This window comes from Mauremys reevesii, linkage group 4 (assembly GCF_016161935.1).
Source record: "Mauremys reevesii isolate NIE-2019 linkage group 4, ASM1616193v1, whole genome shotgun sequence".
NCBI lineage: Eukaryota > Metazoa > Chordata > Testudines > Geoemydidae > Mauremys > Mauremys reevesii.
This window is the reverse complement of record NC_052626.1, coordinates 150,020,159-150,158,169: the sequence shown is the minus strand read 5'-3', so window position 1 is coordinate 150,158,169 and position 138,011 is coordinate 150,020,159. Positions and strand designations below refer to the sequence as shown.

The following is a 138,011-nucleotide window of genomic DNA, read 5'->3' as shown; positions in this document are numbered from 1 at the left end:
GTCTGTCCCTGTCCACCCCCGTCTGTCTGTCCCTGTCTGTGTGCCCGTCCTCCTGTCTGTCTGTCCCTGTCCTCCCGTCTGTCTGTGCCCGTCTGTGTGTGCCCGTCCTCCCGTCTGTCTGTCCCTGTCCACCCCCATCTGTCTGTCCCTGTCTGTCTGTCCCTGTTCTCCCTTCTGTCTGTGCCCGTGTGTGTGTGCCCATCCTCCCGTCTGTCTGTCCCTGTCCACCCCCATCTGTCTGTCCCTGTCTGTGTGCCCGTCCTCCCGTCTGTCTGTCTGTCCCTGTTCTCCCTTCTGTCTGTGCCCGTCTGTGTGTGCCCGTCCTCCCATCTGCTGTCTCCACCTGTCTGTGTGCCCGTCCTCCTGTCTGTCTGTCCCTGTCCTCCCGTCTGTCTGTGCCCGTCTGTGTGTGCCCGTCCTCCCTTCTGTCTGTCTCCATCTGTCTGTGTCCCCATCCTCCCATCTGTCCCCGTCCACCCCGTCTGTCGGTCTGTCCCTGTCCACCCCCGTCTGTCCGTCCCCCTCCGCCCACTCTCTCTCCCTGTCTCCGCAGCACGAGCTCCGGGGGCACAGCGACTACGTGCACTGCCTGGCGCTGCGGGACCAGTCCCAGGAGTGTCTGTCGGGCAGTGAGGACGGCACCGTGCGCATGTGGGGTGAGGAGCCGCGTCGTGACCCCCCTGCTCCAGCCTGAGCTCTCGGGCGGGTCTGTGGGCTGGGGCAGGGGGTGGCTTGGAGCCCGGGGCCCCCTCCGGGATGGGGGGGGCGGGGGGCCCCAGGCTGAGCGGTGATAATGGCCCATCCCGCCGCTGTCTCTCTGCCGGGGGCCCCGCCCCCCCTCACGCCGCGTTCTCTGTCACAGATCTACGCACCGGGGCGCAGGTCCAGCTCATTGAAGTGCACAAATACGAGGTAACAACAGCTCCCCCCGCCCGTTCTAACCACCAGAGCCCACTCCCCTCCCAGAGCCGGGAGAGAACCCAGGAGTCCTGGCTCCCCCAACCCACCAGCCCCACTCCTCCCAGAGCCAGGAGAGAACCCAGGAGTCCTGGCTCCCAGCCCCGCCTGCTCTAACCCACCAGCCCCCACTCCCCTCCCAGAGCCAGGAGAGAACCCAGGAGTCCTGGCTCCCAGCCTCGCCCCCAACCAACCCACCAGCCCCCACTCCCCTTCCAGAGCCGGGGAGAGAACCCAGGAGTCCTGGCTCCCAGCCCCCCCTGCTCTAACCCACCAGACCCCACTGCTCCCCCCATAATGGTCCCTCCTTCCCCTCCCCCAGGAATGCAGCCGGCCCCAGCATGGGAAGTGGATCCGGTGCCTGGCGACAGACTGTGACTGGATGGTGCGTCAGTTCTCAGCAGGGGGCGCTGGGGGCTCTGGTTTGGGGCCCCTCCCCACTGCACCTGGGCTGGTAAAGTCACCACCTCCCCAGCCGTGCGAGGCCGGGGGGGCTGCGGGGCCCGTGCCGTGCCGTGCCGTGCCGTGCCGGGCCCCGTCGTGCGAGGCCGGGGGGGCTGCGGGACAGGACGGGGGCTGCGGGGACAGGACGGGGCTGCGGGGCCGGGCCGGGCCCCGTCGTGCGAGGCCGGGGCTGTGGGGCCGTGCGGGCCCGCCGCGAGGCCGGGGGTTCCCAGGATGCACTGGGCCTGGTAGCAGTTTCCCCCTGGCTGCGAGGGGTTGGCCTGAGAAGCAGAGGCTCATGGGATACAGGGGGAGCAGGGCTGTGGGGGTCTCTGCGGCGTCTGACCCCGTCTCTCCCCCAGGTGTGCGGGGGGGGCCCGGCGCTCACCCTCTGGCACTTGCGCTCCGTGACCCCCACCACGGTCTTCCCCCTGCCCCACTGCCAGCAGCACGTCATGTTCTACCAGGACCTGGTGAGTGCCCCCCGCCCTGCGCCAGCCCCGGCCTTGTCCCGGCCTCCTCCTCCTCCTCCTCCCCGCCGGCTCGTCCCCCGGCCGGCCCGGCCCCTTCCCAGCATGCGCTGGGTGGGTGGGCGCGGGGCCGCTTCTCTTCCCCGGGCGGGCAGGGGCGCGGGGCCGCTTCTCTCCCCCCGGGTGAGCGTTCCTTCCTTCCTTCCTCCCTTCGTTTTCTTCCCCCGTTTCGTTCGTTCTTCCTATTGCCCTGCGGGTTCGTTCACATTTTTCATTGACTTACTCGTTTGTTCTCCTCCCTGGTTCATTCGTTCTCCTCCTTGGTTCATTCTTTTGACTGATTCGTTCACCCGCTTTCTTCTTTCTTTCTGTTCCCCGATTCATTCATCTGTTCGTTCGTTTTATTCATTCTTTCTAGCATTTATTCATTCTCCTCCCCGGTTCATTCGTCCTTTCTTTCCATTTCTCCATTTGGGCCATTTTCATTCTTTCCTTCTCTTATTGTTCACTCCTCACTGGGGTTCTTTGTTCATTTGTTCTTCTCCCGTTTGTCTTCATTTTTCTCTGCGTTCTTCCTTCCTCCCTCCCCCTGGGGCACCTGCCACTGGTCACCGTCGTTCTTTTCTCCTTCCTTCGTTCTCTTGCCCTGTCCATTCTCTTCTCCGTTCGTTCCCACCCTCGTTCTGGTTTCCCTCCGTTCAGTCTCTTCCTCCCTGGTTTTATTTCCCTTTTTCCCGTTCGTTCTGTTCTGCCGTTGGTTTGTTCATTTGTTCTTTTTTCATTGTTTTCTTTCTGTTACCCTCTCCCTCCCTCCCGTCCTTGTCCTGCCCGCGTCGCTCGCTCCCTTCCCCGGCTTCGTTCTCGCCCAGTGGCTCTGGGACGTTTGCACTTCGCTAGCCGGCCTCTGAGCGCGACCCCCTTATACACTATAAACACTCTTGTGTATTTAACACCACTCTAAATGCTGGAGGCAACGCGGGGTTTGGGGTGGAGGCTGGCAGCTCCCGACCCCCCAGGTAATAACCTGGCGCCCCCGTGGGGTCCGACCCCCAGTTTGAGACCCCCCGGTCCAGCCCTTGGTTCCTTGGTCTTTCGTTCTGTCCCCCAGGTCGTTCTTTCTTCGTTCCTTCTCTCCCGTTTCTTCATTTGATGTCGGAGGTTCTTTCCCTCCGTCCTGTTCCCGAGTTCGGCTCCTCGTTGGTTCCCGTTGGTTCGTTCCCGGCGGCTCCTTTTCTCCGGTTGGTCCCGTTCCCCCTTTCGCTTGTGTGTTCTGTTAGTGCTCTGTCCGGTCAGTCTAGTCCCCTCTCTTCTTCCCATCCCCCCGCTCGTTCATTCCCGCCGGTCTCCCCCGGGGGCTCTCGCTAACCCCCCCGCCCCGTCTCTGCCCCCCAGATCCTCTCGGCAGGGCACAGCCCGGCCATCAACCACCTGCAGATCAGCGGGGAAGTCAGGGCCCAGATCCCCTGCACGCCCCGCTCCGTCCACTCGCTCTGCGTCAACGAGCGCTCCCCGGAGCACAAGGTAGGGGGCGCCCCGCCTGCCCGCCGCGCGGGGGGCTGGGAGGGACACGGCTCGGGGGGGCTGGGACTGGAGTGAGGGGAAGGTACTTAACTGGGGGGGCTTGGAGCGGAGTCAGGCACCTAGCTGAGGGGAGGGGGGGCTTGGGGCTGGGAAGGGGGGCTTGGGGCAGGGACTAATCCAGCCCCAAAGGGGACCCCGGGATCCTGGCCCCACTGACTCCCCCCCTCCCCCCATTGGTCTGACCCCCCAGGTGCTGACGGCCGCCGGGAGCAGCCACAAAGTCGACGTCTTCACCAACTTCAGCTACCGGGCGTTTTCCCTCTGCTTCGCGTGCGCCCCGTTCCCCTCCCCGCTCCTCCCCACTCCCCTCCCCCACCCCCGCTCCCACGCCCCTTCAGCTACCGGGCGTTTTCCCTCTGCTTCGCGTAGCGTGCCCCAGCCCCCCCATTCCCCACCCCTGATCCCCACCCCCACCCTCGATCCTCCCCATTCCCACCCCCACCCCCACACCCCTTCAGCTACCGGGCGTTTTCCCTCTGCTTCGCGTAACAACCCCAGCCCCATTCCCACCCCGATCCCCCGCCGATCCTCCCCATTCCCTCCCCACCCCGCTCCCACACCCTTCAGCTACCGGGCGTTTTCCTCTGCTTCGCAGCGCCCCTCCCCTCCCCACTCCTCCCCACCCCGCTCCCACGCCCCTTCAGCTACCGGGCGTTTTCCTCTGCTTCGCGCGCCCGTTCCCCTCCCCACTCCCTCCCCACCCCGCTCCCACGCCTTCAGCTACCGGACGTTTTCCCTCTGCCCGCAGCGCCCCGTTCCCTCCCCACCCCGTTCCCCTCCCCACTCCTCCCCACCCCGCTCCCACGCCTTCAGCTACCGGACGTTTTCCTCTGCTTCGTGGCGCGCCCCATTCCCCACCCCGATCCCCACCCCACCCTCAATCCCCTCCCCATTCCCACCCCCCTCCCCACCCCGCTCCCACGGCCCTTCAGCTACCGGGCGTTTCCCTCTGCTTCGTAGCAACCCCAGCCCCCGATCCTCCCCACCCCAATCCCACGCCCCTTCTGCTACGCGTAGCACCCCGATCCTCCCCATTCCCACCCTCACCCCCACTCCTCCCCACCCCGATCCCACACCCCTTCAGCTACCGGGCGTTTTCCCTCTGCTACGCGTAGCACCTCCCGATCCCCTCCCCATTCCCCACCCCAGAGCTCCCCCAAGGCACCTGTCCCTGCTCCCTTTTGGTTTTTTCTCTACTGTTTGTTTTATTAATAAAATCCGGGTGACCCCCCCCCGCCCGTTTCTGAGCCCCGGGGGCTGCTGCGGCTCAGGGGTTTGGCTGGGAGATCTGGAGGCGGGGGGGGGGGGGAGGTGCACGGAGCAGTCGCCCCACAGATCTGGGGGTGCACCGAGGCGGTGTTTGAGGTGGGGGGCAGGGAGTGCGTTTAGCCAGCCTGTGTTACCCTGAACCGTGAGGAGCCAGGGGCGGAGAACCCAGCCGGGCCCCTGGCACGGGCCATGCAGCCGCCTCCGCCTCCGGCCTGGCTCCGGCCTCGCTGACTGCGCCCAGCTCTGGGGTGCGGCCTGCTGCCGGTTCGTCACAGCTCGCGATACAGCACCTCCGCCTCCACCCAGGCCGCCGGGCTCGGGGCTCTCTCTGCCCGGTAGCCGGCCCTGGGGCGACTGCGGCTGGGGGCCTGGCTCCAGGCTCATCCCGGGGTCGCTCGCAGCCCGGGCTCCTGGGGAGTCTGCCGCTGCCAGGGGCTCTGGGGTGGGCGGCTCAGCGGGGACCCCGCGAGGGGAATGGGAGCGAATCCGGCGATCGCAGGGGGAGCCGGCCTGGATCAGAGAAGGAGCCGTGGGGTCCTGGTCCCGAGCTACGCGCAGCAGGAGACGCTGGAGCTGAGTCTGAACGTGGGAGGTTCTGTAACGGGTGTGACAGCGGGGAACTGCCCCAGGGAGCCAGGCAGCAAATCCTCCGTCAGAGGCAACCCCCCCTTGCTCCACCAGCCCCCCTCCCCTCCCAGCCCCCCCCGCTCTAACCACCAGCCCCCACTCCCCTCCCAGAGCCGGGAGAGAACCCAGGAGTCCTGGCTCCCAGCCCCCCCTGCTCTGACCCACCAGACCCCACTCCCCTCCCAGAGCCGGGAGAGAACCCAGGCGTCCTGGCTCCCAGCCCCTTTAACTCTCACCAGCTGGGGTCTGGCCCCCTTAGCTCAGATGTTCTCAATCTCACAAGTAACCTAAAGCTGGGGGCTGTTTGCTCCTTTGTGCCCCATGTGGCTGGGAAACGTCTCCCAGTTCCAGGCCTGGGTCCCCCCGTCCCGGCCTCATGGGACCTTTCCCGCGGCAGCGGGTCCCGTGTCCACAGGGCCGGGCCCCGGGCGCCAGGATTCACACGACTGGGCTCACTGCCCCGGGCCAGGGCTGGACCTGGGATCTGTTTCTGCTCTTCCGGCCGCCTGCTGGGGGACCTAGGGCGAGGGGCTCCATGGCCGCGTGCCTCGGTTTCCCCGTCTGGCCAGTGGGGGAAGGGCGGGGGCCGAGCCGGGCTGGGTCCTGCCGGGGCTGCAGCGCTGCGTCCCACGAGCCGGGCTTGTCTGTGTAATGTTTACGTTGTGGTGGGGGCCTGTTGCCCAGCCTGGCGGGCGGGGGGGGCGCTCAGTTTGCGTGACTCCATTCCCGGGGGGGGATCAGATCGGAGGTTTCCCGGCGCTTGCTGCCTGGTTCCCAGGGTTTGCCGGTTGGGAACATGTTCCCGAGTTTGGGAAGCGGGGAGGGGAAAGGGCCCTTCCCCCCCCCCCAGGCTGGCCGAGGCAGCGAGAGGCTGTGAAAAGTGGGGTGTGGCCCCGTCTGGGTGAGACGTGGCTTCCCCTGAGCTGCACAGGGCTGGGGCCAGTGGCCGACACAGGAATTGGGGGTTAAAAAGGGAGAGAACATTTACCTTTTTTTTGAGGGTTTAAATAGCCCCACCCGATCCCCCCTCCCCCCTCTGTTGGTGTCTTGGGGGGGCAATGTTTAGGGGCGTCTGAGGAGGAGGATTTTGTGTAGGTCAAAGCCCAAACCCTGTGGCCATGGGGCTGAAAGCCGGGGGGGCCCGGCCGGGGGGGGGGGCGTTCTCCAGCGACTGTATCGGTGCCCCAAACATCACAGCCCAGGGCGGTGAGGCCAGCGCCTCTGGGACGGGTGGGACTGAGCCACCCCCCAGGCAGCCTGGCAGAATCCCCAGCCGCCTTTCAGGGCTTTGGCTCCTGCGAGCTCAAGGACTGAGTCAATCTCCTGCCAGGCGCCGGACTAACGAGGGAGCCTAATTCCCTTGGCTTGTGCCACGCGGCGCCTGGGCAGCCCGCGCTGGCAGTGCCAAGGGCAGGGCAGGCTGCAGCAGGGGGAGCAGCTCCTCCCGAGGCTGGTGGGTAACACTGAAGTGAGACCCCCCCCCCGTTACGCCCGGTGCTCCCTGATCCCCCCGCCCCGGTTACTGCCGCGGTTCTCACTTGTGTGCTGGTGACTGTCACACAGCAAACCTCTGAGTGCGACCCCCCCGTGTACATTCAAAACCCCTTTCAATATATTGAACGCCATTAGAAATGCTGGACGCAAAGTGGGGTTTCGGGTGGAGGCTGACAGCTCGTGACCCCCCATGTAATAACCTTGTGACCCCCTCAGTTTGAGACCCCCTGGGTTATTGAGAAGCTGAAAAAAGCCATCACCCCCCCCCCCTTTCCTGCATTCCAGTTCTCTGGCTCCCAGCCAGCACCAGGTCCAGTGCAGGGAGAAGTTACCTAAAAACTCTGCTCACGCTACAAAATGTCCTTCCCACCCCAAAGGGCCGCCACGTTGCCAGGTCAATGTCAGTTTGGATTTTATGCCAAATCCCGCGCTGCCGGCCAGTCCTCAGCGTCTAACACGAAGGGTTTAGTGGCAAAGAACAAGAGGAGAGTTGCTCAGTGGTAACGAACGCAGACCTCAGAGTCCAGAGATCCGGTCGTGAGCAGCACTGGGGAGGTCGCTGGCTAGAAAGTCCCTCTGGAGTCACCCCCGGCTGGGCTGGGCCAGGCCGTCCCTTGCTCAGAGCTTTGGCAGATCAGTGACTCCGGAGCGGAGAGAAGCAGGATTGAGACACACTGGAGCTGATGCAGCTGCCATGTCCTCGTCCGTCCTCTGTCCCAAACAGCGCGTGGGCCTGGAGAACCTCTTGGGGTCTCCTATCCATGGGCCTGGCCCTACATGCTTCTCCAAGCGCCTTCATTGTCCAGCTGATGGTCTTTGATGGGCCATGGGACAGACTGGCTGGTGCTGCTGCCAATCTGTCGGGGGTGTCACCAGATCTACCCCCCCCACACCCCTGTAACTCACCATACAAAGGTGATAAACAGCATCACCATCCTTGGCAAAGCATGACGTTTCCACTGACCCTGTACGTGGCCTCTGCTCAGAGTCATCGCAGTGATAGGTATTGGCATTAACAACACCATAAAGCGTCTCCCATGTGCCATGCAGCGGCCCAGCTTGTTTAACGATCTCTTAGCGCCGTGCAGGAGAACAGCGACGACGAGCCAGCGGAACTCACTGCTACAGGACGTCGCGGCAGCCGAGGGGGTCAGAAAACCAGGGGAGGTTTATAGGGATTATGAGAACATCCCGAGGTCTGTTAGGAGCACAATGGCCTGAGGGCTCCAGATCTTCATGCTTCAGGGCTGTAAAGCCACCTTTGCCCAGTGGCGGTCAGGAAGAAATGGCCAGTAAGGGTGGGCTATTCTCTTACTGGCCTCGAGGGTGTTGCTGAAGCAGCTGGCGACCTCGTCACCCTCGTCTCTGGGACTGTGGCAATTTCTGTCTTTCCCCGGCCCACAGACAAGGGAAGCCCCCAGGAGGGGCAGAGCTGAGTAAGCCGAGCGGTGGCCATCGGACGAGGCGCCCTGGGATGCCACGGAGCCAGCAGCTCACAGGATCTTGAGGGGCTGCGTGTTGCCCCCCTTGTCGTGCCAGCAGGGGTCGAAGATGGGGTAGACGGGCTTGTTGTCGAAGGAGGTGTGGAAAGTGTAGATGTGGGTCAGTGTGTCGGGGTGATCGGCGTTGTAGAAGGAGACCTCCCCGTCCGTGTAGTCCAGGTAGACGCCGATGGTCTCAGGGTGGGGACAGAGATCCAGGGGCCATGGGTTGGTGTCAAATATCCAGTACTTCTTCCCGGCCCTCTGCCGGTCGTAGCCGATCAGCCAGTAGCCCTCGGCGCAGACCTTGCTAGGGGGCCACGGCCACCACTTCACGCTGATCAACCTGCCCTGCCTCCTGGCTCGGTCCGAGACCACCCCCAGGTTCCAGCGCTGCTTCCGGCCCACGGACACCTCCCAGTAGTGCTGCCCCGCGCTGAAGCTCTGCCGGGCCACCACGCAGTTCGCCGTGTCGAATCGCCTCGGGCCGGAGTCAACAGACCTTTCCTGACTGACGCATGTCACCTCCTTCCCGTCCTTCGAGATCTCCAGGTTAGGGTGAGCCGTGTCCGGGTCCAGGGATAAAACTGCCTTCCCTAGAAAGTGAAAAGGGACAGAGGCTCAGGACGCCTGGGTTCTCTCCCCGGCTCCGGGAGGGGAGTGGGGGCTGGTGGGTTAGAGCAGGGGGGGCTGGGAGCCAGGACTCCTGGGTTCTCTCCCCAGCTCTGGGAGGGGAGTGGGGTCTGGTGGGTGAGAGCAGGGGGGGCTGGGAGCCAGGACTCCTGGGTTCTAGGCACAAATCCCAAGGCCAGAAGGGACAATTGTGATCATCTCGTCTGACCTCCTGGATTATGTAGACCAGAGACCTGCCCTAGAAGAAAATTCTCAGAGCAGAGCTTCCAGAAAACCCTCCCGTCTCGATTTAAAAAGTTGTCCTTGATGGAGAATCCCCCACGGCCCTGGGTAAATTGTTCCAAGGTTAATTCTCATGGTTAAAAATTTATGTCTTATTTCCTGCCTACGTCTGTCCGGCTTCAGCTGCCGGCCACTGGATCGCGTGGGACCTTCTCGGCTAGACCGACCGCCTGTGTCAACGGCTGGTTGTTCCCCAGGTTGGTATTTACAGGCTGGGATCAAGGCACCCGGAGCCGCCGCTCAGTGAAGCTAAATGGACCGAGCTCCTGGAGTCTCTCGCTGTCAGGCCGGTTTCTAACCCTTGAATCGTTCTCGCGGCTCTTCTCTGACCCCGCTCGTTTCTCACCAGCCCCCTTGACTGGGGGCACCAGACCTGGGCATGGGCCCACCCAGCGGCAAATCCAGGGGAAATCCCACCTCTGCTGTTCGCCTGCTGGCGATTCCCCTGGCCAGCACCCCGGGCTGGCCCCGGCTCCCGTTTGGCTCTGGGAGGGTGCGGAAGGGACGTGGGGGGTTCGGAGGGTCACAGCGCTGGAGGGTCGGGAGAGGCGCTGTCTGTGTTTAGCCCAATCCCAGCTGCTTTGAGCTGTGTTCTGATCACGTCACGCCCAGCCCCTGCCCTGAACCCCCAACCCGGAGCCGCCTCCTGCACCCCAAACCCCTCATCTCTGGCCCCAACCCGGAGCCTGCACCCCACCACCCACAGCCTTGACCTCCTCCCGTATCCCAACCTCCTGCCCCAGCCCTGAGCCTCTCCCACACCCTGAACCCCTCATTCCCGGCCCCACCCCGCAGCCCTCACCCCATCCCTCTGCCCCAGCCCTGAGCCCCTCCCACACCCTGAACCCCTCGGCCCCACCCCGCAGCCCTCACCCCATCTCTCTGCCCCAGCCCTGAGCCCCTCCTGCACCCCCAGCCCTGAGCCCCTCCCACACCCTGAACCCCTCATTCCCGGCCCCACCCTGCAGCCCTCACCCCATCCCTCTGCCCCAGCCCTGAGCCCCTCCCACACCCTCCACCCCTCGCCCCCACCCCCCAGCCCCCACCCCAACCCTCTGCCCCAGCCCTGAGCCCCTCCCACACCCTGACCCCCTCATTCCCGGCCCCACCCCGCAGCCCTCACCCCATCCCTCTGCCCCAGCCCTGACCCCCTCCTGCACCCCCAGCCCTGAGCCCCTCCCACACCCTGAACCCCTCATTCCCGGCCCCACCCCGCAGCCCTCACCCCCTCCCTCTGCCCCAGCCCTGAGCCCCTCCCACACCCTGAACCCCTCGGCCCCACCCCACAGCCCTCACCCCAACCCTCTGCCCCAGCCCTGAGCCCTCCCACACCCTGTACCCCTCATTCCCGGCCCCACCCCTCAGCCCTCACCCCATCCCTCTTCTCCAGCCCTGAGCCCCTCCCATACCCTGAACCCCTCGGTCCCACCCCGCAGCCCTCACCCCATCCCTCTGCCCCAGCCTCTCTCCTGCACCCCAAGCCCCTCATCTCTGGCCCCAACCCGGAGCCTGCACCCCACAACTCACAGCCTGGACCTCCTCCCGCATCCCAACCTCCTGCCCCAGCCCAGAGCCCCTCCCACACCCCAAACCCCTCATCCTTGGCCCCACCCCAGAGTCTGCACCCCCAGCCCAGAGCCCTGACCCCCTCCAGCATCCCCAGCCCTGAGCCCCTCCCACACCCTAAACCCCTCATCCCCAGCTCTGTTGGGACATGGGCATCAACAATTTTCTTCAACTGAGTCACCGGAAAAAAAGTTTGAAAACCCCTGGGGGAGGATACTGCTTGGGCAGACCTCCAAGGAAAACAGAGGGTGCTGCAGGGAGCGGGACAGGGCTGTGATAGGGGGCACTGTGCAGTGGGGCTGGGGGCTCAGCAGGGGGCGCTCTCCCCTGGGGGCCAGGGCTGGCCCCGAGGCCCCAGTGCAGCACTAGGGGGCGCTGTGCTGTGGGGAACGGGGCAGGGCTCAGCAGGGGGCGCTCTCCCCTGGGGGCCAGGGCCGGCCCCGATGCCCCAGTGCGGCGCTAGGGGGCGCTGTGCTGTGGGGAACGGGGCAGGGCTCAGCAGGGGGCGCTCTCCCCTGGGGGTCAGGGCTGGCCCCATTGCCCCAGTACGGCACTAGGGGGCGCTGTGCTGCAGGGAGTGGGGCAGGGCTCAGCAGGGGGCGCTCTCCCCTGGGGGTCAGGGCTGGCCCCATTGCCCCAGTGCGGCGCTAGGGGGCGCTGTGCTGCAGGGAGTGGGGCAGGGCTCAGCAGGGGGCGCTCTCCCCTGGGGGTCAGCTCTGGCTCCAGTGCCCCAGTGCGGCGCTAGGGGGCGCTGTGCTGCAGGGAGTGGGGCAGGGCTCAGCAGGGGGCGCTCTCCCCTGGGGGTCAGCTCTGGCTCCAGTGCCCCAGTGCGGCACTAGGGGGCGCTGTGCTGCAGGGAGCAGGGGCTCAGCAGGGGGCGCTCTCCCCTGGGGGCCAGGGCTGACCCAATGCCCCAGTGCGGCACTAGGGGGCGCTGTGCTGCAGGGAGTGGGGCAGGGCTCAGTAGGGGGTGCTCTCCCCTGGGGGTCAGGGCCGGCCCCGATGCCCCAGTGCGGTGCTAGGGGGCGCTGTGCTGCAGGGAGCAGGGGCTCAGCAGGGGGCGCTCTCCCCTGGGGGTCAGGACTGGCCCCGATGCCCCGTGCGGCACTAGGGGGCGCTGTGCTGCAGGGAGTGGGGCAGGGCTCAGCAGGGGGCGCTCTCCCCTGGGGGCCAGGGCCGGCCCCATTGCCCCAGTGCGGTGCTAGGGGGCCCTGTGCTGCAGGGAGTGGGGCAGGGCTCAGCAGGGGGCGCTCTCCCCTGGGGGTCAGGGCCGGCCCCATTGCCCCAGTGCGGCACTAGGGGGCGCTGTGCTGACGGGAGCGGCATTTCTGCACAAGGCTACGATTTTGTGGTGGGTGTTTTTAGTCACTGTCACAGGTCGTGGGCAATAAACACTCAGTCACGGACGCCCGGGCCGGCTGCCTGGGGCTGGTCACGGAGCTCAGGTAAAATCACGGAATCCGCAACTAATCTGTAGCCTTAGCTCTGCGCCTCCAGACACGAATATTTTCTTTTTTGCAACTCTTACCCCCCCCCCCCAATCCCCAGCCTCCCCACGGAGCCGCTGTGGGGCCTGGGCATCGCGGCGCCTTTACATGGTGGTTCAGAGGCGGTGGGGACGGGCCGCCGGCCTGGCTCACCGGGCGTGAGCTGCAAAGCTCCGGCTTACCAGGGAAACGGCTTCGGGGGAGATTTTTCCACATTCTGGTTTCAGGAGTCTCAGCGCGCGGCTGCCAGGACGGGGCGGAGGTGGGGGAAGGTCGGGGGCTTTCCTGATGGATAAATTGCAGACATTAAAAAGTGAGAAAAGGGAACAAAAGATGGTTAAGTGAGAAAGAGACTAGCCCTGCCCACTAGTGCCCACTCCCCTCCCAGAGCCGGGAGAGAACCCAGGAGTCCTGGCTCCCAGCCCCCCCTGCTCTAACCCACCAGCCCCCACTCCCCTCCCAGAGCCGAGAGAGAACCCAGGAGTCCTGGCTCCCAGCCCCCACTGCTCTAACCCGCCAGCCCCCACTCCCCTCCCAGAGCCGGGAGAGAACCCAGGAGTCCTGGCTCCCAGCCCCCCCTGCTCTAACCACCAGCCCCCACTGCCCTCCCAGAGACAGGAGAGAACCCAGGAGTCCTGGCTCCCAGCCCCTGCTCTAACCCACCAGTCCCCACTCCCCACCCAGAGCCAGGGACAGAACCCAGGAGTGCTGGCTCCCTTCCCCTGCTCTAACCACCAGCCCCCGCTCCCCTCCCAGAGCCGAGAGAGAACCCAGGAGTCCTGGCTCCCGTCCCCCTGCTCTAACCACCAGCCCCCACTCCCCTCCCAGAGCTGGGAGAGAACCCAGGAGTCCTGGCTCCCAGCGCCCCTGCTCTGACCCACCAGCCCCCACTCCCCTCCCCGAGCTAGGGAGAGAACCCAGGAGTCCTGGCTCCCAGCCCCCTGCTCTAACCCACCAGCCCCCACTCCTCCCAGAGCCAGGAGAGAACCCAGGCGTCCTGGCTCCCAGCCCCCCCTGCTCTAACCCACAGGACCCCACTCCCCTCCCAGAGCCGGGGCCAGAACCCAGAAGTCCTGGCTCCCAGCCCCTCCTGCTCTCACCTACCAGCCCCACTCCCCTCCCAGAGCCAGGGAGAGAACCCAGGAGTCCTGGCTCCCAGCCTCCCCTGCTCTAACCCACCAGCCCCCACTCCCCTCCCAGAGCCGGGGAGAGAACCCAGGAGTCCAGGCTCCCAGCCCCCTCTGCGCTAACCACCAGACCCCACTCCTCCCAGAGCCGGGAGAGAACCCAGGAGTCCTGGCTCCCAGCCCCCTGCTCTAACCACCAGTCCCCACTCCTCCCAGAGCCAGGAGAGAACCCAGGAGTCCTGGCTCCCAGCCCCCTGCTCTAACCCGCCAGCCCCACTCCTCCCAGAGCCGAGAGAGAACCCAGGAGTCCTGGCTCCCAGCCCCTCTGCTCTAACCCACCAGCCCCACTCCTCCCAGAGCCGGAGAGAACCCAGGAGTCCTGGCTCCCAGCCCCCCTTGCTCTAACCCACTAGATCCCACTCCCCTCCCAGAGCCAGGAGAGAACCCAGGAGTCCTGGCTCCCAGCCCCCCCTGCTCTAACCCACCGGCCCCCACTCCCCTCCCAAAGCCAGGGAGAGAACCCAGGAGTCCTGGTTCCCAGCCCCTCCCCCTCACCCACCAGCCCCCACTCCCCTCCCAAAGCCGGGGAGAGAACCCAGGAGTGGAGACCTCAGCCCACCTCCGAGAGCTGGGGACAGCCTGGAGCCTGGACCCCGGGTTTGAGGGTCCCCTGTTGGCTGGCGGGTCCCAGTCTCAGGGCCGGGAGTCGGGGAAGCTGGGCCCAGGCAGAGATTCACTTTCGTTTTCAGGCTGAGCAGGAGCCTCAAAAACTGCTCTGGGCAGGAACTGGCAGCTTGTGCCGAGCCGGCTCAGGAACTCCGGCCGAAGCCGCTCACCTCACCCTGCCCTCGGCTGGAGTCGGCTTCTCCTGCCAGCTCGGGGCAGGGGCTAACGGGGTGACACCGCGATGAAAAGGGCTAGAAAACACGAGCTGTGAGGGGAGCTGGAAAGACCTGGGGGTGTTTAGTCTGGAGAAGAGAGGACTGAGCGGGGGCGTGAGAACAGTTTCCGAGTATGTAAAAGGTTGTTACAACGAGGAAGGAGAAGAATTGTTCTCGTTAGCCGCTGAGGCCAGGACAAGCAGCAATGGGCTTAAACTGCAGCAAGGGAGGTTTAGGTTGGACATTAGGAAAAACTTCCTAACTGTCCGGGTGATTAAACGCTGGAATAAATTGCCCGGGGTGGTGGTGGCATCTCCCTCATTGGGGATTTTTAAGGGCAGGTTGGACAAACCCCTGTCAGGGATGGTCTGGATGGTGCTTGGTCCTGCCCTGAGTGCAGGGGTCTGGACTAGAGACCTCTCGAGGTCCCTTCCAGGCCTGTGATTCTGTGATCATCAATGTCTCCCTCGTCTCTGATCAGCAGAAGGGACGCTGTGCCATGCCGCCAACGGAGGAAAGGTCCTCGTGCACGCCGGGGAACAAGCCCTACAACTCTGAAATGTACCATGACCGTCCCCGCAGTGGACATCAGGGAGTTGTCAACATGAGAACGGTGCTTTTCTCAAGGTGCTATTGGCCTGGGATGACAAGACATTGTCGAGTGGGTCTGTAACGTAATTAAACCAAACCCTGACCTGTGTCATTTAAAATTACCGAACCACCAAAACAGAAAATCAACCTGCTGGCGGCATCTGACTCAGATAATGAAAATGAACGTGCGTCAGTCGGCTCTGCTTTGGATTGTTATCGAGCAGAGCCCGTCATCAGCATGGACGCATGGCCTCTGGAAGGGTGGCTGAAGCATGAAGGGACATACGAATCTTTAGCGCATCTGGCAAATAAATACCTTGCAATGCCGGCTACAACAGTGCCATGCGAACACCTGTTCTCACTTTCAGGTGACATTGTAAATAAGAAGCAGGCAGCATGATCGCCCTGCAAATGTAACCAGCTTGTTTGTCTGAGCGATTGGCTGAACAGGAAGTAGGACCGAGTGGCCTTGCAAGCTCTAAAGTTTTACATTGTTTTGTTTTTGAGTTTTGAGTTGTTGTTTTTTTTGTACATACACCTCCACCCCGATATAACACTGTCCTTGGGAGCCAAAAAATCTTACCGCGTTATAGGTGAAACCGCGTTATATCGAACTTGCTTTGATCTGCTGGAGTGCGCAGCCCCGCCCCCCCGGAGCGCTGCTTTACTGCGTTATATCCGAATTCGTGTTATATCGGGTGGTGTTATATCGGGGTAGGGGTGTAATTCTACATGTGTAAGTTCAATTTTCATGACAAAGAGATTGCTCTACAGTACTTGTGAATTAGGTGAATTGAAAAACCCAGTTCTTTTGTTCTTTACAGTGCAAATACTTATAAAAAATAAATAGAAAGTGAGCACTGGACACTTTGTATTCTGTGTTGTAACTGAAATCAATATATTTGAAGATGTAGAAAACATCCAAAATATTTAAATAAATGGGATTCTATTATTGTTTAACAGCACAATTAATTATGATTAACTTTTTAATTGTGTTATTAATTGTGATTAATTCTTTTAATTGCTTACAGGTAACATTAATGGAAACAAAAGGATTGTTAATAATCGACGCCTTGTGTGAAGAGGCGAGATATGAAAGAAGCTTCCTCAGGAATTTGGAGGTGATTTTTTAGACACTGATTTGCATAGTTTACATGCAGTGTTCGTGTCACACTGTTTGCAATAAATATAACAAGGAGGAGAATATCTTCCGGATAGCTACCAAGACAAATGGAAGCAGCCGTACTTGTACTCATGGTGCAGAGTACGGGACACTGAGTGAAGCTGTGCGATTTGAGCATGGCTAACTACGTCACTGACCGTGGGCCCAAAACACGAGCATTTAGCATGAGCGAGGAGTTGGCAACACGGGCAGAGCAAATCAAGTGATATGTAGCGTAAAGACTCTGTTATGATTATGTGAAACCAACTGTATATACATGAGCACGAACTCTTTGCACCCGTTCAGTAACTAGAAGAAGAAAGGGTTACTAAACCGCTACCGGAACCGGAAGATAAAGTGAAACCCACTTACACAACTGGCTACTGTACTCGCTATAAACCTCAGATACCAAGAAACTGGAAAATCCACAATGGGACTGTGGAAAACAACAGTTGTGGAACACACGAGACAAATGGACGGGCACAGCTGTGGGCCGCTCTCCTAAAGGTACCAAATGTTCTATTTGTTAATGACGTGTCATTGTGACGTGTGGTCGGATCAGAAGTGTTACTGGTTTGCAGAAATGTATTTACAGCATAAAGACATCAGTCCTGTAGAAACCACACAAGGGGCTTTAACTACCTAGAGACGATAACTTGCCATTTTTTAACTGAAAATCAGGCGGTAACTTTACGACACATCCCTAGCGAGCCCATCGTATATGGGGAGCTAAGAGGACGAGTGGAATAATGTCGTATCACAAACAGTTGTCTGAAGACACCTACAGTGGGGCATTCACGGGTCTGGTTCTCCAGTGGTGGCTCTGTAGGAATAATTATCCCACCTCGCCCACCAGGACCCTTCTCTGTGCACATGGGGTGGAAAGTCTCTCTCTGTGCAGTATCCCACTACTAACACCAGGGAGCACCTGGGTGCACAGGAATGTGTGTCTGCGCCATATCTCACTTCTGCCACCAGGGGGCACCTGTGTATATAGGCACCCTTGGCCCTATCCCACTACTGCCACCAGAGGGTGCCACATGCCCAGGGGAACAGGGTGGGGAGAGTGTGTAGGGGTGTCAGGGTCCCTGTTTCCCCGTTTGCTGAGTGACAGTTTGCCGGGGTGTGTGTGTGGCTGGGTATTAACAGGGAGGGGAGAGGCTGGGGGGTGATGACATGGGTAGGGGGGCATGCTGGGGAGGGAGGAGCGTGGAGTGAAATCACCCAGAGTTGTATAATAAAAGCCAGTGGAAATGCAGGCGTCAGCACTGCCGGGCAGGGGAACAGACGGGGGGTGGGTGGGGGGAGCCGGAAGGGGGCAAATAGCACAGATGGGCCAGGTGTTGGGTGTGATTTCAGTGTGGGCTGAACTGTCCATCCCTCCACCCCTCCATCCATCCCACTCCCCCCATTCCTCCCCACACACAAACCCGGTGCATGCAGAGCGCGGTGGACTCACCCTGTCCCATTTGCAGCTTTGGAGTAAATGAGTCTGGTACGACAGCCTGGCAAGACCAAGCGGCTTTCCAAGCAGCGCTGTCGGCAGGCGTTTTCCAGCCCGTGCCAGGCCAGTGGAGAACGAGCCCACGTTACACCACACACTGAAGCTGTGGAGCGGGCACACGCTCGAGCTAGCCAAAGACAGTGACGAGACGACGCAGCTTGAACTGCGACGACATTTCTGTGAGCCAGCGTCACTGGAGCCCGGCGTGCGGCGTGAGGGAGCCGGCTGGGCCTTCGGAAGGGAAGCCGATGTGCTGTAATGAGCCACGGACGAACGGCGTTCGAGGGCGAAAGGAGAAATGAGGTTCGGTTTCTACTCCCAAAGGGCCGGATTCTGATCCTAGCCGCCCCAGGGTCAAACCGGAGTCACCCTCTGACTGCAGTGGGGTCAGGGCCAGATTCTGATCCCAGCTCCCCCTGGGGTTAACCCAGAGCGACCCCATGTGACACCCACTGCAAAACCCAGCAGGCCAATAAACAGAACCCAGCATTTAGTATTGTTTAAAACGTTGGTTTTTTAATCAAGTCTCAAGGTTTTTACGCAGACTCTGTTCCCCCAGGATAAACCCAAAGCTGAGTGAAGTTAGCATAGACCAGGGGGTTCTCGGACATTTGTACCCGGGACCCTCTCTCGCAGGAACCCTCTGAGTGCGACCCCCCCTTATACATTTTAATATATTTAACACCATTATAAATGCTGGAGGCAAAGTAGGGTTTGGGGTGGAGGTTGCAGCTCGCGATCCCCCATGTCATAACCTCACAGCCCTTTGAGGGGTCCCGACCGCCAGTTTGAGAAGTCCTCGCGTAGAAGATGTAACATCAGAGATGAGCCCAAGTGTCTGTGCTGGGCGAAGAAGAGACTCGCCGCTCCCTGTCCCGGCTGTTTTTCTTCCTTCAGGTTTTTGAACTCTTCAAAGTCTTTCTGATGCTCCCTTCTAAACTTGTCGAGCTCCCGCGCCCGTTGGATGAAGGGTCCCGGGCCCTGGGGCTTGGCCAGGTCGTAGCTCAGCCGGAGGTACCGTTCTGGGCTGCATCTCATCAGCCTCACCTCCAGTCTGAGCGCCTCCAGCACCAGGTTCTTCAGGGAATTCTCTTCCTCAGTCCGGTGCCAGTCGAAGAAATTAATCGAAGGCAGGAAGTAGCTGGGCAGGTGTCTCTTCTCCAGGCAGAATTCCAGCACCTTCAGCAGGGTCCCCAGAGCATCCGGCAACGTGGCCCAGTGCTTTGTCTCTGGGTTGAGGTCAGAAGCCCAAAACAGGACCATCTGCAAGAGAAGGAGAAGTTACTCACCGTGTGCAGCAACTGGAGCTCTCCCGGAACCGAGCCCCGACGGTGCTGCACTTCAGGGGCCCACCCCCCTGCGCCTTCGAGCAGAGATTTTTTGGTAGCAGTGCCTGTTCTGCCTGTGCGTGAGCTCCACACATCCTTGTGTCCCATACCGAGATACCTAGAGGGGCGGGTCAAACGGCCCTCACTTCCTTCTCCACCATGACGTCCCACAAGATCAGGGGGTCTCAAACTGGGGGTCAGGACCCCTCAGGGGGCCGTGAGGTTATGATGTGGGGGGTCATGAGCTGTCAGCCTCCACCCCAAACCCCACTTTGCCTCCAGCATTTATAATGGTGTTAAATATATTTAGAAGTGTTTTAAATTTATAAGGGGGAGGTCGCACTCCTAGGCTTGCTAGTGAAAGGGGTCACCAGGACAAAAGTGTGAGAATCACTGCACAAGATGAAACATTTTCTGTCTTATTTTCTGTCCCTTTCCTAATAGTTTCTAACACACAATTAGCCCTTTTCACTGCTGCTGCGCACTGAGTGGAAGTTTTCAGAGGACTATCCAGTGACCAAAATCTCTTTCTGGAGTGGTAATAGCAAATTGAGAACCAATTGCCATGTATTTATAGTTGGGATTATGGTTTCCAACGTGCATTACTTTGCACTGATCAGTGTTGATAAGTCACCCGGTTTTGTGACATCCCCCTGTAACTCTTTGCAGCCAGCTTTGGACTTAATTATCCTGAATAATTTTGCCACTTTCCTGTTCACCCCCTTTTCCAGATCATTAATGAATAGGCTGAGCAGCACAGGTCCCAGTACAGACCCTTGGGGGACCCCGTTGTTTCCCTCTCTCCATTGTGAAAACTGACCATTAATTCCAACCCCATCTTTCAGCCAGTTACTGATCCATGAGGGAACCTTCCCTCTTCTCCCATGACAACTTACTTTGCTTAAGAGCCGTTGGTGAGGGACCTTGTCTAAGGCTTTCTGAAAGTCCAAGTCCACTATATCCACTGGATCCCCCTTGTTCACTTGTTTGTTGACCCCCTCAAAGAATTCTAACAGATTGGCAAGGCACGATTTTCCTTTACAAAAGCCAAGTTGACTCTTCCCCAACAAATCATGCGTATGTGTCTGATAATTCTGTTCTTTACTATAGTTTCTACCAATCTGCCTGGTACGGAAGTCAGGCTTATGGGCCTGTAATTGCCAGGAAAGCATCTGGAGCCCTTTTCTAAAATTGGCGTTAGCTTGGTCGTCCTCCAGTCATTGGTACAGGGGCTGATTTAAGCGATAGGCTACATACCTCAGTTAGTTGTTCTGCAAATTTCACATTTGATTTCCAGCCGAACTGTTGTATGAATCCCATCTGGTCCTGGGGACTTATTACTGTTTAGTTCTAAAACCTCTTCTACTGACACATCAGTGTGGGTCAGTACTTCAGATCCGGTGCCCAGAAAGGACAGTTCCGATGTGGGAATCTCCCTCACGTCTTCTGCAGTAAAGACCGATGCAAAGACTTCATTCAGCTTCTCTGCAACAGCCCTGCCTTCCCTGAGGGCTCCTATAGCACCTCAATCGTCCAGTGGCCCCACTGGTTGTTTGACAGGCTTCCTGCTTCTCAGGTATTGAAAAAAATCATACTGTTCGTTTCTGTATCTTTGTCCGGGGGGCTGGCTAGGTACGTCGGGCCGACAATGCCACCTAATGGTGATTCTCCAGGATAGAACAGCCACCAGTGGGGGTCCCAGGGGTCGCTTTGCCAAGCAGCAATAGCAGAGGGGTAATATCGCTCAGTGGCATGTGTGGGAATGGTAGGGGAACGCCACCGGGTTCTTACCCAGGGCCCTTCAAAACAAAGAGGTGCCAGTACTCCCAACTGCTTTCCCTGGGTCGCTTTCTACCCTCGTCCCTCCAGCGGCATCTCCAGGGGTTGGACGTGGGGTCCTCCTTGTGTTCGCCCGGCTCTGTGTCTGGCTTTCTACCCTCGTCCCTCCAGCGGCACCTCCAGGGTTGGACGTGGGGTCCTCCTTGTGTTCGCCCGGCTCTGTGTCTGGCTTTCTACCCTCGTCCCTCCAGCGGCATCTCCAGGGTTGGATGTGGGGTCCTCCTTGTGTTCGCCCTGCTCTGTGTCTGGCTTTCTACCCTCGTCCCTCCAGCGGCATCTCCAGGGGTTGGACATGGGGTCCTCCTTGTGTTCACCCTGCTCTGTGTCTGGCTTTCTACCCTCGTCTCTCCAGCGGCATCTCCAGGGTTGGACGTGGGGTCCTCCTTGTGTTCGCCCTGCTCTGTGTCTGATTTCTACCCTCGTCCCTCCAGCGGCATCTCCAGGGGTTGGACGTGGGGTCCTCCTTGTGTTCGCCCTGCTCTGTGTCTGGCTTTCTACCCTCGTCTCTCCAGCGGCATCTCCAGGGTTGGACGTGGGGTCCTCCTTGTGTTCGCCCGGCTCTGTGTCTGGCTTTCTACCCTTGTCCCTCCAGCGGCATCTCCAGGGGTTGGACGTGGGGTCCTCCTTGTGTTCGCCCTGCTCTGTGTCTGGCTTTCTACCCTCGTCCCTCCAGCGGCATCTCCAGGGGTTGGACGTGGGGTCCTCCTTGTGTTCGCCCTGCTCTGTGTCTGGCTTTCTACCCTCGTCTCTCCAGCGGCATCTCCAGGGTTGGACGTGGGGTCCTCCTTGTGTTCACCCTGCTCTGTGTCTGGCTTTCTACCCTCGTCCCTCCAGCGGCATCTCCAGGGGTTGGACGTGGGGTCCTCCTTGTGTTCGCCCTGCTCTGTGTCTGGCTTTCTACCCTCGTCTCTCCAGCGGCATCTCCAGGGTTGGACGTGGGGTCCTCCTTGTGTTCGCCCTGCTCTGTGTCTGGCTTTCTACCTCGTCTCTCCAGCATCTCCAGGGTTGGACGTTGGGTCCCCCTTGGGTTCACCCTGCTCTGTGTCTGGCTTTCTACCCTCGTCCCTCCAGCGGCATCTCCAGGGGTTGGACGTGGGGTCCTCCTTGTGTTCGCCCTGCTCTGTGTCTGGCTTTCTACCCTCGTCCCTCTCTGCTCCCGCAGCCGGCTGCTTCCCGCGCTGCAGCGAAGAGGTTCCACCCCGGCGGCTTGGAGCCCCGGAGGCTTCCTGCCAGGAGGCTCTTGGCCACAACCGCCCTCCTCCTCCGTCAGCCCAGACTGAGCCGAGCGGCTCCCTTTTCAATGCTCCCGCCCCAGGGAGCGTGCCCAGTAGGGGTGAGGGGGCGTGGCCTCTTGGGCCCAGAGCAGTTTGTTAACCCTCGCCTCTCCAGCGCAGGGTTGGTTCACCCCGTCACAATCTCTGGCAAGTTGCGTCTCAAATTCTTTCTTGGGCCTGACTTCTTGTACTTTTACATCTAACCTGCCAGGGTTTGTGCTCCTCCCTCTTATCTTCACTGAGATTTGACTTCCACATTTGAAAGGAGGCCTTTTCGCCTCCTGTGGTCTCCATCACTGCTCGGTAGCCATGGTGCCGTTCTTCTGGTCCTCTTACTGTCTCTTCTGATTTGGGGTATACGGTTAGTCTGATGGTGTTTTTAAATAGCCCCCATGTTCCTTGCAGGAATTCACCCTTGTACAGCTCCTTTGAATTTCCATCTAACTAGCTGCCTCATTTTTGCATAGTTCCCCTCATTAGAGTTAAATGTTACAGGGGGGGCGGTGTCTTTTTTTTAATTATCCCCCTAAATGTAATTGCACTGTGGTCACTATTACTGAGTGGTTCAGCTAGATTCTCCTTTTGGACCAAAGACTGAAAATCCTTGCACAGGGCAATGAAAGGCTGAACTCTGACGTAACTCCTGGAAATACCTGATTTCTTTAAATCCATCAGATAATCAAGAACATCAGAGAGGGAAGAATGATGAGGTGAAAACTGTCACTGGGGACCCCAGTGGTAAAATCTCTTACATTTCTGAAGGTGTTTCTAGTAGAGATCTTTGTATCTGTTTTATCTCTGCTGAGCAGGAAACCTCTATCCCCAAGAAGCATTGAGGAGCCAGGCTCTGAACCAGAGAATGGCCACCCTGGGGTGGAGACACCAACTGGAGTCCTGGGGCAGCAGACAGGAAACGACCAGAAGCTGCAGCGGGACAGGAAGTGAGACGAATCGGGTCAGAGAACCAGACCTGGCGCGAGCGAGTTGGTGCAGCTGGAGTGACTCTGTCTGTCTCGTTTGATGTTGTTCGGAATCAGTGGTGTCAGAGGATATGCATGAAGACGAGATCTTGTCCAAGGAATGAGGAAGGCGTCTCCCAAGGCTGATAACCCAGACCGCCTCTCGAATGGAATTTCTTGCACTTTCTGTTGGTGGTGGTCAGAAAGAGGCCAACTTCTGGAAACCCTCAGGTCTGGAAAATCTGGCTGGGGATTTGAGGGGATTGAGGTCAACAGGGCACTGTTTTCACTCAGAGGCCAGTATGGTACCTGGGCCTGGACCCAAGGCTGGTCAGAGGGGGAGCTCCATCGTGAGCAGCCTAAGTTTAATCTTCAATTTTTACAACATCTCCTTTTAACTGCCAGGCAGATTTTGCACTTTGCTGGGATTTGGGGGTACCTCAGGCAGCGGCTACACTGGGACTGTCTGTCAGTGACTGGGAAAGCTGGAATCCTGGGGATCCCGGCATACCAAGTCAGCGACAATCCTGAAGCAAAAACCTCTCAGAATGGAGGGGAAGGGGCAGGTGGAGGAGGGAGGGGGCAAGGGGAACATTAAATGGATCCCCCCCCAAAGTATAAAGTAATAAATGAGGTGAGCTAAACAGCACTGCACTCTAATTGTAACTAAAATTGGAGGTTTGACTAAGCTAAGAAAGGTGAAGCGGGCACGCTGGACGCTCCATCTTAGGCCATCAGGCGGTGGAGAAGGAATTGAGGGTGGTTCACCCGGGCACCTCTATATATCCTCGGTGTGGGGCGCGAGGATGTCTGGAGTGTGCTCTAGGGCAGAATGGGCACTGCTACCAAAATTCTCCCAACAAAGGCCTCTGGGACACATGGGCACCTGAGATGGAGAACCCAGAGTGAAACAGTTGGAAGAAGAAACGCAGCTCTAATCACTAGACCCCACTCCCTCCCAGAGCTGGGGAGAGAACCCAGGAGTCCTGGCTCCCAGCCCCACCCTGCTCTAACCACTAGACCCCACCCCCCTCCCAGAGCTGGAGTAAAACCCAGCCCTCTCCGCCCTCCCTCCCCTGCTGCTCTAACCCACTAGATCTTTCTCCCCTGTTCCTGTGGCTGCTCCTATCACCCATTCCCCAGCCCCTCCCCCTCTGCCCCCTCTGTCTGAGTTACCTTCAGGTGGTAGGAGGTCAGGACTTTGCCGTACCGCGGCCCCCACTTCTCCATGTTGATTTGCTTCAGCAGCTGCAGCGCCTCCCGCCTCCAGCCAGCACCATCGAGGTCAATGTCCCTGAGGAGTCGGGTCTCAGCCAGGGAGAAGGTGAGCCTGGGATGGGGTGGGGGAAATGGGGCAGGGCTGAATGGGAGTGCGGGGTCAGACAGACCCCCCCCCCGTCCCAGTCCTGCACCGGGGGGTGGGTGTGTCCCTGCGCCCCTTGCTGGTGGGGACGGGCCCTGCTCTGTGTGTGTGTGTGTGTGTGTCCCTGCGCCCCCTCTAATGGGGATTCATGCTGCTCTCTCTGTGTGTGTGTCTGTGTGTGTCTTTGCCCCTCCATGCTGGTGGGGATTCGCGCTGCTCTGTGTGTGTGTGTGTCCCTGTGCCCCCTGCTAGTGCTGGCGGGAATGAGCCCCCCCGTGTGTGTTTGTGTTGCCTTCTGCTAGAACAAATGAGATTTGCATTTTTACCTCCAATACAGATTCTTGGCCACCAGATCGGCCTTAGTTCTGTAAATCTCCATGATGTTCCAGGTGGGTTTGATCCGCTCAGTGCCCTGCTCCCGGTCCCACAAGTCGGAGAGCCACTTCAGATCCTGCCGTGGCCAATCCATGGACATGTCCGTTTTATCCCGGATGGTGGGAACCAGGTCTATGGACACAGCTTGACCGTCCACCTCTGCACTGAGCTGCACGGCCGAGCATTTTGCAAAGTCGCTCAGTCTAACGTTGCCTTGGGGAGGGCAAGACAGAGGAGTGGGAGTCAAAAGCCAAAAGCTGACAGAGGTCAGAGCTTTGCAGATCTGAGATGATGGAAGGGCAAAGATCAAGGGAATGAGGGCCAAGATCCCAGGACTCCTGGGTTCTATTTCTGAGTCTCTGTGACGTTGTGTGACAGCGAACTTCATCTCCATGGGCACTGAACTGAAGGGCGAAACCTGGCATCCTGACTCCCTAACCCCTAACTCTGGGAACTCCATTGTGCGAGAGCTTAAGGAGGAAAAATTTAGGGTAAAATTTCTCAGAAAACAACTCTGACGGTGCCCCTCAATCTCGACCCACAGCCCCCTGCTAGCCCAGCTCTGGGCACCCCCCATAACTGTGCCCCTGAATCCTGATCCATAGCCCCCTTTTACATTTATTTCCCATTTTACTCTCTGCAATTGAACAGTTTTCCCTTCTGCATTTCCCTCCTAGGAGGTGTTTGTAATTTCTCTGCATACAGAGCGCCTTAGTGTCTCTCTTTTATACTTACTAATTCCGGTAACCGGGTTTCTTGATCTTCTCTCTAAAAACAGAGAAGGGACAAGAAAAGCACCTAGTTAAAAGAAGGCTGATCACAAAGGTAAAACTGGAAGAAAATGATGAGATCCCTGCAGGGCTGGAAGAAGTCAGATTTCTTTAAAAGCAGCAAAGAATCCTGTGGCACCTTATAGACTAACAGACGTTTTGCTCAACCTGCAACCTGAAGCATATTCTCACCAGCAACTGCACACCGCACCATAGTAACTCTAGCTCAGGAACCAATCCATGCAACAAACCTCGATGCCAACTCTGCCCACATATCTACACCAGCAACACCATCACAGGACCTAACCAGATCAGCCACACCATCACCGGTTCATTCACCTGCACGTCCACCAATGTAATATATGCCATCATATGCCAGCAATGCCCCTCTGCTATGTACATCGGCCAAACTGGACAGTCTCTAAGGAAAAGGATAAATGGACACAAATCAGATATCAGGAATGGCAATATACAAAAACCTGTAGGAGAGCACTTCAACCTCCCTGGCCACACAATAGCAGATCTTAAGGTGGCCATCCTGCAGCAAAAAAACTTCAGGACCAGACTTCAGAGAGAAACTGCTGAGCTCCAGTTCATCTGCAAATTTGACACCATCAGCTCAGGACTAAACAAAGACTGTGAATGGCTTGCCAACTACAGAACCAGTTTCTCCTCCCTTGGTTTTCACACCTCAACTGCTAGAACAGGGCCTCATCCTCCCTGATTGAACTAACCTCGTTATCTCTAGCTTGCTTCTTGCTTGCTTATATATACCTGCCCCTGGAAATTTCCACCACTTGCATCTGAAGAAGTGGGTATTCACCCACGAAAGCTCATGCTGCAAAACGTCTGTTAGTCTATAAGGATTCTTTGCTGCTAACACGCAGGGCCGGCTCTAGGTTTTTTGCCGCAAGCAAAAAAAAATTTGGCTGCCCCACCCCCGCCCACCAGTGCCCCCCACTCACACCCCCTGTTGCCCCAGCACTGGGCTCCCCCCCAAATGTGGGATCCGCTACCAGCACACTGCAGCCGAGCCCTGGCCCAGCCCCGGCGGGCGGGAAGGCGAGGATCTCCGGCTGCGGGGCTACCTGCTCAGCACCGACGAACCCAGCCGGCCGCTCACCTCCTCACACACTCCAGGAGCCCCTCGCCACCATCGCAGCCCGGGCTCGGCTCCAGGAGACCCCGTTTCCATCCCTCCCCGGCTCCTCACACACACTGGGTAGGGCCACCCAGAGGATTCAGGGGGCCTGGGGCAAAGCAATTTTGGGGGCCCCTTCCATAAAAAAAAGTTGCAATACTATAGTAACATGTATTTGGAAATGTAAAAAATAACCAGTGAAAATTAATTTGTAATAATTTGAAAATACACCAAATACATGATTTAAAAACATTAAATGCTTTACTGGTCTGTCTACATTTGCAATTACACAATGGGCTGTTGCTGGGTGATGGTGATGGTTGGTGCCAATGGGCTGTCACTGCCTGGAGGTGGTGCTGCTGTTGCCCAGGGCAGGGTGGGGAGCTGGGCTCTGGGGGGTGCCCGGCTCACAGGGGCTGGGCTCAGGACTGTGAGGAGATGGGGTCGGAGGTTGTCTGGCTCAGAGGGGTTCGCCTCAGAGCTGGGGGTGGGGGGTGGGGGGATGGGGTCGGAGGGTGCCCACTTCAGAGCAGCTGGGCTCAGAGCTGGGGGTCAGGGCAGTGGGCGATGGGGTCGGGGGTGACCAGCTCAGAGGGGCTGGGCTCAGAGCTGGGGGTCAGGGCTGTGGGGGATGGGGGCGCGGGTGCCCAGCTCAGAGGGACTGGGCTCAGAGCTGGGGTCAGGGCTGTGGGGAATGGGGTCAGGGTGCCCAGCTCAGAGGGCTGGGCTCAGAGCTGGGGTCAGGGCAGTGGGGATGGGGTCAGGGGTGCCCAGCTCAGAGGGGCTGGGCTCGGAGCTGGGGTCAGGGCTGTGGGGAATGGGTACAGGGGTGACCGGCTCAGAGGGGCTGGGCTCGGAGCTGGGGTCAGGACTGTGGGGAATGGGGTCAGGGGTGACCGGATCAGAGGGCTGGGCTCAGAGCTGGGGGTCAGGGCTGTGAGGGGATGGGGCCGGGGTGACCGGCTCAGAGGGCTGGGCTCAGAGCTGGGGTCAGGGCTGTGGGGGAATGGGTACAGGGGTGTCCGGCTCAGAGGGGCTGGGCTCGGAGCTGGGGCTCAGAGCTGTGAGGGGGATGGGGCCGGGGGGTGCCCAGGTCCGAGGGGCTGGGCTTGGAGCTGGGGGTCAGGGCTGGGTGGGGAGGAGGGGTTTGGGGGTGCCCATCTCAGTGGGGCTGGGCTTGGAGCTGGGGTCAGGGCTGGCCCTGGGGGTAATGGGGTCGGGGTGCCTGACAACCACCTCCTGAGACCCCCAATCCACCCCCTTCCTGGCCCCTGACCACCCCCACAGAACCTGTGCTCCCTCCCTGCCCCATAGCCACCCCCCGGCCCCCGCCGCTCACCCCCGGCTCACCACGCGCCTCGAGAAGCGGCCCTGCCCAGCGCGGCAGTCGCGGGGCTCCAGGGGGGGGCGGAGCTCTTCACCGCTCAGCGCAGCGTGGTCAGGGGAGGAGCCGCTCAGCCCGCCCCCTCCCCACGCGGCTCGGAGCGGGGCGGAGCTCAGCCCCCCCCCCCGAGCCCCGTGGCTGCCGGGCTGTTTAGGACCCGGGGAACAAGCGGAGGGGGAGCGGCCCGTCCTCTGCAGCCAGGCGGGGCCGCGCTACCGGTCAGGGGCCGTCCCTCTCCCCCAAGCGGAGCCGGTAGCGCGGCCCTGCCCGGCTGCAGGGGACGGGCCGCTCCTCGGCTTGCAGCGGCGGGATGAGCTGGGGCCCCAGCCTTTTGCCGCCCCAGGCCCAGCTTGTTCAGCTGGTGCCTAGAGCCGCCCCTGCTAACACGGCTCCCCCTCTGATTTCTTTGTGTCTGTATTAATCAAGTCTTGGCCAGCCCAGAGTTACAGCTACGGGTGGTCGGGTGGTCGGAAGTGCTGCAATCCACACACGTGGGAAATACGATCAGCTGGGCCTCTTCTTCACTCAGCAGTTCCACTGATTAACCCCTTCACTCACGGGGATGATTTTTATGCCAGCAAAGAAGATCCATACGACCCTGGTGTGATGCTCTGCTCAGGCCAGTTTGTTACTCTCTGCCTTAGCACGGGAGAGCTTTGCTGTGCCAGCTCCCTGCCACCCCAGCGTCCGCCTCACCCGCGAACTCCTGGAGACTCTGACAGTCCAAGCCTTGCCGTGCAGATAACAATCAGCGAATCCCATCCCGAGTTCCCCAGAGACCCCTCCCTGCAGGTCCAGTCCCTCTCATTCAACACCCACAGAAATTATTAGGTTCGCTGCTGCCAAAGAGACAGGGCAGGCACCAGGTTCCTATGGGAGACAGTCCACAGACTCTGCAACGTTAACAGCCTCTCCCAGAGCACCATCCTGGCCACCGTGGGTGTCACCTCCCTGTACACCGACACCCCTCACAATGACGGCAGAGCTGCCTGCCTCACATAGCTACAAGACAATGGACAACCCTCAGATACCCGCCCCAAACGCGTCTGTTTCATCCTCACCCGGAACAACTGTACATTCAACAACGAGAACTTTGTTCAAACCACAGGAGCAGCCGTAGCTACTAGGACGGCTCCCCGGTATGTCAAACGTTTCACGAGCCACCTTGAGGACGAATTTCTGGACAAGTGCACCACAAACCCAGTGCTCTACCTGAGATACATTGATGATATTTTCATTCTCTGGACAGACGACCTAAACTCCCTCAGAGATTTCTACCACAGCTTCAGCAACCCCCACCCGTCCATTAAACTCTCTCTGGAGCACTCCCACACCAGCATCAACGTCCTGGACACCACAATCAGCTTCAGCCATGGAACCCTACAAGAAACCCACAGATCCCCACACCTGCCTTCACAGATCCAGTAACCAGCCCAAACCCACCTAGAAATCTGTTCTCTACAGCCAGGCACTCAGATACCACAGAATATGTTCTGAGGAGAAAGCCCAGGATACCCACCTTAACACACTCAGCACCGCCTTCACCAAACAAGGACACTCCTCACGAGGAACAGATCGCATCACGGAACAGGCCACCCAAATACCCTGAGATAACCTGCACATGGTTGTCACCTACCACCCCAAATAACTACAACCCATACTGATGGGGACCCCATCTTGAAAAAAAATCTTTCCCGAACCCCCTCTTCTGGCCTTCAAACAAGCCCCAACCTCATCATCAGAAGCAAGCTCCCCACAGACCAGAACTCACCAACTCAAAGCAGAACTGGATCCTGCCAGAACAACAGATGCAAAATGTGTGGACACATCTCCACTGCTACAATGATTGACACTCCCCCCAGTGCACCTTTCAGAATCCATGGATCCTACACAAACCCATCACATAAGAACGGCCAGACTGGGTCAGACCAATGGTCCATCCAGCCCAGTATCCTGTCCTCTGACAGTGGCCAATGCCAGGTGCCCCAGAGGGAATGAACAGAACAGGGAATCATTAGGTGACCCATCCCCTGTTGGCCATTCCCAGCTTCTGGCAAACAGGTGGTAGGGGCACCATCTCGGCCCGCCCTGGCTAATAGCCATTGATGGACGTATCCTCCATGAATTTATCTAGTTCTTTTTTGAATCATGATGTGTGTGTGTCTGTGTGTGTTTACATGTACACACAGAAGCAGGAAGAAAGCCCAGCAGATGGGAATAGAAGTGCTGCTGGTAATGTGGCACTGAGATAAAGCTAAAAGAAAAGCTTTTTGGGCAGAGTGCTGGCTGGAAAGGCTAGGATTACCATATTTCTGGTTCCCCAAAACAGGACACTGTTTGTGGGGGGGTTACCTGCAGTAAGGGTGCTCACTGGAGTGGGGGGCAGTGCCCCTCCCTGTCACGGTGGCAGGGCGGCTGGTGCAAGCCCAGGATGCAACAACAGCCGTCAGTCATCGACTCCCTGTGGGACCCTCCTCCCCAGGGCTGGGAACTGGGGCCTGGGTGGGATCTGGCAGCTGTGGATGCAGGGGACTGGACCAATCAACTGCGGATGCAGGGGAGGGACCCACTGGGAAACAGACCAATCAGGGCTCCTTCTGAGCTACAGCATCTGCTCTGCAAAAATCCAGGACATTTCCTGTTATTTCAGAAATTCACCCAGATAGAAAACAAAAACCCTGGACATATGGTAACCCTAGGAAAGGTTTGGACCAGTGAGCAGGGAAACTGGTTTTCTGTTTGATTCCTACTATGTTCAGGGAAACAGGACTTTATGCATAAACTTTGTCAATGAACAAGATTGCACCAAAGAAAATACTTGACTCTTATCATCAATTTCTCCTCCTAACAGGAACAACCAACAGCTCCCCAAATTTGGTCAACTGCTCGGGTCAAAAGCCCTCCTGGTCTGGAATGCCAGGATGGATCGTTGAGGGGACCAGGATCCGGACTGCCATGGACCAGACGTTTTCCCTTGAAAGCTCTCGCCATCTTGGAACTTGCTAACAGGGATGAGCTAAAAAATCCAGCTCGAGAAGGAAGGAGAAGGGTGGGAGGCAGCCGCCCGGGTTTGGAATTGGGCCCGGCCTAGGGCTTGAGAGACATTTACCAGAGTTTTCTACCCTGTTGCTGACCCACAGAGGCCCAGAGGGGAGAGGTCGATTGTCCGAGTGCAGACAAAGCCAGCCGGCCTCGAAATCTATGATTCTAATCACCGACCAATGCTTGGTTAACGTAGAGTTCAGGTTTCCCGGTAGTAACTCACGCCCCGGCCTGTAGTATGGCCCAGGAAATACAGAGTTACGGTAAATGCCTGCCCCTGAGAATGACCCCCTGGCCCTGCAGCTGCAGTGACTGGGTTACGTGTGGGGGAGGGAGAGCCAGGACTGTGACATGAGAGTAGTTTGGGAGCATCACAGGGTTTATTTATCATCTTCATTACAGGCCTTGATTAAGGAACGCAGATTAATGGGTTAACACTGAGACAGACACCCTCAGCCAGAGCATTCCCGACAAATTCATGGAACTTTCTAGCTACCAGGAATGGATCGATGCCGCTCCTCCAAAGATCCCTCTGAAAAGGGGAGAAATCAAATTTATTCAGATGCTTTAATCCAATATAAAAAGAAGCTGCGGGTCAGGACTGGGCGGCACCGGCAGAGCTTTGGGGTGGGGGAAGCCCAGAGCTGAGCTAGCAGGGGCTGCGGGTCGGGAGTGAGGGGCACCGGCAGAGCTGGGGGGGGGCAGGGCTGAGCTAGCAGGGGCTGCGGGTCGGGAGTGAGGGGCACCGGCAGAGCTGGGGGGGGGGAGCTCGGGGGTAGCAGAGGCTGCGGTTCGGGAGGGAGGGGCCCCGGCAGCGCGGTGGGGGGCAGGGCTGAGCTAACAGGGGCTGTAGGTCGGGAGTGAGGGGCACCGGCAGAGCTGGGGGGGCAGGGCTGGGCTAGCAGGGGCTGCGGGTCAGGAGTGAGGGGCACAGGTAGAGCTGGGGGGGCAGAGCTAGCAGGGGGCTGCAGGTTGGAAGTGAGGGGCACCGGCAGAGCTGTGCAGGGCTGGGCTAGCAGGGGGCTGCGGGTCGGGAGTGCGGGGCACCGGCAGAGCTGGGGGCGGGGAGCAGGGCTGGGCTGGCGGGGGCTGCGGGTCGGGAGTGAGGGGCACCGGCAGAGCTGGGGGCGGGGAGCAGGGCTGGGCTGGCAGGGGGCTGCAGGTCGGGAGTGAGGGGCACCAGCAGACCTGGGGGCGGGGGCAGGGCTGGGTTAGCAGGGGCTGCGGGTCGGGAGTGAGGGGCACAGGTAGAGCTGTGGGGGGGGGGCAGGGCTAGCAGAGGGCTGCGGTTCGGGAGTGAGGGGCACCGGCAGAGCTGTGCAGGGCTGGGCTAGCAGGGGGCTGCGGGTCGGGAGTGAGGGGCACCGGCAGCGCTGGGTGTGTGGATGACTCTGTGGGATACATTCTGATACAATCTCACTTACCCGTCTTCTATTTATTTCTTTTATGTCTTCCTCCGTGAGGTCCAAGTCTAGAACCTTCCCATCCAGGATGTCTCTCAGTGTCACCTTATTATAATCCACCACCAGCTTGTTCTCCCAGCGATACACCGGCACCCCGGGCTTCAGGCTCAGCCAGGAAGGCAGGAAATGTAGCTCTGTGCAGGGCGCGCTGTACAGGGTCCCCAGCAGGATCACGTTCGTCCTGTACTGGATGGGGACCAGGAAGTCGTAGTCGCTGCTGCTGGACTCTGTCTGGACGTGGAGGTCCTGGGCTTGGCTGCCCACCAGGATGGCTTCCCCCGTGAAGAGCTGCACATTCCACTCATGCACCCGAGCCATGATCCTGCTGACCAGAGCTCGCACCAGCTGGCACTGCCGCTCCCTTCTCCGGTGTTCCCTTTGCTCAGGATACACGTGGCACCGTAAGAACCAGTCAAGGAACTCCTGGGCGACTGAATGACACTCAGCCTGTTCCTCTTCCATTTCTCCTGGCCCCCAGGCCCTACCCTGGGATTCACCAGCCATCCCCGCGGGGCACAGATGGGTGCTGGCAGGGCTGAGCCCTCCTCAGTCACTGGGAAAACTCTTTCAGTTCAGCTCGGCACTTCCTGTAAGATGCTTCCTCTCCTGTCCGTAGCTGAACTGTGCGGTGGGGTGTATGTGTATGGAGGGGGGAGGGGTTGCCGGGGGAGTACGCTGGTTATCTATGCCAGAGGGACCTTTGGCATCTGACTTACTGAAAATGACACACCCATAATACTACCACAGTGAAAGCGTCAGTCATTCGGAGATCAATTCCACTTGGACTCATAGTTTCTAGTCTGATTTCCTGTATAACACAGGGTGTAGGATCGTGGTGTCAGGGGCTGTGCCTTTAAGGGCTGAGCTCCCAGACTGGGACGCTGTGAAGCTCGTATTGTGTTGCACAGCCGGCTGGAACCACACTGAGGATGAAGCAGAGCCCTGGTGAGCATCAAGCGATCACTGACCACCACCCGGTACCAGGAGTAAATGAACGAAGAACAGACGCTGGGGGGAAGGATGGAGCAATGAACAGCCCCACCAGAGTTAAAACTGTGGGAAACTGGAGGTGATTTAAATAGCACTTCCCTCTGTATTGGCCGCAGTGGGACCCAGCAAACAGGAAGACAATAGGAAGGCAGCGATAGTCGTGACAAGAGCTGGTCCTGAAGCAGCTGATGTATTTCAGTTCTCTCCGGCAGAGAGGCGAACGATGGAACTGTAGAGAAATGTGAGGTAACCGTATAGCGCACTCATGTTTCATTCCTGTGAGGAGAGAGATGTTTTTAATCAGAGGGTACGTTAGTGAGGGGAATACAGCAGTCAGGCCTGTATATCTGCCTGAGAGAGGATTTGGGGGTTTGTTTGCCCGTTTGACTTTAGATACGCTTATATCCTTACTAACGCGTGTGAACAAAGAACAGAGACACGGGGTGTTGCATCTGCCCACAGCCAGACGGGGCTGATAGCACAATGAGAAGAGCTAAGGAAGAGAGTTAAAGTGTAGCTGGGCATGGGGGGAGTTTAATAGACGAGCGCACGCTTGAAGACGGCCTCGACTCCTGTCTCAAGGCGAGGTCAAGCAACCAGTCGGGAGGGGGAGGCATAAGAAACACCAAAAAGCCAGAGAAAAGGTGACTGGCCAAAACACAACCTCCCTCCCCACCCCTCCCCTGGGTACAAAAGAGGTGGTTCCGAAGCCCCCAGATTCATGACCTTCCAAAATGGAACATGGCCATAAATTGGGAGGGGATGGGAGCGGAGTGGGCACTGCACAGATAATTGAGCCTGCCGAGAAGGGGGGGGGGGCAGGAAAAGCCGTACGGTGCACAGAGCTATGGATAGGCTGCTTGGTGACCCCACTAAACAGCGCACGGCCTGCACGGCAGACTCCGGCCTTCTGCTTTCTGTCTGCGGGGCAAGAACTGAGGGAGGGCAGGGGAGCCCTACCAGGGTACAGCACAAGCAGAGGCACTGAGCAGCTCTGGAGAGAGCCAGAGGTGCCGGGGTAAAGCTGAACCCAACCAATGTAAACTCAGTGTAATGGAAACAACATTCCTAGGAGAGACGTTCTCACGCCAAGGTGTAGGGGTGGATCACGTGCTTGTCCCTTCGCCAACAGACAAGTGGGGGTGTAGCGGGGTGGTCCCCTGCTCCTGCATGGGGAGAGCTGCAGCTCTAAAAGCTGGGCTGATTGGGGGAGTGGCTGCAGCTGGGCCACGCCCCAATCAGGCCCCAGCTGGCCTGTATAAAAAGGCTGGAAGCCAGGAGCTCAACAGTCTCTCTCTGTGTGTTCAGAGAGAGAAGGGCCTGGCTGCAGGGAGCTTAACCAGGTATCTAGAGTGGAGCAGGGCTGGGGAAGGGCCAGAGGAGCTGGGAGCTCCGGCCTAGGAGAGCCCCAGGCTGCAGGCCTGGTAAGGCCTATTAGATACTGGATTGCAGGTGCAGCCCACGGGTAGCCAGAGGCAGCAGGTCTGAACCCCTTTGCCTGTGATGAGTGGCTCATACTGCAGCCTGCCCCAGGGAACAGGGGCTAGATGAGGACTGGGCAGTAGCCAAGACTGAGGCGAAGTGGGTGGGGGTTCCCCAGGGGGGGGAGACCCAGAACTGTGGGGGCACTGCCAGGGGGGCAGCACCCAGTTAAAGGGGCACCAGGGTCCTGGGAGGGACACCGGCCTGCAGAGGGCGCTCCGGAAGCTGGATGAGTTAATTCCCTGAGAGACCAGCAGGAGGCACCGCAGGGGTGAGTCCCACACCCTTACAGGGGGTACAAAGATGCCTTGGAGTGGTGAAACTTGGGCCGAAGCTAGCTGCTCGAACCAGCCACCCGAGAGCGCCGCAATGTAAAGATGTCCAAGGGACACGGGATGCAAATCGTAATAAAGAGTCTGAGAAGCGGATGGAATTGAAGAGGTCCCAGTCCGAGGTACTAGGACAGTACATGCAGAACTAAGTTGTCCATGGACATCTCCACGGAGATATTGGCATAGTCCTTGTGACGGGTTGGGTCACAGAAACCCCTTTGGGATCTGCCACCTGCTGTGCCGAGGCTACCTCTGAGCCTGCTTTCCCTGCCAGCCTGGGACTTCAGTGCCCTGCCTGGTTTGGGTCAGACACGCCAGCCTGCTGCAAACCCAGTCCCAGTCTGAACCACGTACCCCACAAGCTGCAGGCTTAACTGAAAACTGCTTAAATACTGCTCCGGTCTCCAGCACTCAGACACCCAGCTCCCAGTGGGGTCCAAACTGAAGACCAGTGACTTGGGTACTAACAAAAACAGAGTGTCAATGCCCTCAAACAGAGCAGGAGGCTTGGGGCTTAGTCCGGGGATGTAAAAGAATTTCAGGTCTTTATTTATGGGAAGACCACGTAGCTGAAACTGACCATAAGCCACTCACTGGCACTGCCAGCCCCTCCTTCCCCCCACAATACTGAGACTAGATTTTCAGTTCCAAATGTATCCTTTGCAAATTGCTTCCAAACCTGGGAGAGGCTGGCTGGCTGCAAACACACTCGCTGGGGCACTGGACAAAAGTGCAGCGGAGCAAAGTTCAGAGCTAGATTTTGTACGTCACTCAGAATTTTAAAAATCCCGTCCAGTCTCAGACAAAATACAGACAATAGTTGCCAGAGCTACGGCTCGGGATGAAACCCTGCAGGAGGTAACTGAGGCTGTTAGCACAGGGCGGCTGGGACAGCAGGTTCCCAGCCCCTATTATCAACACAAGGGTAGCTCTCGGCACTAGAGGGCACTTTGTTTAAAGGCACAGGAGGGCGAGCCCCAAGGCATTACAGAAAAATACGTTAAAAAGGAGACATGAAGATCAGGTGGGGACTGAAAAACCTCAGAGAACGGCCAGACCCTTTTATGCCGGCCTCACATGAGCAGCGACGTTGAGGAAACTGTCCAGAGTTGCTGTATGTGCCAGAAATACAGACCAAGTCAAGAAAAAGAGCCCGTGTTGGTGGCACAGGAAAAAATTGGCCCCCTGGAGAAAGGAAGCCGAGATGTGTTTACACAGGCTGGAAAAACCGGTGTACTTGTCCTGGACTATAATTCTCACCTCCTGAGAGAACCTTACAAGAAGACACTAGGACTGATGGCGCATATCAAACCTGGTTTTGCTAGACATGGTCTACCCGCCGTAGTAATGTCTGACAGTGGCTGCAGTGGCCATGAGGTTATGCAGTTGGCAGTGACATTTAGGTTTGGAATATAGCCACTCATCCAGCATTTCTCAGATGTGGCCACCGCAGCCACCAGGAGCTTTTCTTGCTGCCACAAGCTCCTGGGTGCTGATGGGGTGGGGAGGAAGCTGCAGTGGTCCCTGCCCCCTCTGGAGCCACAAACACTGTAGGAGCAGGCAACCAGTGTGAGTTCCTCACCTTCCTGGGGGCGGTGGGGCTCGGGCTTTGGGCTTCGGCCCTGGGTGGGGGCAGCAGGCTCTGTCCCCCAGCTGTAGGGCTTCAAGCTCCAGCCCTGGGCTCACCCCCCATCGTGCCTGGCCTCCCTACCCATTTCCCCATCTAGGGCTTAATTTTCCTCCCGCTTGCCGGGGCTGAGTAAATTTGCTGTGAAAAGTGATAGCAACAAATAGACAAATGTCACTTTCACAGTGGCAGATTTACTAGCCAGCAAATCTAAAAGAAAAAAACCTACCAAAAAAAGCAAAACATGTAAAGCAACTTAATTGTGTTTCTATTTTGTTTAGTCCAGTAAAGAACAGAGACATTATTTTTATTACTGCAGAAGAGAAGAATGAGGGGGGATTTGATAGCTGCTTTCAACTACCTGAAAGGGGGTTCCAAAGAGGATGGATCTAGACTGTTCTCAGTGGTGGCAGATGACAGAACAAGGAGCGATGGTCTCAAGTTGCAGTGGGGGAGGTTTAGGTTGGATATTAGGAAACACTATTTCCCTAGGAGGCTGGTGAAGCACTGGAATGGGTTCCCGAGGGAGGTGGTGGAATCTCCTTCCTTAGAGGTTTTTAAGGTCAGGCTTGACAAAGCCCTGGCTGGGATGAGTTAGTTGGGATTGGTCCTGCTTTGAGCAGGGGGTTGGACTAGATACCTCCTGAGGTCCCTTCCAACCCTGAGATTCTATGATTCTATGAAAATGTAACTGCAAATGGGGAATCATCATCAAACAAATCTGTTTCCAGTGGGATCCCGCAGGGATGGTTCTTAGCTCTATGCTATTTAACACCTTTATAAATGACCTAGAAGAAAACATAAAATCATCACTGATCAAGTTTGCAGATGACACAAATAATTCGGGGAGTGGTAAACGACGAGGAGGACAGGGCACTGATTCAAAGGGATCTAGATCCCTTGGTAAACTGGGCTTACGCCAACCCTGTGCACTTTAATACAGCGAAATGTAATGCATGTCTCTGGGAACAAAGAATGCAGGCCATACTTACAGGCTGGGGGACTCTACCTTGGGAAGCAGGGACTTAAAAATTTTTGGGAGTTGGGGTGGATAATCAGCTGAACAGGACCTCCCAGAGCAATGCTGTGGCCAAAGCCACCGCTGCGATCCTGGGCTGCAGAAACAGGGGAATCGCACGTAGGAGCAGAGAGGTTATGTTACCTCTAAATTTGGCCCTGGTGCAACCACTGCTGGAATCCTGTGTCCAGTTCTGGGGCCCACCGTTGAAGAAGGATGTTGATAAATTGTAGAAGCAGCAAAGAATCCTGTGGCACCTTATAGACTAACAGAAGTTTTGCAGCATGAGCTTTCGTGGGTGAATACCCACTTCTTCGGATGCGTGACTGCTTGCATCCGAAGAAGTGGGCATTCACCCACGAAAGCTCATGCTGCAAAACTTCTGTTAGTCTATAAGGTGCCACAGGATTCTTTGCTGCTTCTACAGAACCAGACTAACACGGCTACCCCTCTGATACTTGATAAATTGTAGAGGGTTCAGAGAAGAGCCATGAGAACATGGCCGCCCAGAGGATTCCGGGGGCCCAGGGGCTTTGGCAGTGGGGGGCCCCAGCTTCGGTGGTAAGTCGGCAGCAGGGGGTCCTTCTGTTCCGGGACCTGCCACCAATTTCGACTTCAGCTAAGCGAATAGCGTAGCTAAAGTTGCATATTTTAGTTCAAACTGCCCCCAAGTGTAGACCAGCCCTAAGTTTTTCCAATAGTTAATTACCAGCACTTGTTAACAATTTGCACTTCATTTCAAGTCTAAACCTGTCCAGCTTCAACTTCCAGCCATTGGATCTTCTTACTTCCACTGCCTGGGGTCTGATCTCAGCTCCCCCAGGTCAATCTGGAGTCACCACCTGTCTGCAATGAAGGCAAGGCCAGCTTCTGATTTCAGCCCCCCTAGGGTCAATCTTGAGTCATCCCTGATTGCAATGAGACCAGGGCTGCATTCTGATGTCAGTTATGCTGGGGTCATGCCAGAGTCACCCCATGTGAGCCCTACTCTCACAAAACCCAGAAGACCTATGAAAAGAATTTGAGACTATTTATTGTTCCATATCTCAATGTTTTGAAGCAAAATATCCATTTCCCCAGTGTAAATCCAGAGCAATTGCAGATCCACTGGGGTATGTCAGTTCAGACAAAAGCCCAAGTATCTATGTTGGGAGCAGAGGCTGCTCACAGCTCCCTGAAGAGGCTTGTGTCAAAAGATATCTTCAGGTTTTTGAATGCTTCAAAGTCTTTCTGATGCTCCCTTCTAAACTCGTTGAGCTCCCGCGCCCGTTGCATGAAGGGTCCCGGGCTTTGGGGCTTGGCCAGGTCATAGCTCCGCTGGAGGTACAGTTGTGGGCTGCATCTCATCAGCCTCACCTCCAGTCTGAGCGCCTCCAGCACCAGGTTCTTCAGGGAATTCTCTTCCTCAGTCCGGTGCCAGTCGAAGAAATTAATCGAAGGCAGGAAGTAGCTGGGCAAGTGTCTCTTCTCCAGGCAGAATTCCAGCACCTTCAGCAGGGCCCCCAGAGCATCCAGCTCCATGGCCCAGTTCTCTGTCTCTGGGTTGAGGTGGGAAGCCCAAAAAAGAACCATCTGCAAAAGAAACATGCAGCTCTAACCACTGGAGACTGCTACCCTCCCACAACAAGGGCTAGAACCCAGGAGTCCTGGCTCCTGGCCCCCGTCCTCTAACCCACTCCCCTCCCAGAGCTGGGGAGAGAACTGAGGAATCCTGGCTCCCAGCCCCCCCACACCTCTACTCTTCTAGATCTTTCTTTCTCCCCAAATCCGAGGATGCTCCTATCACCCATTCTCCACCTCCTCCCACCCTGGGTCCCCCATCTGAGTTACCTTCAGGTGGTAGGAGGTCAGGACTTTGCCGTAGCACGCTACCCACTTCTCCATGTTGATTTGCTTCAGCACCTGCAGTGCCTCCCGCCTGCACCCACCATCAGCGTCATTGTCCCTGAGGAGCTGAGTCTCAGCCAGGGAGAAGGTGAGCCTGGAATGGGGTTGAGGGAAATGAGGCAGGGCTGAATGGGTCAGATAGACCCCCATCCCAAACCTGCACTGGAGGGGGGGGGTGTCCCTGCACCTCCTGCTGGAGGGGATGAGCCCCCCCGTGTGCATTTGTGTTGCCTTCTGCTGGAACAAATGAGATTTGCATTTTTACCTCCAGTATGAATTCTTGGCCACCAGATCGGTCCCAGTTTTGTAAATTTCCATGATGTTCCAGGTGGGTTTTCTCTGCTCAGTGCCCTGCTCCCGCTCCCACCAGTCGGAGAGCCACCTCAGATCCTGCTGCGGCCAATCCATGGACATGTCCACTTTATTCCGGATGGTGGGCACCAGGTCTATAGACACAGCTTGGCCGTTCACCTCTGCAGTGAGCTGCACGGCTGGACTAATTGGTGTAATACTCACAGTGTTCTCCAGTCTAATGTTGCCTTGGGGAGAGCAAGACAGAGGAGTGGGAGTCAAAAGCAAACAGCTGACATAGGTCAAAGCTTTGCAGATCTGAGATGATGGAAGGGCAAAGGTCAAGGGAATGAGGGCCAAGATCCCAGGACTCCTGGGTTCTCTCCCAGCTCTGGGAGGGGAGCAGGCTCTAGTGGTGAGAGCAGTGGGGGCTGCCAGCCAGCATTCCTGGCTTCTATTTCTGTGTCTCTCTGACATTGTGTAACTAACTTCATCTCCATGGGCACGTGGGGAGTTAGTGGAAGAACTGAGACTAGAACCCAGGAATTCTGACTCCCTAACCCCTAACTCTGGGAACTCCATTGTGCGAGAGAGATTATGAAGGAACATAATCCTCACCTCCAGCCCTGGGCTTCCCCCTTTATGCGCCCTAGCTCTGCCAATGCCCTGACCCACAGACCCTGCTATCACAGCTGTGGGCTTCCCCAACACACAGCTCTGCTTGTGCCCCTCAACCCCAACCAGCAGCCCCTACTGTCACAGCCAGGGGCTCTCCCACCCCCCACAGCTCTGTCAATCCCCTCAAACCCAACCCACAGCCCCCTTTTCAATGTATTTACTATTTTACCCTACGCAGCTTAACAGTTTTCCCTTCTGTATTTTCCTTGTGCTTGTGCTTATAACTCCTCCACTTACAGAGTCCCTTAATGTATATAACTTTACTTACTAATTCCGGTAACAGGGTTTCTTTCCTCTAAAAAAGAGAAGGGGCAAGAAAAGGGCTGGTTAAAATCTGTGACACTCCAATTCTTCTACAGAAGGCTGATCACAAAGGTGAAACTGGAAGAAAATGATGAGATTCCTGCAGGGTTGGAAGAAGTCAGATTTCTTTGTGTCTATATTAATCAAGTCTTGGCCAGCTCACAGTTACAGCTACGGGTTGTCTTAAGTGCTGAAATCACCACACGCCGGAAATACGATCAGTTAATCCTGTTCCACACTCGAGAGTTCCACTGTTTAACTACTTCACTTATGGGGAGGATTTTTATCCCAGTATAGGAAAATCCTTACAACTGCTAGCTACCTATCTGCTAGCACGGATGCTGTTATACTGATATTAAAGGGCTGTCGCGCTTGGCAAGGAATTGACTGGAGCAACAGCAACACAAGCCAGGTTGAAATGGGATTAAGAACATCCTCAGGACAAGGATATAAAAACACAACGTTTACCCAGTGCAAATTGGTGTTATGCTCTTTACCACGGTCGCAAGGGTGCACCTCTTTGGCAAACTCCTTGGGAAGTTACAGAATGAATTAACAGCAGGTGGCAAAAAGAGAAACCTGAAAAATATTCCTCAATAGAGTTGCTGGGGTTTACATCGCCATAGTTACGGCACTCGCGGTAGGGAGTATTCAGACCCCTCACTGCCGTAGCTGTGTACCTAACTTTGATGTGTAGGCGAGGCCGTAAAGAGCTCAGTCTGTTTACTTTATCAAAAAAGAGATTAAGAGGTGACTTGATTACAGTGTATAAGGATCTTCATGGGGAGAAAATCCCAGCTACTAACAGGATCTTTATTGTAGCAGACAGGGTGGCCAGGTGTCTGGTTTACTTCTCACAACTCCATGAGTCTATTGTGCTGGGGGCATCCACTCACCCCACCTCACCTCTAGGACTCCAGTGCACTGGGAGCCTCTACCCCCTTCCACGATTCCAGTGCACTGTATCTACCCACCCCCATGATCCCAGTATGATCCCAGTGCACTGGGAGCACATCCACCTTGAAGATCCCAACTCCAAGCACATTGCTTCTCGAGACGTTTATGTATAGTTTGTTATGTTTGGTGTATATATATATATATATATATATATATATATATAATAAAAAGTTAATAAAAAAAACAAGAAAGCAAAACAAAACAAAACAAACACTCTGTGTCACCGTTTATCATCTTCCTGACTGGCCTTAACTAACTAATGCAGTAATAATGAATTAATATTCCCAAAGAAACTTACCTTCAGTCAGAGCTTTCTGGACACACTCCCACAATGCTGTCATTACACTATATGGATCAACACTACTCTTCCAAAGCCGTAGCTGAAAAGGGGTGAAATAAGACATCTTTAGATGCTTTAATCCAGATCAAGAGGAAGTTGCATGTTGGGACTGAGTGGTACCAGCAGAGCTGTGGTGGGGAGCCCAGGGCTGAGAGAGCAGGGGGCTGCGGATGGAGACTAAGGGATGCCGGCAGAACTGTGGGGGTGGAAAGCCCCGGGCTGGGCTAGCAGGGGGCTGCAGATCAGGATTGAGGGGCACTGGCAGACCTGAGGGGGCACTGGGGGGAAGATCCCAGAGCTGGGCTAGCAGAGAGTGACTTTTTGAATGCCCTATGATCTCACTCACCTGCCGGTCATTTATTGTTTTTATGTCTTCCTCTGTGAGGTCAATGTCTACTGTCTTCCTCTCCAAGAGATCTCTCATTATCAGCTTGTTATAATCCACCACCACCTTGTTCCCCCAGCGGTACACCGGCACCCCGGGCTTCAAGCTCTCCCAGACAGGCAGAAGACCTTTTGGGGTGTACAGTTTGCTGTACAGGCTGCCCATAAGGATTAGGTTCGTGTTGTACCGGATGGGGACCAGGAAGTCGTAGTCGCTGCTGCTGGACTCTGTCTGGACGTGGAGGTCCTGGGCTTGGCTGCCCACCAGGATGGCTTCCCCCGTGAACAGCTGCACATTCCACTCATGCACGCGAGCCACGATCCTGCTGACCAGAGCTCGCACCAGCTGGCACTGCCGCTCCCTTCTCTGCTGTTCCCTTTGCTCGGGATACACATGGTTCCCCAAGAAGCATTTCAGGAACTCCTGGACAAGTGTATGAAACTCAGCCTGTTCCTCCTCCCTTTCCCTTGGCACTCCTGCCCCACTCTGGTACTTGCCAGCCATCCCTGTAAGGCACAGATGGCTCTTGGCAGGGCTGAGCCCTCCTCAGTCACTTGGAAAACTCTAGTTGTTCAGCTCGGCACTTCCTGTAAAGGAACCTCCTCTCCTGCCAATAGCTCAGCCACATGGGGGAAGGGGGCGTTGTTTGCAGGGGGGATCGGCCGGTTATCTGCCAGAGAGACCTTTGGCTTCTGACTTACCGGAAATGACACCACCACAATAATACAATAGCAAAAGCATGAGTCATTAGGAGACAAATTCCACTTCTTTCAGACTCACAGGGACCCCTGTGACCATCTGCTGAAATGTCCTGTATAACGCAGGCCAGTGGACTGCCCTGAATTAATTTCTGTTTGCACTAAACCCCAGTTCACATTGGCAGGCTGTCTGGAGCGGCTCAAGAGCATGAGTACCAACCTCAGGGCAGACTGTTAGAAGCAGGGTACAAGCCAAAAATCAGTTGTGAATTCTATACTTAGATTTCGCCAATTAGTTATCAAGTGTAAACTCCTCTGGCAGGATACCAGCCTTAACACGGAGTGACAGACAGTCCCCTGGGATACTCTGATCTTGCATCTACACATGCCTGCCTTTGTGATAGATGGTCTCTTACACCAAAAATCACAACAATATTCAGATTCCTCCCGAGCCCAAAGGACCAATCACTTACCCCAGGTCAATTACACCCTTGATCTTATACCAAAGAGAACCCGCTTGTAGCAAATCCTATAATAAATTATCTAAAGATTTACTAACTAAGAAAAAGCAATGAGAAGCTATTGACAAGGTTAAGGCAGGTAACATACACACACAAATGAGTTACAGCCTTAGGTTCCCAAAGATGATAGAAGTTTCTGTAATGAGCAAGCTCTATACATCCTTTAGGTCTAGCCCTGGCCACGCACTGGGGATCTTTTGCTTATGCTTAGTGACCCTGGCCCCTCGGAGACCAGGCAGCAAAAAGACACAGATTCTTCCTGTCAGGGATTTTTATTCCCTGCCTCCCAGAGCTCAGGCTGATGGGATGAGTTCATGTACAGGTCTTCTCTTCACTGGGTGGGGTGGAATGCAATTAACAAAGTCTTTGTTCTTTGAGGTTCACAATGGCTCATTTAATTTCAATGAGCATTCTGGTGGGCAGGCTCTAACACCTTCTGTAGGAAGCTGGCATTGTACATTAATGAATGCTTCTTTCCTGTTTGACGATTTACACAATTACAGAGGATTACAATACAAACACTTCCTGCCACTTTATAACATGGGGTACAGATGCTATAAGTGAGATTAATACATGCAGCATCCTACAAGCGTTTTATAATGTCTGAACCCTACATACATTCTTAGAAACTTAACAGACTGCTAACACACAAGTGAGCCAGACTGCTTTCCAGCTATGTATTTGTCAGTGTTTGGTTGAGCCCTTGGGGCCTTGGCATGAGCTGGCACCTCGTCTGCCAGCGTCACACAGATTTTTCAGAAAAAACGTCCCATCTTGATTTACAACTTGCCAGTGAAGGAGAATCCACCCGAGTCCTTGGTAAGTTGTTGCAGTGGTTAAGTCCCCTCACTGTTAACAAATTCATTCTTCTTTTGAGTCTAAACCTGTGCAGCTTAAAATTCCAGCCATTGGATCTTATACGTTTGTCTGCTAGATTGAAGAGCTTCCTATTATCAAATTTCTGTTCCCTGTGTTGATACTGTACTTATAGACTCTTATTTGCTCCGGGAGAGATACCCAGTATTGCCAATCACAAACATTCAACTATCATGAAAATGGCTTAAAATCATGAGATTTGGAGGGAGAAAATGCTGGGTTCTCTTTATTCACCTTTGGGTTTCTGAGCTTTTTAGGATCTTGTTTTCCTACTTGCCTCTTCAAACCCTCCACCGCTCCCCAAAAACAGTTTTGTTAAATATGAGACCATCATCTAGGTCCCTACTCAGCATAAGTATAGCACTACTTTCAGTACCCACAGAAGTGTTCTGTAGCATACTACTGAACAGAGCCAAACTCGTCATCAATGAAAAACTGTGTACTGAATGAACACAAAATGATCATGTGTAGATCACATCTTTACCCTGAGACAATTGAATGAGAAAAGGCTTGCTTATCAGAGAAGATGAATCTTGAACTACACAGATTTCACCAAATCCTTCAACTGCATCCATAGGGTCTGCAATAATATGGTCTTCCTAGAAAGATAGTGTCACTGGCCAAGATGCTGTATGAAGCTTCAAAATGCTGTGTAAGGACAGAAAGTGGAGAGGCAGATTGGTTTGCTATCATCAATAGAGTGTGGCAGGGTTGTATCTTACCACTTTTCCTTTTCCGCATAGATAACGTGATGCAAAAAGCAACATCAAAGGAAGATACAGTAGTTATGTGGAATAGAGAAAAGCTTCAAGAGATCTTTGCAGGTGACATTGTTCTGTTGGACACAGATGACAATGCCATGACAAAGACCACCACAATGTCAAATGTGGTGCTGTCAAAGAGGATTAAGAAACAGCCAAAAGAAGACAAAAGTCATGATTGTTGAAAGAGTCAGCAATGTTGAGCATCTGATTGATGGTGAAGAATAAGGCATAGTTAACAAATTTGTATATCTTGGAAGCACAATCAGTACTGATGGCCAACTCCATAACAAAGTGGAAACAAGAACTGGAGAGGCAAGTGGACTCTGAACAAATAACTGAACTGACAAATATCTGAACTGACAAATATCTGAACAAATAAAGAGATTCACACTTGAACCAAGATAAAAGTTATACAATGCCATTGTGATACCCACATTGTTACATGCTTCTGAAACTTGGCAAGTGCTAGAAGCCCACAACAGGAAACTTAACGCACTCCATCAGAGATGCTGGCTGAGAATACCCAGTGTCCGCTGGGGGGACAAAGTAACCAACGCTGATGTGTTATGAAGGACTGTCCAACAAACAGGCTGTAGAGATAATGATTCGGAAAAAAAGACTGAAGTGGTTTGGGCATGTTGCACAGATATCAGAAACCCACCCACACCCTGTACTTCTAGACAAGCACTTGACTGGAGATCCAGCAATATCCCCTTCACAGACCCTCTCTCAGAGATCCCCCAATATCCCTGCTCAAGGATCCCCCAATATTCCTCTCAGAGACACCCACCAGTTTCTCCTCAGCGACCCTTACTAAACCTCAGAGAACCCCATGCCACCTCAGAAATACACAATATCTCCCTCAGAGACCCTGAATATCCCACAATATCCCACAGGGAAACCCAATGCCCCCTCAGAAATGCCCCAATAACCCCCCAATAACCCACACAGAAACCCACCAGTTTCCCCCATCAGAGACCTGTCCCAATATCCCCAAGAGACCTTCCACTTTCATCCCCGATAACCTCCCCAATATCCCTCCCCAAGGACCACACAACCTCCTCCCTGACCACCTACCAACATCCAACTCAGATACGCCTAATATCCTCACGGGGACCCCGCAACATCCCCCTCAGAGCCCCCCAATATCTTCTCCAGAGACCCCCAATATATCCCCAACATCCCCCTCAGAGACCCCAGTATATCCCCAACATCCCCTTCAGAGACCCCCAACATCCCCTTCAGAGACCCCCAGTATATCCCCAACATCCCTCTCACAGATCCCCAACATCCTCTTCAGAGACCCCCCAGTATCCCCCTCAGAGACCCTCGGACACCCCCCGCCCCCAGGCCCCTCCCCGCAGTAGTTGGCGCCATGACTCCCCTCCCCCACTGCAGCGCAGCTGTGAAGGGCGGGAAGGAAGCGGCTCCAGCACAGGGCGGGGGAGGGGGAGTAACGGCCGCAACGGTCCCTGGGGGAGGGGGCCTGAGGTGTGATATTGGGGCGGTTCTCGGGGGGGTCTCTGAGGGGTGACATTTAGGGGGTCTCTGAGGTGGTATTGGAGGTCTCTGAGCAAGGTGTTGGGGGACGTCTCCGAGGGAATCATGTCAGGGGCATGCTGGGGGGGTTCTGAGGGGGATGTTTGGAGTCTCTGAAGGGGGGTTGGAGGGTCTCTGAACAGGGATGTTGGGGAAATATTGAGGGGCTCTGAGGGGAATATGGGGGGTCTCTGAGAGGTCTGTCACAGGATCTCTGAGCAGGGATGTTGGGGAGATATTGGTGGTCTCTGAGGGGGGATATTGGGGGTTCCTGAGGAGGGATATTGAGGATCTCTGAGAAGTGATGTTGGGGGTCTCTGAGGAGGGATATTTAGGGGCCTATTGAGGGGTGCTGTTGAGGGTTCTCTGAGGAGAGATATTGGGGGGGGTCTCAGGAATATTGGAGGGCTCTGAGAGGTCTGTCAGGGGATCTCTGAGCAGTGATGTTGTGGGTCTCTGAGCGCAGATGTTGGAGAGATATTGGGGGTCTCTGAGGGGGTTGGGGGTCTCTGAGGGGAATATTGGGGGAGGTTGGGAAGATATTGGGGGACTCTGGATGTCAGGGGGTTTCTGAGGTCCGATATTGGGGTCTCTGAGGGATACTATGGGGGTCTCTGAGGGGGGAGGTTGGGGAGATATTGGGGGTCTCTGAGGGGGTTGTTGGGGGTCTCTGAGGGGAATATTGGGGGAGGTTGGGAAGATATTGGGGGTCTCTGAGAGGGATGTTCGGGAGTCTCTGGGGGAGGAGTTGGGAAGATATTTGGGGTCTCTGGATGTCAGGGGGTTTCTGAGGTCCAATAGTGGGGATCTCGGAGGGGGATATTGGGGTCTCTGAGGGGGGAGGTTGGGGAGATCTTGGGGTTCTCTGAGGGGGATAGAGGGGCAATTGTACAGTAACCATCTGCCCCAGCCCCACAGCCCGCCGGGGGCTGCGACTCAAGGACACTGAGATTGGGGCTCCCGTTGCTGCACAGACACACACACCGACACAGACTGCAGCCCCCATCGCTGCACATGAACAAACCATGGGGAGAAACGCCCCGAGCCCAGGAACAGACGCGAGGGCAGGTAAGCTGGATGGGGCAGTGGGTCTCGGTGGGACTCAGGACTCCTGGGTTCAGTTCCTGGCTCTGCCAGAGACTCTCTGTGTGACCTTGATCATGTCACTTGGACTGTCTCTGACTCAGTTTCCCCATGTGTACACTGGGGATTCTAGCCCTGCCTGGCCTCCCAGAGGCATCGTGAAGATAAACACACTGACAATTGTGAGGTGCTCCGATACGTCAGGGTTGGTGCCTGTTACAGCTGAGCCCTCGGCTGTCCTTCGTGGCCATCCAGCTCCATTTAAAGCTCGATTGTTCTTGGTGCCTAAACTCCACGCCTCTGCTCAGATTGCCTGGGCGCTGGGTGGGCCCCATGGCAGCACGGGCTGCGGCCGGGGATCCCAATATGGGGCCATTTGACTAAGGGGTTCCCGAGATCCAGCCAAAAACAAGCTGGCTTTAAGTTCACAGATTCTACCTGTGATTTGCTGAGCCCTGGAGTGTAAAATGCTGATGGCTGACTGGGAAGGGGAGCTGGAAATATGGGGGGGGGGGGGGGCGGGGGCTATATGTCAGGGGGGGGGGTGTGATGTGGTGCTCCATATGACTTTATGGAAATATGCTTATGAGTGTGAATATAATGTAATTGAAATATGCTTCATGCAAAAGATCTCTTGCAAGGTATCATTACAAAGCTTATAATCTACTGAGTGTGGTCCTCCTATTTGTATGCACGTATCATTCTTGTATCTGAAACTAGAAATATGAAATATAACTCTGAGGTCCTATTGTAATTATGCGAAGTGTGGGCCATTAATCATAGAATATCAGGGCTGGAAGGGACCTGAGGAGGTATCTAGTCCAACCCCTACTCAAAGCAGGACCAATCCCCAACTAAATCGTCCCATCCCAACTAAATCATTAATGGTGGTTTGGAATCTTGATGGCTCTCATCAACTAGGACAATTGGTTGTAAATGGCTCTGTTTACTTGCAAGCCTTCCTGTGAGTCAGGCACGGAAGAGTGAAGGCTTGGGGGTCTCACAGGACATGCGGCCATGTCACCTGGTACAGGAATCCATCTTAAACCTGGAGCTTTTCCATTTAGGAGGAGGGGTGGGGACCCAGAGAGACAAAAGATTCATGCCTTTTGCCAAAGCTACATAAGAGGGTGTGAGCAGGAGCTAACAAGGGCTGTACCAGGGGAAAGGTTTGTATCCAGACTAGGAAGGAGTCCAGTCTGTGAAAGAAGCTTATTGGAACCTCTCTGAGGGTGAGATTTACCCGTAATCAGTTTCCTACTGTATTAGGCTTAGACTTGAGAGATTTGTTTTATTTTGCTTGGTAACTTACTTTGTTCTGTCTGTTATTACTTAAAACCACTTAAATCCTACTTTTTATACTTAATAAAATCACTTTTGCTTATTAATTAATCCAGAGTAAGTGATTAATACCTGGGGGAGCAAACAGCTTTGCCTATCTCTCTATCAGTGTTATAGAGGGGGGACAATTTATGAGTTTACCCTGTATAAGCTTTACAGGGTAAAATGGATTTATTTGCTGTTTGGACCCCATTGGGAGCTGGGTGTCTGGGTGCTGGAGACAGGAGCACTTCTTAAGCTGTTTCCAGTTAAGCCTGCAGCTTTGGGGGTGTGGTTCAGACACTGGATCTGTGTTTGCAGCAGGCGGGCATGTCTGGCTCAGCAAGGCAGGGTTTGGAAGGTCCAAACTGGCAGAGAAAATGGGCTCAGAGGTTGTCTCAGCACATCAGGTGACAGTCCCAAGGGGGTCTTTGTGACCAAATCCGTCACAGCGGGGGAGGAGAGAGACACAGCAGTCTTCTCTCACATGCTTAAGGCACCGTAGCACCGACGTAATAAAACCATCACCAGCCCTGTTAGCATCTATACACTACATACATTGCAACGCAGGCCATTATCCCATGAGAACTGTGATAAATGAAGGGGAGGGGGTAGCTCCCTTTTACGGACACCCAGCCAGCCAGTAGCTATAAAATCCTTCTTAGTAGCTGTTCTCTAATTGCTCTACTTGTAAAGCATTAAAAAGTCTCACTGCTATTCATAGGTAAAAGGCAGTGAGTGAGTGGACACCTGGCCAAAAGAGGCAATGGGAAGGTTAGAACTTTTTAAAATTAAAACAAGACTCCCCTTTTGTCTGTCTGTGGTTCTTCTGGGGAGAGGCGGACAGGGCAGCAGTTATACTGTAAGAAGCTTAGGCCAGGTATGGAAAATCCTCGGTATCATACCTAGAAACTACTCATTTGAAACCCCAGATATGTAAGTAGATCAGGAAATGTCTAGGAAGACGCAATTAGGTTTATCTCTTTTTATTTCTTTATGGCTTGTTGACTCCTCTGTGCTAAACCCAGGTGCCTTTGTTTTGCTTGTAACCTTTAAGCTGGACATCAAGAAAACTATTCTTGATACTTAATCCTTGTAGTTGCTCTTTTAAAATCTAGCAATAACCTGAGTTCCCAGATGTATTTTCTTTTTTAAATATTATTAATAAAATTTACCTTTTTAAAGAACAGAATTGGATTTTTGTGTCTTAAAAGGTTTGTTCACATGCTGTTTGATTAGCTGGTGGCAACAGCTGATTTCCTTTTTTTTTTCCCCTCAGCTCTTTCCCGGAGGGGGCGTTGAAAGGGCTTGAGGGTACCCCACAGGAAGGAATTCCCAAGTGCCTTCCTGGGCTCTCAAAGGGGTTCTGTACTTGGGTGATGGCAGCATCTACCCATCCAAGGTCAGAGAGAAGCTGTAACCTTGGGAGTTTAATACCAGCCTGGAGTGGCCAGTATTAATTTTCAGAATCCTTGCGGGCCCCCACCTTCAGCACTCGAAGCGCCAGAGTGGGGATTCAGCCTTGACATGAACAGTGTGCAGGAGGTACGGGGGACAGTTAGGAATCACATAGCGACCATCTGGTCTAGTGGAGAGAGCACTGGACCGGGACTCAGAAAACTGGCATCTATTCCTGGCTCTGCCATCGGCCTGTGGAATGACTTTAGCCAAGTCACTTCACATCTCAGTTTCCTCATCTGTACAATGGGGATAATGATGTTTTGCTCCTTGAGAGCTACTGGTGAAAAGCGTTGTGTGAGAGCTGGGTATTATTCACAATACCTGGCCACACGAGCATCTGAACTGCCCACCTACATCAGAATTGCAGCTGCCTCAATGAGCACTAGCTCCTGCCAACAATATTTTCTTTCTGTTCAAAAAAAATTAGGAAATTCACTGACAAAAACTGTTGTGAATGCAGAGTTAAAGTTGCCCGGGGGTAGCTCATGTCCTTCTGGAACATTGAGCTTAGCAACACTTGAACTTTGGAATCTCAGGGAATACAGCATTATGGTAAATGCCCAACACAACCTTAACTCTACCCTCTTTGAGCGATGCCCCAATACGGCCCTAATGCCCACACTCATACCCTGCCTTTGACCTGTACGGAGCAGGAACTCCCTACAGCCTCCCTACACTCAGACATTGAGCCTGTCCACAGAAAGGACACAGCAACTGCTAATTGTACAATCCCTTTCACAAAAAGAACAGGAGTACTTGTGGCACCTTAGAGACTAACAAATTTATTTCAGCATAAGCTTTTGTAGGCTACAGCTCAATTCTTCAGATGCATGGAATGGAGATATTTATACATACAGAGAACATGAAAAGGTGAAAGTTAGTGAGAGGGATGGAGAACTTTACCCTAGCGTACATTGATGATATTTGTGTTGTTAGCCAGACCTGGGAGGACCATGTGTCCTGGGGAAGAGGGTGCCGGGTCATCTCCAGGATGCAGGGCTGACTGTAAAAGCTGGCAAGTGCCAGGTGGGGATGGCTGAGGTGTCGTACCTGGGCCACAAGATGGGGGGCGGCTGCCTAAAGCCAGAGCTAGCCAAGGTGGGGGCAATCAGACACCGGCCTGCTCCCCAGACTAAGAAACAGGCCCAGGCTTTTATCGGGATGGGGGGCCCTACCGGAGGTTTGTGCCCCACTTTATCTGTGTGTCAGCTCCCATTGCTGAGCTATGTAAGAAGAGTGAGCCAGACAAGCTGGTCTGGACCGGGCAGTGCCAGAGGGCTCTCTGCATGCTGAAGGAGGCTCTGGTCAAAGGCCCGGTGCTGGGAAACCCTGACTTTGACAAGCCCTTTATGGTGTTCATTGACACGCCAGACACAGGGCTGGGTGCGGTGTCGACGCACACTAATGCAAAGGAGACACACCCCATCCTGTACCTGAGCAGAAAGCTGCTGCCCCGGGAGCAGGGCTATGCAGCCATAGAGAAGCAATGCCTGGGCCTGGGATGGACTCTTAAAAGGCCACAGCCAGATCTATTCAGGCGTCACTTCACTGTGCACACTAACCGTTCGCCCTGCTGTAGCTGCACCAGATGAAAAGGGCCGACACAAAGCCCCTGAGGTGGAGTCTGTCCCTCCAGCAGTATGAGATGGAGGTGGCCCATGTTAAGAGGAGTGCCAATGTTATAGCTGATGCTTTGCCCCAGAGAGGGGGGCCCGAACCTCCCCAGGTCACTGGCTAAAGTGACCCCCCTCAGTTCGGTCTCGAAGGGGGGAGATGTGATGAAATGGGGTTTTATTCACCTTGTTATGTTATATGTGAGCCTATGTGAGTCTTGTTTTGCATTAATATTGTGTGTGCCTCAGTTTCCCTGGGTATTGCACTAATATTCTAGGTGTTGAGAATAAGGGTGTGTGACTTTTGCGGGGGCTGCTCCCACTGGCTGCACCTATGCTATGGCCGCCCCTTCCTAACCGGAGCCCAGGAGGGAGATGTAACCAGGTGACACCTTTTGCCCAGGAAGCACACAAAGACGGGAGGAGGAGCAATGGGCAGGGGCAGGGGCCAGGAAGTGAAAGCGAGTCGGCCTCAGCTGGCCCTGGCTCTGGGCTCCCCTCCTCTCAAGACAGATTAAGCTGAAAGTCACTGATTTCTATGCTAACCGTGTCCTGTTCTACGCTGTGTTCCTCTCGTCTAATAAACCTTTCGTTTTACAACGCTGGTTCAGTCACATCTGACTGCGGAATTGGGGTGCAGGCATAGGCACTGACTCCGTGGGTGCTCCGGGGCTGGAGCACCCACGGGGGAAAATTGGTAGATGCTCTGCACCCACTGACAGCTCCCTGCCCCAGCTCACCTCCACCCCACCTCCTGAGCACGCTGCATGCCTGCTTTCCCCCCCTAGCTCCCAGTGCTTGCTACCATGAAACAGCTGTTTTGCGCGGCATGCACTCGGAGAGGGGAGGAACGGGAATGCGGTGCACTTGGAGGAGGAGGTGGCGCTGGGGTGGGGATTTGGGGAAGGGGTCCAATGGGGCAGGGAGGGGGCAGAGTTGGGGCGGGGACTTTGAGGAAGTGGTTGGAATGGGAGGGGGAGGGCAGGGGTGGAGTCGGGGTGGGGCCAGGGGGCGCGAGCACCCACCGGCGCGGGGAAAAGTTGGCACCTATAGGTGCAGGGCCCCATGGCTTCCCCAGGAGCCCCCCCTGGGCAGACTGGCTGCGGGAAGTGCATGGTGTGGAAGGGGATGCTGGATGCTCCACCATCAGACTCAGGAAGGACGAAGGTGTAAGCTCCTTACCCTGGTGACAGTGCACTCACCAAAAGTAGGGCCCTGGCTGGCTTCATATGGGGCAATTCCATTGCATTGCCCCCACGACTCTGTGACACTCTCTCATCAGGAGACGCTGTGGGGAGGGGGTGGGGCACTGGCTGTATGGGGGGGGACTCCCAGTTACGCAAGCCCTGGGCTGTCCCAGCAGGGGGTGCTGTAGGTGGCAGAGATGATCATGGCTGGTACGTGTCAATCTCAAGAGCCACAATCCCACAGCCCAGTGACTTTTTTTTTACTGAATGTTTGTCCATTTCACATCCCCTATGCCCTGAGTATTTTGCCCAGCTTCACCCAGACAGACCCATCATAAGAATGGAAGGGCAGTGGGGGAGGGGCTATATATCTGAGGAGCCTCTTGACAAAATAACCCCGACATTTCAGCACTAACTCTACTCCTGGCCCCCATGGAGCTCAGCGATGTTCAAGACAAACTGGTGATGCATGAGCATTTTAGTGCTGCTCAGATTGCACGTTTCTCATTCTTAGCTATGGCAGTGGCTACTTCCCGGCACAATCCTATAGCCAGGATCTGCTCCTCTCTTAAACCCTACAGGGCTCTACCCGTTCCCACCCTGGGACTGGCTAGGCCGTTACATTCTTGTTGCCCAGCTCTTCCTCTTCCCACTTATACCCCTCTTCCTCCTCCTCCAACTCCTTTAGCTTCTTCAGGGCTTCCCGGTGGCTCGCTTTAAATTCCAAGAGAGTGCTGAAGGCCCCTGGACTCTCATAAACCTTGAGGACTCTCCAGGATATATACAGCATCGGATTCACCTCCAACAGCTCCCACTCCTTCTCGAGAACCTGCAGGGCCAGGCGCTCATAGAACCCGTTGCCTTCCCTGTAGCGCTTGTTGAAGAGGTTAAAGTCACGCAGGAAATAGTGGGGGAGCTTTCCCTTGTTCACGCAGTGACGTAGAAGGCTCAGGAGGGTCTTCAAGGATGACTCCAGGGTCTCCCATTTCTCCTTCTCCGGGTGAATATCTTGGGCCCACAGAAGAGCAGTCTGCACAGAGAAAGGAAAGTTACATAGCCAAGACAAAGGAAATCAGTGTAACTCCTTGAGTTCTCAACACCAGATGGGATTCTTGCCCCACTGACCCCCAATGGAGCGACGGCCGAGTGACTCCAGCTGGGGGTCTGGCCCAGTCTTTTCGATAGTTCCCTTGACAGATTTTTGTTGGGTTCACGTCCCCTTCCCCCATCAGCAGTTCAGGTTTTGTCTCCTCTGAATATTTTTATGGGTGACCAAGTTGGAGTTGGGGGATTGAGCAGTTCTTGAACTCAGACACTTGAACAATACTGCGGAGAAAAGATGTCCGAGTTAAAGGTCTTCCAGGCTGACCTGAAGACATCCCTTCACAACCCCAAATCTGGCAACCTCGAGCATGTGATCCAGACCCACCAGCCAGGCAGCTAAAAGAGGATTCTCTGGACCAGCTCAGAGCACCAGCCCACCCCGTCTGGCTTCCCATCTCCAGCTGTAAGTTCCCCAGTGCTTCAGGGGAAGTTGAAAGAAACCCAGAATGAGCCTGGCCAGTTGTGCATTGGGGGAAAAAAGTCCCTTTCCTAATCTCTGCAGATGATTAGCTTAAGCCCTGAACCATGAGACTGGATCAGAGTCAAAGTAGATTATAATTATACAATATAGCCAGGTCTCTCTGTGAGACCTCCAGTGAAAGCAGAGAAGACACCCAGCCTCAACAGAGGCAGCACGGATTGCACTGCCTGGGATCTGACACAACTCACAACATCTCGGACCAGAGCCTGAGCCCAGACAGACAGACCTACCTATGCTTGAATTATCCCCCCCACGCCCAGTGGCGTACCAGATTCTAAGAGCAGGGGGAGCAAACATAAAAAAGGCGCCCACCCCGGGCTCCTCCTCTGGCCACACCCCCCTTGGCTCTTCCTCCGGCCGCTCTGCACCCCCCACCCCGCCCTCATGGGGTCCTCTCCGCACTGGCCTCCCCTCTGCGCTGCTATGATGACAAGCACCCCCCTCGCCGGACCCCCAGGCGGGGGGTGAGGTGACACCCCCATGTTCCCTGGTCCGGGCTGAGAGGAGGTGGGGTCTGTGTCCCTTTAAGAGCGGGGCTGGGCTGAGCCAAGCCGGTGCGGGGTTGCTCCGCTCCCCGCTGCAGGCTGATGCCGGAGCCTGGGTTGAGAGCCAGGCTCGTCTCCTGCACCAGCTCTGGGCGGGGCTTTGCTGCAGCTCCCCCAGTGCCCCTGGGCCGGGCCGCCGCAGGGCAGGACCCGGTGGGGCTGAGTTGAACAGGCCCGGCAGGGCGGGGTGGGGGCTGCTGGGGGGGGGAAGCTGGGGAGGGGTGGCACGGCCTCTACCCCCTGGGGCTGCCTGCCCTACAGAGGAGGCAGAGGGGCGCAAGCCACAGCAGGCCTCAGCCCCCTATGGGAGGGGATCTGGGACCAGCCCGGGGAGGCCGGAGCAGCCCTGGAGGTGCTGGGCAGAGTCCCGGGAGAGCCCCAGCCCCGCAGTGGGCAGTGCTGCAGAGGAGGAGCCCGTGCCTTGTGGCGGGCGAGGGGAGCCCCAGGCAGGGGGAGCCGGGTCGCCTGCACCCACCTCTCGCAGCCGCTCCATGTTGCTCCTGGTACCAGCCCCGCTGCTGCAGTTCCTAGCGCCGCCACTTTCCGCTTCCTGTGCCCGACGCCACCCCGCCCCACTGCAGGGACCAGCCCCTGCCCTCCCCTTGCCTGCAGGAGGTCAGCGCCAGCTGGCAGGCCAAGCTTCAGAGAGGAGCGTGGGCCCCGCCCGCTGGTGCCATGGTAACCCCTAACTAAGGCACGCCGCTTTTGGAAAATGTGCTGAGGGGAAGTGGCTGCTTCCCCTGTACCCCACTAGCTATGCTACTGCCCATGCCCTCCCCAGCATCCCCTTACTGCAGATGGTCCTGCCCAGGCACGCTGGGAGAGTTACCTTCAGGTGGTAAGATGTCAGTATCTTGCCATATTCTGGGACCAAGCACTCCTTGTTTATGAACTTCAGGAGTCTCAGAGCGTTCCGTCGCTGCCCCCTGTCACTGTCGATGTCCCGGAGAAAAGCTGTCTCAGCATTAGCAAAAGAGAACCTGGAACAGAGGGAAAAAGCAACCTCATTGAACGTCCGTGAGCGAGGGTTCTCGGTATAAACAGCCCCCACACCCCACCCCAGAGGCAGCCGCATTTCAGTGCCAGGTGCAGATTGTCATTTCCCACTCACCAGAACCAAACCAAAGCACTCCTGAACAGGAATGAGTGTCCACACGGGCTATACCAGTATAAGTAGACTGGCTTACATTCAAGCCTTGGCTTAAACCATACAAGGTTTCCCATGTAGACAAGGCCCAAGTTTCATTTTTCCTTTGCCACTAACTTTTCCAGAGTTCAAGGGTGGAAAAAGAAGGAAACCAGCCTGGAATCCATTGTTCTATTGGATTCACTAGCCAAAAAAGGGGACAGAGGATGAAAAAAACAAAACAAATTCAACGTTTCAGAAATTCAAATTTTTTCTAGTTTTCAAAAGCTGAACATTTCAGTTCGAGTCAAAATAAGAACATAAGAACGGCCGTACCGGGTCAGACCAAAGGTCCATCTAGCCCAGTATCTGTCTACCGACAGTGGCCAATGCCAGGTGCCCCAGAGGGAGTGAACCTAACAGGCAATGATCAAGTGATCTCTCTCCTGCCATCCATCTCCATCCTCTGACGAACAGAGGCTAGGGACACCATTCTTACCCATCCTGGCTAATAGCCATTTATGGATTTAGCCACCATGAATTTATCCAGATCCCTTTTAAACATTGTTATAGTCCTAGCCTTCATGAAAATGTCTCTGTGGGAAATAAAAATGTTGATTCAAGACCAAGAGAACATTTCAGTTCCTTTCACTGGTGGATCTTTTTTACCTCCAGAAACCATCTTTGGCCACTACATCAGCCCCGACTCTCCCAACTTGCTTTGCCTTCTGGCGGAATCTTTCCTGGCTGTTGTCCGGCAACTTGTCCCGCCAGTCGGACAGTCTGGCCAGGTCGTCTCTCTGCCAGTCCTCAGACAACGCTACCTTATCCTGGATGGCAGGGATCAGATCCACAGAGACTTTCTCATCCTTGTCCAGCCGGAAAATCAGCTGCACAGCTGGGCATTTGGGGTCCCAGGGCTGCAGTGTCATTCTCTCTATGAGATGGGGAGAAAACAGAAGATCCAGTGATGCACATAGAAATGTGGGGCTCGGCGGGTTCTCAGATCTACCAGTTACAGATGTGGTTAAAGCTGCTGGCCCTGCTACCAGATGCTGGGGGAAGAGGTGGGCTCTATGTGCCCCCCTTTTTCCCCTTTTCATCAAAATCCATACAATTCCATTTGTTGATAGCTTGAAAATTTCCCTGGAAGTTCAGCACACATCAGATGTGGCATTGCACAGCCAATGAATGTAAACCCTAGTATAGACACTCCACAGACACTGGTGCCTGGTCATGATTCACCCTAGGCTACAATACAATACCTGCAGACACATGCTAAACTATAACTTGCCTTGCCAGCTAGAGCAAATAAGTGTCTGCTGTATTAGGAGTCTAGGAAATTTAAAGCTGTGCCCTGGAAGCTGGGGTGGAGAACACAGGTTAGTCACGTACAGCAGTTCACCACACATGTTCTCCAGTTTGTTTTATTAAAAGTTTTATTCTTTTCTCATTCACTGGTTGGTTGTTTAATGCAGTGGCTCTCAGCCTTTCCAGACTGCTGTACCTCTTTCAGGAGGCTGATTTGTCTTGCACACCCCCAAGTTTCACCTCACTTAAAAATGACTTACAAAATCAGACACAAAAATACAGAAGTGTCACAGCACATTGTTACTGACAAATTGCTGACTAATTTCTCATTTTTACCACAGAATTACAAACTAAATCAATAGGAATAGAAATATTGTACTTGCATTTCAGTGTATGGTCTATAGAGCAGTATAAACAAGTTTACTGTCTGTATGAAATTTTAGTTTAGAATGACTTTGCTAGTGCATTTTATGTAGCCTGTTGTAAAACTAGGCAAATACCTAGATGAATTGATGTACCCCCTGGGAGACCTCTGTGTATTCCCAGGAGCATGTGTACCCCGGGTTGAGAACCACTGGTTTAATGAACCCCAAGATCAGTACATGTGGAGCAGCAAACAGAAGAACAAAGGCTTGTGTATGTATCTTATGAAGCTAGTAGTAGCTTGACTAGCTTATGGGTGTGGGGGTGAGCTAAAAATGGATGTGTTGCAACTTCCATCTAGTCTGTCATTGTCAGGCAATGTTGCAGAGAACTGGAGGGGGTGGGGGGGAAATCAGACAGAGATCTGAATTGTATTCAACAACCAGAGGGGCAGAGGAGAAAAGTGATCACATGAAATCATCTATCTTTCTTCATGTTGTTGGGTAGAAAGCATTGGATAGTTATAACAACTTTAAGTTTGAAGAAGGTAAAAGCAAGAAATTAAGTCCAATACTGACTACATTTGAGGAACACTGCATGCCAAAGTAATGAGACCTTTGAGAGAGAGAATTTTTTTTACATGCATGCAAAAAACTGGTGACGCCACAGAGGAATATGTCACAGAATTAAAGAAACTCAGGAAAATCTGTGACTTTGGTGAGCTGGCAGATTCTCTGGTCAGAGACAGAATCATTTGTGGCCTTAAAGATAATGTGTTAAGAGAGGGACTGCTCCATGAAGGAGACTAACTTTAGAAAAAGCTCCCCAGACTCACGACAGCAGAAACTGTGAAAGCACAAGCCAAAGAGCTGAATCCACAAGAAGGGGTTCCCCACTGTGACAAAGTTCCGAGCCTGAATTGGTGGGTCCCGCACTTCTGGGCGGACTCAGTGGCCTCAGAAAGTAGTGGCAAGAATCACAGCCTATTGAGTTACTTTCATCACAGGCCAGTATGGGGGTTGGGAAGGGGAAATACCCCACAGTCTTTCTCGCTCCGCAGAGCTCAGTAGGCACAGTTCAGCCTCCTGCCTGGTCCGAGGCCTGCTTCCCCTCTCAAGGGGATCTCTGTGGAGCATAGGCCGGGGAGGGGAGAGACAGGAACCCAGGCCCGCCCTCTACTCCAGGTTCCAGTCCAGGGACCCTAATGGTAGCAGCAGTTGGTGGATTTCCCTACACCACTGCAGCTGCTTTGATTCCCTGGGCCACTTCCCCCGTGGTCCCCTTTTTCCTAGCTTCACCCTTACTTCCAGATACAGCAATGCTTCCTCACCTCCAGCTCCTTTCGCCTGGACTCCCCACCCCGGAACTGGAAAGGAGAGCTTTTAAGCAGTATGAGTGAGACCTTAATTGGTTCCAGCTGTCTTCATTAGCCTAACAGCCTTAACTGACCCTTTGTCAGTTAATTGGGGTCAGGTGCCAGCATTAGCCTAATGACCTTAACTGGTTAAGTGGAATCAGGTGTCTTGATTGGCCTGGAGTAGCCTTTGTTTGGCTATCCAGGGAACCTGCTCATTCTAAGGCTTTGGCTACACTTGCATTTCAAAGCGCTGCCGCGGCAGCGCTGCCGCGGCAGCGCTTTGAAGCGCTAAGTGTAGTCAAAGCGCCAGCGCTGGGAGAAAACTCTCCCAGCGCTGTCCGTACTCCAGCTCCCTGTGGGGAATAACGGACAGCGCTGGGAGCCGCGCTGGGAGCTGGGGCTTTGACTACACTGGCGCTTTGTAGCAATTTGCAGCGCTGCAGAGGGTGTGTTTTCACACCCTGCTGCAGCGCTGCAAATTTGCAAGTGTAGCCAAGCCCTAAGGCTGATATACCTGCCTTCGACTACTCTCTTATATCCTTCTGGTCTGAGTCTGTCACACCACGTACTATGAAAGAATATAGACAGACTAGGTCAAAATCAAAGAGTGGAACCACTCGCTATGAAGACCACGGCTAGGAGGAAGACTGGGTACGGACGGTGATGTGGATCACAGCATGGTCCCAAACAGTGCGTTGCCTTTTGGAAACTGTCATAAATGTGGGGAAAATAATCCTTTTGCAAAATGCTGCAGATCCAAATGCAGAACAGTCAAGTGCGTTCAGTTAAAGACAATCTGGGTTGAGGAGTTTTTCACAGACGTACTGGGATCTAGCAAGCCCAGTGAGAGGGACTGGATACTATGGCCTGTGACAGTGAATGGAGCAGTTATTCCACTGAAAGTGGGCACAGGAACTCAGGTTAATATTCTGTCTGAACAAGAGTATGAGAAACTGAAAATAAGACCAAAACTGGGACCAACAAAAACAAAAGTAACTGGTTATTCTGGAACCAATATACCAGTGAAGGGCAGGGAGGGAGTGTGTGCATTGCTAGCCTCAACCTAAAACACCACGTACAGGCTCCCGTTCATTGCAGTGCCAAAGGAGGGGACATCAATTTTAGGCCTGGCTGCATGTGAGAAACTCGGTCTGGTAAAACAGGTGCTCTTACTACAAGATCAGACTGAACCTGGCCATGAGGTACTCTTTTGGGAATATCATGACCTGTTTCCAGGGTTCGCTTGCAGGCGAACATACCATCCAGATAAACAAGAAGGTCCCTCCAGTGATCCATGCATGTAGAAAGGTGCCATTTGCACTCTGTGATAAACTCAAGGCTGAGCAAGGATGGAAGCAATGCAAGTAGCACAAAAAATTGAGGAGCCGACAGAATGCATCAGCTCCCTAGTCATTGTGGAGAAAAGTAACAGCCAGCTACGCATGTGCTTAGATCCCAGAGACCTCACCAAGGCTCTAGGGAGAGAACATTTCTAACTACCAACCAGAGAAGAGATTATGGCTCGATTTGCAAATGCTCAATATTTCAGTAATCAGATGCATCTTTGGGTTTTTGGCAGCTAAAATTAACTGAAGAAAGCTCAAAACTATGCACATGTAATACCCTGCTTGTTTGGAAGATACAGATTCTTATGCTTTACCCTTCAGCATAGCTTCAGCACCAGAAGTGTGCCACGAAACCATACATATAGTCTATGAACATATTAATGGTGAAGACACCTCAGTGGATGACATCATCATCTGGGGCCCAATGAAAAAGGAGCATGATCATAGACTTTGAGAAGTCCTGGATGCAACTAGAACTGCAACCTTCAAACTAGATAGGGAGAAATGTGTTTTAGGGGTTACAGAACAGACTTTTGTTGGAGATATTATTTCCAAGAAAGGTGTAAAACCTGATAAGAGGAAGATATGATGCCACATCTGCAGCCAAAGAAAGATGTCCAGCGGTTCCTGGGAATGGTTCATTAGCTTTGAGAAAACTCCCAGAGAATAAAAATGAATGATACTGGGGTGCAGAACAGAAGGAATCATGGGAAGATTTAGAACAACAACTGATCCAAGAGCCAGTGTGGAAGTTCTCTGCACCAGGAAGGCCTATTGAAATCTCAGCAGATGCTTCACAGTCTGGGTTAGGAGCAGTGATTTTACAGAAGAATGAGGATTGTTGGCAGCCAGTGGCATATGCATCCAAATCACTGACTGAGGCAGAAACCAGATACACACAGATTGAGAGAAGCTCTTAGGAATATTGTTTGCCTCTGAGAGATTCAATAGGTATGTTTATGGACAGATGGTGGAAGTTGAAATGGACCACAAGTCCCTGGTTTAAGACTAAGCTTGATAAGTTTACGGAAGGGATGGTATGATGGGATAGCCTAGTTTTGGCAATTAATTTTGGCAATTGATCTTTGATTATCAGCAGGTAAGTATGCCCAATGGTCTGTGATGGGATGTTAGATGGGACGGGATCTGAGTTACTACAGAGAATTCTTTCCTGGGTGCTGGCGGGTGAGTCTTGCCCACATGCTCAGGGTTTAGCTGATCGCCATATTTGGGGTCAGGAAGGAATTTTCCTCTAGGGCAGATTGGCAGAGGCCTTGGAGGTTTTTCGCCTTCCTCTGCAGCGTGGGGCACGGGTCACTTGCTGGAGGATTCTCTGCAGCGTGAGGTCTTCAAACCACAATTTGAAGACTTCAATAACTCAGACATAGGTTAGGGGTTTGTTATAGAAGTGGATGGGTAGGATTCTGTGGCCTGCATTGTGCAGGAGGTCAGACTAGATGATCATAATGGTCCCTTCTGACCTTAGAGTCTATGAGTCTAGGTAGCGTTATTTAGCAACCCGCTAAATGGCTGCACCTTAAGGATTCAAAGAATGATGATAAAGCTGCAAATTATAATTTGGTTGTGACCTATATGCCTGGTAAATTCCTGTTAATGGCAGATGCACTTTCCAGAGCAGTGGCTCCCACGAAACCGGAGAAGACTTTAGAGACAGAGATGTAAGCCTATGTAGATCTGATTGTAAAGGCAATTCCAGTAGCTAACATGAAACTGCAACAAATGAGAGAGAAAACAGAGAAAGATGAAACACTGGGAATCCTTACAGAAGTGATCATTAAAGGGTGGCCAGAAGAAATAAGCAGCTGCTGTTCCAGTATAAGAGACTATTGGAACTGCAGACAGGAACTTACTGTGATAGATGGGGTGATTTTCCAGGGCACTAAGACTGTAATTCCAATGAGCCTCCGAAAAGAAATGCTACGGAAGATCCACGAGGGTCATTTAGGAATTGAAAAGTGCAAATAATGAGCTTGAGAGGTGCGGTATAGGCTGAGGATCACTCACAACATTACTAAGGTGGTAAGAAATGGCTTTTCATGCCTGAAATACAAGCCATGCCAACAGGCAGAGCTGCTGAGACCTCGTCCAGTTACACAAAGGCTTTATGAGAAGGTTGGCATTGACTGATTTACCTGGCAATCAAAGGATTATTCAATAGTCACAGATTATTATTATTAGTCTAGGTTGGATATTAGGAAATACTATTTCACTAGGAGGGTGATGAAGCACTGGAATGGGTTCCCTAGGGAGGTGGTGGAATCTAAGGTCAGACTGGACAAAGCCCTGGCTGGGATGATTTAGTTGGGGATTGGTCCTGCTTTGAGCAGGGGTTGGACTAGATACCTCCTGAGGTCTCTTCCAACCCTAATGTTCTATGAGTCTATGATTATTCTCTGTATCAGAAATTTGCACCCTGCATAGTACTAACAGTAGTCAGTGATAGCTGGCATGAAGGGAATCTTCTCCAGACACAGAATTCCAGATTAAGTCTTCAGCAACAATGGGCTGCTTTTTTCCAGTGCAGATTTTAGGAAATTTGCCCTAGATTGGGATTTTCATCACAAAACATCGAATCTAAATTACCCCCAATCAGATGGACTTGTGGAAAGGTCTGTATGGACAGTAAAGAATTGACATTGGGGGTGATTTGTATAAAGCATTACTGGTTTACCAAAGTACACCCCTGGAGACTGGCTTTTCTCCAGCTCAGCTGGTAATGGGAAGAAGGATCAGATCTAATTTACCAATCATTGATAATTGCTGAACTCTCATAGCAATGAAACCATACAGAAGATGAAAGACAATCTGAAGTGGAAGCAGAAATTTTATTTTGACAAAAGGGCCCATGATCTCCCATTGCTTAACCCAGGTGCTAGTGTGTGCCTGAGAGATCCCACCTCTAACACTTGGGGCCAAAGGGGCACCGTTAAAGAATAGCTGCATCCACGGTCTAACGTAGACCAGACAGATCCGGGGGACACATTTTGATGTAATCGAAGGGATCTATGAGTAATCCCAGAAAGTTCCAACACATTGACAGTAGATGTGGACTCTGGCATTTCCCAACTGACTGATCCTTTATCATCAACACACAAAGGAGAAACTGTCGAGGAACATGAGAACAACTCAGACTCCAGTGAAAGGCTGGTACTGAGGAGATCAGAGCAGGAGACTAAACATCCTGACTCACAGAGACTTGCTAACCTGTCTGGAGAAGGTGAAGTTGAGGAAAGTGAGTGGTAAAAACTCACTCCAGAGTGATGTGCTGGCAACCTCTCCTTGCTAGGTAGCTGACACATTGGGTTTATGGAAATATACTAGGTGGGTGGAGAATTTAATGCATGTGCTGTTAGACAGACAAATGCTGTTTATATATACCTGTAGGTAAGAGTTCATTCATTTTTCTTTAAGAGGGAAGCTGTAGAGACATGTTTGTGGAAGATTTAGAAATGCTCCCTCAAAAGGGACATAAAGTTTATGAATATAGGAATTTAGAGCTGTGCCCTGGAAGCTGGGTTGAGAACCCAGTGTAGCCCTGTGCAGCAGTTCTCCGTAGACGCACTCTAGTTTATTTTATTACAGGTATTATTCCTTTCTCATTCACTAGTTTGTTGTTCAATGAACCCCAGGATCGTTACAGTCACTGTCTGTGTAAGGTGAATGTAACATTGCTGCACAGGACGGCTCTTCAGAAATTGGTATCGTATAGAAGCTTTTTCTTGTACCATATTAATAAATCTGACTTGGCTATTTGGTCTCGGATATATTTCATAATGAAATAATGAACCAAAGTGTGGTCAAGCAACTGACTATACGGTTTATTAACAGCACAAGTGTCCCTTCTGGCCTTGGAATCGATGAAAGGTCCTGTTTTCTAAACCTCCGTTCATTTTTGTTGCTCTCCTCTGGACTCTCTCCAAAGTGCAGCACCCAAAACTGGATGCAGTATTCCAGATGAGACCTAACCTGTGCTGAGCAGAGCAGATTACCTCTTATATCTTACACACACGTGTAATATTTCCAGACAATAGATCTATGATTGTTTTCTGTGTTGTAAAGAAATGGCCCAAAAGAAAATAATGCTAAAAGAATGTTGGGAGTTGTTAGGAAAGGGATAGATAATAAGACAGAAAATATCATGTTGCCTCTATATAAATCCATATACCTCTATATAAATCCACGGTACGTCCACACCTTGAATACTGTGTGCAGATGTGGTCGCCCCATCTCAAAAAAGATATATTGGAATTGGAAAAAGTTCAGAAAAGGGCAACAAAAATGATTAGGAGTACGGAATGGCTTCCGTATGAGGAGAGATTGATAAGACTGGGACTTTTCAGGTTGGGAAAGAGACGACTAAGGGGGGATATGATTGAGGTCTATAAAATCATGACTTGTGTAGAGAAAGTAGATAAGGAAGTGTTGTTGACTACTCTTATAATACAAGAACTAGGAGTCACCGAATGAAATTAATAGGCAGCAGGTTCAAAACAAACAAAAGGAAATATTTCTTCACAAAGCGCACAACCAACCTGTGGAACTCCTTGCCACAGGATGTTGTGAAGGCCAAGACTATAAGAGGGTTCAAAAAAGAACTAGATAAATTCATGGAGGACAGGTCCATCATTGGCTATTAGCCAGGATGGACAGGGATGGTGTCCCTAGCCTCTGTTTGCCAGAAGCTGAGAATGAGCGACAGGGGATGGATCACTTGGTGATTACCTCTGGGGCACCTGGCACTTGCCACTGTGGGAAGACAGGACACTGGGCTAGATGGACCTTTGGTCTGACCCACTATGGCCGTTCTTATGTTCTTAAATGTCCAACTTACCTTTTCTTGATTTATGAATCTGAGGCACTCTAGGTTTCCACAGTCTTGCTTGGAACACCGGGTCTAGAAAGAGAGAGAGGGGAGGGAAATTGTGGGATCAGCATTACCAAAGGTTTCTTTTGACTCATCATTGTTTGCTCCCGTTTTATAAGGTCAAGTTAAAAGTTTCCAAAGTTATCAGCATCTCTGGGCCATAGATCACGCACTGGTTGGTTGCGGAGGGTTGCCAAGGTCTGTCCAGGAGCTAAAACCGACAGTGGACAATCACTGCAGACCCCTGGACTGGCAAACACTCCAAAGAAGGACCCCCTGCGCTCTGAGTGTGGCCAGAGGGGGCACTTGCGGCGTGACTGTGCCTTCAGGGATTGCCGCACCGGGCAAGCCTGGACAGCCAATGCTAGAGCTTGCAAACAGGGCTGGGCCAAAATGACAGTACCAGGAAGGGTCGATGGGGCCGAGGTGACAGGCCTAAGGACTCAGGATGCAGTCAGACATCAGTGGGGGAGAACTTAGTGCAGGCCCGTGACCCACCTGGCACCACTATCTGCCGGCAAAGCATCCCTGGGACGTATGGCCCTATCCCATGGAGCAGTGCAGCTGATGGCAGGGAACCACATGGAATCTCGCTGTGTGGGGTTGGCCTACCCTGTAATTTCAGGTCAGGATCTGAAGCATTTCGGGGAGATCCTGAGGACGTGGGATGGACACCAGCTGGAGGAATCCATTGTCACTAGACCAGGGCTGGCAACAACCAAACCAGGAGAACTCACTGGAGCTGGAGAAGACCCAGAAGAGGGAACCTCCCTGCAGCCTGGAAGCTCGACCCAGCACTCTGCCAACCGCCGGGCACCCAGGTTATAAGCATCAAGTGGCTAATGCAAGATGTGGATTTCCAAAGGATCAGCACGAGGACCAGACCCTAAATTTGGCGTTTGAACACAGAGCTGTGGCTAATGGCGAAAAGATCGACACTTCAAACTCAGAAACGAACAACTGCACCAGGTGACACTGAACCCCCAAACCAGGGAAATAGGGTTCAGCTTCTGGTCCCCAAGAGATCTGCAAATGAGTGTTACACCCAGTTCAATTGGTGCCGTGAGCTGGGTACTTGGTGAGGGAGAAGACACTGGAAAGGGTGAGCCTCGGATACAACTGGCCTGTGATATCGACTGTCAACTGACAGGGCCCAAGAGAACCCTGAAATCTCCCCTGGTGCTGGGGGTATCCTTTGAATGAACATGCCTGGACTTAATAGGGCCACTCGAGAAAAACCCATTGGGTTTTTGGCATGTATTGGTGACAGAGGATTAGAGGACACGGTACACCTGAGGCTATTCCCCCCCACTTGACAAACACACCCACCATTGCAACCAAACTCATGAAGGTTGTCACAGAGTATGGGGGAGTCAGGGTCCTACACCTGCCACTTCCTGCGATTCACCATGACTCTCAGCCAGCCAGTGACACAGAAGACTTATTAGATGAGAGGAACACAGTTCAAACCAGAGCTTGTAGGTACTGACAACAGGACCCTCTCAGTCAGGTCCATCTTGGGGGGCAGGGAGCTTAGACCCCAGCCCGGAGGCTCCCTCCATTTTCCCAGCCAGCTCCAAACTGAGACTGCCTCCAGCCATCTCCCCCAGCCTCCCCCCGGCTCCTCCTCCAGACTTTGTCCAGTTTCCCAGGCAGAAGGTGTCACCTGGCCCCAACCCCCCTGATGGCTCAGGTTACATGCTCAGGTATTTTCCCTCAAGTGAAGTCACACCCTGATATCCCATCACCAACACAGACAGTCCCAATAAAACTCCCCTGCAATATTCTCCGGTCAATCCATCTGGGGAAGTTCAGGGCCCCCTCTCTGGGACAGCGCGTCCGCTATCAGGTTGGCGCTTCCCTTCACGTGGACCACGTCCATGTCATAGTCCTGCAGGAGCAGGCTCCACCTCAGGAGCTTGGAGTTGGCTCCTTTCATCTGGTGCAGCCAGGTCAGGGGAGAGTGGTCGGTGTACACGGTGAAGTGTCGCCCAAAGAGATATGGCTCCAGTTTCTTAAGGGTCCACACCATGGCCAGGCATTCCTTCTCGATGGCCGCGTAGTTCTGCTCCCGGGGTAGCAACTTCTTGCTCAGGTACACGATGGGGTGTCTCTCCCCCTTTTCATCCTCCTGCATTAACACCACCCCCAGCCCTGTGTCTGAGGCATCGGTAAACACCATAAAGGGCTTGTCAAAGTTTGGGTTTGCCAGAACTGGGCCTCTGAGCAGAGCCTCCTTCAGCGCCTGGAGAGCCTGCTGGCACTGCTCGGTCCAGACCACCTTGTCTGGCTTCCCCTTCTTGCACAGCTCAGTGATGGGGGCGGCTATGGCGCTAAAGTGGGGCACGAACCTCCGATAGTACCCCGCCAGCCCGATAAAGGCTGGGACCTGCTTCTTGGTTTGGGGAGCAGGCCAGTCTCTGATTACCTCCATCTTGGCTGGTTCTGGCTTTAGGCAGCCGCTCCCCACCCGATGGCCCAGGTAAGATACTTCAGCCATCTCCACCTTGCACTTCTTAGCCTTTACGGTTAACCCAGCCTCTCGGAGTCGGTCCAGCACTTGTTTAACCTGGGATACGTGGTCCTCCCAGGTCTGGCTAAAGACACAGATGTCGTCAATATATGCCACAGCAAAACTCTCCATCCCCCTCAGTAGCTGATCCACCAGGCGCTGGAAGGTGGCCGGCGCTCCCTTGAGACCGAGAGGCAGGGTCAGAAACTTGTAGAGCCCCAGAGGGGTGATGAAGGCCGATTTCAGCCTGGCATCTGCGTCCAGCGGCACTTGCCAGTAGCCCTTTGTAAGATCCATGGTGGTGAGGTACCGAGCGCCTCCCAGCTTGTCCAGGAGCTCGTCAGGCCTGGGCATGGGGTAGGCGTCAGATATGGTGATGGCATTAAGCTTCCGATAGTCCACACAGAACCAGATCGACCCATCCTTTTTGGGTACCAGCACCACCGGCAAGGCCCAAGGGCTGGAAAAAATGACTGGATCATCCCCAAAGCCAGCATGTCCCTGACCTCTCTTTCCAGATCCTGAGCAGTTTTCCCTGTGACTCGGAAAGGGGAGCATCTTATAGGGGGATGTGACCTGGTCTCCACCCAGTGGACAGTCAGATTAGTGCATCCAGGCTGGTTGGAAAACAGCTGTTGGTACAGATGCAGCACCCCTCTGATCTCAGTGTGCTGGGCCGGGGTCAGCTGATCAGAGAGGGGAATCGCCTCCAGGGGGGAACCAGCCTTTGACCCTGGGAATAGATCCACTAAAGGGTCATCTCCCTGCTCCTCCCAGTGCCCACACACGGCCAACACCATATTTCCCCGGTCATAATATGGCTTCATCATATTCACATGGTACACCCGGCGGTGGTGCGCCTGGTTCGACAGCTCCACCACATAGTTTACCTCATTTAGTTGCTTGACCACCTTGAAGGGCCCTTCCCAGGCTGCCTGGAGTTTGTTTTTCCTCACGGGGATGAGAACCATCACTTGGTCCCCGGTGGCGAAGGCGCGGGCCCGCGCCGTGCGGTTGTACCAGACCTTCTGCTTCCTCTGGGCTCGGGCCAGATTCTCCCTGGCCAGGCCCATGAGCTCGGCAAGTCTTTCCCGGAAGGTCAGGACATACTCCACCACCGACTCTCCATCGGGAGCAGCCTTCCCCTCCCACTCGTCTCTCATCAGGCCCAGGGCCCCCCTTACCCTCCAGCCATATAACAGTTCGAAAGGCGAAAACCTGGTAGACTCTTGGGGCACTTCCCTGTACATGAACAGCAGGTGAGGTAAGTACTTGTCCCAGTCCTGCAGGTGCTGGTTCATAAAGATTTTTAGCATCATCTTTAGCGTCCCATTGAACCTCTCCACCAGCCCGTTGGACTGGGGGTGATACGCTGAGGCCCAGTTGTGCCGGACCCCCCACTTCTCCCACAAGCACCGGAGCAGGGTCGACATGAAGTTGGACCCTTGGTCTGTCAAGACTTCCTTGGGAAACCCCACTCGGCTGAAAATGGTCAGCAGCGCATCTGCTACTGTGTCTGCTTCGATGGAAGCTAAGGCCACCGCCTCAGGGTAGCGAGTGGCGAAATCCACCACCACCAGAATGTATTTCTTCCCTGATCATGTCGTCTTGCTGAGAGGCCCCACTATATCTATGGCCACCTTCTGGAAAGGCTCTTCTATGATGGGCAAAGGCCTCAGAGCTGCTTTCCCCTTGTCCCGGGCCTTCCCCACCCTCTGGCAGGGGTCACAGGATTGGCAGTACCGTCGGACATGGGTAAAGACCCCAGGCCAGTAAAAGTTCTGTAGCAGCCTCTGCCTGGTGCGCCGGATTCCCTGGTGCCCTGCGAGGGGGATGTCATGGGCCAGGTACAGGAGCTTGCGGTGATACTTCTGGGGAACCACCAGCTGCCTTCGGATCCCTCATGACTCCACTTCCCCGGGGGGAGCCCATTCTCGGTACAGGAACCCCTTCTCTCACAGGAATCTCTCCTGGCAACCTCTCCCCATGGTCTGTGCTGCACTGAGGTCAGCCAGGTCCCTGGGCTTCCGCAAGGAGGGATCTTTCTGCAACTCGGCCTGGAACTCAGCAGCTGGGACACGGATGGGGACCTGCTCCCTTCCGTTGGCTGGGTCTGAAGCCATAGCCTCTCTGAAGCTTGTCCCTGGGCGTTCCCTCCCCACCAGGTTAGGGTCCTGCACCTCAGGTAAGGTACCCTTCCCGAGGTCAGAGCGTAGTGCCTCTCGCCGGTTTTGGCTATGGGTCACGACCAGGGTGTTCTGGGGGTTGTCTGGCCAATCCTCTAGGACTCCCCCTTTAACACCTCCGTGGGCAAATGTGGGTGTACCCCCATGTCCTTAGGGGCCTCCCTGGCCCCCCATTTCAGATGTACCCTCGCCATGGGCACTTTGAATGGGGTCCCACCCACCCCCATCAGGGTCAGGTAGGTACTGGGTACCGTCCAATCTGGGGCCACCACTTTGGGCCGGGCCAGCATTACCTCCGTGCCCATATCCCAGTATCCATTGACCTTCCTCCCATCCACCTCCAGGGGAACAAGGCACTCGCTCCGCAGGGACAGCCCCACGCCCACCCTGTAAACTGAGAACCTTGAGTCCGGAGCATCCAGCCCTCCAGAGGAGCTGGTCTGGGAAGCTCCTCCCTTCTGAGCCTTTGGAAAGCTGTCAGCTTCCCTTGCCTGGGAACGCTGCCCCTCGTCCGGCTGGGTCTCTAGCCAGTTAACCCGGTGTGGGTTCGATCTGCTCAGTCCATCCCTAAGCTTGGGGCGCTGAGTCCGTATGTGGCCTCTCTGGCCACAGTGATAGCAGCTCATGTTCCGTTGGTCCCCTCGAGCCGGTCGGTTGGTCCTGACGCCAGATGTTCCCCTTGGGAGGGGGTTCTCCATATTTCCTCTTTGGGAGGTCCCAGGGTGACTCTTTCTCTGCATCATGGCGGGCCTGTTCCTTTGGGACTCCTCCCTGCCACCCTTTGACTGGCTGTTCACAAATTCATCAGCCAGCTGCTCTGCATGTCACGGGTTCTCTGGCTTTTTGTCCTCCAACCATAGCCTCAGGTTGGATGGGCACTGTTCATACAGTTGCTCCAGCACCATTAGGTTAAGCATGTTCTTCCTAGTTGGGGCCCCATCTGCCCAGTTGTGGGCGTATCCCTGCATCCGGAGGGCCAATTCTAGATATGTGACCTCAGGGGTTTTACGCTGACTCCGGAACCTTTGCCGGTACATCTCAGAAGTCAGCCCAAACTCGCGGAGCAGGGCCTTTTTGAACAGTTCATAGTCCCCTGCCTCCGCCCCTTCCATTCAGCTGTACATCCCCACGGCTTTGGGGTCCAGTAAAGGGGTGAGAAACCTGAGCCTGTCTGCAGGGTCAACCCTGTGCAGCTCGCAAGCCTTCTCAAAGGCCGTCAGGAAGTCACTGATGTCCTCCCCTTCCTTACTCTGGGACAGGATGCACTTATCAAAGCTCCATGCAGTCTTGGGTCCCCCCTCACTCACTGCAGCAGGGGGCTCTCTGCTCCTCAGCCTGGCCAGCTCCAGTTCATGCTGACATTGCTTTTTGCGATCCTGTCACTCCTTTTCTCAATCCTCCTGCTCCATCTCTCAATCTTCCAGCTCTTTCAGTTTTAGCTCTCTCTCCCATTCCAGCCACCTCAGCTCCAGGGATGGTGAGCTCTGCCGGGAGGATCCCCTGCTGGCCACAGGGGTCAGGGTGCCCTCAGTATTCGCTGGGCTCCTCCCAGCCCTTCCTGTAGCCATAGGTAGGCAGGGTCCCGGGATGCCCTCGGCAGCCATCTGACCACTCCTAGCTTGGACAGACACTGGTGCCTGCCTTGCATCTGCCGGGCTACTTCTCTCGGAGACAAGGATTGGTTCCTCCAAGTGGTCCTCCTCCTCCAGCTGGGAAATCAGCTATTCTTTGGTGAGCCTCCCAATGCGCAGCCCTCTCTGCTTGCACAGCTCAACCAGGTCACTCTTAAGGCAATGGTTATACATGTTTCCGCAGGCCACTCACAGACCTGGGTGCTCTCAGCTCCCCACTGTTTCCAGGACGAAACCCTAGTGTGCCAGTCCTTCTCCAGGTCACCACCTCTTTCCCAGGGTCGAGCCGCAGACTCCTCTGCCCCTGGAATCACTCACTGCGGTCCCAAGGGAGACCCCAACACTGCAACAGTCCTCGCTGGTCACACACTCCCAGTGGCTAAGCGTAGCTCCTCCACCCCCCAAAACCACTCCTCTCTGAGCTTTCAGCATGCCTGGTCCTCGTTAATCCCCCTTCATTTTACTGCTCCCTAGTCACTTACTGCAAGAAGCGCCATTCACGGGGTGAAGTACATCCGACTGCTACCACCAGTTGTCACAGAGTGTGGGGGAGTCAGGGTCCTGCACCCTCAACTTCCTGCAATTCACTGTGACTCTCAGCCAGCCAGTAAAACTGAAGGTTTATTAGACGAGAGGAACACAGTCCAAAACAGAGCTTGTAGGTACAGACAACAGGACCCTCAGTCAGGTACTTCTTAGGGGGCAGAGAGCTTAGACCCCAGCCCAGGGACTCCCTCCATTTTCCCAGCCAGCTCCAAACTGAAACTCCCTCCAGCAGACTCACCCAGCCTCCCCCTGGCTCCTCCTCCAGCCTTTGTCCAGTTTCCCTGGTAAAGGCGTCACCTGGCCCCAACCCCGCTCCTGGGCTCAGGTTACACGCTTGGGTATCGTCCCTCAAGTGAAGTCACACCCTGATATCCCATCACCAATGCAGACAGTCCTAGCAAAACTCCCACACAACATTCCCAGGTCAATCCGCCCCTGCTCCATCACAAAGGTCTTCACCGGGGTCAGGATACCTAAAGAAATCCTGGCAGACCCAGGGTCCAATTTCACATCAAGACTGATGCAGGAATTGCATGAGCTGTTAAAGGTCAAATCCCTCAAGACATCAGTCTACTACCCACAGACAGACAGGTTAGTGGGGCGGTTCAATGGGACCATGAAGATAATGCATTTGGTCCCAGTGGCAGAGGTTAGAGGCTGCAAACTTTTTCAGCACTATCTTCATGGTCCCATTGAACCGCAGGGGTGGCTGTTCACCATACGGGAGGTCCCTCAAGCCTCCACAGGGTTTTTGCCATTTGAGCTGCTGTATGGGAGACCGCACCAGGGGATTCTGGGCCTCCTTTGGGAATCCTGGGAAGAACGGGAACCCAGAGCTACAGGCTCATTGCAGTGTGTGCTCCAGCTACAGGAGAGGCTAAAGTGCTAGGGGAGTTGCAAAGGAGAACCTCAGTAAAGCTCAACGTTGCCAAGAACACACCTACAATCGAAGAGCTCCATGACACGAGTTCGAGCCTGGCACAATCTGTATTATTGTTACTACCAAGCTCTGAGTCAGTTGGCCAGATGTCAAGGACTGTGTGAGGGGTTGAGAAGGGTAGGACTGGTTGATTTTGAGATTTGTCAGCCTGGGAAGTGGAAAGAGATACAGATATATCCCGTTAACCTCCTAAAAGGCCTGGAGAGATCAGGAAGGCCCTGCTCATATCCCTCTATCCCCTGAGCTGGAGCGAGGGCCCCAAGTTACGACATCTCAAGATCTGGATTGGATTGGAGCTGGGCCCAATTCAAACCCAGCTCCAACCTGAACAATGGGCACAGATGCTACAGCTAGTTCAGACGTTTTCCTCGGTGTTCTCAGCCCACCCAAGGCAGATGCATTTGATCTACAACCTCATACCGACTGAGCTGGGCCACAAAGTCCAGGAGAGCCCCCGGCTCTGAACAAGGAGGATGTGGAAAATGGTATACGAAGAGCTGCAGCCTATGCTAGCCCTAGGCATCATCAAGGAATCCCCCAGCGGGTGGAGGAGCCCGACTGAGCTGGTGCCAAAGACAGACAGGGCGATTCGATTTTGCGTAGACATTAGGAAAGTCCAAGCAAAAGGTTACCCAAGCTCTGGGTGCAGGAGCTGCAGTGGACCACTGGACCTTAGACTACCGTAGACCTGTCCTGGTAGACCCCATTGCTGGTGAAGTTTGGGGCTTGGCCAGCTGTTACGGGCGGCCTGTACTGGACTTTGCCACAATAGCAGCCCCTCTTACTAACCTGGTGAAGGACACTTGCCCCAAAAGGTCAAACGGATGAAAGCTGGTGACAGTACGTTCAAAGCCTTAAAGAACCATCTAACCCACACGTTGGGTCCTCTTCCACCCTGGCTTCTCAAAACAGTTCACCCTACAGATACGCATCTTGCAGATGGGCCTCGGGGCAGGGCTATCCCAGAGTGTGGATGACGAGGGACACCCAACCATCTACATGAGCAGAAAGCTGTTCCCTCGGGCGGTAGGGATGTAAGAGTTTAGCCGGTTAACCAATAGGTTTGATGCTTATCGGTTTCTGTTAACAGTTAAATTCCACCCAGGGTCCCAGTTACTGCCCCATTTGCCTGGGGTCCCTCTGGGTTGTTGGCTCTGCAGCCGGGGTCCATCCTGGCTGCCAGGGTCTGTCCCAGTTGCCGAGGTCCACACCCAAGGTCCTGGCAGCCACCGTGCTGCTGCCTGGCATCCCAGCATGGTCGGGGTCTGTTCCAGCTGCCGGGACCCCAGGCGTGCCAGTATGCTGGGTGACAGCAGAAACCCAGATGCAGTAGCAGCAGCGGAGCCCCACCTAAAATGTAACCCCCCCTCCCATCCCTAGTTTCCCAGGTAAATGTTTAACTGTGTAACCAACAGAATTTTAATTGGTTACATAGTTCTGTTTTTAAACTTTATTTACATAAGGCCTGGCTGAGAAATGGGCTGAAGATACACTGTGTTATTATTTATTTGGGAGCTCCTTCCTGCTTGATGCCCCTTGTCCCTGGCTGAATTCCATGAATGCTTCTGTCACGGAGTGTGGGGGACCCAGGCCCTTCACCCCCGTGCTCCCTACGATTCACCAGGACTCTCAGCCAGCCAGTAAAGCAGAAGGTTTATTTAGACGACAGGAATACAGTCCAACACAGGTCTTGCAGGCACAGATAACCAGATCCCCCGGCTAGGTCCATTTTGGGGGCCTCCCAGCCCCCCCGGGGGTCAGAGACCGGTCTACCTGCTCCCCTCTCTTCTTCAGCCCCCTTCCGTCTCCCAGTCCTCTCCGGCCCCTCCTCTCTCCTCCGCCTCCTTCCTTTGTCTCCCCTGGCCAGAGGTGTCACCTCCCCTCCCCCAGGCCCAGCTCCGCTCACAGTTGAATTCCTGCATCTTCACCTAAACCTCTGGCTCTCCCCTCCCCCGCACAGACAGTCTGTGCTTCCTACTCCATCACACCTCTCCCCCCTCCGAGACTGAACTGAGCGGGGTCACTCCAGCCAGTGACCCGGGGAAGTTCGGACCCACCTACAACCTTAGGCCGCCCGCGCCCTTTCCCCACCCCAATACCCCTGGGGTGCACGCGGGGCTGGGGCCTTCTCCCCACGTTCCAGGCTGGGGGGCTGTGATTTGGGCTCTCTCGGTTCAGAGCCCCCCTTCTGACCCTGGCCCCCCTCTGGACAGGCTCCTCAGGGCGGGGCGAGGGCCTTACAGCCATCTCCCCCCTGTCCCGGGCCTTCCTCCCCCTCTGGCAGACGTCACAGGAGCGGCAGTGCTGCCGGACATGGGCAAAGACCCCAGGCCAGTAATAGTTCTGCAGCAGCCGCTGCTGGGTACGCCAGGCTCCCGGGTGCCCTGAGGGGGGAATGTCATGGGCCTGGCACAGCAGCTGGTGGCGATACTCCTGGGGTACCACCAGCTGCCTCCTGATCCCCCCTGACTCCCTCTTCCCTGGGGGAGCCCATTCTCGGTACAGGAGCCCCTTCTCCCACAGGAACCTTTTCCGGCCACCTCGTCCCATGGTCTGTCCCCCCCCGAGGCTGGCCAGGTCCCTTATCCTCCGCAAGGAGGGGTCTTCCCGCACCGCGGCCTGGTACTCAGCCGCTGGGGCAGGGGCGGGGACCTGTTCTCTCTCACCGGCTGGGTCTGGGGCCACAGCCTCTCTGAGCCCTGTCCCTGGGCGTTCCCTCCCCACCAGGTCAGGGTCCGGTGTCTCGGGCAGAGACCCTTCCCCGGTGTCAGGGTGCAGAGCCCTGCGTCGACCCTGACTACGGTTCACGGACAGGGTACCCTGGGTGTTACTTGGCCAGTCCTCGAGGTCCCCCCCCATTAACACCTCCATGGGCAAATGTGGGTGCACTCCCACGTCCTTGAGGCCCTCCTTGTCCCCCCACTTTAGGTGTACCCTCGCCACAGGCACCTTGAATGGGGTCCCGATCACACCCCTCAGGGTCAGGTAGGTGTTGGGCACCATCCGATCTGAGCCCACCACCTGCGGCCGGGCCAGCGTCACCTCTGCGCCCGTGTCCCAGTACCCAGTGACCTCCTTCCCGTCTACCTCCAGGGGAACAAGGCACTCGCTCCGGAGGGGTAGTCCCGTGCCCACCCTGTAAACCCCAAACTCAGGGCTGGGAGCATCCAGCCCCTCGGAGGGGTCAACCCGGGGCCCCCCTCCCTCCTTCGCAGGGGGTACGCGGCCCGCCCCCCTTTCCTGCGAACGCTGCCCCTCATCCGGCTGGGTCTCTACCAAGTTGACCCGGTGTGGGGTTGGTCTGCTCAGTTTGTCCCGGAGCTTGGGGCACTGGGCCCGTACGTGGCCCGGTTGGCCACATTGATAGCAGCCCATGTCTCGTGGGTCCCCTCGAGGGGGATGGCTGGACCTGACACCAGATGTTTCCCTTTGGTGGGGGCCCTCCCTCGGCTCCTTCTGGGAGGTCCCATGGTGACTCTCTCTCTGCGTTGAGGCAGACCTGCTCCTTTGAGACGCCTCCCTGCCATCCCCTGCCCGACTGTCCATAAACTCGTCGGCCAGCCGGCCTGCATGCTGCAGATTCTCCGGCTTCTGGTCCATTAACCACTGCTTCAGGTCCAATGGGCACTGCTCATACAGGTGCTCCAGTACGACTAGGTCAAGCAGGTCCTCTCTAGTTTGGGCCCCAGCCGTCCACTTGCGGGCGTACCCCTGCGCCCGGTTGACCAGTTGCAGGTATGTGACCTCCCGGGTCTTACGTTGACCCCGGAACCTCTTCCGGTGCATCTCCGGGGTCAGCCCAAACTCGCGGAGCAGGGCCTCTTTGAACAGGTTGTAGTCCCGCGCCTCCGCCCCCTTCATTCGGCTGTACACCTCCACGGCGGTGGAGTCCAGTAAGGGGGTGAGGCACCGGATCCTGTCTGCGGGGTCAACCTGGTGCAGCTCGCAGGCGTTCTCAAAGGCCGTCAGGAAGGTGTCTATGTCCTCCCCCTCCTTACGCCGGGCCAGGAAGTTCTTATCAAAGCTCTTTGTAGGCTTGGGCCCCCCCTCACTCACCGCAGCCGGGGCCTCCCTGCTTTTCAGCTGGGCCATGGCCAGCTCATGGTTGCGCTGCTTCTCCTTCTCTCTTTCTTCGAATTCACGCTGCTTCTGCTTCTCCTCCAGCTCACGCTGGCTTTGTCTCTCCTCATATGCCCTCTGTCCCTTACGCTCATCCATCTCTCTCAGTTGTATCTCTCTCTCCAAGTCCAGCCGCCTGTGCTCCACGGAGGCCGAGCGTCGCCGGGACGATCCCCTGCTGGCCGGGGGGGTCACGGTGCCCTCCGTAGCTGGGCTCCTCCTCCCCCTCCCCCTAGGCCTAGGGGTGGGGGGTCTCAAGGAGCCCTCATCCGCCGACTGGCCACTCCCATCGGGTACAGACACTGGGGCCTGCGCTGCATCTGCCCGGCTGCTTCCCTCAGAGACAGGGACCGGTTCATCCCTGCGATCTCTCTCCTCCAGCCGGGCAATCAGCTGGGCCTTGGTGAGCTTCCCATGGCGCAGCCCCCCCTGCTTGCACAGCTCCACAAGCTCACACTTGCGCTTCTGGGCATACATCTTCCTGCTGGCCACTCGCAGGCCGGGGTGCTCGCCGCTCCCCACGGGTTCCAGGGGACCCCTAGTGTGCCAGTCCTTGAGGTCACCACCTCTCTGCCAGGGTCGAGCTGCAGGCTCCTCCGCCCTGGGAATCGCTCGCTGTGATCCCCCAGGGGACCCTGTTACTGCAAAGTCCTTCTCTCTGGCCACACTCGCCCAGGGGTTAATTGCCCCTTCGTTTTACTGCTCCCCAGTCACTTACTGCAGGAAGCGCCGTCCACGGGGTGCCGCCGATCCCACCGCTGCCACCAGTTGTCACGGAGTGTGGGGGACCCAGGCCCTTCACCCCCGTGCTCCCTACGATTCACCAGGACTCTCAGCCAGCCAGTAAAGCAGAAGGTTTATTTAGACGACAGGAATACAGTCCAACACAGGTCTTGCAGGCACAGATAACCAGATCCCCCGGCTAGGTCCATTTTGGGGGCCTCCCAGCCCCCCCTGGGGTCAGAGACCAGTCTACCTGCTCCCCTCTCTTCTTCAGCCCCCTTCCGTCTCCCAGTCCTCTCCGGCCCCTCCTCTCTCCTCTGCCTCCTTCCTTTGTCTCCCCTGGCCAGAGGTGTCACTTCCCCTCCCCCAGGCCCAGCTCCGCTCACAGTTGAATTCCTGCATCTTCACCTAAACCTCTGGCTCTCCCCTCCCCCGCACAGACAGTCTGTGCTTCCTACTCCATCACAGCTTCTAATGCCCAGACTGTGAGGTTGTACCTCTCCCAATAACCCTATAATTTCACGGTACTCCATTGTCTAGGGAAGACACACCAGAATGCAGATTTCCCTTCCATCCTGAGAAAGGCATGGTGGACAGATGAGAGCCCCCCCAGGGCTGAATCTGGGGAGAGGCCTGTGATGGAGTGTAAAGTCCCCATATTGGGGAACAGGGCATTATGGACCAGCTGGGTGTGTTCTCTGAGGAGGTGGAGTTTCAAAGGGTGCGGCCTAGCTCAGTCAGTGCAAGAGAGCAGACTCTAGATATGAACCACTAGACGGTACTAGCCAGTGCTCTGACCACTAAGGGACATGAGAAGACAGTCCCCCATTACATCACCCACTGAGGAGCATTTCCTAGGATTGGGTCAGACCAGGTTCAGGAGTCTCCAGAGAAAAGCAGGAGGAGCTTTGGGGTGTGTTTAGCACTTTAATTTCTGTGTTTTCTCTACAGTGCTTTTGGCCTTCAGTAAATGGGCCCTGTTTTATGCTCTGGAGGATACCCTGTCTTGGCCCTTGAGAGAGAAACCGCAGGTGCACAGCCAAGGTCAGAGCTGCTGGGATGATCTGTGACTTGTCGGGGGGCAGAGGCCTGGTCTGCAGGTAGAGAGCTGTGGTTCTGTGCTGATAGAGAAGGGATTGTGATGTTGCACTCCATATCCTTTATGCAAATATGCTTATGAATGTGAATATGATGTAACTGGAATAGGCTTTATGCAAAAAATCTCTTATAACATATCACTGAAAAAGTTATAATGTGCTGAATTTAATTTTCCTGTTTGTTTGCATGTATTATTTCTCTGTCTGGAGTTAGGAACATAAGGTATAAACTTGGACTTTGGGTATGGCTACACTGGCGATTTGCAGCGCTGGAAAGCCTCCACCAGCGCTGCAATTAGTAAGTGGCCACACCTGCAGGGCACTTCCAGCGCTGCAACTCCCTGGCTGCAGCGCTGGCCGTACACCTCACTCGGCATGAGGAATAAGGATTCCAGTGCTGGTGCTGCAGCGCTGGTCATCAAGTGTGGCCACACACCAGCGCTGTGATTGGCCTCCGGGGTATAAGGTGTATCCCAGAATGCTTTTATAAATTACTCTCTTTGTTTTGTTATGCAGCCTCTCTTTATTTTGTTGTGAACGAGCTCCGATCGGAGCTCCGAACAAACAGAGCTCCTGTTTGCTGTGATCATCTGTACCTGGCTGTAAACAATCAAATGAGAGGCAGGCAGGGAGAGTGAATGAAACAGAACCGATCGGAGCTCCGTTGAACTGCTTATCTAAAAAAACAAACACTGATCACAGCAAACAGGAGCTATCTATACCTGGCTGTGAACGATCAAATGAGAGGCAGGGGAAACAGCGTTGGATGCAGGCTGTTAGGGTTCGCAAACATTTTGTGATTTTTCCAATCTCTCTCTTCCCCGCTCCCTGTCACAGTACACCACAGGGAGTGAGTGAAACAGCGGGGAGTCCGTGTTGGAGGCAGGCTGTTTGCAACTAAGAGTTAAGACTAAGGGGTCATGAACATTTTGTGATTTTTCCAATCCAGGAAGCTAACACACAGTGTTGGCTCCAAAAATCCACTCTCTCTATCTTCCCCGCTCCCTGTCACAGTACACCCCACCCCACCCCCCTCTTTTGAAAAGCACGTTGTTGCACTTGAATGCTGGGATAGCTGCCCATAATGCAGTACTCCCAACAGCGCTGCTAATACTGCAAATGTGGCCACACACCAGCGCTGCTCCTACACAGCTGGATGACCAGCGCTGCAAACTACCAGCGCTGCAAACCGTAAGTGTAGCCATACCCTGAGATGTAGTCAGATTAAGTGGGCCATTAATGAAGTTTTAGGAACTTGATGGCGCCCACTCATCAGGGCCATTGGTTGTAAATGGCTTGTTTACCTGAAAGCCTTCCTGTGTACATGTGGGCCAACCCAGGAAGAAAGGGGGGGGGGGGGGAGGGTCTTACAGAGACGTGTGACCACGTCACATCATACTGCAATCCATCTTAAACTTTGTACCTTTCCATGGAGAGATGGGGTGGGGGCCAAGCAGAGACAAAAGATTCCCGCCTTGGGCAAAAGCTATAAAGGGGGGTGGAGCAGACAAATGGGGCTGCCAGTCATGAGAAAGCCCCTAGTTACCACCTGAGACATCTTCTGGATCTAACAAGGACTGTACTGGGGAAAGGATTGGGCCCAGACTAGAGAGGAGTCTAGTCTGTGAAAGAAACTTCTTGGAACATCTCTGAGGGTGAGATTTACCTGTATTCAGTTTCTCAATGTACTAGGCTTAGACTTGCATATTTTGTTTTATTTTGCTTTGTGACTTACTTTGTTCTGTCTGTTATTACTTGGAACCACTTAAATCCTACTTTTTATACTTAATCAAATCACTTTTGCTTATTAATAAACCAGTGGAAGTAATTGTTACGGAGGGGTGGGGAGCAAACAGCTGTGCATTTCTCTCTATCAGTGTTCTAGAGGGCAAACAATTTATACCCTGTATAAGCTTTATACAGGGTAAAGCAGATTGATTTGGGGTTTGGATCCCATTGGGAGCTGGGTGTCTGGGTGCTCGAGACAGGAGCACTTGCTGAGCTATTTTCAGTTAAGCCTGCAGCTTTGGGGTGTGGTTCAGACCTGGGTCTGGGTTGCAGCAGGCCGGCGTGTCTGGCTCGACGGGGCAGGGTTCTGGAGTCCCCGGCTGGCCGGGAAAACGGGCTCAGAGGTAACTTCAGCACGTCAGGTGACAGCCTCAAGGGGGTATCTGTGACTAAACCCATCAGAGAGATGGCTAGAGACCTGGGCAGCTTTAGGGCAGGCCACAGAGAAGGTTGAGGGTGGACTTACCCCAAAACTGACATGAGTGTGAGAGATTCATTGAGTTCTAAATACAGGAGAGCGTTCCAGCCTGCCAAGAGGTGAAATCCACTCGCCAGCTTGAGAAAAGCTGCTCACAGTCAGCAGCGCAGAGCCCGGGGGAGTCACAACTAATGGTGGCGTGGCTGGTCTGGTCTTGAGGGGCATCTATGGACTGTGGGGAAGGAAATTGGTTGTGGGGGACCTGGCCATGAGAATCGGGGTTCCAGCACCAGTGGGAGCAAGGCCTGATTACCTCCCTGGCCAATTTGGGGGTCCCTGCAGGAATGCTGGAACCCTGGCCTGAGCCCCTCTCTCCCTTCCCCCTGCACCACACGGAGCTGGCCTGAGCCACTCTGCCCCTGAACCCTGCCGCTCATCCCCTCCCTGAGCCCCTTTTTGGCAAAACTAGACATTTGTCCTATTTGCTCTTGCTAACTGATGATGGGGCCTTGTGGTGGGGGAGGTATGTGGGGCCCAAATATTCTTTGTGCCCAGGACCCCAATAAATCTTAATCTGCCTCTGAGCAGGGGATGTAGCCCCAGAGTTGCTCCCTGCAGCAGAAAAAAGGCACTAGGGGGCTAGAGAAAGACTTGGAGACCCCAGTTCCACCACAGAGGCCAAGCCCCAAGACTGCCTGCATCAGGAACAGGTACTGAGCCCAGCTGAATGGGAGATGGATCAGCAAGGGATGCTGTAACATCCAGAGGCACCAATGGGGGTAGTCTCTTACATTATACACCTGGCCACTAGATGGAAGCTGTGAGTGGGAAATACCCCAGGCCAAGGCAGGGCACCAAGCCATTCAGGAGTGAACTGCATAGGTACAGAGTTAGCTGGTAGATACGGCGCCAGCGGAGAGTGCTCAAGAACATGCCACCCCCTCTGGGGTTTTGTAGGATAAATGTATCTAGTTGTGTACTACAAATGGCTTCCTCTCTGCAGCTCGCTGCATCAGCTACACAGGGCTGAGCAAGGGCATCCCCAAAACTGGAGCACCCCAACATCACATCCTCGGTCATCTTCAGCATCTCACCCAGGAGCAACATGTGCTGCAGACTAGCATCCAAAACTCCGACAGCATTTCGAAATATTACTTGGGGCTGACTTCTGCTCTCAGTAAAAGGAGTGTAGATCTGGAGTCACCCCACTGCAGTCAGGGAGTGACTCCAGATTGACCCCAGGGAGCTGAGATCAGTACCTGATCAATCTGCTCTAGTATTTGGCACTCTCTAATAAACGTGGCCCACGGTTATTTGACAATATCCAGCAATTTATTTTGTACTCACCATTGTCTCTACGGTGGCTGTTTTCATCTGAAGATACAGGAAATCGAGAACAAAAGTGTTATGAGCAATTACCCAGATGGTTCCTTTAACAGCTGACCCCTCCCCATAACCCCAAGCCTGTCGTCGTCCCCTCAAATTCCTCTTCCTAGCTTCCTGGGCCCATTCCCACCCTCCCATGCCCCCCAATCCCACCTCAATGGCCGATCCACCCTCTCACCCCCTTCAGTCCCATGTCCACCCCCAAATTCACCCTCCCAGTACTCCACCTCCTTTTCTACTGACTCCACATTCCTAGCCCCCAACTCCCCCACATCCACCTTCTGGTCCCTGCCACCCAAATTACCTGCAGTCAGAGCATTTTGCACATCTCTGTGGAAGTCCTGCAGGATGCGGACGGGATTCAGGTGGTGATTTTTTATGCTTTCCTGGGAAGGGAGGGAAAAATTCATCAGATCTTTCTCCACCCACGTCACAAGCCATCAAGGATCGAACAGGGACAAAGCTCCAAATCACAAAGCACAACTAATTAATCCTGCTGGAAGGTTAAAATGCTACAAGATTCCTGCTTTGGATGGTAACTAGACCTGCCTGTAGTATTATCAACACCAAGCTTTAAAAGTCTGGACTGGGGACCCCAAAATACATCAGTTATTGTTTCTATTTGTTTTTTAACTGAAATAGTTCATCTGGAATACCATTGAGGCTGTGGGTTGGGACTGAGGGGAACCTGCTGTGAGGGAGAGTCAGGGCTGGGCTGGCAGGGGCTGCGGGTCAGGAGTGAGGGGCACCGGCAGGGCTGGTGGGGGCAGGGCTGGGCTGGCAGGGGCTGCGGGTCAGGAGTGAGGGGCACCGGCAGAGCTGTGGGGGGCAGGGTTGGGCTGGCAGGGGCTGCAGGTCGGGAGTGAGGGGCACCGGCAGAGCTGTGGGGGGCAGGGCTGGGCTGGCAGGGGCTGCAGGTCGGGAGTGAGGGGCACCGGCAGAGCAGGGGGGGCAGGGCTGGGCTGGCAGGGGCTGCGGGTCGGGAGTGAGGGGCACCGGCAGAGCTGTGGGGGGCAGGGCTGGGCTGGCAGGGGCTGCAGGTCGGGAGTGAGGGGCACCGGCAGAGCTGGGCTAGTGGGATGGGGGTGGGGTCACCTCACCTTGAATTTCTCTTTCTCTTTCTCTTCTGCACTGGAGTCCCCTATGCGTGGGAACGGTTCATCGTAATAGGCGGTGGCCCCATCGTCGCTCAGGGTGTCTAGATCCAGCACTAATTTGCTCCCGCAGCGGAACACGGGCACCCCTCCGGGTCGGTATATGTGGGTGGGGAGCCGCGTTTCCAGGGGGCTCGGGTCCCGGCCCGTCCTGCGGCCCAACAGGCGGAGCTTGGGGAGGAAATACAGCGGGATGAGAAAGTCGAAGTCGCTGGCGCCGGTGCGGCTGTTAACGCGCACTTGCAGGCCCTGCCTGTAGCTCCCCACGGGCACGGCATTTTTCAAGTACAAATCTTTGCTGTGTTCACGCAGCCACGGGAGGAGTTTTGCCACAGCGTCTTTTAACAAGACGTAGCTCCGCTTCCCCCTCATGCTCGTCTTTATCCCCCTGCACGAACACGCGGTCACTGGAAGAGCCCTACAGGAAGCGCTCCCCGGCCATCCCGCCGCCGCCCTCCGCGCTCCTCTCCGCAGCCCCGGCTCGGCCAGAGCCCGCCCCGCGCAGCCCCCGCCGCTGCCGCTGCCGCTTTCGCTTTCGGTTCGGGCAGCGGCTCCTCCCTCCGGCTCCAGCTCCAGCTCCCGGCAGGAGGTCGGCGCTGCTGGCAGCCTCGGGAGCTGCGGGGCAGGGCCCGGCCAACCTGCCGCCGGAGGCGCTGAGGGAGCCTGGGAGGCTCTCGGGTCAGGCCCGTGGTCCGGAAGGGGAGCCCGGCTGGGCTCCGAGAAGGTGGTTTCCCCCAGCAGGGTGATCGCACCAGCTGCTGCGTTTAATCCGGTTCAATCTCAGCCCCAGGAGTCAGCGGTGAAGAGATCTGCAGGCCCCACACAGAGCTCAGGAAAGCAGCCGGGATCCCTCGACATCCCCAGGCAGGTGTCCCTGGTGTCCTTGGGGCTCAGACGTGGCTCTGATCCTGCCCAGCCTGGTCTCCCCTGCCGGGGATTGATCTCAGCCAGTGTCCGACCCCCACGGCCCCTCTGGGCAGTGACACTATCTGGGGTAACGACGGTGACGCCAGCTGGCTAGAGAACGGGAAGTGGGCACAGGCTGGGTTGCAGGCTGGAGGGTTTGCAGACAGTGGCTCCGGGTGTCGAGTTGTGCCCAGGCCGGGTGGGGAGCTGAGAACAGGCCCCCTCGGTGCATGGCACAGGCCCACAAGCAGTGGCAGCACAGGGGCGGGGGGCAGGAACACCCAGGAGATGACAGGGGCAGGTCACACGTCTCCGTGCCAGTGTGTCAGGCTGTGTCGTCTCCCTGGGGCAGGGTGTTCTCACGCCGCTCAGACCACACACCTCCCCCAGCCTCCCGTGCCGCAGGCGGGTGTGGAGAGCCCCTTCCCCCGCCACCCCCTGCCTCCAGCTGGTCCTTGTGCTCCACCCAGCCCCACCCCACGGACCCTCCAGCCTTCCCCGGGCACAGCCCCGCGGGGCCGACTTTTCCTGCTGTCTCCCTCCTTGTGCCCTGGAACTCACCTGCGGTTTCTACAGCCTGGTTCTGCTGTACCTACAAACCGCGCTTCTAAGGGCACCGAGCTGCCGGCCTGGGGCCGACCCTGGGACGTCTGGCCCAGCACCCGGTCTCTGACGGTGGCCTGGACCAGCACTGGCTGGAGGAGCAGCTCCTTGCTTAGCGTGGACCAGTGTTTACTTTGTGCAGGGGCTTCTTTGTTTACACTGATGGGAGATAATGCTGCCCGCTTCTTATTTCTAAAGAGAGCTACAGCACCCGACCCAAGGTTTAAGAATCTGAAGTGCCGTCCAGGGACGAGGTGTGGAACTGCTTTCAGAAGTCTTAGAAGAGCAACACTCTGATACAGAACTGAACCCCCAACAAGAAAATCAACCTTCTGCTGGTGGCATCTGACTCAAGTGATGGAAATGAACATGCGTCGGTTGCAGGGCTCCGGATTGTTATCAAGCAGAACCCGTCACCAGCAAGGAAACTGAGGCGGGGATGTGTGGGAAAGGGGTGGGGGTGAGGGTCTGGAAGGGGGGTCCAGCGCTTACCTGGGGCTCAGAGGCAGGGTGGGGCGGGAGAGTCCGTGTGCTGCTACCCCAGGCCCTGCCCCCGCAGTGTCCCATTGGCAGTAGGACACAGACCCGACCCACCCTGCCCAGGGGCCGCAGGGAGGGGCCGGCAGCCACGTGGCATGAGCAGGCAGGGAGCTGCTCAGCTCTGCTGCGCTGCCGGTGGGGGGTGGGGGCCCTGGGGCGTTTTAAATAGGAGTGGGATGGGGAGCACCCGGGGGCAGAAGCCGGGGCCAGGGGAGAGACCCGGCCTCTAACGTTGCTGGAGCCAGGCCCAGGCCAGGAATATTGCTGGTGCCCAGGCACCACGGGCTCTCGACCTCGCCGCCCATGCTTACAAGCAAACAAAGCACCTGGGGTTAGCACCGGGGAGTCCACAGGCCATAGGAAATAGACAGAAATAACCCCAGTTGCGGCTTTCTAAACGTTCCTGATCTGCTAACACACCTGGGGGTTCCAGAGAAGTCGTTCTAGGTGCGAGCTGATGAGCTACGCTCAGACCTGGCTTAAAGCTCCTCACAGCGTAACTGCTCCCTGGTCCCCTCTATCCCGGAGAACCACAACAGAGAGAGGGGAAGTTATTTCCCCATTTTACAACGTTCTCGCCCTCCCACTGGCTCTTCTGGTCAGGCGCCCACCCCCTTCCCTTACCTGGGGGGCTCTGTTAACATTTACAGGTAAAGCCAGCAGAGAACAGCCACCAAGAGGGACTTTATAGCTGCTGGCTGGCTGGGTGTCCATCAAAGGGAGCTACGCCCCCCCCTTCATTTATCACGGGGGGGAGGAGTGCTCAGAAGAGGGGGGGGGATCGGGTTAGTGCCCTATTGAGGTGGAGAGACATAACCGTTACCCCCCAACCTGGCAATCACCCAAAGCCCAGTACTGGAGCAGGGGGGAATTTTTCCATTGAAATGTTTTTCTTGGTCCACGTTTTCCATTTTCTGCAGAAGCCACACGCCAGGAAATGGGCCGGTTTCCAACCAGACCGTTTCTTTGTTTCGCTTTGTCATCAAAAAACTGCAACGTTTTGGTGGGAAATTTCAAAAAGAGAAGAACAATTTTTCAGCATTTCCACAGGAAAAAGAATTGTTTTCCAGCTGGTTCTGCTACACCCCCCACCCCCCGTTTCCTTATTCCACCTTCCATCCTTCCTAGGCAGTGTGTGTAGGTGAGAGCCAGACCCCCTGACTTGGGGCTATATTTAGGGTGACTATCGCTTTAATTCCCCTCCTCTCTCACAGCTGCCCTGTGTCCCCGGGGGAGAGGACAGAGCTGGGGAGCCGCAAGGCTGCCAGCCTGGACTCAGCATGGGGATGTTGGAAATCTGGGAGAAGGAGGCAGGGATTCTGGGAGGGGTCTTGAGTAGAAGGCCTCAGTTTACAGGTGTGTCTATGTGACACGCGGTACCTGATAGTAGCACTCTAACCCCCATATTCGTCATTCATAGGCGGTTGTGATATTTCATACAAAGCAGGCCAGGACGGTATCTTATGAGAGGTCGTGATCTGCTGAAACCCGTGGTTCTGTCCAGAGAGGTATGTCATTCGTGTGTATGAAGTTATGAGATTTAATTTGCTGTATGGTTGTTTCTGAAAAACATTGTAAATTTGAGAGTCTTTACTGCTAAGCAGTCCCAGGAGGGTGTTAACTGACCGTTAATCAGCAGGGGAGGTGTAATCAAGGGGGTTACCCTTCAATGACGGCTGCCCAAGCTCCACACAACGGGGACTGCTCAGCTCTGTGACTCAGCAAAGCCCCTCGGGGCGTGTCTGGCAAGTGGCCTCTAGGCACGTGGACGGAGGGTATAACGTAGGGGACAGCGGCAGCCTGCCGTGGCCTGTCTCCTCCCCCAGCTACGCTGGAAGCAACAAGAACAGCGAGAAGACGAAAACTTAAACTGAGGAGCCTGGTCCCAGGCTTGAGAGGGAGGCCTGTGCGTTAAGAACTGTAACTTATAGTGCGGTGAGAAAATCGCTTGATCTAAATACTGCCCCGTGTGCGAAGGTCTAAGATTTAGACTGTGCACTTACCTTTCATTTTCTCGGGTAACTATCGCTGACCTTTGGTGCCTACAGCTTATAATCACTGAAAGTCTTTCTGGCGTCCACGAATCTGTTTTATGTTTTACCTGCAGCACTGTGTTTTCCCGGTGGTGCTTGGGAAGTCTCAGCTCAGGTTACAAAGGCTGGTTCGTGTCCTCTCCACAGCGAGGGAGGGGTGCACGGGGTTAAAAACTGACACTGGTCGGGCTTCTGACCGGGGCGAGAGGGTCCAGCTCTGGGGTGCAAGGCTGGGAGCTGGGGGATTGGCTGGTGCTTTTCTCCGTGTGATTTGTGAGTGGCCCAGGGAGCAGTCATGCAACCCAGCCGGGTGTGGGGCGCCACGTGCCGACGGCTGCGAGAGGACAGTGCCCGGAGGGGTTTGCTCCTTGTCACTAGCAAAGCCTTGTGACATCAGCCCAGGCTGGAGAGGGAAGAGGGCAGAGCAGTACCCCAGCTCCAGGTTGTGCCCGGGGGACCCCGTCACAGTATACATGTCTGCAGCAGTGCAAGGGTTAACCCGAGGAAAGGTCTCAGCAGGCTCCAGATTCCCAGGGATCTGGATGGAGAAACTGAGTCACGAGTCAGGATTCTGGGAAATTACAGCAAATATTTTTCTTTATTGAGCAAAGTAAAATAAAATCCTCAGACAAGCACAAGCCCTGGGCTGGAGCTCAGTAGCCACGGCAGCGAGGGGCACAGCAGTTTGCAGACAGCGATATAAAGCAATACAGCAGCCAGCGCACTCTGGATCAGTGTAAATCCAATCCAGTGTCAACTCAGAATCTCCCAGTCCTCGCTCTGACACTGGCTTTGCCTGCAGTGACTCCAGCAGTCACTCCTCATTTGCACTGGGGAGAAGGAGGGGATCAGCCCTGAGGTCACTGATGGGCAACTCCTGACGTACATCGGCGGGTGTGAGAGCAGAATTCCCCCCTCCCCACAAGCTCATCCCTTCATTCATGCTCTGGGTGGGAGTGTTGTGGGCACTTTGCTCAGGTGAGAATGACGACACCAGGTGCAATCTGGATTCTATTTCTTGCTTCTGTCCCCAATGCTGGGGGGGAGTGGGGTCTAGTGGTTAGGGCAGGGGTGGGGATTGGGAGCCAGGACTCCTGGGGTCCTTCCCTGGCTCTGGAAGGGGTAACCTAGGGCTTGTCTATACTACCTGCCAGATTGGCGGGCAGTGATCGATCCAGCGGGGGTCGATTTATCGCGTCTCGTCTAAACGTGATAAATCGACCGCCAAGTGCTCTCCCATCAACTCCTGGACTCCACCAGAGCGAGAGGCACAGCGCAGGCAGAGTCGACGGGAGCGGCAGCAGTCGACTCACCGTAGTGAAGACACTGCGGTGAGTAGATCTAACTACATCAACTTCAGCTACATTATTCATGTAGCTGAAGTTGTGTAACTTAGATCGATTCCCCCCCAGTGTAGACCAGACCTGAGATACTGTGATAGTAAGAAACATTTTTTTATCCTAGTCAAGACAAACCCATTGGAGGACGGGGCTTAGGAGGGTGGGTTGCTGAAGGGAAAACCCCTCCAATAGCTCTGGGAAGGAGGGTGAATGTACCAGAGTGAGCGAGTCTCTCATGGCCTCAACTCGCTGCATTTTCACTGCCCCATCCCAACCCCCTGGCCTGTCTGAGCTAAACGTGCCGGCTTTGCCTGGTCGCTGGGTGAGGTTACTGCGGCTCAGAGCAGTGCAGTGAAGCTGGCTAGCCCGAGGTATAAGCTGGTAGCCCCAAGGCTGGGATTGCTTTGGTCCCCACCCCCACTAGCGACTGCAGCCCCCACCCTGCAGGATTTTAAGGGTCTGGGTGTTGCCCCCATTGTCGTGCCAGCAGGGGTCGAAGAAGGGGTAGACGGGGGCGTCGTTGAAGGCAGCGTTGTAGAAGGAGTACAGGGGGATCAAATCACAGGGGTCATCGGCGTTGTAGAAGGTCACTTCCTTGCCCTTGTAATCGAGATAGACCCCGATGGTCTCAGGGTGGGGGCTGCACTCAAAGGCCATCGGGTTGGTGTCAAACGCCTTGTACGGCTTCCCGGCCTTCTGCTGGTTGTAGCCGATCAGCCAGTAGCCCTCGGTGCAGACCTCACCAGACCTGTTCTCGATCAATCTGCCCTGCCTCCTGGCTCGCTCCGAGACGATGCCCAGGTTCCAGCGCCGCTTCTGGCCCACGAACACCTCCCAGTAGTGCTGCCCCGCGCTGAAGCTCTGGTTGGTCACCACACAGTTCGCCGTGTCGAATCGCTTCGGGCCGGAGCTGACATTGTTCTCTGAAGTTCCACATCTCACCTCCTTCCCGTCCGCTGGGATCTCCAGCAGGGGATGGGCCGTGTCTCGGTCCAGGGTTAGATCCTCCATCTTCACTGGGAAAGGCAGAGGGGGTCGGGGGAAGGGTTTTATTCTGCAGGTTTATGACTGTTTCCATCACAGCCGGCCCCTGATACTGATTTTTGGGATGGCCACAGACGTCCCAGCCCTGCTGTGAGCCCAGCCCGTCTCACGCTAAGCAGGACTGGCCGGGTCGCGGTCTGGAGGGGAGATCTCCCTGCAAAGCTCTGGGAGTGACTCTGCCATTGGAGTCAGCGCGGTGGTAGGGGACGCGGTGCTGCAGGGAGCCCGGCGGGGGGCTCTCCCCTTTCAGTCAGTGCTGGCCCCAGCACCCCAGCCAGGCGCCACTAGAGGGCGCTGTGCTGCTGGCAGTGGGGTGTATATACAGCTGCCCCATCCCAGAGGTGGCTGCATCTCACTGCCAGCTGACGGATCCCGGTTGTAGAATCACAGAATCCTAGAAATGTGGGGCGGGAGGGGACCCCGAGAGGTCACCTAAACCAGCCCCCTGCATGGGGACAGGGAAAGGAAACCCCAGACCAGCCCTGACAGGGGTTTATCGAGCCTGTTCCTAAAAACCTCCAGTGATGGGCAATGTTCCCTCTCATTTGCTACGTCCATGTGCAGAATGAATTTTATGTGCACCAATATGGAGGTGATGCGTGGCGGGGGTGGGGCAGAGGGGTTTGGAGTGTGGGAGGGGACTGAGGGCTGGGGCAGAGAGTTGTGGTGCTGGGGGTGGGTGCAGGCTGCCCTGGGGAGAGAGGACTCCCCCCAATCCTCTCTCACTGAAGCAGCCCAGGGCCGGGGGTGACGCGTCTCTCCCCGCCTGTGCAGCCCTTGATAACTGGCTGCGCGGCCACGCGGCTTAGAGGGAACGTAGGTGACTGGGCTCCCATGACCTCCTTTGGAAGCCAGTTCCAGAGCTTAACCCCTCGTAGAGTGAGAAACTTTCCCCTAGTATCTAACCTAAATCGCCCTCGGTGCCGATTAAGCCCATTACGTCTTGTCCTGCCTTCTGTGACATGGAGAACAATTGGTCCCCGACCCCATCCTCTGGAGAACGGCCCGTAACGTACCTGAACTGGACTGTTATCCGGCCCCCGCTCCCTCTTCTTCTCCCCGGACTGAACAGGCCCAGTTATTCTAACCTCGCCTCACAGGTCAGGGGCTTTCTGAACCTCTCCTCAGTTCTGCTGCTCCCCTCTGGACTCTCTCCACTTTGCCCCCCTCTCTCCTACAGCGCGGTGCCAGGACTGGGCACAGCTCTGCAGCCGGGGCCCCCCCAGTGCCGAGCAGAGCGGGACAGTTACCTGCTGGGTCGAACTCGCGCCCCTCCTGCTAACACCCAGTTATTCCCAGCCTGGGACGTGCTTTGGGGACCCGTGGGACGAGAGACCCTAAGGATTGTTCTGCCCAGTGCGCCGGCCATTTCAGCAGCCCCCTCCCCTGCCCAGTGACAGCCAGGACGGCACTGACGGGCTGCAGGGGGGAACTGAGCCGCTGCCCCCTGTGTCCCACGCTCACCCTGCTCAGCCCGGGAGCGCCCACCAGCCCGCGGGAGACCCCGATGAGCCTATAGGCCTCACCCCCTGCCCCACTCCAAGGGTGGGGGGAGCTGTGACCTCCTGGTGGGGGGGCTGAGGCCTGGTTTCCATCCCCTTGAGCTCCCCCCTCCTCTCGTTCCCCAGCTCCCCCCTCCCTCCTCTCTGCCTCCCCCCACTTTCCCCTCCAGCTCCTCCATTCGTGCCCCTGCCCCCCCTTGGCTGGCTCTGGGCAGGGTCAGACGCCTGGTCTCTGGCTCGTCGGCCTCACTCACCCGGTGCCGGGAAGTCCCTGGGGCGAGTTCTGGCAGCTTTGCTCCTTGGCCACATTTCATTGCTCTGGGGGGAGAGCGGAAGGCAGGTGAGAGTCTCTCCAGGCCCCGCTGCTTTATACAAGGACCCTGACCAACCCTGGGGCCCTCCATGGGGCAGGGCACATCACAGACCCCCCCCCCGGAGCAAGATCGGGGACCCTGGCACTGCACAGACCCCCCTTGACTGAGAGTGGCCCCATCACACTGGGTGCTGCATAGACCTCCTGACCGAGCCTGCAGCCCGTTGCCGTGGGCGCTACGCAGCCTGGGCCCCCGTTGTGCCTGGCGCTGCCCGGGCACTCAGTGAGCAGCCGTCGCTGGCCGGAAGAGCTCACAGTTAGTAGAAATGGCAGCCAAAGAGCAGGAGGGGAAACAAAGGAGCAGGGAGGGGAACTGACCTGGCCCAGGTGACACAAGGAGTCGGTAGCAGAGTTGGGAACAGACCCCATGTGTCCTGAGCCCTGGTCTGTTACTCTATATACTGGGCAATGCTGCCTCTGAATGCTCGAGTCCATCTCTGGCTCTGGGAGGGGAGTGGGGTCTAGTGGGTCAGAGCAGGGGGCCTGGGAGCCAGGACTCCTGGGTTCTCTCCCCGGCTCTGGGAGGGGAGTGGGGTCTAGTGGGTTAGAGCAGGGGCCTGGGAGCCAGGACTCCTGGGTTCTATGCTAGTCCAAAAAGTACTATGTCATACTGTAGTTTTCAGGTGTTTCAGGTACAACCACCACCACCCCAAACATGACAAGATTAGGGAAGGCCCATCCCCATCGGTAAAGGTGTGAGAGTTCACAGTAAAACATGCTCTGACGTCCTCTGTAAAATCAGGGCTGAACGGAGGTGACCTAGCTGATATTGCTATTCTCCTGTCTAGGCATAAAAATTGTGTTGTGTTAACTATGGATGCACTATCCTGATCTCAGATCCGTATAGCCTATTCCCAGACAGGAAGGGAAATTGATCTTGGGTGTATTGAATTAGTGGCTAGAGGAAAATAAGATCAAGTGCACAAATGCTAGAAGTCTAAATAATAAGCTGGGTGAACTAGCGTGCCTGGTGATAAAGGAGGATATTGATATAATAGGCATCACAGAAACCTGGTGGACTGAGAGCAATCAATGGGACACAATCATTCCGGGGTACAAAATATATCGGAAGGACAGAACAGGTCGGGGGAGGGTGGGGGAGTGGCACTATATGTGAAAGAAAATGTAGAATCAAATGAAGTAAAAATCTTAAATGAATCCACATGTTCTATAGAATCTGTATGGATAGAAATGTCATGCTCTAATAAGAATATAAGAGTAGGGATCTATTATCGACCACCTGACCAGGACAGTAATAGTGATGATGAAATGCTAAGGGAAATTAGAGAGGCTATCAAAATAAAGAGCTCAATAATAGTGGGGATTTCAATTATCCCCATATTGACTGGGAACATGTCACCTCAGGACGAAATGCAGAGACAAAATTTCTTGATACTTTAAATGACTGCTTCATGGAGCAGCTGGTACGGGAACCCACAAGGGGAGAGGCGACTCTAGATTTAATCCTGAGTGGAGCGCAGGAGCTGGTCCAAGAGGTAACTATAGCAGGACCGCTTGGAAATAGTGACCATAATACAATAGCATTCAACATCCCTGTGGTGGGAAGAACATCTCAACTGCCCAACACTGTGGCCTTTAATGTCAGAAAGGGGAACTATGCAAAAATGAGGGGTTAGTTAATCAGAAGTTAAAAGGTACAGTGACTAAAGTGAAATCCCTGCAAGCTGCATGGACACTTTTCAAAGACACCATAATAGAGGCCCAACTTAAATGTATACCCCAAATTAAAAAACACAGTAAAAGAACTAAAAAAGAGCCACCGTGGCTTAGCAGCCATGTAAAAGAAGCAGTGAGAGATAAAAAGGCATCTTTTAAAAAGTGGAAGTCAAATCCTAGTGAGGCAAATAGAAAGGAGCATAAACACTGCCAACTTAAGTGTAAAAATGTAAAAAGAAAGGCCAAAAAGGAGTTTGAAGAACAGTTAGCCAAAAACTCCAAAGGTAATAACAAAATGTTTTTTAAGTACATCAGAAGCAGGAAGCCTGCTAAACAACCAGTGGGGCCCCTGGACAATCGAGATACAAAAGGAGCGCTTAAAGACGATAAAGTCATTGCGGAGAAACTAAATGAATTCTTTGCTTCAGTCTTCACGGCTGAGGATGTTAGGGAGATTCCCAAACCTTTGTAGGTGACAAATCTGAGGAATTGTCACAGATCGAAGTGTTGCTAGAGGAGATTTTGGAATTAACTGATAAACTTAACAGTAACAAGTCACTGGGACCAGATGGCATTCACCCAAGAGTTCTGAAAGAACTCAAATGTGAAATTGCGGAACTACTAACTATGGTTTGTAACCTGTCCTTTAAATTGGCTTCGGTACCCAATGACTGGAAGTTAGCTAATGTAACACCAATATTTAAAAAGGGCTCTAGGGGTGATCCTGGCAATTACAGACCAGAAAGTCTAATATCGGTACCGTGCAAATCAGTTGAAACAATAGTAAAGAATAAAATTATCAGACACATAGAAGAACATAAACTGTTGGGCAACAGTCAACATGGTTTCTGTAAAGGGAAATCGTGTCTTACTAATCTATTAGAGTTCTTTGAAGGGGTCAACAAATATGTGGACAAGAAGGTGTAGTGAGGCGGCCTGGCTCCCGGCCGCTCCTGAGAGGGCCGAGCCAGAACAGCCGCCTCAGTGGGCAGAGCCACCGCCGCCTGTCCCCTCCCCCCAGAAGTCAAGGGGCGGGACAGGAAGTATAAAGGCCCAGCCCCAGTGCTCAGTTGACCGCCGGCCGCTGGAGAGGACAGATGCTGGTGCCTGAGCTCCTGCTGGGCCAAACCTTCCCCGAGCCCGGTACCCTGAGGAGCTGCCTGAGCTTCCCCTCGCCCAGGGTCCTGAGGAGCCGCCCGACCTACCCAGTGCTCAGTACCCCGAGGAGCCCATGGTGTGGGACCTGGCGGGGGACGCTGGAGATTTACAGGTACCAATGGAGGGGGAGATGGGAAGTGGCCCGGGGGTAGCCGACCCCGGTCTGGCTGCAGCAGACCCCAAGCCAATGTCAGTGTGTTTCGGCCGGGATCCCCACTGACCCAGCAGCAGACTGACTGCCGCTGTTAGGGCCCCGGGCTGGGACACAGTGGAGTGGGTGGGCCTGCGTCCCCCCTGCCACCCCACTCACGGGGCCTGTGTCTCCCCCTCGCCCCGATGCTCAGGCGTAGGAGCCTGGACTTACCTTAGTACTGTTTGTTGCCCCGCCCTGATCCAGGGCTTGGGCTTAAAATACTGAACTGTTTACTCAGCCTCGTGTAGTGAGGCGGCCTGGCTCCCAGCCACACCTGAGAGGGCCGAGCCCCCACAGAAGAATCCAGTGGACCTAGTGTACTTAGGTTTCCAGAAAGCCTTTGACAAGGTCCCTCACCAAAGGCTCTTACGTAAATTGAGTTGTCATGGGATAAGAGGGAAGATCCTTTCATGGATTGAGAACTGGTTAGAAGACAGGGAATAATGGGTAGGAATAAATGGTAAATTTTCAAAATGGAGAGGGGTAACTAGTGGCGTTCCCCAAGGGTCTGTCCTAGAACCAATCCTATTCAACTTCAAAAAGATCTCACAAAACTAAGTGATTGGGCAACAGAATGGCAAATGAAATTTAATGTGGATAAATGCAAAATAATGCACATTGGGAAAAATAACCCCAACTATACATACAACATGATGAGGGATAATTTAGCTACAACTAATCAGGAAAGAGATCTTGGAGTCATCATGGATAGTTCTCTGAAGACGTGCACACAGTGTGCAGAGACGGTCAAACAAGCAAACAGGATGTTAGGAATAATTAAAAAAGGGATAGAGAATAAAATGGAGAATATCTTATTGCCCTTATATAAATCCATGGTATACTGCTTATAGATGTGGTCTCCTCATCTCAAAAAAGATATACTGGCATTAGAAAAGGTTCAGAGAAGGGCAAATAAAATGATTAGGGGTTTGGAATGGGACCCATATGAGGAAAGATTAAAGAGGTTAAGACTTTTCAGCTTGGAAAAGAGGAGACTAAGGGGGGATATGATAGAGGTCTATAAAATAATGAGTGATGTGGAGAAAGTAGATAAGGAAAAGTTATTTACTTGTTCCCATAATACAAGAACTAGGGGCCACCAAATGAAATTAATGGGCAGCAGGTTTAAAACAAATAAAAGGAAGTTCTTCTTCACGCAGCGCACAGTCAACCTGTGGAACTCCTTGCCCGAGGGGGTTGTGAAGGCCAGGACTATAATAGCGTTTAAAAGGGGACTGGATAAATTCATGGTGGCTAAGTCCATTAATGGCTATTAGCCAGGATGGGTAAGGAATGGTGTCACTAGCCTCTGTTTGTCAGAGGGTGGAGATGGATGGCAGGAGAGAGATCACTTGATCATTGCCTGTTAGGTTCACTCCAACTGGGGCATCTGGCATTGGCCACTGTCGGTAGACAGATACTGGGCTAGATGGACCTTTGGTCTGACCCGGTACGGCCGTTCTTATGTTCTTATGTTCTTATGTTTTTAAGTGGTTCTGACTCGTTTCCTTGTCAACAGGGAATTTAAGAAGATGGCAAGGAGATCAGAAAGCAGTTCAGTGAATGAAGGAACAGCTGAAACGTTCTTGGAGCTCAGAAAACAGGAGATGACTCAGGCATCTGGTTCTTCACTCAGCATATGGTAGCGATGCCGATGCAGGTCTTTCATCATTGTCATGTTCTAAGTCAGGCACCAACTCTGATCAAGTTGCACAGGGGCTTTATCTAAACTTCAATATCTGGACCTTAAAATGAGCCCGAGCGAAGGGCAAGGGCATGTGGGCAAAGGGAGAATGGGGGACTGTGACGACTTGGGGAATCTATGTACAGTTTGAGTTTGGAGTGACGTTACAAGCTCCCTGTGTGCATGTACCCAGCTACAGTCTCCATTTTGATTGTAAGCCTGGTTTGTACCTTCCCTGCTGTCCTTCTATCTCAGACTGAAATTCCAAGGTGTGGTGACACAGGAGGGTCGTTAAACCTTGATAGTCCTCCATATGGAGGCACCCTATATCAGTGGTTCTCAGCCTTTCCAGACTACTGGACCCCTTTCAGGAAGCTGATTTGTCTTGCGTACCCCAAGTTTCACCTCCCTTAAAAACTACTTGCTTACAAAATCAGACATAAAAATACAAAAGTGTCACAGCACACTACTACTGAAAACTTGCTGAATTTCTCATTTTTCCATGTAATTCTACAATAAGTTGATTGGAATATAAATATTGTACTTACATGGCAGTGTGATACTTGAGCCTATTTTTCACTTGTGAGTCTTGTCATTCTGGGAGGCAGTGAAGCAACTGCAATAATTAAGTTTTTCTCCCATTTGACTCTATTGCTACTGTTTCTCTTGATGGCAGCCACAGCAGGAAAGGAGAGTTCACAAAGACATGTTGACCCAAAAGGTAACAGAATATCCAAAGCATGGTTCCCAAGGTGAGCATACCCTTTCTGCACTAAACACCAGAACTGAGTTAGTGTGGAGTCATTAAACTTCATTTGCAGACCACAGTCTGAGGACAGCTCAAGAAGCTTCTTGCTAACTGGCAGAGAGGTAACTGCTGCTAACATCTGACAAAAGGAATGGGTTTCTTACCCAGTCGAATTGAGCGGAGCTGTGTTGAATGTTGGGTAAATATGACTTGAACTCAGCTGTCAAGTGGGCCAAAAAATGGTCTACTATTATTTCTTTAATTTTGCTCTGCTCAATTTCCCCTATGCCAACATCAGTGACATATGCACGAAGCAGTGGAAAACAGGTAAAGTCTTTGTTTCCATATTTGGACTTGCAGAATTCAGTTTTCTTGATAAACACATTCACTTTGTCAGATTCAGACTGTTAGTGTCACAGCCTTGCATGGATAAATGTAGGTCATTCGGCTTGCTAAATATATCTCAGCTAGGCAAGTTGAGCTAAGCACACAGTATTGTCAAACACAGAGGCAAGAGGGGATTTATGATCAGAAAGAAACGTGAGCTTCTGTGCATAATTCAAACAGTTGTCAAGGACTTTCCCTCTTGAAAGCCAGCAAACCTCTGTGTGAAGCAACAGTTGCTGAGGTTCTGACCCCATCTCTTCGCAAAGAACGTGAAACAGGTGAGCATGGAGTGGCCGGGACTTGATAAAGCAGAGGCAATTTTGACAATCATTTTCTGTGTATGATCCTTGCAGTGGGTGCACGGAAAGGATTTTCTTTCTTGATCCTAGCTACAAGTTCGTTCACTCACCTGGTCATTGCAGCAGCCCCGTCAGTGCAGATACATTTGCATAAATTCCAACTCAAATCGTGTTCAGAAAAAAAATTAGTTTAAAAATGGCCTCTCTGGTTGAGTTTGCCTTTATACTTTTGCAAAGCAGTATGTGCTCGTTGATATCAGTGGCAATCAGCTGAGCTTCTCCACTAATATCCGGGGGCTCATCAAGCTGAAGGGCGAACGTTTTTGCCATTTTAAGTTTCTCTACAAGTTGAGAGACAATATCCTCAGCCCTTTCTTCAATTCTATGACACACGGTGTCACTTGGTAAGGGTACTTTCCTGAGAGTATCAGCTGCTTTTTTATCAAGTGTGTTTTCTGCAAGCACAACAGATGCACTGGCTTCATACTGATATTTGATAGAGTTCCTCCGCAAAGGAAACACAATGCTTGAGGTGGATCGCTATTTGGAGATGTGAATCCAAAAGCAATTGATTCCTCGCAGATTTGACGATGAGTTTTTTCCAGCCATTTTCAATTTCTTACCATTTTCACTGTTGCCACTACCACCGCTTCATTTTTACATCACAAGTGCATGCACACCGTGACAACTTCAACCTCATTAACGTGCTTGCACACATCAGTAAATGACATAAAACATGTTTAATACAGTGCATATATGCATGTTACATTACCGTATAATAGAGTATATAGAGCTGTATAAACAAGTCACTGGCTGTATGAAATTTTAGTTTGTACTGACTTCACTAATGCTTTCTATGTAATGTATCCCTAGTTGAGAACCATTGTCCCATGGTTCGGTCAGAGCAGTTGTCAAGGTTAATGCCTCTCCATTGTCTTTGGTTTGGCAGGTACATTGCTTCAGCCCCTGTCAGCAAGTGGTGGATTCCACCTCCACACAGGGACATCCCCGGACATAACACATTTATAAGAACTTCCTAACATCAGCCAGAATCCATAAGTTGTACAGATTTCCCCCAAATCGTCACACTGGCATGTTCCAATCCTTCTTTCGCACTGAGAACCAAGTCAGAGATTTAAGTCACAAAGTAAAGTGCCCGATATGGAGTTTGCTTCCAAGTTTGAGGCTCAAGAGCAGCAAATCTATGGTTGTGCCTTGGGAACAGTTTCATATGCAACTTCTTCAGCACTTCCTACTTGTCCCAGTGAGCCAACGAGGCAAAGGAAGGCCCATAACAAAACCCTGGCATGGCCTGTAGCTCTCTGCCAAACAGCAGCTGCTGATGCTGTCCCAGAGACTAGCCTGTTGTATTGGAATAAAACCTTGTGTGCTAACAATGAGGCACTTGTCCATGCAAACTTCTTCAGTCTCTTGATGCCTGTGCATTCTGATCGTCTTTCATTGCCTGATCACATGCTGGTTTTTCCCCAAGAAATCCACTGGAAATTAGATTTGTTAGGAGAACATTAAAACTACAGAATGAGGCTCCAAGAAGTCAGGAAATGCCAGAATTACTCACTGGCTAAGCCAGCCTGGCTTCAAAGCAGGAAAGGGGAGATCTGAAAAAAATTGACCCTTGAAAACCTATTAGGAGACTTCCATATGGGTGTGAGTCCAACTCTTGTGAGGGAAAAGGTCTTAGCTCTGGGTGTTCTTGATCACCATTTGCAACTTTCCCTCAGAACGTGACTGATGGAGCAGTGGCTTAATTTTACCTTCGTTAGGCTCCCAAATTCACTTCCTTGACTTAAGAAAGAGGAGCTCCGTAAAGGAGAGGAGGGAAGGGATGAGGGACAGAGGGGAAGAAGCAGGGCGCTTCTCCATCACAGGCAACTTTTAGATCTAGACGGGATGTTTTCCCCAAAGATCTGTTCAAACAGGGATTAGTTCAGGGCAGCTCTCTGGCCGGTGTTATACAACAGGTCAGATTGGAATGACCACAGGGGTCTCTTCTGGTCTTGGAATCTACGTATCTATGGAACAGTGGGGGAAACATCAGCTTTAACATTTCTCTGTTACCTCCTGAGCCTGGCAACCCTTTTAGCAAGTCTGGTGACAGGTAAATAGAGGGGGAAATTCCAGTAACAACATCTCTAATACTGCTTAGCCCTTATACAACATTGTACTGCATGCAAAAGTTAAGACATATACAATACAGGGGAGCCAGAAGAGGGGGAGCTGGGGCGGGACCTTGGGCCGGAGTGGGAGATGGGGTCATGGTTTGGGCTCCCCAACTTCTAAGGAGAGTCTGGTGTTCCTGCTACAATAGCTATGGTACAGTACGTGGATGCAATGACAAAGTGGTGGGAACTGGTCACTTTGAACCTTCGGACATGCCCTTCTGTTCTCCAGCCTGAGGGACACGTCACCCCAGACTTTGCATTTCTTTTTAGCTGCTAATTCAATTTATTCTTCCTTATTCACTTGAGTTAGTGTCACCCCTCACGCTGACCATTGATCAAATTGTGACTTTTAAACAAACGTGGGTGGCTTGGAGGGAATGCTTGTGCCGCGATCGTTTGAGCAAAGAGGAAAAATCTACCTACCGGGGCGGCCATAGTTGATTTCAAGTTCCAAGGCTCGTCTCAAGTTGATCCAGCTGATCTGGGGATGTTGTTGCCTCTGTTTTATACCTAGCAAACACACATCCACATTAATCACTCATAGATTTAATCATTACAATGTTTATTACAATTACCTTCTGGAAATGTGCAGTTAACAAGATGATACCCTACCTGGAAATGAAAAAATGTATCAGACATTAACCTTGGAGTTATTTAACGAAAGGGTGTTACCCCGTAAGCAACAAGCTCACTCCAGTAATTGTCCAAAATTAAAGGTTCACAATCCAGAAGGCAAATAAAAAGAACCCTAAATTAATTCTTTTTAAAATCTCCTGCTGTTAAGCTGATGTCATGACATTTTAGTTAGGTACAAGCTGAGATCACAGCGGGAAATTTTGTTAACTCAACGAGGTGCCATGCCAAGGAGTGAAATAAACACACCCACAATAGTGGCTCCGAGCACGGGGCTTTCAGACTGCAGTGACTGGCACGAGTGTAAGTTCCATTTCATAGATCCCAAGTCCCTCTTCCCCCATCCCCATGATCATCTAGTCCGAGCTCCTGGATCACACAGGCCAGAGAACAGCTCTCCAGTCGTTCCTGGCTGAACTGGAGCAGAGCTTTCAGAAAAACATCCCGTCTTGATTTAAAAGCTGCCAGCGAAGGAGAATCCACCCCAGCCCTTGGCAAGTTGTTCCAATGGTTAGTTCCCCTCAGTGCTATAACTTTGTGCCTTATTCTCAGTCTGAATTTGTCTAGCTCCAACTTCCAGCCACTGGAGCGTGTCAGATCTTTCTCTGCCAGACTGAAGAGTCATCTGTTATCAAATTCCTGTTCCTCATGCCAGGAATTACAGACTGGGATCCAGTTCTCTTTGTTAAACTAAATAGATTGAGCTCCTGGAGTCTCTCACTGTAAGGCAGGTTTCTAACCCTTCAATCATTCTCGCAGCTCTTCTCTGACCCCGCTCCAGTTTGCCTGCTTGACTGGGGCACCAGACCTGGACGCAGGATTCCAGCAGCCGTCGCACCAGGGCCAAATGCAAAGGTGAAATCTCCTCTCTACTCCTACTCGAGATTCCCCTGGTCATACACTTGTACCATTGTGTAAATCCCCACTCTGCAGACCCCTGGCACAGAAAGATCATCCCGTTTCCCTGCTCCCTACCCTCGTCTGGCACCCCTCACCCGTCTCTTTCACTTGCTCCTTACGGGAAGCCCCGGCATGAGGTGAGTCATTAGCTCTGGCAGTTCATTTCCCCCTCAGGCCTGATGGTGACACCTTATTGCCGGCAGTGGGGTCATTTCCCAGCCCACGGCATGGGAGATTTGGGCCCAGTGACTTCAGTTGGGTCCCTCCTGATTCACCGAGGTCTGAGGCAGACAGTCATTGCTGAGCTGCGGTTCTACCCACCCCACGGGCTCCTCCCTCCTCTTCACAGCCAGTCTTCTGTGGGGCGGACACCCCATCCTACCTTCCCTCTCCTTCTTTTGGTCCCTTTCCCCTGCCCCCTATCTAGCCCCTGCTCTGTGGTGTGATGCCCCATTCTTCCCTCGTCTGGATGCTGCTATCCTCACCCCCAGGGACACCCCCCCATCTCCTTCGGGGACTCTCCTTGGGACCCTCAATAGTCCCCTCAGAGACCCCAAATATCCCTTTCAGAGACCCCAATATCTCCCCAACATCCTCCCTCAGAGAAACCCAATATCCCACTCAGAGACCCCCAATATCCCCCCTCAAAGATCCCAAATATCTCCCCAACATCCCCCTCAGGGGCCCCAAATATCCCTTTCAGAGACCCCAATATCTGCCTAATATCCCCCCTCAGAGATCCCCAACATCCTCCCTCAGAGACCCCCTGACACCTCCCAGACCTCCAGTATCCCCAACATCCCCCCAGAGACCCCAAATATCTACCAAGCATCCCCCTCAAAGACCCCCAATATCTCCCCAACACCCCCCTCAGGGACCCCAAATATCCCTTTCAGAGACCCCCCAATATCTGCCTAAATACCCCCCCCTCAGAGACCCCCAACATTCCCCCAGAGACCCCCCAAGCCCCCCAAAGTTCCCCAATATCCCCCAACATCCTCCATCAGAGAAACCCAATATCCCACTTAGAGACTCCCAACATCCTCCCATAGACCCCTGACATCCCCTTTGAGACCCCCAACATCCCCTCTCAGAGACACCCCCCAATATCTCCCCGACATCCCCCCGCGGTGGCTCCCCCAACATCCCCCCTCAGAGAACCCCAATATCTTCCCAACATCCCCCCTCGGAAACCCCTAGACAACCCCTCTCTGAGACGCCCAATATCCCACCCCGAAATCTCCAATATCAACCCAGCATTGCCCCCAGAGATCCCTCCCCCAGCCCAGGGCCCATGGGGGTTGTTACTGCGCCCGCCTCGAGCTGCTTCCTGAATCCTGCCTTTCGCAGCGCCGTGTGGTGGGGGGCAGGGCGGGAGGTGGGCATTGGGGAGATATTGGGAGATTTAATGTTTTTAAGGAGGTAAACACTAATAGGAACTGCTTGATCATGGGGGACTTTAACTTCCCAGATATAGATTGGGAAACAAATGCTAGTAATAATAATAGGGCTCAGCTTTTCCTAGACGTGATAGCTAATGAATTCCTTCATCAAGTGGTTGCTGAACCGACGAGGGGGGATGCCATTTTAGATTTGATTTTGGTGAGTAACGAGGACCTTGTTGAGGAAATTGTTGTAGGGGACAACCTTGGCTCGAGTGATCATGAGCTAATTCGTTTCCAAATAAATGGGAGGATAATCAATAGTGCATCTGAGACTAGGGTGTACGATTTCAAAAGGGCTAACTTTACTAAATTAAGGCGACTAGTTAGGGAAGTGGACTGGGCTAACATATTTAGGGATCTAAGGGCAGATGACGCCTGGGGTTACTTCAGGTTGAAGTTGCAGGAGTTGTCAGAGGCATGTATCCCGAGAAGGGGGAAATGGCTCGTAGGTAGCAGTTTTAGACCGAGCTGGATGAGCAAGCGTCTTAGAGGGGTCATTAAGAAAAAACAGAAAGCATACCAGGATTGGAAAATGGGAGGGATCAGCAAGGAAACCTACCTTATTGAGGTCAGAGGGTGCAGGGAAGCTGTGAGAAAGGCAAAGCGACGAGTGGAGATGGACCTAGCGAAGGGGATTAAAACCAATAGCAAACGGTTTTTTAGCCATATAAATAGGAAGAAAACAAAGAAAGAAGAAGTGGGACCGCTTAAAACTATAAACGGAGTGGAGATTAGGGATAATCTTGGAATGGCACAATATCTGAACGAATACTTTGCCTCGGTCTTTAATGAGGCTAATGAAGGGCTAAGGAATAGTGATAGAGGGACCGATGGGAATGAAGATATGGGGGTAGACATTATGGTATCTGAGGTAGAAGCCAAACTTGAACAGCTTAACGGAAGTAAATCGGGGGGCCCGGATAATCTTCATCCTAGAATATTAAGGGAATTGGCGAGGGATATTGCTAGCCCGTTAGCGATAATCTTTAATAAATCCCTAAATTCGGGGATTGTACCGACTGACTGGAGATTAGCTAATGTAGTTCCTATATTCAAGAAGGGGAACAAAAGTGACCCGGGGAACTATAGGCCTGTTAGTCTAACATCTGTAGTATGCAAAGTCATGGAAAAAATCTTAAAAGAGAGAGTGGTTCCGGAGCATGAGGCCGATGGCAACTGGGACAGATTACAGCATGGATTTACGAAAGGTAGATCGTGCCAAACCAACCTGATCTCCTTCTTTGAGAAGGTAACAGATTTTTTAGACAAGGGAAATGCGGTGGATCTAATATATCTGGATTTCAGTAAGGCGTTTGATACGGTACCGCATGAAGAATTACTGGTTAAATTGGAAAAGATGGGGATCGAAATGAAAATCCAGAGGTGGATAAGGAGCTGGTTAAAGGGGAGACTGCAGAGGGTAGTATTGAAGGGGGAAATGTCCGGTTGGAGGGGGGTTACCAGTGGAGTTCCTCAAGGTTCGGTTTTGGGTCCGATTTTATTCAATCTATTTATTGCTGACCTGGGAACCAAGAGTAGGAGTGGGCTGATAAAGTTTGCGGATGACACCAAGTTGGGGGGTATTGCCAATTCGGAAGAGGATCGGGATATTCTCCAGGGAGATTTAGATGACCTTGTAAACTGGAGTATTAGTAACAGGATGAAATTCAATAGTGAAAAGTGTTAGGTTATGCATTTAGGGATGACTAACAAGAACTTTAGTTATAAGGGGATGCACCAGTTGGAAGTAACGGAGGAGGAGAAGGACCTAGGAGTCCTGGTTGATCGTAGGATGACTATGAGTAGGCAATGTGATGTGGCCGTTAAAAAAGCTAATGCGGTCTTGGGTTGCATTAGGCGAGGTATTTCTAGTAGGGATAAGGAGGTACTAGTCCCGTTATATAAGGCGTTGGTGAGACCTCATTTGGAGTATTGTGTGCAGTTCTGGTCTCCCATGTTTAAAAAGGATGAATTCAAACTAGAACAGGTACAAAGAAGGGCCACTAGAATGATCCGTGGAATGGAAGGACTTTCGTATGAAAGGAGACTTGAGGAGCTCGGATTGTTTTCCTTAACCAAAAGAAGGATAAGAGGAGATATGATTACACTCTTTAAATATATCAGAGGGATAAATACCAGGGAAGGAGAGGAATTATTTCAGCTCAGTGCTAATGTGGACACGAGGACAAACGGATATAAATTGTCAGTCAGGAAATTCAGGCTTGAAATTAGACGAAGGTTTCTAACCATCAGGGGAGTGCAATACTGGAACAGCCTTCCGAGGGAAACAGTGGGGGCGAAGGACCTCCATGACTTTAAGATTAAGCTAGATAAGTTTATGGAGGAGATGGTATGATAGGATAACGGGCTTTGTCAATAGGTCATTTAAGTGCAACACTGGTAAATAGTACAATGGGTCAATGATATGATATAACCTTTTGCAGAGGGTTTGGCTGGAGAGTCTTGCCCGCATGCTCGGGGTTCAGCTGACCGCCATATTTGGGGTCGGGAAGGAATTTTCCTCCAGGGAAGATTGGCAATGGCCCTGGAGGTTTTTCGCCTTCCTCCGAAGCATGGGGCAGGGGTCGCTTGCTAAGGAGTGGGTGGATTGGCTTATGTGGCCTGCATCTTGCAGGAGGTCAGACTAGATGATCATAATGGTCCCTTCTGATCTTGAATTCTATGATTCTATGATTGGGCAGGGCTGCCCAGAGGATTCAGGGGCCTGGGGCAAAGCAATTTCGGGGGCCCCTTCCATTAAAAAAAGTCGCAATACTCTAGAATACTGTATTCTCGTGGGGGCCCCTGCAGGGCCCGGGGCCTGGGGCAAATTGCCCTACTTGCCCCCCCCCAGGCAGCCCTGATATTGGGGGTCTCTTGGAGGGATGTCAGGGGTTCTCTGAGGGGGCTATTGGGGGGGGTCTCTGAGGGGTTTTCAGGGATACCTTTGCCCAGGGGAGGGGAGAGATGGGGCATCACACCACAGGTGGGGTGTAGATGGGGGAGGGGAAGAGACCCGAGGGGGGAGGGGCTGTGTCTGTGATTTGGAAGAAAGAGGGGAGTTTGTCTCCACACACTCCCTCCGTCTCCCTCCTCCGTCACCCACCGGAGCTGCATTAATTAATGCTGACGGACACTGGCATTATTTACGAGTCGTTATTAATTAGATTTGTTAGTATTACAATAGCAACTACCGGCCCCAACCTTAATTGGGCCCCCTTGTGCCAGGCGCTGCAAAGACCCCGACCGATATCAGGGGCCCCCTTGTGCCAGATGCTGAACAGACCCCCCTGACTGAGATCAGGGCCCCCCCTTGTGCTGGGCGCTGCACAGACCCCCCCCCCCGCCCCGACTGAGATCGGGGCCCCCCCTTGTGCTGGGTGCTGCACAGACCCAGGCCAAAATGGGGGTCCTTGTTCTCCTCCTTCCTCACACACTGTCTGGTCGTAGCTCTGCCCCCGCCAGGCTCACTGGCAGCTGGGACTGAACGATTTTCTCCTCTCCCTGTAGCCCGGCTCTGAGTCCAGCTCCTTGGATGGTTCTGGGCCATCCCGACTTGGCCCGTGGTCTGTGAAGAGGAGAAATCTGGGCCTCCAGGCGCTGGATCCGGTCGCAGAGAACGAGGCTGGAGCTGTGGAGTCCCGGATCGAGGTAGGACCAGGCGGATACGTGGCCGGACTGTGGCTAAGCGGCTGGGCCCTCAGTTGCACACACAAGCAGTGTCATTACCTGTGCCGGTGGCAGCGTTTTCACTTAGGGTAACCGAACACTTCCCTTAGCCACAGGTGGAAATTTACTGGCCCGGCTCTGGGGCTCTAATTCCGCTGCTGGAGCGATGCGGGTGTAACTCCCCGTGGGGACGCGCCTACCCCAGAACAAGAGCCTTTCCCCACTGCGCACACACGGCTTTCAGAGCCACCGAAGCTAAACCCCAAACAAGCGCTGTTATCCACGGACAACCCAGGATAATCCCAGGACAACCGCTCTAATTAAATCTCTTTAAATTCAAATATTGGCTTAGACTGAAAATGGCCTTAACGATCTTGGAACAACCATTTACAAACATGGCAGCTACCTGGAGTAAATTGGCAATAGAGGTACAAATCTCTGGTGTAGACTTGCTGAGTGTATAGCAATTGCCACCTTCATTCACAATAAAACAGTCTTAATTTGATAACCAGCACCTTAACTAGCAGTGATCAGCTGACGCCCAGATTCTATATCCCACCCAATGTTTTTCCCCCCTTAGCATTCTGTTTAGCCCCAGAAACATCCTGTCCTGCTTTGAATCTGGCCTCAGTGCCGTGCGGTGGCAGGGAGTTCTGCAGGCGAAGTGGATGCTGCGCAGGAAAAGCTTACAGGGAGAACAGCAGCCCCTCCTCCTGATCTGTCTTTTCTAGTCCATCCATTTGTGGAGAATGGTGGGGAGGGGGAAATGTAGTTTCAGGAACACTAGGGGTGACCCAGTTTTCCCCACCCACTTTGTACCGCTACCCACTAGGGTAAGTTCTTCTCCAGGGCCAGGGCTAGGTGTTGGATGCCTGGACGCAGGCGTAGGTTGGTATGAATGACCGATCAGAGCTCTCCAACACATGAGTGAAGATTATGGGAGACTCAGGGCCACGGACATCAGGAAAACCTCGGCCATTGGGGCAGGTGCTTCTGCCTCTGTGGCCTGTCCTGGGCGTTCCCGGGTCACAGTCCTGCGGAGCAGGAGACAATTAACGGTCCTGCCTGACAACAGCCCCCACGGTGGATTTTCCAACACCCAAATGATTTCCCACGGACCAGCAGCAATCCGGCCTTGTGAGTTTCCACAGTGCGATTGCCATTTGTGTCTCCACTGTGACTCAGGGCAGCTCTCATTCCAGCATCCCTGTGCACTGTGGCTGGGGCGAGAGATCTGCCCAGTCCAGGAACGTAACTGGGCAGATCCGAAAGCTCTGCGGCCGCTCCTCATCAGCCCAAGCCTGCATCCTGATGCGATGGTGCCAGTCAGGGCTTGTTTCTCAGACGCAGGGGTGGGGTGTCACCATCTGCAGCTCAGTGGTTTGAGCATTGGCCTGCTAAACCCCAGGTTGTGAGTTCAATCCTTGAGGGGGCCACTTAGGGATCTGGGGCAAAAAAAATATCAGTACTTGGTCCTGCTAGTGAAGGCAGGGGGCTGGACTCAATGACCTTTCAAGGTCCCTTCCAGTTCTAGGAGATTGGTATATCTCCAATTACTACTAAGGTTATGATCTACTGGATATATTCATCCTATTTGTATGCATGCATCATTTTTGTATTAGAAGTTCTGAATATTGGCTGTGTACTTGTTTGTTTTTAAGTAGCCTTAGCAAGGCATTTGGGCAGCTTCTTTAGAAAGGATTGTGCAAGTTAAGTGCCCAGTCAAGAAACACTTAAGCTGGCAATAGATCTTGACAGACGCCAATCCATATCTGAGCTTTCCGGGATATGTGGCTTGGCCTGTAAAGTTCTGAGTCTTGCATGGACATGTGACTTGCCCATGTGACTCCAAAACTCCATTTTGTAGCTGTAATTCTGCACAGGTGGAGGGAGGGGTTTAGATCTACAAGGGGAAACTATATAAAGCCCTGGGAGACCCCCCCCCCCTCCATTTTGTCTTTAGCTGGCTCAAGAGAGCCTCTCCTCCCGCAAAGATACCGGAAAGAAACAGGAACGAAGGACAGTAACCACCGGGGTATGAGTGATTGCTGGACCCAGGCTAGTCTGTAAAAGAAGCTTATTGAGACATCTCTGAGGGTGAGGTTTCATCTGTAATCACTTTCTTACTGTGTTAGGCATAGACTTGCGTGTTTTGTTTTATTTTGTTTGTATACTTTGTTCTGTCTGTTATTACTTGGAACCACTTAAATCCTACTTTTTGTATTTAATGAAATTACTTTTTACTTATTAATGAAGCCAGAGTATGTGTTAATACCTGGGGGAGCAAACAGCTCTGCATCTCTCTCTATCAGTGTTCTAGAGGGTGAACAATTTATGAGTTTACTCTGTATAAGCTTTATATGGGGTAAAACAGATTTATTTGGGGTTTGGACCCCACTGGGAGTTGGGCATCTGAGTGTTGCAGACAGGAACACTTCTGTTTGTTTTCAGTTAAGCCTACAGTTTGTGGGACGTAGTTCAGACCCTGGGTCGGTGCTGGAGCAGCCGGGCGTGTCTGGCTCAGCAGGACAGGGTGCTGGAGTCCCCGGCTGGCAGGGAAGGCAGGGGCAGACGTTGGTAGCCCCAAGGGGGTTTCAGTGATCCAGCCAGTCACAGTGGCGTAGTCAAGCAGGGTCTGTACACAGCTGATTGCTTTGAGATACTGGTAGGGATTGTAAGTGAGTTTTGGGTTTGGTGGCTGGAGAACAGACAAAGTGGTTACCAGCGCCAGCTTTAGGAAGTGCGGGGCCTGATTTGACGGGGCTCTGGCAGGGATGACTCACCCGGTGGCGCTCCTGGTCTTCCGCAGCACTGACGGACCCACCGCCAAAGACCTGGTAGGGAACCGCCCGGTGAGCACATCCCCCCCCCCCCATCCGACCTCCACCCATGTCCTGCCCCCGACTGCCCCCCTCAGAAACCGTAACCCATAACCCCCCCCACTCCTTGTCCCCTGACCACTCCTTCCCAAGACCCCCACCCTCACTGCCCCCCAGGACACCACCCCCTACCCAACTCGCCCTGCTCCCTGTCCCCTGACTGCCCCGACACCATCCACCTACACCCCGACAGACCTCTGGAACTCCCATGCCTACCCAATCCCCCCCCTTCCCCATCCTCTGACCACCCCCCCAGGACCTCTGCCTGATCCAGCCCCCCGCACCAGCTCCCTGTCCCCGGGACTCCCTGCCCCTGCCTGATCCAACCCACCCCCAGCCCCAGTCTTTTACCACACCGCTTACCCCCACCGGAGCCATGCCAGGGCTGGGCCTGGGGCCCGGGGCCGGAGCCACGCCACCCGGCCAGAGTTGGGGCCGGATCCGCTCGTCTGGAACCAGGCCAGAGGAAGCTGCCGGGCCGGGGCTGGGGCCAGGCCGGAGCCACTCGGCCGGAGCCGGACTGGGCTGCGTGTCCCTGGAGCCCTCCTAGCACCCCCCCCCCCCCATCCCAGCTTATCTGCCACTGCTTGTTTCCAGGCTTCCTGCATGAACATCTGATTCGCGGGAAGCAGGGGAGGGGGAGGAGAAGGGGGCGGAGCATTCAGGGGAGGGCCAGGGGCGGGGCGGATAGCTGCTGGAGCTTGGGAACCGGCTCCAGCTCACCACTGGGCGCAGGGCCCGATTCAGGGGAATCGGGGGAATTGGCCTAAAGCCAGCCCTGGTGGTTACTGATGTAAGCAGAGTCAGGATGAGCTCTACCCTGACATCTGGTGGTGAATTTCAGGGAGTGTGGAAAGGAATTTCAGGTGTTTGCATTTGCACACCCACCCCGCTTAGCATAGCCCACGGCAGCCTGGGATGGTTATTTTGACAGCTCTGGGATCCCCAATTTCTTTGTTATTGGGGCAGGAGGAATAAAGTGGTGTCACCCTGATTATATGAATGAGGAACTATGAGACTGTGTTCTGACAGAGGGTCTCACCATCAATTAAGTAGCACTTGCTAGACAAGGGACATGGTTGCCAAACCCCAGTGTGTGTGTACATGTATACACACCTACCTGATGGTATGGGCCCTTTTTGAGGGCCTGGAACACCAATTGCACATTCTCCTCTCTCCACTGTTGAAGAGCAGAGCTAATTTTGATTCCATTAGGAGCTCATCTAGAGGCTGCTGAGCTGAATTCACGTTGGGCCAATGGTGCACCGGCACCGGGGCTCCCCTACTACAAGCTGAAATCACTAAAAGAGCTAAACTCACTGAGCTGAGATCACTGGGTGCTGTGTTAACTAGTGGGGGAGCCTGAAGATCTATTGCTAAGTGGCTGGCAGAGCGGAGCAGTTTGCAGCACAGTTGGAGCGGCCCACAGAACGGCGAGCAGAGTGAAGCGGTTTGCGGGGACGGCTGGAGCAGCTCACGTGTCAGCTGGAGGAGTGGTGCAGCTGGTGGAGTGGAGCTGGTCGTGGGGAAGGCTGCAGCAGAACTCCACGGAGAGGTGGGGCAGTCGGCCCCAGCCCACATAAGGTGCCCCTTAACACCCTGTGTGCCCGCCCCCATTTCCACCCAGGCTGGGGGAGTGAAACTCTGCAGATAAATTTTTCCACTCTGGAGTGGCACTGATCAGGGTCAGACTTTTGGATTGTTGGACTTTGGGGTGATTGGACTTCAGACCCTGAGGGGAAAAGGACAGTGCCAAAACTTATTTGGTGGGTCTTTTGCTCATGGTTTATGTTATGAATCCTCTTTGTGGTGTTTCCCCAATATGATGCCACATTGTTTCCCTCCTTTATTAAAAGGATTTTGCAACACTCAGACTCTGTGCTTGCGAGTGGGGAAGTATTGCCTCCTAGAGGCACCCGGGGGAGGGGTATGTCATTGTCCCAGGTCACTGGGTGGGGGCTCGAGCCGGTTTTGCATTGTGTTATTGAAACGGAACCCCTGGATACTGAACCCGGCCCTTGTTGCTGCCAACTTAGATGGGCAGAAGGGTTACACTGGTTTATTTTCTGTTTGCTTATTTTGGGCAAGAGAAATACGGACAGAAAAGGAAGCAAAATAAGTAAGAGTGAAGATCAGAAGAAGCTAGAACCGCACAAGTTGCAAACTGCCCAGAAAGGCTAAACACTGGGCGCTGGGAAAGTCTCTGTTAACTAAAAAGCCCCTGAGCTGAGTGGGTCTCAGTTTCAGTGAACTGCAGAGGGGGTGTGTCCCAGCACAAGAAAGCAGGAAAAAGACTGCCAGTGAAGCAGCTACTAAACTAGGGCTGGGCAGACTGGAAGCAGCAGAGAAGGCAAAGGACCGGGAGTTTCAACTGAAACTCAAAGAAGCAGAGGCAACAGCGCACAGAGAGGCTATGGAGGCAGAAACAGCCAGGGAGGAGGCTGCCTATAAAAGAGCCCTGGAGTTAAAAGACAGAAATACAGGCCCAGATTGAGGCCCAGAAGCATGAACTGTCTGTTATGGAGTGGAAGAGACAAAACCTTCCAGCTGCTGGCTCCACTTCCACAAATGGGAGGGACTATGTGCACATTATGACGAATCCAGTGATATTGCCAAATATTTCATCACCTTTGAGAGACTGTGCACCCTCCATGTATTCCCTGAAGATCAAAAGATGACCACATTGGTAGCGAAATTGACTGGAAGAGCTCTGGACATATTCAATAAGATGCCTATTGATGATGCTTCAAACTGATAAATTTAAGGACCTGGTTTTGAAACAATTTCAGGTTACACCTGAAGCCTACTGGGTTAAAGTCAGGAGTCTTAAGAGGGGATCTGGATTGAGTAATGTGGCCTATGTAAATTAAATGGAAGATTTGTTAGACGAGTGAGTGAGGGGGAAAGGCATTTCAAGCTTGGAAGAAATGTGTGATTTGGTTACGCCGGAACAATTCCTGAGTATGTGCAATGATGAGGTAAAACAGTATTTGTGGGACAGAAAGGTGGATGCAGTGGGTGGATTGGCTGAGTTTGCAGACTCCTTCAAGCAACCACAAGCGGCAATTAAACGCAAACCACTGGCAGAGGGGTACAGGGTTGGGGGAAAGCAGAATCACTGTTTTACCCCTGGGAAAAAGGAGGCTGGGCGTTCGCCTACCCATTCCCATGTTACTTGTCCCAAATTCCTTGTACAAGCAGAGGAGCCCAAGAGGTGCCATCATTGTAAGTCCATGAGCACCTGAGGAATAAATGTCCCTTGCTGAGTGGGAACGGGCAGCAAGTAGCACATGAAGCTGCTGCCTCTTTCCACGCAGGATTTGTGAAGGTTGCTTCTACCCAACCAAGCGGTGAACATGTGCATGCTGTTAAACTTGGGAAAGTACGTGTTGGATTGAGAGATACGGGACAGAGATTTCTGTGATCAGGAGGGACCTGATCCAGGAGAAGGATTTGTTGCCAGGGAAAATGGCAGACTTAGAACTGGTGGGAGGTTACAAAGTCCTTGCACCTTTCGCTAAAGTCCACATGCAGACTAGTGATTTGCAGACTGAACTGACCGTTGCAGCGGTGGCACACAATTTTGCATGTGGCAGAGTCTGTCCCAGGGCTGTTGAGCAGTGAGAAGGAATCTTGTGCTAAAAGCCCTGGGATGGGGTGGGGTGGTGGTGAAGTCATGTGGACTGTTGGGGGAATAGGAGGGTGTCTCAAACTCCTCTGTAGCAGTAACGGATGCAGCTTTGGGGCAAGGGGCAGTTGAAAGCAGTTCCTGTAGCCCCGGGGCTCGAGGCAAGTCCCAGAGGGAGGGGCTGGACGAAGCCAGCTCCTGTCCCATGAGGGGGATGTACCACCTTGTAACAGGTCTCAGAGTAGCAGCCGTGTTAGTCTGTATCCGCAAAAGAACAGGAGCACTTGTGGCACCTTAGAGACTAACACATTTATCTCAGCATAAGCGTTCGTAGGCTACAGCCCACTTCATCGGATTCATGTGATCGTGCATCCGGTGAAGTGGGTTTTAGCCCACAAAAGCTTATGCCCAAATAAATTTGTTAGTCTTTAAGGCGCCACAAGTCCTCCTGTTCACCTTGTAACAGGGAGGCCGTCCCAGCTGCTGACTGCCAGGAAGTTGCAGCTCAGCAGGGGACAGCCCTGCTCTGGGGTGCACAGAGACTTGTGTCCCAAAGGTGGAAGTTGGGGTCCGGTAACTGCCGCGGTGGGAACAGACCCCAGGGACTCTGTAGCTGGAAACAAGCCCAACCTGAGGGAAAGTGGGGAGTGGGGGATTTGCTGGCCAGTGAAGGGTCTGTCATAGCTGGTAGCTGTGAGCCCACAGCTGGACCAGGGTCACCTTCCCTTTTGGGGGGACACAGGAGTGTCTGACCCAGAGGGGAGCCCAGAGAGGGAAGCCCAGATGGAAGGTGAGGGGGGACCGGGGAGTCTGCCCACCTTTTGTAGGGAGGCTTTTCCCCAGGAGGAGGTGAAAAATCTGCATTTAAAATGCCAGATCCCTCGCCTGTAGGTCAGGTTTTAAGGGAAGACTGGGGGTCAGATCTCCTGGAGGAGGGAGTCCATCCAGCCGACCTGTTGGGGGCAAAGAGTGGGGTGTCTGAGGGGATCTTACTGATCCAAAGCACCCCATTAAAGAATGGTTTCAGAGTAGCAGCCGTGTTAGTCTGTATCCGCAAAAAGAACAGGAGGACTTGTGGCACCTTAGAGACTAACAGGGCCACCCGGGGGGGGGGGGGGGGCAAGAGGGGCAATTTGCCCCAGGCCCCGAGCCCCACAGGGGCCCCCACCGGAGTTTTTCAGGGCCCCTGGAGCAGGGTCCTTCACTCGCTCCGGGGGGCCCGGAAAACTCTTGCGGGGCCGGCCCCAGGAGCTTCTTCCGCTCCTGGTCTTCGCCGGCGGGGGGTCCTTCCGCTCCGGGGCGGAAGGACTCCCCGCTGGCGAATTACCGCCGAAGACGGAGCGGGACCCGCCGCCGAAGTTCAGCCCGGTCTTCGGCAGTAATTCAGCGGCGGGGGGCCCTTCCCTTCTGGGACCCGCCGCCGAAGTGCCCCGAAGACCTGCGGCGGGGGCCCCCCTCTGCTGAATTACCGCTGAAGACCGGGCTGCACTTCGGCGGCGGGTCCCGCTTCGGCGGTAATTCGGCGGCGGGGGGCACCCCGCCGCGGGTCTTCGGGGCACTTCGGCGGCGGGTCCCGAACGGGAAGGGCCCCCTGCCGCCGAAGATCCCGGGCCCCCGGAATCCTCTGGGCGGCCCTGGAGACTAACACATTGATTTCAGCATAAGCTTTCGTGGCTTATGCTCAAATAATTTTTAGTCTCTAAGGTGCCACAAGTCCTCCTGTTTTTTTCCATTAAAGAATGTTATTCCTGCCACCCTTGTAAAAAGCCCCACAAGCATGTTACTTTTCAGCTTATACCTATAAACAGGCTGGAAACTTGGCACAACAGCAAAAGCAGAACAGGCCCCCGCTGCTGTGCAGAAGGGGAAACCGAGGCACACCGCCTCATTGCATTGGTGGCTAAATGCTAAGACACCTCCATGTTAACAGATATTGCTGTCTGCGTTCTGTTAGCGATACTACACCCCAGCCTGCTTTCAGTCACCTGGGGACTCCAAACCTTGCTAGAACACCTAGGAATGACATCCTATGGTTTAAAGGTATTAAAAGGGAGAGTGACCAGGGGATTTGACATGTACTGCCTCTGCCATAGACCGTGTCCAAGCCTCTGGCAGTAAGTTCTGGAGGAGGGTGTGATGTTGCACCCCATAATGCTTTATGGAAACGTGCTTATGAAAATAAAGTTGGAGACAGGAACACTTCTTAAGCTGTTTTCAGTTAAGCCTGCAGCGTTTAGGGGACGTGGTTCAGACTGGGACTGGGTTTGCAGCAGGCTAACGGGTCTGGCACAACCAGGCAGGGCACTGGAGTCCCAAGCTGGCAGGGAAAGCAGGCTCAGAGGTTGTCTCAGCACATCAGGTGGCAGTTCCCAAAGGGGTTTCTGTGACCCAACCCGTCACAACTACTCCTGATGCAAAATATCATTACTGATATTAAGTGACACTTTAACAACAGACAAACGCTGCTGCCTGAGCCTGCAGTGAGACTGATTTCACATTTCTGTCGAAAAGTTGATGCTAGGTTGCAACAGGGGTGGTACAAACAACAACAAAAAAGGAAACTTTAAAAAAGGAGCAAACCCATTTTCCAGAACAACCAACATTTTTAATGGAAGGTTTCCATCTAATTTTTTTAAAGGACATTTTTCAAAAAATTTAAACATTTTAACCAAAAATTCCGTTTTTCAAAAAAGGCTAAATTTCTGATATTTTAAAAACTTGTTTGAAAAAACATTCTAACCAGCTTTAATCTCTCAAATAGGCCTTACAAATAAAGGTCAGTATCATGATCCCTGTTTTATAGAAAGGGAAACCGAGGCACAGAGAGAGTCCGTGACTTGCCCAAACTCACCCAGGGAGTTGCAGAGAGAAACCCAAGATCTTTCATTCCTGCCCTAGTTACTAGCCAATGCTGCTTCCTCACGCCCTGTTATCTCATCTAATGACTATGGTAACACCAATGGAGAAGGACTTACCCGCAGAGAACCAGGCACTTGCAGCTGCAGGTTTGATTGAAGATCTGAAGAGCTGGGGCTTGCACCGATTTTTATGTAGATGTTCAGTCTGTCTGATTATACTGATTGGAATGTCACAGCCAATAAGGGCGCAGGAATGCTGTACGAAATGCACCCTGAAGTCTCATTGGCTATCACAGAATGAACCAGCCCCTCTCCCTCAGTGTCTCAGTCACATAGTCACCAGAAAATATTGAAACCAGTCAGGTGAAGGTTCCGTATTTGGTACTTTAAGCCAATACATCTTGACAGTGGTTTTCTTGAAGTCTCTTTAATTCACTCTGTGGTTATTTAACAAGCAGCTCAGAGAGGTTTCCTGGGGCATTTTGTTCTGCTCATTCTCATTTACTTTCACTTCTACTAATTCTACCCTGCTATACAAATCCTCTTTTAACCTTTCTCTCTTGATCCAGTCTTTTTCTTCCTTCTAGAGACTACAGAGGGAAGAACGTAGGGACAAATTTTTCAAAAGCTTTGGGCAGGTGAAGGACCATAGGGCCTGGTCTACACTACAGAGTTAGGTTGACGCAAGGCAGCTCATGTTGACCTAACTATGTAAGTGTCTACACTACAGTTTTGCTCCCGCTGATGTAACTTACCCACTACACTGACTTGATAACTCCACCTCCACAAGTGGCGGAGAGTTTAGTCGACATAGCTAGGTCGATGCAGTGTCAGTGTAGACCAGTGGTTCCCAAACTTTGTGAAATCTCATGAACACCCTCCTAAAAATGAACATTTCCAGGGATTTAAGTTTAAATTTCCTCAGTGTGATGGATGCACTTGCTTTGCTCTGCATAGCTCTTGGAAGTCCAGAACCACTGGAGAAAGATAAAGTCTCGGGTCTGGTTTGGCATCAAGTCTGTTTCTGTATTTGGTTTTCAGATGTGCATATGAGGAAAACGCTTTCTCGCATAAGTATGTTGTTGAAAATTGTAACAAAATTGTAGTAGCTTTTTCTGCCAGCAGGGGGCACTTGTTTCTTAAACTCAGCCAAAAGTTGACCAATGACATATTTCTAAAACTCCTTTTCAGTTGAGATCACAGGAGATCTCAATCAATTTCTCTTTTTCCTCAGTGTTCAGTATCTGTGTTGAGAAAGTGGTATCATCAAAAGGGTTGTGAATCCAGTCATTATCTCCTGACATAGCTGGAGAGTATTCCCTGAAAGTTGTGTAAAGTCCTTTTAGGTGGGCAGTTATATTGGTTTTAGTGCACTGATCCAACTGACGTTGGATGTAGCTGACTCCGCAGCCACAACTCTGGCCTCGGGTGTTGCCACGAGGCGCATTTCATGGCTCCAGTTATCGAGCCTTCCCTCGCAGCTGCTGCACACTATACAGGACTTGCCCTTCAATGGCGAAGGCCTGTTCTCTGGAAGAAAACAAAAAACAAAAAAAAACCCTGACCCTAGGCTGCAAAGCCTAAAGGACAGCAAGGTCACTATGCGCTCCCTCTCGGCATGCACACGCCGGTGACTCAGCGCCAAACTTTTCGCACCCAGCCTCACCGCCCTTACCCTGCGCCTAGACAAAGACAGGACTTTGCCAGCAGGCGTGGACGAGGCGGTCGTAGGCATCAGTCAGGACCCCAAAGGGGCCAAAATCAGGGTCCTTCTAACCAACAATGGGGCAAAGCCTATCCATCCTCGTCCCTCTTAGGAACCCCTCTCACGAGCAATCCCTCTTGCAAGAGGTGCGGACGCTCCTCACCATCGGAGCTATAGAGGAGGTACCATAGGACGAAACGGGCACAGGGTTCTACTCCCACTAATTCCTAATCCCCAAGGCAAAGGGAGGTCTCAGACCTATCCTAGCCCTGCTGGAACTCAACAAGTTCATGATACATCTGGAGTTCCGCATGGTATCCATGGGGACCATCATCCCATCCTTGGATCCCGGAGACTGGTATGCCGCCCTCGATATGAAGGACGCGTATTTTTCACGTCGCCATTTATCCTCCACACAGAAGGTACCCCCGGTTTGTGGCCTACCGTCATCATTTCCAGTTTACGGCCCTCCCGGTTGGCCTCTATACAGCCCAAGTGTATTCAAAGTGCTTGGCTGTACTCGCCGCCTCTCTCCGCCACCGTTGGATACACGTTCTCCGTATCTAGACGATTGGCTCATTTGAGGGACCACTGGGGCCCAAGTTACCAGTCATGTGGGTGTCAACAAGGACCTATTCCTGCATCTAGGCCTGATGATCCATATAGAGAAATCCACTCTGATTCCCACACAGGGAATAGAATTCATTGGGGCCATCCTGGACTCCAGTCTCGCCAGAGCCTGCTTACCTCAGCCTCGGTTTCACGCGATGGTAACCATTGTACAAGGTCTACGGACCTTCCCGACAAGTTTGGCTCGCACTTGCCTAGGTTTCCTGGGTCACATGGCTGCCTGCACATTCGTAACCAAACATGCCAGGCTTCGCCTCCGTCCATTTCAATCGTGGCTCACCTCGGTGTACCACCCGGGCAGAGATAGCATAGTCATGGTCGCCTCGATCCCCCCGAGCGTCCTAGGCTCCCCCGACTGGGGGTTGACGCCATCCCTGGTGCGTGCAGGGATGCTGTTCCACCCACCTCACGCCTCGGGGTCCCTCATGACGGACGCCCCATCTCTCGGCTGGGAGGCTCACGTGGGTCAGTTTCGCACTCAAGGCCTTCGGTCGGCTCCAGAGCTGGCCTTGCACATCGATGCCCGGGAGTTGAGAGCAGTCTGCCTTGTGTACCAGGCGTTTCAGCAGCACCTGCAAGGCCGTTGTGTCTCGGTGTTCACAGACATCACAACAGCCATGTGTTACGTAAACAAGCACGGAGGAGCACGGTCCTCCCCTCTTTGCAGAGAGCTATCCAACTCCGGGACTTCTGCACAGCCCAATCGATAGACCTGGTAACGTCCTTTCTCCCAGGGGTCCGGAACACTCTGGCGGATCGCCACAGCAGATCTTTCCTGTCTCTCAGGTGGTCGATTCCTCCGGACGTTATCCATTCCGTTTTCCGGAAGTGGGGCTTTCCCTGCATAGTCCTCTTCGCTCTCGCGAGAACAGAAAGAGAGAGAAGTTCTGCTCATTCCAAGGCCTCTCCCCGGGCTCGACCTTGGAGGCTTTTCAGATGCCGTGGATGAGCCATCTGCTGTACGCTTTTCCACTGTTCCCGCTGGTTCACAGGGTCCTGCTAAAACTCCGCAGGGACAGAGCGCACCTGATCATGATCGCTCCAACGTAACCCAGGCAGCACTGGTACACCATGTTGCTAGACCTGTCGGTAGCCAACCCGATTCCCCTGCCTCTTTGCCCAGACCTCATAATGCAGGATCACAGCAAACTTCACCACCCAGACCTGCAATCCCTGCACCTCACAGCATGGCTGCTGCGAGACTCAACTGATCCGAGTTACGTTGTTCTGCCTCGGTTCTACAGGATTCTCCTGGGTGGTAGGAAACCTTCCACTCGGTTAACGTATCTGGCCAAGTGGAAGCGTTTCTCCTGCTGCTACAAAACGCACAATGTTTCTCCCACCGAGGTTCCGATCCATTCCATCTTGGACTACCTCTGGTCTCTCAAACAGCAGCGCCTGGCGCGGTCATCATTAAGGGTACACTTGGCAGCCATCTCTACCTTCCACCCGGGGGAGAGTGGCCACTCCGTATTCTTACGCCCTGTGGTTTCTAGGTTCCTCAAGGGCTTGGGGCGTTTATACCCCCAGGTTCGCTGCCCCGCCAAAACCTGGGTCTTCAGCCTGGTTCTAACCAGTCTTATGAATGCCCCATTCGAGCCACTGACAACATGCTTGCTGATGTACCTGTCCGGAGAGACAGTTTTTCCTTGTAGCCTTTGCATCGGCCAGACGAGTCTCCGAGCTTCAGGCTCTCATGGTGGACCCACAGTATACTGTGTTTCTCAAGGACAAGGTGCAGTTGTGACCACGTCCGGCCTTCCTCCCTAAGGTGCTGTCAACCTTTCATATCAACCACGATATCTTCCTTCCGGTCTTCTTTCCGAAGCCACACTCATCGCGAAGGGAGCACTTTTGCCCTCCCTAGACGTCCGTAGGGCCCTCACATTTTATATCAAGCGGACAAAGCCCTTTCGTAACGCCCCAGCTCTTCGTCGTACTGGCAGACCAGACGAAGGGCCTACCTGTCTCCTCCCAGAGGATTTCATCTTGGGTGACGTCATGCATCCGCACCTGCTGTGACTTGGCCCATGTTCCATCGAGCCACCTTACTGCTCGTTTCACCAGGGCTCAGGCTTCTGCTGCCTTCCTGGCTCACGTACCCTTCCAGGGGATATGTCGTGCAACTACCTGGTCCTCGGTCGACACCTTTGCCTCATTGGTCCAAGAGTCCAGAGATGATGCAGCCTTTGGCTCAGCAGTTTTGCATTCTGCAACATCTCACTCCGACCCCACCGCCTAGGTAAGGCTTGGGAATCACCTACATGGAATGCATAGGAGCAATCACTCGAAGAAGAAAAGACGGTTACTCACCTGTAGTAACTGTTGTTCTTCGAGATGTGTTGCTCCTATCCATTCCAGACCTGCCCTCCTTCCCCACTATCGCAGTAGCCGGCAAGAAGGAACTGAGGAGCGGATGGGTCGGCAGGGGTATATATCTGGCGCCATAGCGGCGCCACTCCAGGGGCGCCCAGCCGACCCACCGAGTGTTGCTAGAGTAAAAATCTTCCGACGAATGTGCACGCGGCGCGCACACACCTAACTGGAGCAACACATCTCGAAGAACAACAGTTACAATGGTGAGTAACCGTCTTTTTTAACACAAAGGGTTGTAACGTTATGGGCCGTTTGAAAGGCATTAAGTTCGGTTTGGTACACGTTTTTGAGGAGCTGGATTTGTTTCTGTAACTGGGATATTTGCCGGACCTCTGGTAGGAGGGACACCAAGAAATGAAAACGATTTGGTACCAGAGCGGTTTAATTGAAAGGGATACGGAATAGCAGGGAAACCTGGTACGTTTTGTCTGCGGGCCAATAAATAACATGATGCTAGTTGCCGTGTTTTCTGTTAAAGACCCGTGTCCCATAAAACAATTTGAGTCAACAAGAACGCAGCTACCGTTGGCCTGGATAAGGGGTTGGGAAGCAACAGATATGCTTGTGGAGGATTAACAAGTTTTTTAGGGTTAAGCTTTTGAATGCACTGGAGTTGAGGGAGTTTTAAGGGCCAAAAAGTTTATAGGTTGCCCAGCCCTATTTAGAGATTAGGTGTTATTTTTGTGGCACCGATTAAGAACCGGTTAGGGCCGTGGGGTGGTTTGACTGGTCTCCCACCCTTTTTGTAGTTTTAAAAGCAAGCTTAGCTGTTCTAACTTCACAGATTGTTTGGTTCCCCTTTATCCAATTCCAGTTCTTCTTTTTGGGGCCCTGACCACATTTTCCTGCCCCCACATGTCCTTTGTACAGAAAACCCCTTGTTTTATTTTGGGAACTTTTTACTGTGACTTTTTTTACCTTTTGACACACAGAAGCAACTTTTTATTACTTTTTTATTATTCTGTCCCCCTTCTTTTTTTCCCTTATACACAGAGACAAGCTGAACCAAAGTTTAACACAGCCTGAAAACAAACTTATTTCAAGTTTAGGCCTAAAAGCCTAGCCAAAGTTGTAAGCCCACAGTATTTTTTTATTATTATTTTGCTTATTTTTATACACATTTATTACTGCTTTTGGCTTTCTTTGTTTTTAACTGTTGCCATAAAGTTTATAAACAATTATTAGCTTTACTGGCTTTTGTGCATTGAATTTAGCAGGTTTAGGACTAGGCAGGCAATGATAAATGCATTTATTACAAAAGCAAGAATAACATACCCCCATACCAACCAATAATAATAAAAGCAATAACATTCCTATGGCAATAAAACAATGGGGCTGAGATTAGGTGGCTTGATTTTTTTAAATGTTTTGGTGAATTACCCAATTTTACATGCATTTTTTTCACGGGCCTGGCAGGATTTGGTATGTGGAAGCCCACACTTCTTTTAACCGGTTTATGTGCTTGGAAGGAGCACTGTGAATGCACTCACTTTTACCCAGAGAATTTAAGTTTGCCTTTATGGCCACAGGTTAGATGGTACTTCTGAGGTGTTTGTAAGGACTGTGGGCCAAGCCTGGTGCTTAAGATTACTTTGAATGGCCATTAGCTGGTTACTTAGGAAATTTCTAACTTCTGAGCATGCCAGATTTTACTGCAATGCCTTTTTAGCATTAGTGATATTTAATACCATTTTTTTAATACCTTTTGGGTTATAGAACTAAGGGCTAAAATAACGTGCAATTTACCCACTTTTGCTTACACCTGAGTTAACTGTGCCCCAGTAGTAAGATTGGGTAGGTTTTCTTAATTGGCCCAATTTTTTATTATGCTGCTGATTTTTTTAGATACTTTAAATTGCAGCTGCGCCATTAGCCCCATTTTACAAGAGTTTAGCCAAGTTTTTGGGGTTTTTTAGGGGAAACCCAATTTTTTTGCTGTGCTAGCTGAATGGCACAGATTAACTTATTAGTTACAGGAATAATTTTAAGTACAGATAAAATTTTTTGTGGCAGAACAGACTTTTTGGATATACGTTTGATTATTTACTAGTGAGGCTACTAATTGGCTAAGATTTTTTTTTTAAATTACTTTTCCATTTTACCCTAAGTTTGTTAAGGAGGAGAGGTTGAGAAACATTATAAGTTTTATTTTTAGGTAGTTTTGGCTAGCTTTTGCAAGCTATTTTTTGAGATTTTGTAGTTTTAATTTACTTAGCTGTTTGGCAGTGAGGCAGCAAGGGAGAGGTTACTAGCACAATCACCTTGCTTGCTTGGAGGCTTTATTATGTTTTTAGGTGGAGAGGTTGTTTTTTAGCAAGATTTAAAGGCTCAGTGGGTCTGTTAGCAGACAAAGGAGAGGTTACCACATTTTTACCTTGTTTTTTACTTCTCCTGTTTAGAAGGAGCAACAACGCCAGAAGGAAAGAGACCGATTATTAGTCGGAGAGCCATTACAGTGAGACACATGGGCAGGTAGTTAATTTTTAGCACTTTACAGCAGTGTTGGTAATTAACAGGATTTGATAAGGGTTTTTTAGCATGGGGCCAGGGCAGTTTTTTACTGTGGACCTTTATGTAAACCCAGTTTTTTGGTTTTAGCGAACGCACCCCAGCCCCCTGCCCCAGCCCAGAGCCTGCACCCAGCACCCAAACCCCCTCCCACAATCCCTGCTGCACTCCAACCCCCTGCCCCAGCCCACAGCCTGCACCCAGAAACCAAACTCCCTCCCAGAGCCTGCACCCCAAGCCCCCTCCTGCACATCAACCCCTGCCCCAGCCCAGAGCCCGCACCCAGCACCCAAACCCCTCCCACATCCCCTCCTGCACCCCAACCCCCTGCCCCAGCCCAGCGCTTGCACCCGGCACCCAAACCTCTCCCAAAGCCTGCACCCCTGCCCACCCAAACTCTCTCCCAGAGCCTGCACCCTAAGCCGCCTCCTGCACTCCAAACCCTTGCCCCAGGCCAGAGCCTGCACCCAGCACCCAAACTCCATCCTGCACCTAGCACTCCAACCTCCTCCCAGAGTCCACACCCAGAACCCCAACCCCCCTGCCCCAGCCCAGAGTTCGCACCCACCACCCAAACTCCCTCCTAGAGCCTTAAGCTGCTGTTGGTGGGGAGAGAGCTGGGGGGAGTCCTCTGGCCCCCCACCCCAGTCCCAGGGCAGCCTGCTGCACCCCAAACTCCTCATCCCCGGCCCAGCCCCACACGGAACGATATGATTCAGAGACTGAGCATAGGGCTTGGAGGTTGACCCTCGCATACAGCCTAGCGAGGGATAGTGTGGAGAGGAGAACGGTGCAGGGACGTGCTACAGGAGATGCTGGCGCTGTAGATAAATCTCTGTATTAAGCATCTTGGCATAACTTTCATATGACTTTGTATTATGCCTCTTCATATAACCCTGTATTAAGGTATTTTCATACAACTTTGTATCCAGTCCTTTGATATAGGAACTTTGTATCAGATCCCTGTGTAGAAAAACATATAGAAAACGTTGTGTAGGCAACCTATGGCACGGGTGCCGAAGGCAGCATGCAAGCTGATCTTCAGTGACGCTCACACTGCCTAAATACTTTTGCCAAACAAAAAAAAACTAGTGTTAATTTTGGTATTTAGTATTTAATCCTTAAGGTAACTTAATATGTTACAAAATTTAAATTGTTGTTTTTTAATAATAAAACAAAAACAACCCAAAGTTGTGGCTGCAGCAGGGCAGTCAAGGCCAAAAAACTGGTAGTAATAATTTTAAATCTGTTTTGGTAACACATAGCTGTAGTAAGTACCCCACACTAAGCCTTAAGGTGTCTCTGTGTAATCAACGGTCACATTGTCAAAAAAAAAGTCAAAATAAATTCTGTTTTCCATTTAAAATCAACATGTATTTAAAAGCAGAGGTCAAAAAATAAAAGCCATTAAAAACCTGACCTGTCTATAAAACAAATCCAAAAAACTATGAAAAGTAATTTAAGTAAAAATTAAGTAATTGTAAGTATGTGTTAGTTTTAGTAATGTATTTCCTTGTAAAAGGCAAATGCCAAAACTGCTGTAAAACTTTGGCATACCTGTAAGTAGCAATAGTAATTGTAAACTTAATGTACTGAACAAATTATAACAAGTTATGTGCAGCTTCACAGATCCAGTATGGTCAAAAGCCCTATAAAGGCCACTCCCAAATTCAGCCCTCATAAAATTTCTACCAGGGCACCCAATGCAACTACCAACAGTGCCCTGCTGGCTTTGGCTCAGATAAACATTTATTTAATAAATAACACAATGCTTAATTATTGCCAAAAACTAATAAAATGTGTTAGGTCTTTTTATATACAGTAGCTCTGCCGTTCGCTAAAACCAAAAAACTGGGTCTACATAAAGGTCCACAGTAAAAAACTGCCCTGGCCCCATGCTAAAAAAAGCCTTCTCAAATCCTGTTAATTACCAACACCGCTATAAAGTGCCAAAAATTAACTACCTGCCCATGTGTCTCACTGTAATGGCTCTCCGACTAATAATCGGTCTCTTTCCTTCTGGCGTTGTTGCTCCTTCTAAACAGCAGAAGTAAAAAACAAGGTAAAAATGTGGTAACCTCTCCTTTGTCTGCTAACAGACCCACTGAGCCTTTAAATCTTGCTAAAAAAACAACCTCTCCATCTAAAAACATAATAAAGCCTCCAAGCAAGCAATGTGATTGTGCTAATAAACTCTCCCTTGCTGCCTCACTGCCAAACAGCTAAGTAAATTAAAACTACAAAATCTCAAAAAATAGCTTGCAAAAGCTAGCCAAAACTACCTAAAAATAAAACTTATAATGTTTCTCAACCTCTCCTCCTTAACAAACTTAGGGTAAAATGGAAAAGTAATTAAAAAAAAAATCTTAGCCAGTTAGTAGCCTCACTAGTAAATAATCAAACGTATACCCAAAAAGTCTGTTCTGCCACTAAAAATTTTATCTGTACTAAAAATTATTCCTGTAACTAATAAATTAACTTGTGCCATTCAGCTAGCACAGCAAAAAATTGGGTTTCCCCTAAAAAAAACCCAAAAACTTGGCTAAACTTTTGTAAAATGGGGCTAATGGCGCAGCTGCAATTTAAAGTATCTAAAAAAATCAGCAGCATAATAAAAAATTGGGCCAATCTTGCTACTGGGGCACAGTTAACTCAGGTGTAGGCAAAAGTGGGTAAATTGCACGTTATTTTAGCCCTTAGTTCTATAACCCAAAAGGTATTTTAAAAAATGGTATTAAATATCACTAATGCTAAAAAGGCATTGCAGTAAAATCTGGCATGCTCAGAAGTTAGAAATTTCCTAAGTAACCAGCTAATGGCCATTCAAAGTAATCTTAAGCACCAGGCTTGGCCCACAGTCCTTACAAACACCTCAGAAGTACCATCTAACCTGTGGCCATAAAGGCAAACTTAAATTCTCTGGGTAAAAGTGAGTGCGTTCACCGTGCTCCTTCCAAGCACATAAACCGGTTAAAAAAAGTGTGGGCTTCCACATACCAAATCCTGCCGGGCCCGTGAAAAAAATGTATGTAAAATTGGGTAATTCACCAAAACATTTAAAAAATCAAGCCACCTAATATGCCTAGCCAATTCATAGTCAGTGTTCCTAAAAAAAACAATATTTAAATTAAAATAAACAACCAATGAACGCTCTCGCCATTAGAACCCCCACAGCTTCAGCGTGTATGTAAACTGAAGCCAAAAAAGTTGTCACCGTTAATAATGGCTTTTGTTAAAAGGGTATAGAACAAAAAACTATCCTAACAAAACACCCGCTTCTCTAAGCTAATATCAGTTGTGTACTCGTAAAGACCACCCTTTACAAAACATACATTTAATCTCACCACTGCTGCAGGCAGTCACATATTGTATTGGCCTAAAAAAAAAAAATTTTTTTGCAACCAGCCCTTCAGCCTTAAATACCCTTTGATTGGACTATCCTAGTGCCTAACTGGTTCCAAAATTTGCTTGCAGTCTTACCAGAAGTACAAAAATTTCTAAACTTCAATGGCAAATTCACATACTACAAAATATATATCTAATTAAAAATAATGCTTTATACATAGCCTATAGGGTTTCTATTTTATGTATTAAATATGATGTTTTTGTGTTTTATAACTAAAACCATTTAGTAATCTCAGCCCCATTGTTTTATTGCCATAAAAATGTTATTGCTTTTATTATTATTGTTTGGTATGGGGGTATGTTATTGTTGCTTTTGTAATGAATCAGCAAAGAATCCTGTGGCACCTTATAGACTAACAGACGTTTTGCAGCATGAGCTTTCGTGGGTGAATACCCACTTCTTCAGACTTGCATCCGAAGAAGTGGGTATTCACCCACGAAAGCTCATGCTGCAAAACGTCTGTTAGTCTATAAGGTGCCACAGGATTCTTTGCTGCTTCTACAGAACCAGACTAACACGGCTCCCCCTCTGATACTTTGTAATAAATGCATTTATCATTGCCTGCCTAGTCCTAAACCTGCTAAATTCAATGCACAAAAGCAAGTAAAGCTAATAATTGTTTATCAACTTTATGGCAACAGTTAAAAAAAAAAAGAGAGCCAAAAGCAGTAATAAATGTGTATAAAAATAAGCAAAATAAAAAAAAATACTGTGGGCTTACAACTTTGGCTAGGCTTTTAGGCCTAAACTTTAAATAAGTTTGTTTTCAGGCTGTGTTAAACTTTGAAGGGGGACAGAATAATAAAAAAGTAATAAAGTTGCTTCTGTGTGTCAAAAGGTAAAAAAAGTCACAGTAAAAATTTCCCAAAATAAAACAAGGGGTTTTCTGTACAAAGGGCATGCGGGGGGCAGGAAAATGTGGTCAGGGCCCCAAAAAGAAGAACTGGAATTGGATAAAGGGGAACCAAACAATCTGAAGTTAGAACAGCTAAGCTGGCTTTTAAAACCACAAAAGGGTGGGAGACCAGTCAAACCCCCCCACGGCCCTAACCGGTTCTTAATCGGTGCCACAAAAATAACACCTAATCTCTAAATAGGGCTGGGCAACCTATAAACTTTTTGGCCCTTAAAACCCCCTCAACTCCAGTGCATTCAAAAGCTTAACCCTAAAAATATTGTTAATCATCCTGTGACGAACTGGGAATGTTCTTAATGTTCCCTCTGAATACGGTGTTGGTGCCTCAGTGTCCCCTCGGCAGTTCTTAATATCTAGGTGGTGGGATGGGGGCGTGTGATTGCTGCAGAGCAAGGGGCCAGTGCACCTAAATGCCTGACACTCTGTCTCCTGGCAACTGATGGCCTGGGCCCCCCCTCTGCAAGGGGCTGCTAAAGGTGTTGGAGAACAAAGAGATCAGGTGACCTCCTGGCCCGGGAAAGAGTCAGCCCAGGGAGAAGGGGCTGGAGGAGGTTGGGGGTTTTGTAAGCTGGCTGGAAGATGGAGGGGAGTCCCGAGGAGGCTCACGCCTCCCAGCAGACCTGTTGTGGACTGTGTTCCTGTCATCTAAATAAACCTCTGTTTTACTGGCTGGCTGAGAGTCACATCTGACTGTGAAGTGGGGGTGCAGGACTCTCTGGCTTCCCCAGGACCCCACCGGGGTGGACTCGCTGCAGAGGGGCACATGCTGAATGCTACGTGTGAGCTTCCTGCCCTAAAGGTAGTCTGCTCCAAGGGAGAGGAGGCTCCCCAAAGTCCTGCCTGGCTTTGGGGGGAGCAGTTCCAGAGCAGCGCCCGGGGACTCTGTGACAACTGGTGGCAGAGGTGGGATCTGCTGCAGCCCGTGGACAGCGCTCTTGTAGTAAGTGACTGGGGAGCAGTAAAACAAAGGGGGATCGACGGGGACCAGGCATGCCAAAGATTCAGTTTGAATGACCTGCAGATCTTGCAGCGTTCACTCTCGTGAGTTTCGCCCAAGCAGCAGAGACACTCAGCATGCGGATCACTCCTTGGCATGGAACGGCGACAGGAATTGCACGACTTGAAACCTGGGGCACGGGGCATGCCCCGAGCCAGGCGACCGACTAGAAATCAGACTACTGAAAAGAGTTGTACTTCTAAGGTTTGCAGTGCTGCAGCAGAACTGGAGCACTAAGTTCCAGCTACCTTCACCGACAGCAAGAAGGAACCGAGGGTTGGGGGAGTGGCCTAACTTTGGGGAAGACTGGCAAACTCGAGATTCAGCACCACAACCAGAAGATCTCTAGGCTGGCAGCTACAGTTAAAAACACAGGCCACCACTCCTGGTGGGAGACTTTGCTTGGGGGGAGCCCCAGTGCAACAGGTCTTTTGAATATCACGCTTCACCCCATTGTGGTGATACTTGGTTTCCAAATTATATCTCCACCCCTCACCTCTCCCTGCAATGGGTCCCAGCCAGCTACTGCTATCAGCAAATGGTTGTGTAACCCACTGACAAATGGGGTGTTTCTGTTGTTACCAGCTTTGCCCGTTACTTTGGGATATGCTTATTTATTAGTGTTATTCTTCTTGGGGGAGGTTCTTTGTAATTCTATCAATGTGCTGCTTGTGTCACTTGTGTTTTCATACAGAGCTCTGCTCCTCCCTTCTGCAGGTCCCCTCCCAATGGAACTCTCCTGCAGGACCTAGTGTGAAAGTAGAATGAATTATATTGTAAAAATAGAAAGGATTAAAGAAATGCTGTGTGTACCTTTAAGCAAAAGATCTGAAATGCTGCAATCCAGGTGTCAGAAATGCAGACATGACGGAGAACAATTGCTCCATCTAAGATCGATAAGAGTTAGTAAGGAAGTAGGAGATGCATGCTGTGCCCCAGGTGAATTTTACTGTTTTGCTTTCTTTGTCCCTTTGTTTAATTCCCGCTCTTTTATCTGTATAAATAAGACTGTTTGGGTCTTGTATGGGGGCTCACATTATCTGGGTGTTATTAGCAGAGCACTGTGCTAATAAAACAGTGCTCTGACAAACTGTGAGTCCTGAGTCTGACTCTGACAATTTGGAGGTTCCACCGAGATGGCAACCGTCTTCACTGGGGCTGTGTGATTCCTGACCATTTTTGTAGGATGACCGTGGCAGCCGGCACCTGGGCATTTGGCCCGAGCGGTCCTCCACCAGAACGGAAAGCCGCACAACCACAGTGAAGTCTACGCCATTGAACCTGTTGGTTCCCACTCTGTTCTGGGAGGGATCCCGGGATCTGACATCAGGAATCTGGTCAGGTAATTATTTCTGTGTTTTGTCCGGACTGAGGACTGTTCTGTCTCTGTGTCTATCCGTCTTCCTGTGGAGTGTTTGAGTCTGGGTGCCATCTCCGTCCAGGGATCGGCCAACCAAGGGGTTCCTGTCCCTGCGGTCTGAGTGGAATCTGCACAATCGCAGCCGCACCGCACTTTGGGTAAAACCCTTGGTGTGAAAGCAAGGGCGATTGAGGCAGTAGCCTGTGGGCTCCTTTTGTATGTTGCACCGGGCATCGCTCTGACGAACCCGAATTTCCTTCTTGTGCGATTGGTGTGTGAAGTCCTCCTGTATGGGTAACCCAACGTCTAAGTCGGGACAGTTCCCTAAAGGAACGCCGGCTCATTTTATGTATTTTAGGAAGGGTCCGGACTCCTGTAAATTTCTGGAAAAATGGTCCAGGCTAACTCAGGGAGATCCCAAAACTCAGTGGCTACTGTTAAGATCTTGGAACAAGGACCAAGTGGACGTCTTAAAAGACAAACTCGGCCAACCTAAAACTAAATTGGCAAAAGGAGAGGTCGATTGTTTCATGCAATGGTGGGAAGAGACAAATCGTAGATGGACAGAATCGAAACTCGCCTCTCTCAAAGATTCAAATGATAAGTTAAAAGCTTTATTGGAAACCTCCTCTCCTACCACTGGACCGAGCGCTCCCCTTTACCCGGTTCTCCGAGCAGATCCCCTTTCATACTCCCGTCTCTGGGTGGGGAAAAAGCAAAGAAAACCCCTTGCTAGATTCCGGGGATGATCATGAGGAAGACACATTAATTGGCCTGGCAGCCTTGTGTCGGAACAATAGATGGTCACCCACGCCCCCAGCTCAGGAACAACTGTCACAAGATTTCCCAGCTCAGGAACAATTCCCAGAGATCTCCAGTTCAGACCCATCCGGATCGTCCAGTACTGCCGAGGCCCATTCCTCTGGACTCGTTCTGCCCCATAAAAGCTCATGCTCACGCTTAAAAATGCCTAGGCTCCCCTCCGAATCCTGCATACTGGGGGCCAAGAAGGGGGTCCCACTTGGAGCTATAAACCCTGGACTCGCACAGAGCTCCTTTCAATTGTAAAAGGCTTTCCAAAGCCCCGGGAAAATCCTACCAAATTTGCAGAGGAATTTTTGTTAGTATGTGACACCTATGACCCCTCTGAGGCAGACCTCCTGCAGCTTTGCAAGCTACTTGTAGCAGCCCCAAGTGAGCATGAAAAATGGCTCACAACAGCAAATTGGCTCGCTGCTGACCGCCACTCTACTTTACCAGACACTGGTCCTAATGCTGAGTACCGGAAAAAGTGTAAAGAGCGAGCTAAAAATCTATTTGAAGCCATCCCTCGGGTATGGACTCCTAAAACCAACTGGACGGTCATAAATGGCTGTAAGCAACGACAGGGAGAAAACCCGGGCGACTATCGCACCCGGCTCACTGACATTTTTCTGCAACTTTCTGGTATACAACAGCCAGACAGAAATGGACAGGGCGCCCTGGCTAGTGCGTTTGTTAATGGCCTCCTGCTTGCTGTTGGCAATATGCTAAAACGAATAAGCGTTGGGTGGGAGACCGAAACCATGGACAAATTGCAGACAGTGGCAGAGCGGTGCCAACGTACTTTAAAGGGAAAGGAGTAACAATCAGCTCAACAGTTAATGGCCCTGCAAATACAGCATTATTCAGGGCAAGGCAAACAGTTCCGGGGACGGGGAAAATACCAGGGATGGGGACGTGGTCAAGGGAGGGGCCAAGGAACTGGATTTTCAGGTTATGGGGCTGTTTGTAATTACTGTAAACAGCCCCGACATTGGAAGAACGACTGTCCCAGCCGGCCTGGTAATTCTGTAAATAACCAGCTAGACCCCCTGCCAGCACAGCCAGTCAGTCCCCAGCCTTACTTTGCCCCACAGCAATGATGGGACGCCAGGGAACCTCAGGACATTTTAACTCCTTTACTACCTCTCACTCCCACGAGTGAGTGTGGGTTAACTATCAATGATCTTTCTCTCCCTTTCCTTGATACGGGAGCTTCGCTCTCTGCAGTCTGTACTACCGACCTGCCTGCGGTTCCCCGCTCCGGAAAAACTGTGTCCGCTGTGGGCATTACGGGAGTCCCAACCCCTTATCCCCTTTCAAAACCTCTACCGGTCCAGGTTGGTCCCCTTTCTGCGGATCATGCCTTCCTTCTCTCTGATTCCACTCCGGTAAACCTTTTGGGTCGGGATCTGTTCTGTAAGCTTGGCTGCACCATATACTGTTCCCCGGATGGGGTCTATTTACAAATCCCCCAGTCCTCTCTGAGTGATTCTGTAGCCTCCCTGCTGTCTGAAACTTCCCTTTCCACTCCAGTCCCTTGTTGCCCACTGGTCCCATCCCTTGAACACCTAATTTCGCAGGTCCCATCCTCTCTGTGGCCAACCCATCCCTCTGAGGTGGGCCGCTTAAACACTGACCCCGTCTGCATTACTGTGGACTCCTCCAAAGCCCTGCCTCGCCTTTCTCAATCCCCTTTAAACCCTGAGGCAGAGGCTGGCATTGCTCCGGTTAGAACCGCCCTGCGGGAGCAAGGCATTATTGTTCCCTGCTCCAGTCCCTGTAACACCCCTATCCTCCCAGTTCGAAAAGCTGATGGCAAATCATGGCGATTTGTTCAGGACCTCCGAGCCATTAATCGTATTGTCATACCCGCCTTTCCTGTTGTCCCAAACCCAGCAACGATTCTGGCTTCACTCCCACCAGCTGCAACTCATTTGACTGTTGTTGATTTGTGCTCTGCTTTCTTTTCTGTTCCGGTTCACCCTGACTCCCAGTACCTCTTTGCCTTTTCTTACAAGGGACAGCAATATACATGGACCACGCATCCCCAGGGGTATACGGAAAGCCCATCTTACTTTTCCCAGGCATTAGCCCGAGACCTCGCTGACCTTGTTTTCCCATCCAGGTCCACTCTAGTCCAATATGTGGATGATCTACTCCTCTGTTCCCCCTCGTTATCTGCCTCAAAAACTGATTCTTTAGTGCTCCTCACTGCCTTAGCAAACAAAGGTCACAAGGCTTCTCGCACTAAGCTACAGCTCTGTCAAGCCTCTGTCACATACCTTGGTTTTCTCCTCTCCCAGGGTTCCCGTATGCTCTCTCCCACCCATGTCCAGGCTATCCTTAGCTTTCCCCGACCCTGCTCCCCACGCCAGGTCTGAAAGTTTTTGGGCATGGCTGGATTTTGCAGGCAATGGATTCCCCAATATGCCTCCCTTGCAAAACCTCTCCAGGAACTCACTCAACTCTCTGTGCCTAACCCCAGGCCATGGCCCCCTGAAGCCGACTCTGCCTTTGTTTCCCTCAAACAAGGTTTAGCTTCTGCCCCCGCTTTAGGGCTGCCAGACGATCCTAAGCCTTGTACCCTGTTCTGCCATGAACAGTCTGGATGTGCACTTGGAGGTCTCACTCAGGTGCACGGAGGCAAGAACCGCCCAGTAGCTTATTTCTCTGCCACTTTGGACCCTGTGGCCCAAGGTCTACCCCCCTGCCTGCATGCTGTGGCTGCCGCAGCGCCTAGTCGAAATGTCTGAATCCCTTGTCCTTCGCTCTCCCCTTCCTCTCATGGTCCCTCGCTCTGTGGAAACTCTGCTGTTACAGCGTAACACAAGCCACCTCTCCTCTGCTCGCCTTACCAGGTATGAACTTCTACTGCTGTTGGCTTAGTATATCCCCATAAAGCGTTGTTCTCAGTTAAACCCTGCCACTCTCCTTCCCTTGTCTAATGACGGTGATCCCCACGACTGCCTTGCAACTGTCTCTGCTGTCACCGTCCCGCGCTCTGACCTTTCTGATGTCCCTCTCCCTAACTCTGACCTTGTTTTGTTTACTGATGGTTCCTGTTTTCGAGACAGCCAAGGTCGTCTCCTTGCAGGATACGCTGTTGTGTCACTCTCTGAAACCCTCGAAGCTGCGCCTTTACCTTCTGTAACCTCAGCACAAGTTGCCGAATTAGTCGCCCTCACCCGTGCCTGCTTTTTGGCGGAGGGACGCTCCGCCACCATTTACACTGACTCCCGCTATGCTTTTGGGGTTGTACATGACTTTGGCACCTCTGGCAAGCTCGGGGTTTCCTTACCTCCGCCGGTACCCCCATTAAAAACGGCCCCTACATCGCTGCTCTCCTGTATGCAGTGTTACTTCCCTCTGCCCTAGCTATTGTTAAGGGCCCTGGCCACTCGACAGCGGATACTGATGTTGCAAAGGGTAACACATTTGCTGATGCCTCTGCTAAACATGCTGCTGCCATAGAACCTTCCCCAGATGCGTTTCTAGGTTCCCTTTCTGTATCTATACCACCGCCGTCCCTCACTGACCTCACCCAGTGATGAGCTGCCAAAATATTATGTTTATTTTCTGGTTGGATTGAAGCCTTTCCTTGTCGCAAGGCTGACTCACTGTCTGTTGCTAAATGTTTGTTAAATCCTATTACGCCTGCCAAGGGAATTCCTGCCACTCTGTCCAGTGACTGGGGTACACATTTTACTGGACAAATTGTTCAACACCTGCATCGTATATTACATATCACACACCTGCTGCACTGTCCCTACCACCCACAAAGTGCAGGTGCTGTGGAAAGGCGAAATGGTGTACTTAAGAATAAGCTTGCTAAGATGTGTGACTCCACAGGGTTAAGCTGGCCAGCAGCTTTACCACTAGCCCTTATGGAAATGCGATCCGCTCCATAAACTGAGTCCCTTTGAAATTGTTATGGGACGCCCTATGCGAGCTGTGGATACCATTACTTCAGTCCCAGATTTGAACTTGACTCACAGTACGCTCCTTCAACATTGCAAGGGATTAATGCAAGCTGTAAGTCACTTCCATTCACAGGTTCGAGCCCAAGAAGAAGCAGTAGTGAGCCTAGCGCCTGCTGCCTGGTGGATGTAAAACCGTGACTGCGGTTCCCTCAGTTGAGGTTGTCAGAACCAGAAGGGCCCTGCCTCCAACATGCACCTCTGGTGGCGCCTGTTCCTTGGCTGCTGGTGCCTTAAGGACTGGGCAGCCCACAATGACAACTCTTTTATCCAGCAGCAAGTGTGGATAGCTCAGACCCTTAATATTTCTAAATGCTGGGTCTGCAGCCACATCCCAACCCACTCTCAAGCTGGTGTTCCTGGGATTATTCAAACAAAACTAAAGAGTGGCGGGCCGGGTATGGGGATATGAATTTTTTCTCGACCTGGGATCAAACAGAAAAATCTATCTCATGTTCCCTCGACTGTATTATTTTCACTAAGGTTACTATCTTTCAATGCCATGCAAATAACACCACTCCTCGTAAGGAGAATTACCCTGTGCCCTTTGGAGGATATTACTCCTCCTTTGCAGGTACCTATGTAACAAATGGGTGCAACCGACCCTTCCCGGCCTTAATAGGCCATCATTGGGTTTGTGGAACCAAAGCTTATATTGCATTACCAGCTAACTGGTCAGGTATCTGTTATCCCGCCCGACTCTTCCCACAATTCCGAGTGCTAGGGCCCTTCCCGTAAGAACGCCTCCGTAATTCCAGGTGAAGAAGAAGGGACTTACCAGATGCCCAATGGTATGTAAATAACATACCCCCCTTAACCTGGGAAGAGGCCAAGGGCGGGTCCCTTGTCCCACTTGGGGGAGTAATACACCAGGCAAAAAGGCTCCTGAGGTTACAAGCCATAGTTGAGATAATGGCAAATGAAACCAGAGAGAGTTTAAAAACCCTGGCCAAAGAGACAGGGGCGATCCAACAGGTGGCCCTCCAAAACCGTCAGGCATTGGACATAGTGCTGGCGGCCAAAGCAGGGACCCGTGCTCTCATTGGAAAACAATGTTGTGTGTTTATACCTGACGATACCAATGAGGTAATAGATCGCACTAGCCACTTAGAACAAATCGCATATCTTCCCCATGAAGAGCCGAGTTCTTTATGGAAGTGGCTAAGTAACCTGTTCAATTTCTCGGGCATAGGAAACTGGTTGTTTCAGGGAGCCCTGACTATCCTCTTTGGAATCCTGGTGATTTTTGTATGTTTTCAGTTAATCTCCTGTTTTATCCAGAATTGTGTAAAATATGCCACCCAGGTGACTGCCCCAGAACAGAGGGCTGATATGATGATTTTGAATATCGCTGATGAACAAAGAGATAAAGAACAGTTAATATGTGGATCCTAGTAAAATGTTGGTCATGGCGTAGTGTGACCAAAAGGAGGGATTGTGAAAGTAGAATGAATTATATTGTAAAAATAGAAAGGATTCAAGAAATGCTGTGTGTACCTTTAAGCAAAAGAGCTGACATGCTGCAATCCAGGTGTCAGGAATGCAGACATTAGGTAGAACAATTGCTCCATCTAAGGGAAATTGGTGAAGCATTAGCCTTAGATCGATAAGAGTTAGTAAGGAAGTAGGATATGCATGCTGTGCCCCAGGTGAATTTTACTGTTTTGCTTTCTTTGGGCTTGGCTACACTGGAGCATTACAGCACTGATGGAGGCTTTACAGCGCTGCAACTTAGTCACCGTCCACACTTGCAAGGCACATACAGCGCTGCATCTCCCTGGCTGCA

At 53.0% G+C, this 138,011-nt stretch overlaps 7 protein-coding genes across 12 annotated transcripts in view; 1 reads left to right on the top strand and 6 right to left on the bottom strand.

The window, feature by feature from the left end:
• Positions 1–5,060, top strand: part of THOC6 (THO complex 6) — a 9,308-nt gene extending 4,248 nt beyond the window's left edge. The window contains exons 8-14 of the mRNA XM_039536128.1: positions 554–656; positions 863–912; positions 1,280–1,342; positions 1,764–1,874; positions 3,264–3,392; positions 3,643–3,817; positions 4,963–5,060. Of these exons, the coding sequence (XP_039392062.1) occupies positions 554–656; positions 863–912; positions 1,280–1,342; positions 1,764–1,874; positions 3,264–3,392; positions 3,643–3,817; positions 4,963–5,060 (729 nt within the window). The remainder of the gene's footprint in view (positions 1–553; positions 657–862; positions 913–1,279; positions 1,343–1,763; positions 1,875–3,263; positions 3,393–3,642; positions 3,818–4,962) is intronic.
• A 2,054-nt stretch (positions 5,061–7,114) lies between these two features.
• On the bottom strand, positions 7,115–14,367 carry LOC120403343 (tripartite motif-containing protein 72-like). The gene is made up of 3 exons (XM_039534333.1): positions 14,038–14,367; positions 12,474–12,576; positions 7,115–8,919 (listed from the first exon to the last, which is right to left on the bottom strand). The coding sequence occupies exons 2-3, from the start codon at positions 12,505–12,507 to the stop codon at positions 8,336–8,338; spliced, it is 618 nt and encodes a 205-aa protein (XP_039390267.1). The 5' UTR covers positions 12,508–12,576; positions 14,038–14,367; the 3' UTR covers positions 7,115–8,335.
• A 3,862-nt stretch (positions 14,368–18,229) lies between these two features.
• LOC120403309 lies at positions 18,230–33,178 on the bottom strand. Of its 2 annotated transcripts, XM_039534272.1 has the most exons (7): positions 32,456–33,178; positions 31,482–31,563; positions 25,430–25,462; positions 24,646–24,907; positions 24,133–24,286; positions 22,968–23,202; positions 18,711–18,819 (listed from the first exon to the last, which is right to left on the bottom strand). In XM_039534272.1, the coding sequence occupies exons 1-7, from the start codon at positions 32,996–32,998 to the stop codon at positions 18,797–18,799; spliced, it is 1,332 nt and encodes a 443-aa protein (XP_039390206.1). In that variant the 5' UTR covers positions 32,999–33,178; the 3' UTR covers positions 18,711–18,796. The 2 variants fall into 2 exon arrangements, with proteins under 2 accessions (XP_039390205.1, XP_039390206.1); XM_039534271.1 differs by lacking the exon at positions 22,968–23,202 and having other exon boundaries at positions 18,230–18,819.
• Positions 33,179–38,922: 5,744 nt separating this feature from the next.
• LOC120403315 (protein mab-21-like 3) lies at positions 38,923–40,799 on the bottom strand. The gene is made up of 3 exons (XM_039534285.1): positions 40,096–40,799; positions 39,774–39,924; positions 38,923–39,515 (listed from the first exon to the last, which is right to left on the bottom strand). Exons 1-3 carry the CDS (start codon positions 40,728–40,730, stop codon positions 39,108–39,110), a joined length of 1,194 nt encoding a protein of 397 aa, XP_039390219.1. The 5' UTR covers positions 40,731–40,799; the 3' UTR covers positions 38,923–39,107.
• A 1,495-nt stretch (positions 40,800–42,294) lies between these two features.
• On the bottom strand, positions 42,295–43,302 carry LOC120403336. The gene is made up of 2 exons (XM_039534324.1): positions 42,746–43,302; positions 42,295–42,439 (listed from the first exon to the last, which is right to left on the bottom strand). The coding sequence occupies exons 1-2, from the start codon at positions 43,286–43,288 to the stop codon at positions 42,335–42,337; spliced, it is 648 nt and encodes a 215-aa protein (XP_039390258.1). The 5' UTR covers positions 43,289–43,302; the 3' UTR covers positions 42,295–42,334.
• A 10,467-nt stretch (positions 43,303–53,769) lies between these two features.
• Positions 53,770–79,023, bottom strand: LOC120403327 (protein mab-21-like 3). The gene is made up of 5 exons (XM_039534308.1): positions 79,017–79,023; positions 66,332–66,394; positions 57,772–58,039; positions 56,806–56,956; positions 53,770–54,876 (listed from the first exon to the last, which is right to left on the bottom strand). Exons 3-5 carry the CDS (start codon positions 58,032–58,034, stop codon positions 54,457–54,459), a joined length of 834 nt encoding a protein of 277 aa, XP_039390242.1. The 5' UTR covers positions 58,035–58,039; positions 66,332–66,394; positions 79,017–79,023; the 3' UTR covers positions 53,770–54,456.
• An 11,225-nt stretch (positions 79,024–90,248) lies between these two features.
• LOC120403333 (tripartite motif-containing protein 72-like) lies at positions 90,249–117,840 on the bottom strand. Of its 5 annotated transcripts, none has more exons than XM_039534318.1 (4): positions 117,664–117,840; positions 101,958–102,044; positions 93,087–93,150; positions 90,249–91,302 (listed from the first exon to the last, which is right to left on the bottom strand). In XM_039534318.1, the coding sequence occupies exons 2-4, from the start codon at positions 101,967–101,969 to the stop codon at positions 90,707–90,709; spliced, it is 672 nt and encodes a 223-aa protein (XP_039390252.1). In that variant the 5' UTR covers positions 101,970–102,044; positions 117,664–117,840; the 3' UTR covers positions 90,249–90,706. The 5 variants fall into 5 exon arrangements, with proteins under 5 accessions (XP_039390252.1, XP_039390253.1, XP_039390256.1 ...); XM_039534319.1 differs by lacking the exon at positions 117,664–117,840 and adding an exon at positions 111,424–111,596; XM_039534322.1 differs by lacking the exon at positions 117,664–117,840 and adding an exon at positions 108,242–108,265.
• Positions 117,841–138,011: the final 20,171 nt, after the last annotated feature.

Excerpts from the sequence above, each read along its gene's own strand:
- LOC120403343 (XM_039534333.1), bottom strand. The coding sequence starts at position 12,507 with ATGTGGAAAAATCTCCCCCGAAGCCGTTTCCCTG. Across the intron at positions 8,920-12,473 it reads CCCCCGAAGCCGTTTCCCTG|GGAAGGCAGTTTTATCCCTG; the intron begins GTAAGCCGGAGC and ends TTCACTTTCTAG.
- LOC120403309 (XM_039534271.1), bottom strand. The coding sequence starts at position 32,998 with ATGGCTGGTGAATCCCAGGGTAGGGCCTGGGGGCCAGGAGAAATGGAA. Across the intron at positions 31,564-32,455 it reads AAGAAATAAATAGAAGACGG|AGGGATCTTTGGAGGAGCGG; the intron begins GTAAGTGAGATT and ends TCCCCTTTTCAG. Across the intron at positions 24,908-25,429 it reads AAACCCGGTTACCGGAATTA|GCAACGTTAGACTGAGCGAC; the intron begins GTAAGTATAAAA and ends GCCCTCCCCAAG.
- LOC120403315 (XM_039534285.1), bottom strand. The coding sequence starts at position 40,730 with ATGTTCCTTCATAATCTCTCTCGCACAATGGAGTTCCCAGAGTTAGGG. Across the intron at positions 39,925-40,095 it reads GCCAAGAATTCATACTGGAG|GCTCACCTTCTCCCTGGCTG; the intron begins GTAAAAATGCAA and ends ACCCCATTCCAG. Across the intron at positions 39,516-39,773 it reads TGACCTCCTACCACCTGAAG|ATGGTTCTTTTTTGGGCTTC; the intron begins GTAACTCAGATG and ends TTTCTTTTGCAG.
- LOC120403336 (XM_039534324.1), bottom strand. The coding sequence starts at position 43,288 with ATGGCTGGCAAGTACCAGAGTGGGGCAGGAGTGCCAAGGGAAAGGGAG. Across the intron at positions 42,440-42,745 it reads AAACAATAAATGACCGGCAG|CTACGGCTTTGGAAGAGTAG; the intron begins GTGAGTGAGATC and ends ACCCCTTTTCAG.
- LOC120403327 (XM_039534308.1), bottom strand. The coding sequence starts at position 58,034 with ATGACACTGCAGCCCTGGGACCCCAAATGCCCAGCTGTGCAGCTGATT. Across the intron at positions 56,957-57,771 it reads GCCAAAGATGGTTTCTGGAG|GTTCTCTTTTGCTAATGCTG; the intron begins GTAAAAAAGATC and ends CCTCTGTTCCAG. Across the intron at positions 54,877-56,805 it reads TGACATCTTACCACCTGAAG|ACTGCTCTTCTGTGGGCCCA; the intron begins GTAACTCTCCCA and ends TTCTCTGTGCAG.
- LOC120403333 (XM_039534318.1), bottom strand. Across the intron at positions 91,303-93,086 it reads CAGGGACTTCCCGGCACCGG|TGAAGATGGAGGATCTAACC; the intron begins GTGAGTGAGGCC and ends TGCCTTTCCCAG.